This window comes from Littorina saxatilis, linkage group LG1 (assembly GCF_037325665.1).
Source record: "Littorina saxatilis isolate snail1 linkage group LG1, US_GU_Lsax_2.0, whole genome shotgun sequence".
NCBI classification, from domain to species: domain Eukaryota; kingdom Metazoa; phylum Mollusca; class Gastropoda; order Littorinimorpha; family Littorinidae; genus Littorina; species Littorina saxatilis.
In genome coordinates this window covers 57,590,007-57,700,077 of record NC_090245.1, presented here as the reverse complement: position 1 = coordinate 57,700,077, position 110,071 = coordinate 57,590,007, and the positions used below count along the sequence as shown (strand labels likewise).

General features: G+C 41.2%; 2 protein-coding genes, 2 long non-coding RNA genes and 2 pseudogenes across 8 annotated transcripts; 3 read left to right on the top strand and 3 right to left on the bottom strand.

The window, feature by feature from the left end:
* Positions 1-17,386: 17,386 nt before the first annotated feature.
* Positions 17,387-20,857, top strand: LOC138975118 (uncharacterized). Its single transcript, XR_011458514.1, has 3 exons — positions 17,387-17,784; positions 18,408-18,513; positions 18,809-20,857. It is a non-coding gene; the product is annotated as an uncharacterized lncRNA (long non-coding RNA).
* A 234-nt stretch (positions 20,858-21,091) lies between these two features.
* LOC138975107 (adenylosuccinate lyase pseudogene) lies at positions 21,092-39,182 on the bottom strand (annotated as a pseudogene).
* A 2,559-nt stretch (positions 39,183-41,741) lies between these two features.
* On the bottom strand, positions 41,742-62,306 carry LOC138975088 (uncharacterized). 3 transcript variants are annotated; one of them, XM_070347746.1, is made up of 8 exons: positions 61,150-62,306; positions 59,880-59,936; positions 56,321-56,914; positions 55,148-55,741; positions 53,699-53,860; positions 50,205-52,251; positions 49,186-49,410; positions 41,742-47,339 (listed from the first exon to the last, which is right to left on the bottom strand). In XM_070347746.1, the coding sequence occupies exons 2-8, from the start codon at positions 59,934-59,936 to the stop codon at positions 47,143-47,145; spliced, it is 3,876 nt and encodes a 1,291-aa protein (XP_070203847.1). In that variant the 5' UTR covers positions 61,150-62,306; the 3' UTR covers positions 41,742-47,142. The 3 variants fall into 3 exon arrangements, with proteins under 3 accessions (XP_070203847.1, XP_070203839.1, XP_070203854.1); XM_070347738.1 differs by having other exon boundaries at positions 61,714-62,306; XM_070347753.1 differs by having other exon boundaries at positions 49,258-49,410; positions 61,714-62,306.
* A 5,106-nt stretch (positions 62,307-67,412) lies between these two features.
* Positions 67,413-72,095, bottom strand: LOC138975081 (uncharacterized). The gene is made up of 3 exons (XR_011458499.1): positions 71,956-72,095; positions 70,957-71,062; positions 67,413-69,625 (listed from the first exon to the last, which is right to left on the bottom strand). It is a non-coding gene; the product is annotated as an uncharacterized lncRNA (long non-coding RNA).
* Positions 71,951-83,417, top strand: LOC138975052 (uncharacterized). 3 transcript variants are annotated; one of them, XM_070347710.1, is made up of 10 exons: positions 71,951-72,489; positions 73,908-74,042; positions 75,348-75,534; positions 75,906-76,066; positions 76,994-77,027; positions 77,520-78,622; positions 79,648-79,784; positions 80,631-80,763; positions 81,271-81,461; positions 82,266-83,417. In XM_070347710.1, exons 1-10 carry the CDS (start codon positions 72,440-72,442, stop codon positions 82,352-82,354), a joined length of 2,220 nt encoding a protein of 739 aa, XP_070203811.1. In that variant the 5' UTR covers positions 71,951-72,439; the 3' UTR covers positions 82,355-83,417. The 3 variants fall into 3 exon arrangements, with proteins under 3 accessions (XP_070203811.1, XP_070203805.1, XP_070203820.1); XM_070347704.1 differs by having other exon boundaries at positions 72,310-72,489; positions 79,645-79,784; XM_070347719.1 differs by lacking the exon at positions 81,271-81,461 and having other exon boundaries at positions 72,438-72,489; positions 79,645-79,784.
* Positions 83,418-87,011: 3,594 nt separating this feature from the next.
* Positions 87,012-90,172, top strand: LOC138975072 (adenylosuccinate lyase pseudogene; annotated as a pseudogene).
* The last annotated feature ends 19,899 nt before the right edge of the window (positions 90,173-110,071 follow it).

The window sequence follows — 110,071 nt, the reverse complement described above, 5'->3', positions numbered from 1 at the left end:
TCCCACAACCCCTCCCCAGCACCCGCCCACCCAAAATCAGCACCCACCCCACTCATTCCAAAAACACCCTACACCTCTGCCTCCTCAACTCCCAGTCAATAAATCCAGAAGGCAAAGCAGATCTGATAGCAGACTACATTATAGAAAACAAGTTAGACGCCCTGTTCATCACCGAGACGTGGCTGCGACCTGGTGATGACCCTAAGATCAAGCAGCTGACCCCCGCAGGGTACAAGACAGTCTCCTTCCCCCGCCCGGCTGGGCGTGGTGGGGGCATCGCCGTCGTCTACAAGGACCACATGAATGCTGCAGCGTCCTTCTCGGACAGCCTCCCCTTCCCAGGCATGAAAATTCTCCGTATTTTCCGTATTTTTGAAAAAAATAAACCGTATTTTTTTTTTATTTTCCGTATTTGTCCGTGTTTTTTATTTTTTTTTGTTATTTTTTTTGTTATTTTTTTTTGTTATTTTTTTTTTCCTAGTCATAGTTATAGTAAAATAGTTTTGGGGCCATGTTTGAATCCAATTTTAAGGCTCAGATAGCCCCAGATTGCACCAAATTGCACCCTTGAAAAAAATTTCTGGGGGGGCATGCCCCCGGACCCCCCTAGAAGTCTTGGCGCTTCGCGCCTTCGAATTTTTTTTTCAGTTTTTTTTTTTTTTAGTTTTCATGCCTGCCTTCCCCCACACCACCTTCGAAGTTGTGGAGATGACGGTCGCCACCACCACCACCCTCACCTTCCTGTATATATATCGCCCTCCCCCTAACACCAAGAACAAGCTGAAGGACTCTACTTTCTTCGACGGGTTCTCCCAAGCCCCCGACCACTACAACGTGACGTCCCATAGCGCCATCGTCCTCGGTGACTTTAACATCCACTGGGACTGCCCTGCCAACGCTGACACCAAGCGGGCCCGTGCGCTGTTGGACTGCTACAGTGTGGACCAGGTCGTTCCTTTTCCCTCCCACTCCCGTGGCCACATCCTGGATTGGATTGTCACTCGACCCTCGGACAATCTGGTCTCCAGCCTCGTCGCCAACGACCATCTTGTCTCCGACCACACTGCCATCAACTTCCTCGTCAACATCACCAAGCCAGCATAGAAGCGGAAGATGGTCACACGTCGCAAGCTACGAGACATTGAGACAGATGCTTTTGGAGACGAAGCTGCCCTGCTGCTTGCCCAGCGAGACCCGTCCACTGACCCCGCCCATTTCTTCAGCTTGACTCTGCACCAGCTCCTCGACAAACACGCCCCGCCATCCCTATGCGCAGTCTCTGAGCGACAGCCGGCTCCCTGGTTCTCTGAGGACATCACAGCCGCCAAGATCGAGAGACGGCGAGCGGAGCGTGCATGGCGACACTCTGGCCTGGAGGTTCATAAGCAGATTCTCAGGGATGCGGTGCTTCGAGTCACGCAAGCCATCACTGCTGCCAAGATCGAGCACTTCCACGACTGCATCGTCAACGCCTCATCATCCAGGGAGCTGTTCTCCATCATGTCCTCTCTCCTGGGCTCCTCCCCCGCTGCCCCCTTACCCACTGCTCACCCACCACAGGATATCCCGGAGTTATTCTCGGAGTTCTTCAAGGACAAGATTGACAAGCTTCGGAAAACACTCGATCAGCAGCCCTTCGTCCCGTCCCCACCCTCCCCTTCCTTCTCCGGCTCCCCCCTTACGTGCTTTCAGCCTGTCACTCAAAACCACGTCAAGCGACTCATCACTAAGACGGCCATCAAGACCTGCGAGCTAGATCCCCTGCCAGGCTTCCTCTTCACCAAGTGTCTGGACAAGCTCCTGCCGTCTATCACAGATATCATCAACATATCCCTGGCCACAGGCGTCGTTTCCGACTGCTTCAAGTCTGCCGTTGTCCGCCCACTCATCAAGAAGCCCGGCCTTGACGTCAACGAGTTGAAGAACTACCGTCCTGTGTCCAACCTGCCCTTCCTCTCCAAGCTTCTGGAGCGTATCATCCTGGAGCAGTTGAGCGCCCACCTGTCTCAGAACTCACTGATGCCAGTGTACCAGTCAGCGTACCGCTCTCACCACAGCACCGAGACGGCGCTCCTGCGAATCACCACGGACCTCCTGAACGCAACAGATAGCGGTCTCGTCTCTGCCCTTGTGCTGCTGGAACCTTCCGCGGCCTTCGACACGATCGACCACCAGCTACTCGTCGATCGCCTCAGTTCCACGTTCGGCATTCACGACACCGCCCTCTCTTGGTTTAGGAACTACCTCCAGAACCGCTCTCAGACTGTCACCACTGATTCGTTCTCTTCTCAGCCTGTCCCTGTCCGCTTCGGCGTCCCACAAGAATCTGTCCTCGGCCCTGTCCTTTTCACCCTGTACACCCAACCCCTCTCCCTGGTCATCGAACGCCACGGCCTGAACTACAACTCCTTTGCCGATGACACGCAGCTCCAGAACAGCGCCAAGCCGGAGGACGTTGACGATCTCCTTGGATCCATCTCCAGTTGTTTCACTGACATCAAGAACTGGATGACTGAGAACAAGCTGAAGCTGAACAGTGAGAAGACGGAGGCCCTTCTCGTTGGAACACGACAGAAGATTGCTTCCCTCACTGTGACCGACCTCCAGCTGGATGACGCGACTGTTCCATTTTCCCCTGCTGTCAAGAGCCTTGGCGTCTTTCTCGACTCCACTCTCTCCATGCAGACACACATCTCCTTCATCATCAAGACATGCTTTTTCCACCTACGACGCATTGCCTCCATCCGTCGCTACCTCACCCACGACGCCTGTGTCAAGCTGGTTGTCTCCCTCATCTTCAGTCGTCTGGACTACTGCAACTCCCTTCTGGCTGGCCTCCCCGCCTCATCCATTCATGGCCTACAACGAGTCCAGAACGCCGCTGCCAGGCTGACGTTGAGGAAGACGAAGCGAGACCACATCACCCCCCTACTTCGCTCCTTGCACTGGCTCTCTGTCAACACCCGAATCTCCTACAAACTGTCCACTCTGGTCTACAAGTGTCTCAACGACTCTGCTCCCGAGTACCTTCAATCCTCCCTGGACCTGTACACCCAGCCCTCCGACCGTCCCCTTCGTTCTGCTGCTGACCCTCTCCGCCTCCACATCCCTCGCTCGAAACTCGCATCTGCTGGTCAGCGTGCATTTCTCTCCGCGGGCCCCTCCGTCTGGAACTCCCTGCCGCTTGAGCTTCGCCAGAGCTAGCCCCTCTCTTGACGCGTTCAAGAGTAGGTTGAAGACTCAGTTCTTCCCGTAGCTGGCTGCGACTTTCATGCTCGACGTGATGTGTGCCCCAAAAGACATTCTTGTGCTGTGCTCTGTGAGAGGTGTTTTCTTTGTGCTTAATATTATTTTGTTTGGACCTAGCTATTGATGTGTACATTGTTGTTAAAAAGTTGTTTGTTGTATGTTTACCAGGGTTTGATAGTGTGTGATAGGGTTCGTGTCCGTCTGAAGATGTTAGTTTCTTTGTTAGTCCTGTGTTGACAACTCTTCGACAAGCGCTTAGAACTGTACCCACGGAATACGCGCTATATAAGCTTCATATTGACATGCTGCATCGTTTATGGTAGAATACTGTACATAATAATATTGAAGGTTAGGTCTCTCAATAAAACTTTTGTCATCACTTTCACCGGTTTTCAATCATAACCAGCTGGGTAACAATTAACTTGATTTTATTTTTTGAATGATCGTTTACTCGGTAGGCTGAATTTGAGTGATTCAGCTAATGAACAATGCTACTAGTACTAGCATTCAACTGGGCTAAATAATGTCTTGCACATAAAACTCGCGAGTGTATCGTAACGGGCCATGTGTATCGTTGCGATTTTTTCCCCGTTTTCATCACATACTATTTCTGGAGATCAGTAAGGTCTGAGTAGTAGTCGGTTAAAAGTCCAAAGTTAAGCCCTCAGTGCCATTGGCCCGTAAAGCTACCTATTTACGATTTAGGCGCAGAAACCCCTACAATTGATGAACGGGAATTATGGTTGACACATATATTTTGGGTAATGAACTCGTATCTAACTCATGACGTGGTGATATAGTAAGATGCCTTTACTGTAAAGCCGTGAGCGAGAGTTTTTGTGAGTGTTGAGCTTGTGCATACAAGAGCGCACATTGAAAGAGAAACCCTATATTATCAACTAAACGGGTTGGTGGGGATGAAGGTTGCATTTTTGTATGTTAGTGTTGACATTGTGTTACTTTTTCTCAGTGGAGAAAATTTGATAAATGTAGCAATGTTTTCCCATGAAATTCCTGATTGTTTGCACTTTTATGTTTTTGACGCAGTACTTTGATCATATGTGAGACACTTTGTAAAATGCAGGCCTCACTTTTGATTTAGCAAAGCTGGTACTGATCACGAGAACATGTTTTTGTAACTGTCGATTTTCTCAGTGACATATGTGAAAGTCATAGGCAAAGTTTTCGCAATTTTTCTCTTTTTGGATAATCTAAGATGGTTTGATAAATTCAGCCCTTAGGCTTTCCTGTTTTTCTTAAAATCAGCGCGGCCGCTGATATGTAAAAGAGTTGGGGGGGGATGTAGCCAAGTGCACTTCGCTACCCTAGACACTCTAATCATCGCATAGCGAAACAGCCTTGTGTACAGTACAAACGGGATAACCCATCCCATAGCAGACGATACGATGCTGCGCGCGCACCATTGCGGGCGCAAATTCTAATAAAATACCTTTCTTTATATATCTACCTAACTTCTATCTTTCAAAGTCCCTTTTATCTTTGATACGGTCCTAATTATATTTAGGTTTGCATAGAAGTCACTGATTAGGCTGGATGGCTGCATATTATTGTGTTATTTACGATAATGCTTCGAACTGACCAAAGCGTCACTCTGACCTTGACCGGTTTTCATGTATCGTCGAGAGAAATTGATTCTCACAAACTCATCTTTGTCTTTTCAATCATTGTTTTGTCATTTTTGTATCACTATTACATATCCCGTACCTATGTTGCATATGATTTTAGTTTGTTTATAAGGATTTGGTTGTAATGAGTGATGCTTGGTTCCTCTGCAAAGCCTGATTGCTAATTTATGCAGACAGGTACTCGCGCAGGAATTTAGCCGATTCCATTTACTTTCGGACTTTACCGCTTCGTACTAAGTCAATGTATAATTTTCCCCCAAGTAACGCATATCATGATGTTTGTCTAGGGTTCTTCTTTTTATCTGTATGATTTATGAATTTGTCCATTATTCCAGTTTAGAGAGTTTTGTAATTTTCTGCACTGAAGTTGGTTCAGTGCCTTCACTAGGACCATTGTTTTTGCATCCTACTAAATACATATAAGTTTTTACGAAATGTGATCTATTGCAATGGAAAGCTAAAGGTCGTAGCTTTAATTTGATGTATTGTTTGTTAGGATTGGTTATGTATTTGTTTAAATAACGTAGGGTAAAGCATGTGTAAGAAACACAAATTCCGTGTTTCTGGCCGTATTCAGTCCGATTTTCATCACCGCCGGACGGTGCTTTCTGTGCAGTCCGCGCCGGGGCTATAAGTATAGGCCGGACACCGGCATAAGCATGCTCCGTGACACACTAACGTACCGCCGCATTGACCCACCAGTCCCAGACATGGGAGAGCTCGGAGCCATGTGCACTGTACAAATAGTGGCAAATAAGCGCAAAGCGACCAACCTGGTCAATGTCTACTATCCTGAGGGTTGCGACAACCCTGGTACCACTGACTGGCTCAGCCATCTGCAGACGGATTGCAACTGGGTAGTTGTGGGAGACTTCAACTCACATAACCCCATGTGGGACCCGGGGCCCCTACATAAGGTGGACTGGCACCTAGCGGACAGCATCTATGACTCAGAACTGGTCTTGCTCAATGACGGTTCCACCACGCGGATCCCTGATGTCTCGACTCACAGGGCTTCCGCCATTGACCTAACACTTGTCAGCCCCTGCTTGGCTGCTAATGCGGAGTGGACTGCCGAGCCAGATACCCTCCAGTCGGATCATAATGCAATTTTGATCAGAATTCACAACGTTGATACCATAGAACCCGATGTCGGTCCACCCAAGTATCGGCTCGCCAAAGCTGACTGGGCAAAGTTCCAAGCGACCCTAGACTCTGTCTGTGAAGAGCAGGACTTCACTGACAACTCCGTTGACCAATACTATGCAAACATCCGAGAAGCCATACTGAGTGCTGCCGACAAGGCAATTCCCAAGGGCGGTAACCTACCCAGGGGAAAGGCCGGTACTCAGGCCTCATGGTGGAACGATGAATGCACGGCGGCGGTCAAACGGAAGAGACAATGCATAGCAAGATACCAGAAGAACCTTTGCCAGAAAAACCTAAAAGAGGTTCACGACGCTACCCAAGCGTGCGATGAAGTCATGGAGAAAGCGAAGAGTGACGACTGGGAGGAGTTCTGCACTCAGGAAGTCAGAGACCATTTCGATGCCCCAAAAGTCTGGAAGAGGCTCAGGGCTCGCAAACGAGGGGGAAAGGCAGCTGAGAAACCACTCACTGTCGATGGCAGACAAACGACTAGCAACCTCGAGAAAGCTGAAGTACTGGCACGTACATTCGCAGGAGTAAGCTTGACCCAAAATCTTCCAGCAAAAGCGGCTGACCACAGAGCTGCGGAAGAGAAGAAATTTGTGACTCCGGCGCCCGATAACACAATGCCCATCAACAGCGATTTCACGCTCAAAGACCTAGCAAAGGCAATTGCTGGCATCAAGACGGGAAACGTGGCCACTGGCACGGACCCGATCTCTTACAAGATGATACAGCATCTCCCAGACAGCATGCTTGAAAAACTCCTGCTCTTCTTCCAGGCCTGCTGGGAGGGGAACTGCATTCCCCAGGCCTGGAGAGAAGCTCTAGTCGTTGCGATTCCAAAGGAAGGGAAGCCTAAAAACTCCCCCTCCAGCTATAGACCGATTTCACTGACACCCCACCTGGGGAAGATCTATGAGCGCATGGTAAAGAACAGGCTTGAGTTCTTCTTGGACAAACACAATGTCATCCCGCTCTTCCAGGCTGGGTTCCGAAAGGGAAGGAATTGCATGGAGCACGTGGTCAGACTCACAGCTCATGCAAAACGAGCACTCACCAGAAACAGGATCCTAATGGCCACCTTTTTCGACATCAGGCGCGCCTTTGACACAGTATGGCATGGGAAGCTTTTGGACAAACTTGCGAAGCTGGGCTTATCAGGCAGAATACTGGGCTTCGTCCAGGAATTCCTCAGAGACAGGACCCTGGCGGTCAGGGTCGGACAGTCTGTCTCTAAGTCTCACTCCATTGATATGGGCGTACCTCAGGGGAGCATCATTGCCCCCATCCTCTTCAGCTTGATGCTTCACGATATTGGTCAGATTGGCCTGGAAGGAGGAACAATGTCTCTGTACGCAGATGACCTAGCCTTCTGGATGGAACCAGTCAGACACCACATGACTGAGCAGAACAGACTCAAGTATCAAGCGCAAATTGACAAGATCGCAAAGTATATGCTTGCAAACGGCTTTGAACTCACACACGAGAAGACAGTGTTCCTGGTGTTCACAAGAAGAAGGGGGCTCAAAGCCCAGTACCACCTGACCCTAAACGGAATGCAAATCAAACCAAGCAAAACTGCAAAGTTTCTTGGGGTCACGATCTCTGATGATCTGATCTGGCAACAACACATCGACTCTCTAATTCTCAAAGCCCGACGATCAGTCAACCTGATCAAGGTTCTAAAATCTCAGACCTGGGCAGCTGGTAAAGCCCTTGTGCACCTGGTAAAGGCGCTGGTCCGCTCCAGACTAACATACGGACAAGAAGCCTACTTCAGCATGCCACAAAGCCTCTGGAACAAACTGGAACGCCTGGAGCTCTCAGCCTTAAAACTGGCTCTGGGTGTTCCAAAAGGGGCCATAAACTGTCTCGCCTATCAGGAAGCAGGCATGATGCCCCTGAAGGAAGAATGTCACCTCCGCTGCGCTCAGTTCGTTGCTCGAGCATCGGCTGTACCCAACACTGTACAGGAAGTGTTCACGGCAACCTTCCATCCGACACAAACCTCCTGGCACGAGACCTGGAAAGAAAAGAAAACATGCTTGGCGGAGCGGTACGAAACCCTCCACGACCATACCATAGATGTACTGACCCAGTGCCAAATTGACCAGACACGAATGGCTGAGCTGCCAACCAATCCGTACCCATCATGGCTGATCGAAAAGCCACAGATCAGCCACACGTATGGCGACGCAGTTTCAAAAAAGGAGAACCCACTCCTCCTAGCGACCATGGCCAGGGAGATTCTGGACGGCAGGCTCCGCAACTACCTCAAAGTCTACACGGACGGCTCTGTCCTGGACAACGGCGAGGTGGGTTGTGCTTTTGCGATCCCAGAGTTCAACTTGGTGCGAAAATATAAACTAAACGAGGGGGTCAGTATCTTCACGGCGGAGATGTATGCCATTCTCATGGCCTGCTCCCACGTGAACGACAACATGGCCATACCCATGGGAGTGGCAATCCTCTCAGACTCGAAATCCTCCTTGCAAGCGCTGGCAAGCGAGACAGGCAACAGACCAGAACTCCGCATGGAAATCCAGGCTCTATGTCACCAAATTATGGTTCGGGGCACCGACCTCGTTCTCATGTGGTTACCATCCCACACAGGCATCAGGGGCAATGACCTGGCTGACAGGGCAGCAAAAGCCGCGGCCCTCTCCGAGGGCCCGGTCCTAGACCTGAAATATTCGGTCACAGAAGCGAAAGGCAAACTGGCTAAGGCTGTGAGAAAAGGGTATGGCGAGACCCTCAAGGAAAGATGCACAAAGCACGGATGGCTAGCGCTGCCTCCGGACAGAAAGGGCCACCATCACCCGTTCCCCCTGAAGGAGATGCAGTTGCTCCGGCGCATTCGCACCGTGAGCTCCTACTACTCCTTCACCTTCCCCCGCTGCGAATGTGGAATGGCCCTAGACTTCCACCACCTCTTCGCAGGTTGCCAACCTCTGACCCCGGAGATGGCAACACTCTTCCAGTACAGGACTTCCCACGGACTAAGTCTACACGACTTCCTCCGACCTCATCAGTCCCTCGGCCTGATACCGATGAGAACCTTGACCCGTTCCATCCTGAAATCGTCTGTTGCCAAATGGTTCTGAGGATGCTGGAGATGCAGGCCCAGCCAGAACCAGTTCAGACTTTCGAAGGATACCCCCAAACACCCCATCCTGTCAGGCCCACCCCCATTCCTGAAATCGTCTGTGGCCAAATGGCTCTGAGGTTGCTGGAGGCATAGGCCCAGCCAGATCCAGTTCAGACTTTAGAAGGACCTCCCCCCAATCCTCCCTCCTGCTGCCAACCGTCGAAAGGACAAGGAACCCAGAGGTCTGTTGGTAGAGCCTTGGCCCTGGAAAGGACAGGGTTCCCGACCCTCTATCTTGCACAGGCCGGTCGAGCCTAGCCTCTGGACAGGCACGGAACCTGGCAACCTGCCAGTTGAGCCGTGTCCATGGAAGGGGGAAGGTTCCCGGCCCTGTGCCCCATGTTTTTTGTTTTTTTTTGTTTTTTTTTGTTGAGTATATGTGGGTGTGGGTAAGTACCACAACCACTTAAAGTTCCCCATATTAAACTATGTGTATCCTTTTTTTTTTTTTCCTCGTACCACAACCATCTAAGGTTCCCCATATTAAACTATGTGTATCTATGTTCATATCAATAGTAAATGTCTATGTGTTTATTGTTAGTAAATGTTCTACGTTACATGTATTATGAGTGTATCTTAGGTCTACATATTAATCTAGCTGGATGATCTCGGCATAGCACATCTTACTTCATTAAGCTACAAATTATTTACTATTACTATTATTATTGCTATTATTATTATTATTATTATTATGAACCAACCACTTCCTTCGCTGCACTTGCCCACCTGCCGTGTTTTCCGCCGACGGGGCCGAAATCGCGTGTGGCCCGTGCACTTGTAAGTTATTCCTTACTCTTTAATTATTTACTATTATTATTATTATTGTTATTACTATTATTTTTATTATGAACAAATCATTTCCTTCGCTGCACTCGCCCACCTGCCGTGTTTCCGCCGGCGGGGCCGAGGTCGCGTGTGTCCCGTGCGCTAGGCTTATAGTTAATGCCACGTTACATTCATATATTCCATGTGTCACCTTAGGTGTATATATTAGATTAGACAGCCAGCCTCTGCCTACCATATCTGAGACGTCCGTCTCTTTTGGGAGGAAGAGGGTGGCCTTTGTAGCTGTGCGAGAGTATGCGAACGACTGTGTATGACAGTGTAAATAGCCTATCCTCTTTTTCTCACCCCCACCCCAGAGGGGGTTACAGAGACACATCTCTGGCCTCCTCACCTGATCCCCTTCCCATGCCTCTGTAGACAGAGGGTGCCATAAAGGCGTTGATGAATAAACCGACATAAAGTCGCAGCCCTGTACATATGTTTTTAACCGGCCAGTATAGGTCCTAGGGAGGACCGGGTTTGCTTTTCGCCAGTTGACTAGCCGCCGAATCCACAAGTACGTAGAGGGTGCCTCAGCTTCTCCACCACGACCCTCCTTGGTCTGACACTCACTCCTTTGCCATGATCAGTCGGATGCCACTTTTCACAATTTTATTCTAAAGTACCAACAAATCAAATCAATTCCCTTCCGGAATAGCAACGTTCCACGTTTCTTGAATACAAAAGCATTTCTGCCTCGGAATGAAAGAATAAATCTCTACAATCGTGTATCTCCTGCAAGGAATTGATTTTAAATCCTGTTCTTCCAGCATTTCCATTACGGAAAGTAAAAGTTTTGTTTTTTTGTTTTTGTTGTTGCTCATCTTCACCCAGGCACACATCGTAGAGCTTCGGCTCTGATATCTTTGACCCAAATTGCTCTAAGCAGAGAGGTCGTTAAACTGTATTTTCGTCGCATAAGCATGCATTCGCTCCTAGCAGCTGAACACGACACTACACTTGCTTTGCTGTCTTAGGGTTTCGCCTTCGGCCTCTACGTTTCCTTGCATTGTTTTCTTGAATAAAAAGTTGAAACAAGACGCTTGGACTTGGGCTTCGTATCTACTACATGTACTACCCTTCCACTCCTCCACTACACAAGAAACAAACATGCAAACAGGACTTAACGGAAATGATGGAAACAAGATGAAAGCTGGAAGACATTAGAGCAGAAAGCAAAAGCATATTCACATATTAAGCAGTGTGCAAGCAAAGTGAGACAGACAAATCCCAAAATACACAATTATGAATAATTTAAACCTTCACACAAAACAAAACTTATTTGTTAAAAAAAAAAAGCAATAGTGGAATGAATTTATGATATGTCTGTACGTATTATACACACTTCCCGATCAAAGAATCACAGGTTTGTTTACAGCACAAAATGTTTTTTTTTAATAAATAAGCAGAAGCAAACAAATTCTTTTTACAAGGACTGTGGTTTCTATAAAAGCCGCAGAGAAAGAAAGGACACAAAAGCTGAGCCAAAAAAGGAACTATATACACCATATCACAAGGGGCTACTCACAATCGTAATATCATTCTCATGGAGTGGATGTCAAAAATGGAAAGAAAAGGCCGAACTAACCTCTACTTTTTTACTTCGTCTGTCTTTTCAGATCAATGTGTATTTCCAAATTCCTGGCCTCTCCAAGACCAATTTTTTTTAAATCTACAGGAGTTCTGTTGCAAGAAGGTTTTCCTTCAACTTGCTCCCCACATAACTCATGTACTTTTAACTTAAAATTGATCCAAAAAACAACAAGAAGGGCAAAGCCCATACGACTCACATGCTTGACCTTGACCTTTACATGACCTTGACATTCAGGGTCAAGGTCAAATAATTAAACCTAGCAATGACATCATACACTAAGAACTGCTTTACACATTTTTCCTACCAAAATACATGTGACCTTGACCCAAGGTCAAGGTCATCCGAGGTCATGCAACACAAAGCTGTTAATTCAAGACATAGGAAGTACAATGGTGCTTATTGGCTCTTTCTACCATGAGATATGGTCACTTTTAGTGGTTCACTACCTTATTTTGGGTCCCGCAGTGGGGCACTACGGTTATGAAATTAAAGGCCCCTCCTGTTTTTGGAACCGCAGGAGCTTTCTAGTTTGCTGTTAGGTAGATTTTTGGTTCCTCTTTCCTGTCATGCTCTCTTTTTCTTCATGAATTCTTTTCTTTTGTCTGCCTTCTTGCTCATTCACCTGTATTTTTTCCAAAAATCTCTTCTCTTGCCGCTTGTCTCGCGATTCATGTATAGTTTAATCTGTTAGTGTTCTGATGTAAGTCCAGCAGTAGATAGGTTAAGCCTATTTTAACATACTGGAAACTGGTAATCTTCCAGTAGGTATTAATTTAGTTTTACTAAAGCCTGCTGGGACACAAGTAATGGGTTAGTGCATTTGTAAACAGGAATCGCTTGACAAGTGGCCCCCTTCATCCCCCCCTTCCTCGTCCTGATATGGCTCTGCGTAGTCGGCTGGACGTTAAGCAACAAATAAACAAACAAACAAACAAACAAACCTTATTTTGGTCACATTTCATAAGGGTCAAAGTGACCTTGACCTTGATCATATGTGACCAAATGTGTCTCATGATGAAAGCATAATATGTGCCCCACATAATTTTTAAGTTTGAAACAGTTATCTTCCATAGTTCAGGATCAAGGTCACTTCAAAATATGTATACAATCCAACTTTGAAGAGCTCCTGTGACCTTGACGCAAGGTAAACCAAACTGGTATCAAAAGATGGGGCTTACTTTGCCCTATATATCATATATAGGTGAGGTATTGAATCTCAAAAACTTCAGAGAAAATGGGAAAAATAGCTGTTTTTTAGGCAACATTTATGGCCCCTGCGACCTTGACCTTGAAGCAAGATCAAGATGCTATGTATGTTTTTGGGGCCTTGTCATCATACACCATCTTGCCAAATTTGGTACTGATAGACTGAACAGTGTCCAAGAAATATCCAACGTTAAAGTTTTCCGGACGGACGGACGGACGTCCGGACGGACGGACGGACGGACGACTTGGGTGAGTACATAGACTCACTTTTGCTTCGCATGTGAGTCAAAAAACTTAAGTAAAAGATTGATGTGTATCATACCTGACTTACTTTCATTTAGCCATTCCCTCTGCATAAGTAGATACTGCTGCTCAAGGTATTTAGTAATACATGTGCATACCATTCTGCATGAGAAACAAACAAGTCGCGTAAGGCGAAAATACAACAGTTAGTCAAGCTGTCGAACTCACAAAATGAAACTGAACACACTGCATTTTTTCACCAAGACCGTATAATCGTAGCATCGTCAGTCCACCGCTTGTGCAGGATAGCACGCTTTTCTGTATCTTTATTCTTTTTAACTTTCTGAGGTTGTTTTTAATCCAAACATATCATATCTATATGTTTTTGGAATCAGAAACCGACAAGTAATAAGATGAAATTATTTTTTAATCGATTTAGGAAATTTAATTTAAATAATAATTGTTATATTTTTAATTTTCAGAGCTTGTTTTATTATCCAAATGTGACATATTTATATGCTTTTGGAATCAGAAAATGATGAAGAATAAGATAAAATTGTTTTTGGATCGTTTTATAAAAAAAAGAATTCAAATTACAATGTTCAGATTTTTAATGACCAAACTCATTAATTAATTTCAAAGCCTCCAAGCTGAAATGCAATACCAAAGTCCGGCCTTTGTCAAAGATTGCTTGGCCAAAATTTCAATCAATTTCATTGAAAAATGAGGGTGTGACAGTGCCACCTCAACTTTCACAAAAAGCCGGATATGACGTCATCAAAGATATTTATAAAAAAAAAATGAAAACAACGTCTGGGGATATCATTCCCAGGAACTCTCATGTAAAGTTTCATGAAGATCGGTCCAGTAGTTTACTCTGAATCGCTCTACACACACACACAGACACACATGCACCACAACCCTCGTCTCGATTCCCCCTCTATGTTAAAACATTTAGTCAAAACTTGACTAAATGTAAAAACAGGCTTGTCTGACAAACATCTATTACTACACAGGCTGTTCCTTTTGAAACAAAGAGTATCAGAAACCAGCACAACTTTGAGAAGAAACAAACTTATATACATATACCCAGAGCTGTATTAACAAGAATCATATGGGATTACTTTGCTAGCAAACATAAAAGCCCCACTACATGGACAGATTTAGCCTTGCACCTCAGCATAAACAGAAGCTTCAGCAAAAAGCACAACAAAAGTTCTGCAGCACTCGGCACAAACTCTGCAGTACATGTATACTAGACTTGACTGAACCTGTACCCTCCAGTAACAAGAGTACATTTCATAACTAATATTACTTTGGTGCAGCCTTGAGGTATACTTTCGGAGGAAGAAAGAATGACCTGAACTTCCAGCTGCTACTTGCAACAAAAAGAAGAGGAACACTTTAAAAACAAACCAAAACAAAACAAAACAAAACACCCAAAAGGTGGAGATGGAGTGGGTAGGGGGGCTGGAACTTGAAGGGTAGGGTAAGAGTGGAGATGGGGGTGGGGTTTGTGATTGATTCTCGAGCTGAGGTCACATGTCAGAAACGTACCCGTCTGCAACATCATTGCTAGTGTCTGAAACAATTTGGTTCAACAGCCGTAACTTTGTGCCACATGAAAAAAAATTCAGTACCAAGTAATGTGGACATCATTTCTTTTCCTGTCTCAGAATCAAAATCTTTGGTAAGCAGGGAAGTCTTTTAAGATTTCTTTCTTTATTTGGTGTTTAACGTCGTTTTCAACCGTTCAAGGTTATATCGCGACGGGGAAAGGGGGGGGGGGGGGGGGGAGTCTTTTAAGATTAAAAGCGCTGTTTACACTGACATGACCAAAAAGATGGGATTCATTCCCTCCCCTCATCCGTTTTCTTCTTCTCAAGATTGTGCTCGGACATTTCACAGCTTTACCGAGAAGGTAGTTTAAATGCTACAGAAAAAGGTAATGGGGAGTGCAAAAGGCAGGCAGAGGATCAAAGATTAAAAGAAAGAAATCTCAATCTTTTTTGCCTTTATCTGGCACAACATTTAGTAACAGTATTATCCACACATTTTACAGGTATGAGAATCAAACCTGTGCACACAATGTACTTGACTTGCCGTCTTAATACCTCTGCACATGGCACATTTGATTTGCCCTTTTCCAGTGTTTTGATGTCGAGCAAATGAAATTCTAGTCTATTTCTAGAAACAAATACAGAAGCACAGTGTTTCTGATGACTGTCAAACTGGACAGAAGACTACCGTCACTAAAAAGCACCCATTCATAATGGGTTTTTCTCGTACATGATCAGGGCTGTGGAATTAAGCACATCATAATATCAGGACAAGAATCCATTTATAAAAAAATTGAAGGGCTAAAAAACACAAACAAAATGAAGAAAATCACATGGTTGCATACTAATTTCAGTTGATTCTTGTCAACAAGAGCTTTTTTGTGTTTTGCACATCATGTTTAAATTTGTTCATTTGCATATTATGAACTTCAAAGGAATACAGTTCTTGTATTCAAACCAAATACGGCCACAGCTTTCCTTTCTTGCGCATCAGTTATATTTTCAAATTACCCTGCTTCCTTTCATGTTTACTTGGACTTGGAGTTCAATTTTACACAATATTGTCGGCATTAAACCCTTCGTTTCCCTGTCCTCCTGTCTCCCCCCCCCCCCCCCCCCCCCCCACTCCCCCCCCCCCATTTCTTTTACAGCACTGCGAGTTTGGGGGAGGGGAGGGCGTAAGAAGAGACGCTACTACCCCTGCTGCTCATTACTGTGTCGTATGACTCGTATGATTGATGTGTCGTATGTTTGATGATGTGAGCAGGGTGGGAGGGGGGGGGGGGTGAGTGGATGAAGAGGAGGTTAAACAAGCTACCCCAGCTGCTCATCACTGTGTCGTATGATTAATCTGTTGTGTATTGTGATGTGTGCAGAGTGAGGGGGGGGGGGGGGTGGAAGAAAAGCAGGCTACACAAGTTACCCCCGCTGTTCAATACTGTGTCGTATGATTAGTGTGTTGTGCTGTCTGATGTGTGCAGACTGTGTGTGGGGGGGGGGGGGGGAGGAGGTTTCTTAAGTTACCCCCACTGCTCTTTACTGTGTTGTAGGATCGATGTGTTGTGTTGTGTGATGTGTGCAGAGTTTGTGGGAGGGAGTAAGATGAGGAGGTTAAACAAGCTACCCCTGCTGCTCATCACTGTGTCGTATGATTGATCTGTTGTGTATTGTGATGTGTGCAGAGAGGGGGTTGGAAGAAGAGCAGGTTACACAAGTTACCCCCGCTGTTCATCACTGAGTCGTATGATTGATGTAAACAGCGCTGGTAACTTGTGTACATCCTCCTCCCTCCCTCCCCCCTCCTTTTTTAGCACTGCGTATCGGACCTGCACATCTTAGGGACTTTGCTTGTTCGTTTGTTTGTTTGTCTGTTTATTTTTGTGTGACAAATGCTTCATTTGGCGTCGGTCTGATACTGTGAATGGCTCTGTGTGTTTGTGTGTGTAAGGGACCGGGGGGGGGGGGGGGGGCGTGCGTGTGTGTGAGTAGGTGTGTGTGCAGAAAAAAGGAAGGAGGCTCGAACAACAACAGCCAACAGGTGAAAGATTAATGGGAATATATCTCACATCAAACGCAATGTGTGGACACGGACTGAATAAGAACGTATAGTGAAAAAAGTTCGGTTATATTGAATTTTTGAAGGAACAAGGAGGGAAATTCAATATAACCGAGAATTGCCTATATTGAAGTTCCGGCTATATTGAAGGTCTTCCCGGGTCCCGTGCCACTTCAATATAGCCGGGTTTCACTGTATATGTTTTTGGAATCAGGAACCGACAAGGAATAAGATGAAAGTGTTTTGAAATTGATTTCGACAATTTAATTTTGATAATAGTTTTTATATATTTAATTTTCAGAGCTTGTTTTTAATCCGAATATAACATATTTATATGTTTTTGGAATCAGCAAATGATGGAGAATAAGATAAACGTAAATTTGGATCGTTTTATAAAAGAAATATTTTTTTTACAATTTTCAGATTTTTAATGACCAAAGTCATTAAGTAATTTTTAAGCCACCAAGCTGAAATGCAATACCGAAGTCCGGGCTTCGTCGAAGACTGATTACTTGACCAAAATTTCAACCAATTTGATTGAAAAATGAGGGCGTGACATGATATGACGTCATCAAAGACATTTATCAAAAAAATGAAAAAAACGTATGGGGATATCAATCCCAGGAACTCTCATGTCAAATTTCATAACGATCGGTCCAGTAGTTTGGTCTGAATCGCTCTAGTGGGGCTCGTATGTTGCAGACGCACTAATAAATCATTCACATCTTGCAACAAACATCATACTTTGTGATATTGTTCCTTATGATTATTTAAGAGATTTCAGATACAGAGCCACTTCAGAAATCGGTTTTTTTGTTTTTGATAGGGAATAAAAGGCTGCATTTACAGCAGACGAAATTCGTACCAAAAGCGCTCAGCATTAAATAATCCCAACTCAGCAAATGTAAAATTCAATGGTTTACCACGCACCAGAAGTTGTCTGCTGATAACACATGCATGACATAAATACTCTTATGGGTATTTTTGTGTTCTGGTATTTAATTTGATCGTTTTTAGAATGTTATATATCCGCAGCATAAAAATTCAAGATGGCGGCCTCCGCAACATTGCGTGTTTTGATTTGAGCGAAAACAACGTTTCTGAAGGTAAGTTTTCAAGAATACGCATCCATTCACCAATGTCACATCATTTTACTGTTTAATTCTCCCCTGGGGTCTGTTATTCATCGGGTGAAGCGCTGAAATGCAGAGACTTTGTTTAATCTTGCAATAGCTCATTAGCTGGATTGTCAGTGATGCTGATAGATCTAGATCTATCTGTTGATTACAAGTAAGGAAATCATGATCGCCACGCTGGTGATTTTAAACAGATTAAACGAACTTTGAATAAAAGGCGAGGTGAAAGAGATTGTTCATGGTATGATCAATGATTAGTCCTGCCTACGTTAAGGACTTCCATAAGTCTCTGAACGGCTGAGGTGGGGAGGGGTAGAGTCAAAAACTGAGTGAGGGTAGGCCAGATAGTAGGATGACCAGCTGGAGATAAAAACACTCCACTCCCCATGTCTTTACAGTGTTGTGATCAAACTTTCAAAGACGGTAGGTAACAGACAAAAGCATACAGTGTATGCTAATCAAATGAGATAAGTGGTTTTGAAAAATGAAGAGGTACCGCTCTTTGAGTTTTACAATTTTGGTTTGTTGTTTGTTTCTCATCCTTTTGCTTATTTTAAGTTGACCGTGCATTGGTGTGAATTTTATTTTTACAGGATATATACACGAGTTACACCACATGCCGGTTCCTGGGAACAAGCGTTCTGCAATTATTCCGGTGCCACAGAAGGGAGCTGATTTCACAAGTACTACTGTATCAAGGTTTGTTACCTAATACATCCTGTCTAGCTTATCAGTAAGATTTTTTTATTTGTATTAATTGGAACATGTTTGCACATCATTTGTAAGCGACCTCTGTGAATTTGATGGGTTTAACGTACCCTCACTATGGTCAACATTCTGTTAGCGACTGTTTTAAGCGAATAAATGTAGCGGTCAGAAAGATTCCAGAATCAGTTCGGTCACTGGAAACTGTGTTTGTTTGTTTTTTAACCTGAAACAGTAATTATTCAAATACATTCAAATAAAAATGTCACTTTTGATCTTTTGTGTGAAGGGTACCCCAGGCTGATTTCCTGCACCATGGATGTAGAGGAGGCCAGACAGTCTGCTTCTCATTCCAGCTGTGTTCTGCTCGTGAAGTGTATCACATTGCCAAAGCCATTGGTCAAGAGAAGTCACCCTGTCTGCCCATTTTGCATAGCCTTACAGGCTGTGACACTATGTCGTTCTTCAATGGTATTGGGGAATCAGAAGGCTTGGGAAGTATGGCAAGCATTTGAAGACGTCACTCAAACTTTCTTCATGTTGTCTGCTCCTCTTTGTAAGCTGAGTACCACTGACAGGGCAGCACAAGAGCTTTTTGGTGTACATTTGTAGGACAAAACCAGCAACGTACTGGGTGTAAATAGTGCTAGACGGTACCTCTTCAGTAAAAAGAGCTGCCAAATTGACCATAATCCCCTTACTGCTGCTGCAGGACATGAGATTGAGAAGAGCCATCTACCTATTAGACTTCCAAACTCTGTGGGCTGGCAGTTCAAGGCTGGAAAGTGGGAGTCATTCTGGACGAGCTTTCCAAGAGGTATCCAGCGTGTGCCGAGAACTCATGAGGTGTGCCTGCAAGAAGAGCTGTACAACAAAACGCTGGAAATGCTGCTAAGAAGGACTGCAGACCACAGCTTTCTGCAAATGTGCTTGCATGCCTGTGAAAACTGTCAGCATCTAAACTGTGCAAAAATATTATTGCACCCATTTTCATACCCCAACTCAAACATTTATTCCTGTGTCAATTTATTCAAACTGGCTATGCCATTAAAGGCTCGCATCTTCGCTATCTGGCACATTTGTTGTTTTTTTTACATCATCATTTACACCGTCAAAATAAGGATACCCTTGACGTGACAAAGAGATGCGACAAAAACTTCGGGTACCTTTTAAAAAGCCGACGACAATTCCTGAGGCACAACTGGGTCACTGTTGTATACGAAGAGAAAGTCAACTTGATTATCCATCCAGAACAGGTTGTTTTATTTCGCCATCTTGCATATTTCTAGTGTTGTGCCATTGTACCTACTGATGTATGTGTCGATCTCACGGATGAGATGTTTATGTGTCAAATTTGAGGGATACCCAAGTCAACTAAAATCCATGTATTTTAGCAATGACCAAGTGGGTTGCGTTGAAACTTTCAGGAATGTGTGTCTACACACGAGGCGTAGTTCAACCGTTTGAGTTCACTTTCAAATCTTCACGAAATGATATTTTAAAAACTGCCACAGGTTTGTTAACTTACATCCCACATATGTTTGACTTCGCATGTATAATATGACAGATGGTTGTTTCAAGTACTGCCAAAGTTTCTTTTGAGTATATACACTTACCGGAATGTGCTAGTTGTGTAAACACATGAGAACAAACAACGTTTTCGAAATACAGCGATTATGAATTTTAGTCGACTTTTGAGTTGATACATTACATTTTTATCAGTTTTATTTTGGGGGTACCCTTATTTGGGCGGCGGTCAAATAACCCATGTAAAGGCCACATTTTATCTTAAAAGTGTTCCAGTTAGCCAAGTTGAGTGCCCTCAATAGCATACATTGAATACAACAGCACAGGAATGAATGTTTTCGTTTTGGTATGAAAATTGGTGCAATATATTTATTTTTGCACAGTTTAGGTAATCCACAAATTCTTCAACGCTGCCACCCACACCGTCCAATCATTCTCTGCACCAACAATACATGTATTGTTTTGTTTAAAAAATGTTTTTGTGTTAGTTTCTATTGCAAGAGAATGTCTTGTAGCACCAAAAATGCCTAAATACCCTTTTATTGGCGGCCATTTTGAAAATTGTTAAAAAAACTACTGATTTTTTAATTTTTTCACGGTGGCTCTGTATCAGGTTTTGTTAAGCAAAAGCAAATGTCCATTTACGCCAAATTTGCTGTTAATCACATGAAGTGAAATATGCCTAACATACCCAATTTTTACACTGGCGGCCATTTTGAAAAATTGTTTAAAAACTACCCATTTTTTTATTTTTCGCGGTGGCTCTGTATCAGGTTTTGTTAAGCACATAAAACTCTTCATATTTGCTGAATTTGGTGTTTGTTGCATGATTTGAATGATTTTGCAACATAGGAGCCCCACTACTCTACACGCACGCACGCACGCACACACACACACACACACACACACACCACGACCCTCGTTTCGATTCCCCCTCGATGTTAAAATATTTAGTCAAAACTTGACTAAATATAAAAACAGAATGGCCACTCTGTAGTACAGAAATACTGCAATAGGTCATGGCTTTTGTTGGTAAACAAATCGATCATGGATGCCTAAACTTTCAATTTATTCATGATTTTACACATATCCACATAAGAAATTATGACAATTTTGTTACATATATTTCAACTTGATCAACTGTTTAAAATTACTCGGCCTACACAATTCTCTTCAAAGTTGAAAACGATATTCATGAAAAATGCATTCAATCACAATGGTTTCAAGTACATTTGGGCAAACCTTGTCTAAATTCTTTATCCCAAAAAGAAGAACATTAGGGGCAAACTAATAACTTAGGTTAACTGGGTTGAAAGGTTTAAATGCAGCAAGTTTAAATGCAGCAAATTTAAATGCAGCAAGTACATACATAAAGAATGGTTAACAAAACGGATGACAAAAGAAAACAAAAATACCTGCCATGCATCGGCAAAGGGCTGTAATGTAAAAGCTATGGCATAAAGCTGCCTTGGCTTAAAAAAAACACGCTATCTTCACGAACTCCAACAAACAAGCTAAAGCTGTCTCCAGTACTGCTCATGATAAATAAGAAACACTTTCTCAAAAGTAGTCGAGATCAACTTGAAAATTCACAATCGGGTTAATATTTCTAAGCTTTAGCATCCGCATTGCAATTTACACAATCTCTAAACATCAGGATTTCACTCCACCGACATGTCTGATGACTGTTGCTGTGCACAGACTCTGGACAGGGCACGCTGTGGATGAATGTGGGGTTTGTGTTCACAGTGTTAGGTGGGAGCGACCCTCAAGGTCGCTGGTGTATGGCTGTAAGGCAGGTTCCATTTCTTCTTGCAGGAAGCGATCCACCTGTGCTGGAGCACGTCCAACAAAAGTAGCGGGGTCCATCAGGAGCTCTAACTTGGCGTGAACAGGGGCAAAGTACGCGCTCTGTTTGATACGCTCCACCAGGTCATTATCTTCTCCTTCCTGCTTCACGCGGTTCCCTGCCTGCTGCGACAGCACTCGGATCTGCTCGTGACATTCCTGCCTGTCTCCTCCCGACTTGACCATGGCCATGATGATGTTTTCTGTGGCCATGAAGGGCAGCTCCTGTCGGATGCGTCGCTCTATCACCTTGGGATAGACAACCAGACCCTCAAAGACATTCTGCATGGTTCCCAGCAAGGCATCAGCTGTCAGGAAGGCTTCAGCAATAGCAATGCGTCTGTTAGCACTGTCGTCCAGTGTACGCTCCATCCATTGGTTGGCGGCCGTGTTGAGTGGGTCGTGGACCAGCGTCATCAGGTGTCTGGCCAGAGAGCAGCAGCGCTCTGACCGCATTGGGTTCCTCTTGTAGGGCATGGCACTGGACCCAATCTGATCTTTCTCAAAGGGCTCCTCCAGTTCTTTGAAGTTGGCCAGCAACCTGATATCTGTACAAATCTTGTGGACCGTGGCACCAAGACTGGCAAGAGTATTGACACAATCCACGTCTACTTTGCGACTGTAAGTCTGACCGCAGATCAAGAAATGGCTTTTAAAACCAGCCAGTTCTGTGACAAGACAATCCAATTCCTCCACCTTCTTCTCATTGCCATCAAAGAGAGCCAGAAAGGAGGCCTGGGTGCCAGTGGTGCCCTTGACCCCACGAAAGCGAAGGTCAGCCCTGGCTCGCTGCAGATTACGCAGATCCATGAGAAGATCCTGTGTCCAAATGCATGCACGCTTGCCCACTGTCGACAGCTGTGCTGGTTGAAGGTGAGTATAGGACAGGCAGGCCAGTGCTTTGTGTTGCTTTGCAAACGAAGACAGGCGATGGATACACCTAGCAAGCTTTGGTAACATAATATCAAAAGCATCCTTCATGACAATCAGGTCAGTGTTGTCGCCAACGTAACAGGAAGTGGCACCCAGGTGAATAATGGGAGCAGCATGGGGACAAATGTGAGCGAAAGTGTGAACATGAGCCATGACGTCATGACGAACGCGTTTCTCCTCCAGCTCGGCATGGGCAAAGTCAATGTTGCCGCCAATGTTTGCCTTCATCTCTTTAATCTGCTCTTCTGAGATTGAAAGGCCAAGCTTCTTCTCTGCCATTGCAAGCCATGTCCACAGTTGTCGCCACGTTGAGAATTTCTTCACGTCTCCAAAGTTCTTTGTCATAGCTGAGCTGGCATAGCGTGCAACCAGCGAAGTGCTGTAATTGACGTGCTCCAAGTATTCTTCGTTCGCCTCGATCACGCTTTCGTAGGGCGCAGCCATCTTTGCTTTTGAGCGAATGCATGCTTATGCCGGTGTCCGGCCTATACTTATAGCCCCGGCGCGGACTGCACAGAAAGCACCGTCCGGCGGTGATGAAAATCGGACTGAATACGGCCAGAAACACGAAATTTGTGTTTCTTACACATGCTTTACCCTACGTTATTTAAACAAATACATAACCAATCCTAACAAACAATACATCAAATTAAAGCTACGACCTTTAGCTTTCCATTGCAATAGATCACATTTCGTAAAAACTTATATGTATTTAGTAGGATGCAAAAACAATGGTCCTAGTGAAGGCACTGAACCAACTTCAGTGCAGAAAATTACAAAACTCTCTAAACTGGAATAATGGACAAATTCATAAATCATACAGATAAAAAGAAGAACCCTAGACAAACATCATGATATGCGTTACTTGGGGGAAAATTATACATTGACTTAGTACGAAGCGGTAAAGTCCGATAGTAAATGGAATCGGCTAAATTCCTGCGCGAGTACCTGTCTGCATAAATTAGCAATCTTTGCAGAGGAACCAAGCATCACTCATTACAACCAAATCCTTATAAACAAACTAAAATCATATGCAACATAGGTACGGGATATGTAATAGTGATACAAAAATGACAAAACAATGATTGAAAAGACAAAGATGAGTTTGTGAGAATCAATTTCTCTCGACGATACATGAAAACCGGTCAAGGTCAGAGTGACGCTTTGGTCAGTTCGAAGCATTATCGTAAATAACACAATAATATGCAGCCATCCAGCCTAATCAGTGACTTCTATGCAAACCTAAATATAATTAGGACCGTATCAAAGATAAAAGGGACTTTGAAAGATAGAAGTTAGGTAGATATATAAAGAAAGGTATTTTATTAGAATTTGCGCCGGCAATGGTGCGCGCGCAGCATCGTATCGTCTGCTATGGGATGGGTTATCCCGTTTGTACTGTACACAAGGCTGTTTCGCTATGCGATGATTAGAGTGTCTAGGGTAGCGAAGTGCACTTGGCTACATCTTGCATATGATTTTAGTTTGTTTATAAGGATTTGTAATGAGTAATGCTTACGTGTAACACTCTTGACCTTTCAAGTTATATTTAGAAAAACCAATTATGTTAAGAAAGGGGGTAGGGGATCTTATGGGTCAATGAATAACACAAGTACAGAAATATGTTTCTTTTTCAACAAAACCTAACTTCCAAAAATCAAACACAATGGCTAAAGAACAGTGTTAGACCTAAAGACCAAAATCTTTAGGTCAAGACCTTAAAGACCAGTTAAAACCCAAACCTAAAAACCTAGTTAAAAACCTAGTTAAAAACCATGTTTGTTTGTTTATTTGTTGCTTAACGTCCAGCCGACTACGCAGAGCCATATCAGGACGAGGAAGGGGGGGATGAAGGGGGCCACTTGTCAAGCGATTCCTGTTTACAAATGCACTAACCCATTACTTGTGTCCCAGCAGGCTTTAGTAAAACTAAATTAATACCTACTGGAAGATTACCAGTTTCCAGTATGTTAAAATAGGCTTAACCTATCTACTGCTGGACTTACATCAGAACACTAACAGATTAAACTATACATGAATCGCGAGACAAGCGGCAAGAGAAGAGATTTTTGGAAAAAATACAGGTGAATGAGCAAGAAGGCAGAAAAAAGAAAAGAATTCATGAAGAAAAAGAGAGCATGACAGGAAAGAGGAACCAAAAATCTACCTAACAGCAAACTAGAAAGCTCCTGCGGTTCCAAAAACAGGAGGGGCCTTTAATTTCATAACCGCAGTGCCCCACTGCGGGAGTTAAAAACCTTAAACCCAGTGTTCGTAAGGTGCTTCACCAAAATCTAAGAACACAAACTACTCAGTCAGACATGTAATGTAAAACCCAGACTGGTTGGCTCTGAAATTAAACACAACGTTTCCTTATTAGCACACAACAAAACACAAATCATATTTACCAGATGTTACCAGAGGCTAGTAATTATGACTAATAATTACCACATAGTTACTGTATTCAAACACACCACTATCTTTCTATCATTCCACATTATCAACTAGAAACAGCTGATATTTAGACATCATTTACTATTTACCAACTATAAACAGCAAAATCTTCTTCCTTTGTTTGTTTGTTTGTTTGTTTATTTGTTGCTTAACGTCCAGCCGACTACGCAGAGCCATATCAGGACGAGGAAGGGGGGGATGAAGGGGGCCACTTGTCAAGCGATTCCTGTTTACAAATGCACTAACCCATTACTTGTGTCCCAGCAGGCTTTAGTAAAACTAAATTAATACCTACTGGAAGATTACCAGTTTCCAGTATGTTAAAATAGGCCTATCTACTGCTGGACTTACATCAGAACACTAACAGATTAAAGGCAGAGTAAGCCTCCCGTAAACCATCACAGATACGGTCAGGCTTTTACACACAGTACAAACACCCTTTCATTTAAACACTCACCAATTGAGAACATCCTAGGTGCCCTCCGTAAAGAGCGAACAATTTTCAAAGAATTTATTTTTGAGTGGTTTATCTTACCCCTGAGCCATCGTGAACCCGTGTGATCCAGTTTTCCTTTTTCACAATGCAGTCGTCAGTTAGTCATGAATGCGACTCGATGTGAGCTTATCTACAATAGCACGTTTTTTATGCACGAAACAACGGCTGTGGTTCACAAGAACTCTAGCGATGGCTTTTGACTGTTGAGAGGAACGGCGATTTGCACTGATAAACCTTCGTCTGCTACGACCCTTGCGTGACCCTGCTTCCGGGCTTTTCTTTTTTTTAAACTTTCACAACTTCGAATTGTTCTGATCTTGTCTTGATGAAAAACGAATTCTTTTATGATTAAAGAATGTTTGTGTAACAAGCTGTCAATTTATTATTTAGATTTTAAAAGTTAGATCTAGCGCAAAAACGAGGCGCCGTTGTTGTTAACGAACAAGTCTACGAAAATAAATTCTTTGAAAATGTCTCACGCTCGACAGAAAGCAGCCAGGATGTTCCCGTTCGGTGAGCGTTCAAATGGAAGTATGCTTGTACTGTATTTAGACGCTCGGGGAGCTCTGTGATGGTTTACGGGAGGCTTACTGTGCCTTTAAACTATACATGAATCGCGAAACAAGCGGCAAGAGAAGAGATTTTTGGAAAAAATACAGGTGAATGAGCAAGAAGGCAGAAAAAAGAAAAGAATTCATGAAGAAAAAGAGAGCATGACAGGAAAGAGGAACCAAAAATCTACCTAACAGCAAACTAGAAAGCTCCTGCGGTTCCAAAAACAGGAGGGGCCTTTAATTTCATAACCGCAGTGCCCCACTGCGGGAGTTAAAAACCTTAAACCCAGTGTTCGTAAGGTGCTTCACCAAAATCTAAGAACACAAACTACTCAGTCAGACATGTAAATGTAAAACCCAGACTGGTTGGCTCTGAAATTAAACACAACGTTTCCTTATTAGCACACAACAAAACACAAATCATATTTACCAGATGTTACCAGAGGCTAGTAATTATGACTAATAATTACCACATAGTTACTGTGTTCAAACACACCACTATCTTTCTATCATTCCACATTATCAACTAGAAACAGCTGATATTTAGACATCATTTACTATTTACCAACTATAAACAGCAAAATCTTCTTCCTAACACAGGAGTAACATTATGCCTACTGTGATCAATTCCATCTTCATTGACAGAAACAGAAAGACTATATGTTATCCTACAAGACAGTGACTAACCATCATTCTTTGTTCTTCTTTGTAACAATACCACACATCACATGTGTTCCACTCCACCATTGTTACAAACTCAAAACTAGCTACAAGAAGTGTCCATACATAATCACATTTATCTGCAGTGATAAACTGACCATTTTGACCAAACTTCTTCAATTCACAATGTCTAAATCACTTGGAATGAAATCTCACCTCAAACATCTCAAATAAAACACTAGTCACAAACACTTTTGTTCCATAAAACAGCAACAGCCAACTTCCCAACTATGCGATGCGCTTTCGGTTATTCCCGCGCATGCGCAAAACTTTCTTTTACTTCAAATTATAATTCAAAACCAAATTTCTTTACAAAACCTAAACCCTATTCAAGTTTTAACTTCAAAACATCCGTAACACACTTATCTTTCCGTCTATGCACTTCATACACTAACTACAACCAAAAATACAAATATTCTGCACCATTTCTGTGACCGGTGCTTCTGTCAAAAACCCCACCACATTGTCAAATTACAATTATTTCAATTTCGGAACAGATTTACAAAAATAACCACTCCAATTTATCCTATTCATCTTGCTAAACTAATAACTAATCATACACCAAGCAGATGACAATGTAAAAATCAGTATTCACCTGATTTAGAACCAAAATGTTGTCCAGAGGTTTCACACCATCTTGACGACTTCTCAAGCAGAGGGCGGAAGTGACGCTAAAACTCTAAATTCCGAACTGGAAGATTTTCTAACAATAAAATCTTTACGACTTATTAAAGTTTATAATTAACACCTAATCAAAAACACTTTTAAAACAGCTTGAACAATGTTATCTAAATCCAAAAATATAAACTGAGTTAGTCAAGTTGAAAAGACTGATTAAAGGGAGGTAACAATCAATGTTCACATTACCCAAAAAAACAACAGTTTCTTCCCTTTAACTACAAACCTAGCTTTATGTACATGTTCAAAACAAGTTAGGTTTTGAATGTGTTACATTCACCCCTCCTGAGGAAAAATGTTTCTCCATTTGAACAAGAAGAGCAAACGCTCGATCGAGTCACTTTCGCAGTTCTGAATATTATGACCTTGAAAAAGGTCAAAGGTCACCAAAGCAGACGTCAAAGTGTAGAGGTCACTGGGAGTCACGTTCACATAAAATTTGAGCCCGGTCACTTTTATAGTTTTCGAGAAAAGCCCAACGTTAAGTTGTGTGTTGCCGAACAGAAATGGCTAGTTATCTCCCTTGTTTTTCTGATAACGTTCGTAAAAGGCTACAGATGTAAATACTTTGATGTAAAGAATAATCCTACAAAGTTTCAATCACATCCGATGAACTTTGTCAAAGATATAAAATGTCTAATTTTTCCTTTGACGCTGACCTGTGACCTTGAAAAAGGTCAAAGGTCAACGAAACCATCGTTAAAGTGTAGAGGTCATTGGAGGTCACAACTAAACAAAATATGAGCCCGATCGCTTTGATAGTTTCCGAGAAAAGTCCAACGTTAAGGTGGTGTCTACGGACGGCCGGACAGACTAACACTGACCGATTACATAGAGTCACTTTTTCTCAAGTGACTCAAAAATAAGAACATTTGACAAAAACAACAAAACTAATACGAAAATCAATTTCTCTTTTTACATCATATTCTACAGTCTACATATTCTCCATACACTGCATAATAACAAAATAACTGTATTACTATGTTTTTCATAACCAAAACTCCATTCATACAGTCCAACAAAACAATTTGTCATATACCCAAGACTCAACTGTTAGCCTGAACGGTTAGCCTGATGGAGACCAACACACAGTCAAAACTACAACTGACAAAAACAGTAGTCCACTGTTCATGTAATGCACTCAAACATGCATTAACCCCGTTAATATTCTCTCAATGAAAACCACCCTGGATTTCTTATAGCGGTGTTTCCATTAAAACACTCAACTGATTCATCACACAGTCTACAAGTTCCCCATCTAGGTAAGCCCCAGACAAATCAGGTGGACGAAAATCTTCAACTTTCCCACACACACAGACTACAGGTACAGTTTGCGTATGCGTATCTACCTTGCCACTCACACTGTGCATCAAATTCAGTTTTTCCACCGATTTTCTTGGTCTTGTAGACCTCCTGAGCTCTTTTTTTTTTCAGTCTGATGTTCATGATCTTCATCTGCAGACTCATTTCCACCCTCCACAGTGTTATCACTTTCGTCTCCAAAAGCTTTAGCTTTATCCATCAAAAAAGAGTTGTTGTTCAAAAGCAATGTCCACAGACGTGAAAGACTGAACCTTCCTAGTGCAGCTGGCACAGTAACTGTTCCTCTGTTCATGTCTGGAATGCTGGTTATCCCGGTTGACTTCCGCGCCTCCGCCTGGTCTAGTCCCCGTAAAAATCCCCAACCGAGGAGATTGGGTTGGCGCCTTCACATGAACGTTGATGATGGGTGCACCTGATGCTGTCGGAGTAACTTCGGGAGTGGATGTCGGCATGAAAAGACCGCTGTCGGATGTAATGAAACCAGGGGTGGTGTACAGCCCCCGCGCCAACGGTGTCCCCCGTCCACGTCCCAGCATGCGCGGTGTCATGCCTCCCCGATCACACACATCATCTGTCTGAGAGCTCAGTTCTTGGCCACCACTGGCCATGATGAAGCGGCACCAGAACACTGGGTTTTACTTTAATTTTTTTTTTTTTTTTTTTTTTTTTTTTTTTTTACATACCCCCTAGCCTACCCAGGGACGCCATTTTGTAACACTCTTGACCTTTCAAGTTATATTTAGAAAAACCAATTATGTTAAGAAAGGGGGTAGGGGATCTTATGTGTCAATGAATAACACAAATACAGAAATATGTTTCACTTTCAAACTTCTTTTATTCTCTTGAGTTTTTCTTTTTCAACAAAACCCAACTTCCAAAAATCAAACACAATGGCTAAAGAACAGTGTTAGACCTAAAGACCAAAATCTTAAGGTCAAGACCTTAAAGACCAGTTAAAACCCAAACCTAAAAACCTAGTTAAAAACCTAGTTAAAAACCTTAAACCCAGTGTTCGTAAGGTGCTTCACCAAAATCTAAGAACACAAACTACTCAGTCAGACATGTAATGTAAAACCCAGACTGGTTGGCTCTGAAATTAAACACAACGTTTCCTTATTAGCACACAACAAAACACAAATCATATTTACCAGATGTTACCAGAGGCTAGTAATTATGACTAATAATTACCACATAGTTACTGTGTTCAAACACACCACTATCTTTCTATCATTCCACATTATCAACTAGAAACAGCTGATATTTAGACATCATTTACTATTTACCAACTATAAACAGCAAAATCTTCTTCCTAACACAGGAGTAACATTATGTAGGTAATAAAAAGTGATTTTGACTTCTTGAGATGTAACCGTTATCTTCACTTGTGTGCATAGCTCTCATCATTTTGAATTCAATGGTGCAAACATGATCAAAATCGGTCCACTAGAACTCAAGTTACGAATTTTTAAAATAATTAATTTAAGGCAGGTCAAATGGAAACAGGGACATTACTCTTCATACACAAAGGGAAGCCACTGAGTTGTGTCGCCATTTTTTCCTGGCAGGCTGGGAATTCGAACACATCGAACAGGGAACGCAGAAGAAGAAGAAGAAGAAGAACACGTCGAACATTCGAATGACGTGAATAGAACAAACGTCACATTTTTCAGGCAGCGTAAGTGAATGACGTCAGAAAATGACGACACCGCCAGAAATAAAAACAATGCGACACGCCTCCCAACCACGAGGTCAAAAACACGTGGGCATCTAATGAAATCGGTACAAAGCCGTTCTCTTTGCCAGTGACATCGTAATAATCACCAAAGCTAACATTGAAGCTCCGGTAGCAGGTAAGAGAGTGTCTCCCAACCCGTGATGCTCACAGCGTGATTGCATCAGAATACCACATGTTAAAACCGGTGTTTGAACTAGAATAACACAGCCAGTAGTATTAAGAACAAGTGTCTTGTGTATGCAGCCCTCTTTCTACTGTACGCTGGCAGCAGATAATACAATAATTGAAGTCCTTCGAGGCATAAGGGGCCCATAAGGCGAAAAATTGCTTTAATTCCACCCTCAAAAAGTCCCAGCCTTCAAACCGTAACAAATAACAGTACGCACTATTAAGCAAAATTATAAACCAAGCCTTGATTATTAATTTTTATTATTACACTTGTATCAAACAAGTGACCTCCACCTTTTGATTGGCGTTTTTATCACATTTGAATCGGACTTGTGGCCTTTCAAAGTTGCGGTGACCTTTGACTTTCAACAGAGGTCATATGTAACAGTGGTTTTTAAAAACATAATTTAGTTGGCTCATATATCTGAGACAAATGATCGGACAACAGCCCTTTACATTATCGTGACACATATTTTTCTGAGGCACACTGGACAGTAATAGTGCAAAGGGTGGGGTTAATCAAGGGAGTGAACCCCCCCTAAAAACACTACCAACCTGTCGTTTTTTTTGTTTTTTTTAATGCCGTTTTGATCGCTCTTGCGTTTACAACCCATCTCATCAAATCGTAATTTATTTCCAGGCTACCAGCAATAAAATACCTCAACATGAGGAACAAATTTAAAATAAACTCTGGCAAAAGACGTGACGTCACAAAGTTTGAGTATGCGCAACATTTTCGTTTACCAGTACACTTCGTTACCTGCCCATTGCTGCTTTTGGTGATATTTTTTAAATGACTATTCCTATGCAGATGTTTGTGTAATTGGCCGTTTTCAAAACATACCCATTTTTCGATTTTTCGGTCCAAAATTCAAAACGGGCACTGTCTTCCGAGACTCATAGCTCCGAAACGAACCCACTACCCTATATTTTTTTTATGCTGAATGCATAGCAGACAGATCGAACTTAAAAAATAACCAACTTTTGGGAGAAACCAATTTATATTTAACGGGTCCAGTGAACTACCTTAACGTTGTTTGCATCCCGGTTGCCAGTTGCATAATATGGCAGACCTGTTTACCCTCCCGGATTGTCCGGAATTATTACGGATTTGGGGTCTAAATTCCGGTATTACGGAATACTACCAAAAATTCCGGAAATTCCGGTCGAGAGAACCTTTTTCTTGCGTGGAAATTCGAAGTCGAAATTGTGGTAGTCACCAGGGCTGTGATTTCAAGGCTGACCGAAACAGCCTTTTCTGCGCATGTGCACAGCAAGGTATTTGTCGGATTCCGCGGATTTGAGATCGACATTGGTCCGAAAGGTAATATAGGGCCGATCTCTGTGGGGACGAAATGCCAACCAAAAAAGCGAAAGTTGTACAGAAATATCGGCAAAACTGTCAAGTGGCGGTGTCTGGTGAAGTTTAAGAAGAGCGAACCACATTCATTTTGGTGATCAACTTGAGATCAGTGCAACAACAAAGCTAGTCAGTTACGAGTCACGTCGCGGCACGTGTCCCGAGGTTAGACGCAGCATTAGTTTTAACAAAATGCAGTACACAAATGAACATGGAAACAAACAAAAACACGAAATTATGTTTGGCAAAACATGAGCCTGCTTCGCATCGAGTTTATTTGACCTAGGTCTCTACTTCCACAGAATCTCTCAGACCTGCGAACCGATCTCTCACTACGGTCAGTCGCGCCAGAGACATAGATGTAGGTCGAGTATGGTCGCGCTCATCAGTTACTTGGCTGTTGCCGAAATGCAAGTCTTTCTGAGTCTAAAACTGATCTCCATTAATATTTCTCCAATATAGCAAAGATCATAGTTCTTTGAATCGAAAAACTTACAACAAAATGTTTACATGAAATAAACGAATCGGTCCTCTAAAATTAAAGGTAGCTTCTGGAGAGAGTTATTACACCCCCGGTATAGGGGTGTGTATAGGTTTCACTCGATGTGTTTGTTTGTTTGTTTGTTTGTTTGTGTGTTTGTTTGTGTGTTTGTGTTCGCATATAGATCTCAAGAATGAACGGACCGATCGTCACCAAACTTGGTGAACAGGTTCTATACATTCCTGAGACGGTCCTTACAAAAATTGGGACCAGTCAAACACACGGTTAGGGAGTTATTGCTGGATTAAGATTCTACAAGGATTTATACAGAAACATATTCATGGTCAAAGGGAAATAACCTTCTCAGTTGGTGGCAGTGAGAATGGGTGCAGTGAGAATGGTTATTTCCCTTTGACCAACGGGGGTGTTATTCCTATCGGAGGAATTTCTTGTTATGACTGGTTTTAATGCAGGATGTCTGATGTGGCAGAATGTAAGGTGGTTTTGTTCACATGCATCTTCAAGTGACTGTAAATAGTCCAAGGGCGGAGGGGTGGGGGTAGGGGATGTTACAGGGGTTCCGGACCCCCCCCCCCCCCCTTGCTGTCAAAAAAGCAAAAAAAACAACAACAAAAACAATCTGTGGGAAAAAAGCTAAAGACATTTTCTGTCTGTGAAATTGTTATTGTTGTCTGGAGCAGATATCAATAAAGATAAATTGCCATTATTTAATACTAACTTTAAAAGAAATAATGAGTGGCTGCTGACACCAATTTATCATGTTTAAAATCAAGGATATAAGCTACAAATTGTTAATAAAATAGCTAAAATTCTTCAGCCAGACTCCCCCCCCAACCCCTGGACCGCAGGTTGTACCCCCCACCCTCTAGCTCTCTTGCTCCGCCCCTGAATACTGTGGTGTTGCTTTTTTTTTTTAGATAAAGTAAACTTGTCTTAGTTAACTTGCATATTATATATCAGGTGTCGTGTGTTTGTGTGTGTGTGTCATCGAGCTTCTGTGTGTGTAGTACAATACTGTTAAACATTGTAATCAATTTTGAACTTGTTTTGCATGGTAGCGCGCAAATAAATGTGTCGTTTAATCGTTTTCGAGCTGGTTTATGGTTGATAAAAAAGATTACTCAAAGATGCCTCAAATTACGGAAAAGTACCAGCTGCATTCCTGATTTTCATTTTGGGGGGTAAACAGGTCTGATATGGGAAGTTTGGCTGTTCATAAATAACACATATATTAAGAGAAGTGTATGAAACAGTTATTTTCCTGGATCTGGTATGATATAAGTAGGCATAGAAATTTTTGAGTGGTCATTTTTGAGAAATGACCTCATACCAGGTCATTCAAATAGCCATAAGGCCAAAAAAAAAAATAGGTCTGTTTACGGTAACCCGACCGACCCTAGTTTTTTCGCGCGACCCTAGACTTTTTTTTGGCATTTGGGGAAAAAAGAAAAAAAAAATCTTGTTTTTTTGACAAAATAACGTAACAATATGGTTTTTTGGAAGAAAAAAAAAAATAAATAAATAAATCCCGACCTACCGACCCTATTTTTTTGGCCTATGTTACCGTAAACAGACCTTTTTTTTTTTTTGGCCTAATCACTAATTTGACACCAATTTTAGCCAGCGGACATCAATAATTCTTTAAAAATTCATAACTTCCTTTCTAATTAAAGTACAGCAATATAATTTTTATATGGAAATGATCAGGACTTCAAGATCTCTAATTCTAAACAAAGTGCTACTTCAATAAAAACAAATGGAAACAAGAAGAGCAAACGCTCGATCGAGTCACTTTCGCAGTTCTGAATATTATATGAGGCATCAGATGGACAGGAAGAAATTGCTATTCACAACACAATGAGTCACGTTCACATAAAATTTGAGCCCGGTCACTTTTATAGTTTCCGAGAAAAGCCCAACGTTAAGTTGTGTGTTGCCGAACAGAAAAGGCTAGTTATCTCCCTTGTTTTTCTGATAACGTTCGTAAAAGGCTACAGATGTAAATACTTTGATGTAAAGAATAATCCTACAAAGTTTCAATCACATCCGATGAACTTTGTCAAAGATATAAAATGTCTAATTTTTCCTTTGACGCTGACCTGTGACCTTGAAAAAGGTCAAAGGTCAACGAAACCATCGTTAAAGTGTAGAGGTCATTGGAGGTCACGACTAAACAAAATATGAGCCCGATCGCTTTGATAGTTTCCGAGAAAAGATATAAAATGTCTAATTTTTCCTTTGACGCTGACCTGTGACCTTGAAAAAGGTCAAAGGTCAACAAAACCATCGTTAAAGTGTAGAGGTCATTGGAGGTCATGACTAAACAAAATATGAGCCCGATCGCTTTGATAGTTTCCGAGAAAAGTCCAACGTTAAGGTGGTGTCTACGGACGGACGGCCGGCCGGACAGACTAACACTGACCGATTACATAGAGTCACTTTTTCTCAAGTGACTCAAAAAGTCATTTTTGTGTGCTCACAATATCAAAATCCCTCTTTGCATGACTTAGGCTTGGCGCCAGTTGGCCTCACTTCAAACTGTGATTTTGTCTTTTATTTCAGCTTGAAATGTATAAAACATGTTTCAAAAAAATTTGTTGTTCTTCTTCTTTACCGAATGTGCCAGTTTTATCTTTGTAGCTTTTGTGGTTATTATGTGACGATTTTGTCAAATGACCCACTATTTACCGATCGGCCACGCAAGCCGAGCATGTTCACACGCAGGGGTCTCTCTTCGGCGCGGCTCTACTGTTGTGTCCAGAGGCATATGTATGATCCAAGCTCACAGTAAAAATCAAATTAGGCAATCGCATACCTTTATCCTTTGTTGATCGCTGCATAGGGCGACTCAATTGGGTCAAGAAAAAGAGCTCACATGAACAAATTACACCGTAAAACATAGTTATTTTTTTAATGTATAATGTTGGTTGTGCCCAGGGCTCCCACGGTCTTTAAAAACATGCAAAAAAGCGAACCATCCTTTTTTATGTTTTTAAAAGTTTGTAAAAAAAATGAGCTGGGTCTTTAAAAACTTATAAAATCTGCAATGTGAATGAAATAACACTATTTCAAAAAATAGGTCCGTTTTCGGTATCATTGAAGAACAAACAAAAAAATTAAAAAATGGGTCTATGTTACACTAGACTATTTTGTTTTTGTTGAACTGCTTTGGCCCTTCTTTGAAACAAAAATCAAACTAAACTTGGAAGAAAATGAAAAGTTAGTAGCTTTCATCACATACTGTTGCCGAGCTGTTCCTGCCACCAAGTGACCAACCACAGCCGTGTTGTTGCCCTAATTCCGAACCAAAACACCATTTCCATCCAGGTCACGTGACCTTACAATTTCACGATTTTACGCAAAAATAGCCACATACCAACAAATAAAAGTCGAGAAACCATTGCCAGAATGCATTTGAAGTTGATCTAGAAGGTACATTTCTTCGGAGTGCAGTGAATTTTAATTCAGTACAATAAAATATCCAAGTGACACAACTTTTGTTTTAGCTTCAGAAATCGATCGTGATCTAGTTCCGAAAATATGGCAATCCTTGCTTATAACTTCCTCAAACTTCCAAAAAACATTCATTTCATCCAGACAACTGTTTAAACTTACTATTTAAGACATCTGACGACCGATCTTCAGAAATTTCATCCATTTATTCGTTTCTGTCCGATGGCGAGTCGAGCGACATGCCCGCGACTTCGGAAGCCATTTTCAACCACACGTGCTTTGAAAGCAAAGCTATACCCCCTCACAAATCCGCGTTTGGCAAAGCGGGTTTTCCGCAGGCAAGCTTCAAACATTAAACACTTGTAGAGTAATGTCAGGGCTAAAAGATGGTATAAATTTGTTGGGTTGAATTTATCGGTAACCGGTTGAATTTTCAATCGAGAAATTCCCATCTGAAATTTCGAAGTGTTCCCGATATTTTTTACACAGGCATTATGTATACGAAACTAAACAGGAAGGACTCTACTTCTAATTTGCATACTATTTGCACGCCTGTAGCGAATACCCGCGCAGCCAAACGCCACGAGAAGCGAGACCCCTGCGTGTGAACATGCTCGGCTCGCGTGGCAGATCGGTAAATAGTAGGTCATTTAACAAAATCGTCACAAAATCTACAAAGATAAAACTTGCACATTCGTAAAGAAGAAGAACAACACATTTTTTTGAAACATGTTTTATACATTTCAAGCTGAAATAAAAGACAAAATCACAGTTTGAAGTGAGGCCAAGCCTAAGCAGGCATGAAAACTGAAGAAAAAAAAAATACTGAAAACAAAATTCGCAGGCGCGTAGCGCCAAGTTTCACAGGCGCGTAGCGCCAAGTTTCGCAAACGCGAAGCGCCAAGACTTCTAGGGGGGTCCGGGGGCATGCCCCCCCGGAAAATTTTTTCAAGGGTGCAATTTGGTGCAATCTGGGGCTATCTGAGCCTTAAAATTGGATTCAAACATGGCCCCAAAACTATTTTACTATATCGGAAAATAAAAAAAAATACGGTTTATTTTTTCAAAAATACGGAAAATACGGAGAATTTTCATGCCTGCTAAGTCATGCAAAGAGGGATTTTGATACCTACATTATGCCTACTGTGATCAATTCCATCTTCATTGACAGAAACAGAAAGACTATATGTTATCCTACAAGACAGTGACTAACCATCTTTGTTCTTCTTTGTAACAATACCACACATCACATGTGTTCCACTCCACCATTGTTACAAACTTAAAACTAGCTACAAGAAGTGTCCATACATAATCACATTTATCTGCAGTGATAAACTGACCATTTTGACCAAACTTCTTCAATTCACAATGTCTAAATCACTTGGAATGAAATCTCACCTCAAACATCTCAAATAAAACACTAGTCACAAACACTTTTGTTCCATAAAACAGCAACAGCCAACTTCCCAACTATGCGATGCGCTTTCGGTTATTCCCGCGCATGCGCAAAACTTTCTTTTACTTCAAATTATAATTCAAAACCAAATTTCTTTACAAAACCCTATTCAAGTTTTAACTTCAAAACATCCGTAACACACTTATCTTTCCGTCTGTGCACTTCATACACTAACTACAACCAGAAAATACAAATATTCTGCACCATTTCTGTGACCGGTGCTTCTGTCAAAAACCCCACCACATTGTCAAATTACAATTATTTCAATTTCGGAACAGGTTTACAAAAATAACCACTCCAATTTATCCTATTCATCTTGCTAAACTAATAACTAATCATACACCAAGCAGATGACAATGTAAAAATCAGTATTCACCTGATTTAGAACCAAAATGTTGTCCAGAGGTTTCACACCATCCAAGTGCTCCAAGTATTCTTCGTTCGCCTCGATCACGCTTTCGTAGGGCGCAGCCATCTTTGCTTTTGAGCGAATGCTTGCTTATGCCGGTGTCCGGCCTATACTTATAGCCCCGGCGCGGACTGCACAGAAAGCACCGTCCGGCGGTGATGAAAATCGGACTGAATACGGCCAGAAACACGGAATTTGTGTTTCTTACACATGCTTTACCCTACGTTATTTAAACAAATACATAACCAATCCTAACAAACAATACATCAAATTAAAGCTACGACCTTTAGCTTTCCATTGCAATAGATCACATTTCGTAAAAACTTATATGTATTTAGTTGGATGCAAAAACAATGGTCCTAGTGAAGGCACTGAACCAACTTCAGTGCAGAAAATTACAAAACTCTCTAAACTGGAATAATGGACAAATTCATAAATCATACAGATAAAAAGAAGAACCCTAGACAAACATCATGATATGCGTTACTTGGGGGAAAATTATACATTGACTTAGTACGAAGCGGTAAAGTCCGAAAGTAAATGGAATCGGCTAAATTCCTGCGCGAGTACCTGTCTGCATAAATTAGCAATCTTTGCAGAGGAACCAAGCATCACTCATTACAACCAAATCCTTATAAACAAACTAAAATCATATGCAACATAGGTACGGGATATGTAATAGTGATACAAAAATGACAAAACAATGATTGAAAAGACAAAGATGAGTTTGTGAGAATCAATTTCTCTCGACGATACATGAAAACCGGTCAAGGTCAGAGTGACGCTTTGGTCAGTTCGAAGCATTATCGTAAATAACACAATAATATGCAGCCATCCAGCCTAATCAGTGACTTCTATGCAAACCTAAATATAATTAGGACCGTATCAAAGATAAAAGGGACTTTGAAAGATAGAAGTTAGGTAGATATATAAAGAAAGGTATTTTATTAGAATTTGCGCCGGCAATGGTGCGCGCGCAGCATCGTATCGTCTGCTATGGGATGGGTTATCCCGTTTGTACTGTACACAAGGCTGTTTCGCTATGCGATGCCGATTAGAGTGTCTAGGGTAGCGAAGTGCACTTGGCTACATCTTGCATATGATTTTAGTTTGTTTATAAGGATTTGGTTGTAATGAGTGATGCTTGGTTCCTCTGCAAAGATTGCTAATTTATGCAGACAGGTACTCGCGCAGGAATTTAGCAATCTTTGCAGAGGAACCAAGCATCACTCATTACAACCAAATCCTTATAAACAAACTAAAATCATATGCAACATAGGTACGGGATATGTAATAGTGATACAAAAATGACAAAACAATGATTGAAAAGACAAAGATGAGTTTGTGAGAATCAATTTCTCTCGACGATACATGAAAACCGGTCAAGGTCAGAGTGACGCTTTGGTCAGTTCGAAGCATTATCGTAAATAGGGCCTAACACAATAATATGCAGCCATCCAGCCTAATCAGTGACTTCTATGCAAACCTAAATATAATTAGGACCGTATCAAAGATAAAAGGGACTTTGAAAGATAGAAGTTAGGTAGATATATAAACGGAAAGGTATTTTATTAGAATTTGCGCCGGCAATGGTGCGCGCGCAGCGGGTACATGACATAAGCTCGAACGACAAAAGCTCGAACGACAAAATCTCGAACGACAAATGCTCGAATGGACAAATGCTCGACGCGACAAAAGCTCGATGCGACATATGCTCGAACGACAAATGCTCGAATGGCGGACAAATGCTCGACGCGACAAAAGCTCGACGCGACATATGCTCGAACGACAGATGCTCGAATGGCCGACAAATGCTCGACGCGACAAAAGCTCGACACGACATATGCTCGAACGACAAATGCTCGAATGGACAAATGCTCGACGCGACAAAAGCTCGACGCGACATAGTGCTCGAACGACAGATGCTCGAATGGCCCGGACAAATGCTCGACGCGACAAAAGCTCGACGCGACATATGCTCGAACGACAGAAGCTCGACCGGACTGTAGAATGATGCTGTCAAAACTACTTTGATAACGTCATATCTGAAACTGTCACGGTGATGTTGTTCTAGTTTCGAGCGACAAATTAACTAAATTTGTTTGATATCACGTGGTTGTGGTTGTTGTTTTGTTGTTGTTGTTGTTGTTGTTAGCACGCTGCTGGATTCCACACACACACACACACACTCACACACACACACACACACACACACACACACACACACACACACACACACACCATTACAACAAAAATATTCATCAATAACTTCATTTCATAATATATACTGGGTAAAATGCTTATGCATCTTATACATATGCATCTTATACGATTTTTCAAATGCGATTTCTAGTAAAAATTATAAGAGGTAAAATGCAAAGGTAAGACTGGTTAAACTACAAAGTAGCCATCAATACACAGACTCACACACACACACACACACACACACACACACACACACACACACACACACATACTGGTGTGAGCCACGTTATCCTTATCCGGTCAGTGAGTTTGCACAATCATTAAGATGCCGGGAAAAATGAGCAGAGTTTACAGGCCGATTCTGTCCAGATTTGAGATGAAACTTTATTTTGTAATTCTAAATGAAGTTAGAAAGAAATCATTCGCCTATTTTGAAAATTTAGCTAAGCTGACATTTTACATGAATAGAGATGCCATGTAGTGTATGTTGACATTTACTATCATAAAGTGGTCAATGTGTGTAAGCTAAATTTAACCATCATCAGGCGGTCATATGTGTATGGTAATGTTTACATCCTTTAGATGGTCGTGTTTTATTTTATCTTATCTTAATCAAATGCGTCCCCACAATCCTTTTTTTGTGTGTAATAATATGTTGTACAATTGCAACCGCACTATATGCACACAAAGCCTCGACTTGCTAACTTCAACCATCATAAGGTGGTCATGTGTGTATGGTAATGTTTACCTCCCTTAGATGGCCAAAGGGTTTTGTTTTGCTTTTCTTAACCATCATCAGGCGGTCATATGTGTATGGTAATGTTTACATCCTTTAGATGGTCGTGTTTTATTTTATCTTATCTTAATCAAATGCGTCCCCACAATCCTTTTTTTGTGTGTAATAATATGTTGTACAATTGCAACCGCACTATATGCACACAAAGCCTCGACTTGCTAACTTCAACCATCATAAGGTGGTCATGTGTGTATGGTAATGTTTACCTCCCTTAGATGGCCAAAGGGTTTTGTTTTGCTTTTCTTAACCATCATCAGGCGGTCATATGTGTATGGTAATGTTTACATCCTTTAGATGGTCGTGTTTTATTTTATCTTATCTTAATCAAATGCGTCCCCACAATCCTTTTTTTGTGTGTAATAATATGTTGTACAATTGCAACCGCACTATATGCACACAAAGCCTCGACTTGCTAACTTCAACCATCATAAGGTGGTCATGTGTGTATGGTAATGTTTACCTCCCTTAGATGGCCAAAGGGTTTTGTTTTGCTTTTCGTTTGTTTGTTTTTATGTCAGTCCGAGGACTACGATGAGCCTTTCTCTGAAACCTGATTCAGTTTGATGTTGGACATTTCACTGGAACAAAAAGAAACACACAAAACATTGTACAAAAACTGTTTATTATTCAACTGAAAGAACAAAACAACTTCTTAGTTAATTACTGGAATAGATCTGATACTTCACACCTGAAGTTTAAAACAAGCTTCAAACACAAATATAACTGAACAAGTTTCAAACTCAAAAAATAATTAAAGAAATTGAGGACAGCCCCATCTACTGAGACATGTTGCACAAATATGTTTTATGACATAATAGAGTGAAACAATTTTAATCATGAGAGAATGCTGACAGAGATGTCAAAATCAATATCAACTGTGCCATGGACTGAGAAAACAGTGAATGTCAGGGTTTTTTCATCGATTTTGATATAGTAATACATATTCTCTAGAAAAAAAAAAAGAGAATCAGATTGAGTCTTAACAATCCTTTGTTCTTGATCTCTTTTTTTTCTTTTTTTTTCTTTTTTGTGTGCATATTTTCAAACTACAGCTGCCCTAAATGTATACAAAGCCTCGACCAAGGTACTAGAGCAACTGATAAATCAAGCGATTTCTTTTCGGCAGTGACAGATTTTGGGGAATTATTAGGACGTGAAATTCTCAGTTAACACACAATGTGAAAAAGAAAATGTGATTAAAGGGACACAAAAGCGTATGACTTTGTTTATTTCTTTTCTATCTGAAAGTCATTATTCAATTTCCAAATATACAACTTTAAAGTAAGCACAATTCCAAGCAGTCTCTGCTTTTGTGTCTTGAAACGGCACTGTTTTTACTTTTTTGATCACATCATTTTAAAACAAGAAAATAAAACAAGAAAAGCAAACGCTCAGACGACTCTAATTTGAAATTACTACTTTGACGACACCCCTGTGACCTTGAATGAAGGTCAAAGTCATTCATATTTTGCATAATTGTAAATATCTTCTTCTTCTTCTTTGTTCCTGAGCTTTTTACTCTCAGGGTCACCTTATGGTGAGAGTTTTGCGAGCCACACAGTTTTTACCCCGCCACGTAGGCAGTGCGACGCCGACTTTGGTGGAAGGCGTGCTGGGTATCTTTGTGTTTCCGAGCCCCTAAACTTTTGATGGAAACTCGGGATCTTTAACGTGCGCACTGGTCTTCTGCATGCACATGCACACAAGGGTGGTACGATTCCGTCCTTTTAGAGTCTGCACTGAATGTTGACTCTGGAAATACAAAAAAAATACCTGGGGTTCAAACCCTCAGCGGCCAGACCGACTGGCTTACAAACCAGACGTGCTAACCACTACGCTACGTCCCCGCCATTGTAAATATCAATACAGGGCATATTCCTGCCAAGTTAATGGGGTTTAGGTTCCATAGCTTCCGAGAAAAGCCCAATGTTAAAGTTTGTGGAGGTCGGCGGAAAAGCAGAGTTACTACCCTTATTTTTTGTTGACTATGACAAACAAAGTATGAACGTGATCAGTTTGATGGGATGATCATGAGCAATCCTACAAAGTTTGATGCAATTCTGAAGAATAGTCTGTGAGATACAGAACCTCAGGTTTTTACCTTTCTTTCTTTATTTGGTGTTTAACGTCGTTTTCAACCATTCAAGGTTATATCGCGACGGGGAAAGGGGGGAGATGGGATAGGGGAAAGGGGGGAGATGGGATAAAGCCACTTGTTAATTGTTTCTTGTTCACAAAAGCACTAATCAAAAAATTGCTCCAGGGGCTTGCAATGTAGTACAATATATATGACCTTACTGGGAGAATGCAAGTTTCCAGTACAAAGGACTAAACATTTCTTACATACTGCTTGACTAAAATCTTTACAAACATTGACTATATTCTATACTTTCTTTCTTTCTTTCTTTATTTGGTGTTTAACGCCGTTTTCAACCATTCAAGGTTATATCGCGACGGGGAAAGGGGGGGGGGGGGGGGGGAGATGGGATAGGGGAAAGGGGGGAGATGGGATAGAGCCACTTGTTGATTGTTTCTTGTTCACAAAAGCACTAATCAAAAAATTGCTCCAGGGGCTTGCAACGTAGTAAAATGTATTACCTTACTGGGAGAATGCAAGTTTCCAGTACAAAGGACTTAACATTTCTTACATACTGCTTGACTAAAATCTTTACAAACATTGACTATATTCTATACAAGAAACATTTAACAAGGGTAAAAGGAGAAACAGAACCGTTAGTCGCCTCTTACGACATGCTGGGTAGCATCTTTCTCGTCCCAACCAATATGGGACTCCCCCTAACCCGCGGGGGGTACTATATTCTATACAAGAAACACTTAAGGGTAAAAGGAGAAACAGAACCATTAGTCGCCTCTTACGACATGCTGGGAAGCATCGGGTAAATTCTTTCTCGTCCAATATGGGACTCCCTCTAACCCGCGTTTTTTTTTTATTACCTTCTAAGCCCCCCTGTGACCTTGAAAAACGTCAAAAGTAATTCATATTAGGAACAGTTGTAAAGATCAAAACAGGGCATATTCCTGCCAAGTCTAAAAGATTTTGCTTCCATAGCTTCCAAGAAAAGCCCAATGTTAAAGTTTGTTGAGGTCGAGGTAAAAGCAGAGTTACTGCCTCTGTTTTGTTTGATGAATAGTCTCTAAGATACAGAACATCATTGTTTTCTTTGAAGCTGTGACCTTGAAAAAGGTCAAAGGTCATCCAATCAGGTATCAACCCATAGAGCTCAATGAGGGTCATCATCACACAAAGTTTGAAACATGTTACATATTGTTTCCATGTTAAGGGCAAATTGTTACAGTTTTGACATGGCCGTACAGCCAGACATACACGCGACATTACACAGACTCTTTATGATTCTTATGAGCCAAAAATTAGAAATCCCGAGAGATCAAGCACACACATCAAGCGATTTCCCTGTACAGTCATGTCTCTCTACAAATAGTGCAAATCCTGAGAGATCAAGCATACAAATCAAGAGTTTTCCCTGTACAGTCATGTCTCCATAGAAAAAGTAGAACCCCTGAGAGATCAAGCACACAAATCAAGTTTTCCCTGTACAGTCATGTCTCCATAGAAAAAGTAGAACCCCTGAGAGATCAAGCATACAAATCAAGAGTTTTCCCTGTACAGTCATGTCTCCATAGAAAAAGTAGAACTCCTGAGAGATCAAGCACACAAATCAAGAGTTTTCCCTGTACGGTCATGTCTCAATACAAAAAGTAGATCTCCTGAGAGATCAAGCACACAAATCAAGAGTTTTCCCTGTACAGTCATGTCTCAATACAAAAAGTAGAACCCCTGAGAGATCAAGCATACAAATCAAGAGTTTTCCCTGTACAGTCATGTCTCAATACAAAAAAGTAGAAATCCTGCAAAATCAAGCACACATACCTTATAAGAAAGCTTAAAAGACAATACAAATTGATTCTGATTCTGAAAATTGATTCCGATTCTGATTCACACCAAGCGATTTCCATGTACAGTCATGTCTCTCTGCAAAAAGTATAAATCATGAGAGATCAAGCATACGTACAAATCAAGAGTTTTTCCTGTACAGTCATGTCTCAATACAAAACGTAGAACTCCTGAGAGATCAAGCACACAAATCAAGAGTTTTCCCTGTACAGTCATGTCTCAATACAAAACGTAGAAATCCCGAGAGATCAAGCACACAAATCAAGAGTTTTCCCTGTACAGTCATGTCTCAATACAAAACGTAGAAATCCCGAGAGATCAAGCACACAAATCAAGAGTTTTCCCTGTACAGTCATGTCTCAATGCAAAAAGTAGAACCCCTGAGAGATCAAGCATACAAATTAAGAGTTTTCCCTGTACAGTCATGTCTCCATACAAAAAGTAGATCTCCTGAGAGAGAAATCCCGAGAGATCAAGCACACAAATCATGTTTTCCCTGTACAGTCATGTCTCAATACAAAACGTAGAAATCCCGAGAGATCAAGCACACAAATCAAGTTTTCCCTGTACAGTCATGTCTCCATACAAAAAGTAGAACTCCTGAGAGATCAAGCATACAAATCAAGAGTTTTCCCTGTACAGTCATGTCTCCATACAAAAAGTAGAACTCCTGAGAGATCAAGCACACAAATCAAGAGTTTTCCCTGTACAGTCATGTCTCAATACAAAACGTAGAAATCCCGAGAGATCAAGCACACAAATCAAGTTTTCCCTGTACAGTCATGTCTCAATGCAAAAAGTAGAACTCCTGAGAGATCAAGCACACAAATCAAGAGTTTTCCCTGTACGGTCATGTCTCAATACAAAAAGTAGATCTCCTGAGAGATCAAGCACACAAATCAAGAGTTTTCCCTGTACAGTCATGTCTCAATACAAAAAGTAGAACCCCTGAGAGATCAAGCATACAAATTAAGAGTTTTCCCTGTACAGTCATGTCTCAATACAAAAAAGTAGAAATCCTGCAAAATCAAGCACACATACCTTATAAGAAAGCTTAGAAGACAATACAAATTGATTCTGATTCTGAAAATTGATTCCGATTCTGATTCACACCAAGCGATTTCCATGTACAGTCATGTCTCTCTGCAAAAAGTATAAATCCTGAGAGATCAAGCATACTAATCAAGAGTTTTCCCTGTACAGTCATGTCTCAATACAAAACGTAGAAATCCTGAGAGATCAACCACACTGTTAGGAAACGCTGTCGTTGCTGAGCTTTGGTTTAGTTTTGTGTGTTGCATGTAGTTGACTTTTTTGTACTTTGTGGGAAAGTACCGATATTATATTTTGTAAACACAATATTTATGTTTGGACGAGAATGCAGGTGAACTTTCTAATTATTCCGGATGCTGGCGCTCACGTGGTGCGCAGGGTGTTATGGGTAACTGAGCAAGGTCAGTTCATAGCAACGGCTATGGCTTTTCGTTTTGCTTGGTTACCACCCTTCTAAGGGCAGGTATTTTGAGTGTTTTTTTCGACATCTAGCATGTGAGATTGAAGTCAATGTATTTATGAGAATTGGAGTAAGAATATGTAATTTAATGGCTTTTGTCAAAATCAGTAAACACAGCTGAGAACTAATTCTCAACTGATAAAAAAAACTGTGTCTTAGAATGACTAGAACTGAATGATGTTCCTGACAATACTCTGTTAACAAAAAGTGACAACCACAGCATGAACAACAGTGATCTCAATGACTAGTCGACTCGCACGGTTGGCCTAGTGGTAAGGCGTCCGCCCCGTGATCGGGAGGTCGTGGGTTCGAACCCCGGCCGGGTCATACCTAAGACTTTAAAATTGGCAATCTAGTGGCTGCTCCGCCTGGCGTCTGGCATTATGGGGTTAGTGCTAGGACTGGTTGGTCCGGTGTCAGAATAATGTGACTGGGTGAGACATGAAGCCTGTGCTGCGACTTCTGTCTTGTGTGTGGCGCACCTTATATGTCAAAGCAGCACCGCCCTGATATGGCCCTTCGTGGTCGGCTGGGCGTTAAGCAAACAAACAAAAAATGACTAGTCCTTGCACCTGTTCTTTTGGATTCTGTTTCTTACAAAATCTTTGACGTTTCGCCACGTCCTGTTCTTGAGAGCCTTATCCTCTATGAGACACTTGACAATAACCTCTTTGCCAGGCAGATGACCCAGGAGGATGTAGCTTTCCAGGTGTCTGAGCACAGCGCTGACTTCATCATCAGACCAGGCTTTCCTTGCTGCACAGAGAAAAATGATACAATGCTTGAGAATTTCCTCAGATTAAACACAGACAACACCACAACAGACAGCAAACAATTACAAAAGCACTACCTTCACAACTTATGTCATGGCACTGGGGAATAGAACTGTCCAAAACAAACTTTCAGAAAAAGCACATTCCAAAAATACGTAAAATTGTATTGTATAATGCACAAGAAGAGAAAGTTTTCCAGTCATGTGTCAGTAACTTGTAACTTGTTTTTCATGTGGGTTCTGAGCAGACGAAAACCAAGGAAGCCTTGTCAAATGTTTACATTTCTATGCACATTTGGTCAGTGATTTGACGAAAAGCTCGCGCTCAGACATGCAAGTTCCGCAAAGACTGATAACTTACTAAAAAAGAAGAGCAAACGCTCGATTGAGTCACTTTCGACGTAGAAAAAGGTCATGGTGGTCGAAACATTATCAAAACATAGGTCAAAGGTCAACTTAACATGGATATAAGTGTACATCATACCCGAGTACGCTAGTACTTGGGCTCAGCAGACTTTAATTGTGTGTCTGTCTGTCTGTCTGTCTGTCTGGATTTAACAGCTTATTGCTGGGAAACTACTGGGCGCAGTTCGTTCAAAAGTTGATACACTAACTTGATAATAGGTCCGATTGATCGTATTAAAACTTCATAATGTTAGCTGGGACCTAAATGCGAAATAATCCACAAAAACGACTCTTGGCGGTGGGCGCAATTCGCGGTGGGATAGAACTGCTGTTCGGCTAATAGAACTGCCAGCCAGCCACCGACACCTACAGGCTTTGCGTGCATGTGCCACTTCGCGTGCGCGCGACCTGAAGTTAGCACTCTAGGCATTTGAGTTCACTGGCAAAATTGTCAGAGTTAATGGCTTGGTGGAAAGCACGTCCGCCTATGGCCAAAGTGATCCGGGTTCGATTCCCGGCATAGGCGATTTATTTTATCTATTTTTTTTAAATTCTTGTTTACTATTGTTTATCCCCGAGTACGCTAGTACTTGGGCTCAGCAGACTTTAATTTTTCACAAAAACGACTTAACAGTGGGAGGAATTCACACCGGCGGGGAAACACGCAGCCTGATAGAACAGCCAGCCAGCTCGCTGGTTATTTCCCGCATCATCACACGCACGCAGAGGATTTTTGTAGGTCAGGTTGTGGGAAAGTCCACAATGTTCCACAGGGGAACTGGTTGTGTTTGTATTGTTTATTTTCTCACAGTGATGTTGATGGTTTTTACACATATTATGAGGAACTTTTCTCAGATGTTGGATCCCGAGACCAGCCTCTCGTTTACGATTGTAGAGATCGATCAGCACACACAGAACAATCGCTTAAGTTTAATTTCAGAAACCAACATTCACACCACAGGCATTCCAAACATTTATATTGTTAAGTTATGAAGAGGGTCGGCAGTATATTTTTCACTGTGATCAAATAAAAGAGAAAGGCCAGTCACCACACACATCCTCGGCTCGCATGCAATGCATTTATATAGCAAAGGGAATGCCTGTAATTCACACAGAGCAATCACTTGGTCTTAAACGTGCACAAGACAAAAACTTTCATACTGGGGGAGCGAGCCAGTCTGAAGAGTACTCGGGTCCAGCGCGAGCGTTTTTTATTCCTTCAATTATCCGATCCTCTGAATAATAATTATACATTATTCACTGCTGTTTGATGCGTCGAGGTCAGATGCCATGATTGTTTCACCTGTCAGTGCAAAAGTTACCCCGAAGTCCGTAGGGCTGAGGGGCAACATTTGCACCGACAGGTGAAACAATCATGGCATCTGACCTCGACGCATCAAACAAAGGTGAAAAATGAGAGCGTACCACCAGAAGACTGAAGCGATCCAGGTGACTGTGTCGCACCAGAAGACTGAAGCGATCCAGATGAGAGCTTACCACCAGAAGACTGAAGCGATCCAGGTGACCGTGTCGCACCAGAAGACTGAAGCGATCCAGATGAGAGCGTACCACCAGAAGACTGAAGCGATCCAGATGACCCTGTCTGGCCACACAGCTGCGGATATCCAGTGAAGTTGTGGTGTCCTTGTCCTGAAATAAAAAAAAAGAGTAAAATTAAAAAGTCTCTTTTTGGATACCAGGGCCGTGGTTTACTTAAAAATGCTGTCAGGGTCTCCGCCAAGTTGTGGGAAGAAACAAACATCTTGACAAAAGTCTCGCAATAACTTTGACCAATCATACAAGCGCTCAATTCCCACCGTGTTAAACGTAAACCAGCTGCTCAAAATGCAGCCCTTCCCAGTCTGTGTCCGTACAATTTGACGGTTTTGACCCTTTCAATACGTATCAGATTTACGCCGTCGACCTGCTCCACTGAATTTAACAAGTTTTCCAACGAAACAAAAGTTTTACCGACAATAAACTTCCAGATCCATCTTCTTTAGCCAAGTAGGCAACGACGAAAACGTAAAAAAACAAACGATGGCGGTCAGTCTCGAGAGAACTGATTACTAAGATTAGTCATACAAGCACACAAGTCCCGTGCATCTTTTGAGCCGAGTTCAATACGTGATTTATGGCTCGCGCTTGCTGGCTTCTGATTGCGCGGTGCAATAATATTAAAATAAGGCTCACGATTGCTGGCTTTTGATTGTGGTTCAATAATATTAAAATAAGGCTCGCGCTGGGCTGCATTTGATTGGAGTAGAGTTTTGACTTGATTGACAGGTGGTAGGGTCCATTCAGCTCCTGCTGTGTTAATTAACAGTTTAACGAAAAAATCCTGCCTTAGTATGGCCACCAGCTCATCTCCTCTAGTGCTTGTCAATGAAATTTGATACCAAGCATTATATAGAAACAAATCATTTTCTAATTAGTTCAAATACCTTTTTGTGAGGCTGCTGTTTGAGGATGGGTATCTTCTTCATCGTCGTCGTTCTCCTCGTCAACAATGATGTCATCGCTGATGTCGACACTGTCCAGAGAAGTTGAGTTTGTTATTTCTCCTTTCTCCAACTGAATGAGAAGTTTTGCCACTTTCGTCACTTGAAGCGCTGCAGAAGGTAATCTATAGTAACGTCTGTGTGTGCGAATGTCATGACCCAGAAACTGAGCAACAACGTCAAGCTCATTGTCTGCAAGATTGTAGAGTTGAGTCATTGTGGCTACGTGCTTTCTCAAGGATGTGGACGTAATAAGTTCAGGGTGCTGCAAATCTGCTTGTTGGCAATGAATCTTCAGAGTGTCACTTCCGCGAATGTGTCCATTTCTATCACCATGACCAAAGCAGCTTTGAGAGAAAACAAAGTTGTTTGTTTCAGGAATGCCAGCTTCTTGACGAGATGCAATGAGTGTTTCAAAAGAATCTACCAAATTTGCTGTCAGCAAAATTGGAACGATTGTGCCAGTTTTGCCAATAATCTCCACCCTTTGTAATGATTTACTCAAAGCTTGTTCAAATGAAGGCAAGCTGTGCAGAATGTCATCACTTGTATCAAGCTGACGGTTTTCAAAATCTTGAACTTTCATTTTGGACACTTCTCCAGATCTTCGGCGGTTGAAGAGGATCACTTGACTGAGTAGAGCTTTACAAAGTGAATGTCGAGCTGTTGTTTTGTCCCGAGAAGAAGAAGCGTTTTTCATGTCCTTTTTTGCATCCTCTGCAACCTGTGATAGGTGCGACGAGAGCTTTTGTATATCTTTCGAGAGTGGAAGTCGCTGCACATTGTTCTGATGTCTTCTGTAAAGAGTTCTTGCGGCTGACGACGAAACCCATTCATTCCACCGAACATCGAAGACTTCTATGAAGTGCTTGCACTGCTGTCTCAGTTGCATGTCATTTTGCTCAATGGCCTTTGCTTGCATCAACAAGGTGCATCTTTTCAAAGTGTGGCCAATTTTCTTTGCCGTTGATGGGTTTTTGAAGTCGGACGACTCTTTTGAAAATTCACAAAGTACACGTGTAGCTTGGACAATAGTACTGAACATGTCCGGTTTCAGAAAATCAATCAACTGTCCATTCTGATTGCCACTTTCTTTCCTGAGTGCAAGTACAAGGCGTGCTATTTCTCTCAGTTTATTTCGAATGTAAGCATGTCGATCGGAATCAAACCCATTCTTCCTCGTCTCTCGCAGTGCAAGTTCCCGAATCGTTATATCTGTTTTAACAATCATGCCCACTGGGTCATTTTTCACATGTTCCAATATTTCACGCAGCTTTTCTTCGTCATGGTCCCTGGTGATTTTACTCCCCGGGACAGCAGGAAGAAGAAGTCTTCCAGCAACAACCTTTCCTTTTGAAGACTTGCAACAGGGTTTTACGCACTTATGACGGTACATGTCCTTCGAATTGAAATAACCGTAACACTCTGGACAAGGTACAAAGTCTTTCACTTGCTTTTCTTCTTTGGCACTTTTGCGCTTTACCACAATTTCCCCTTTGCCTTCTTCCCAAACTTTCCGGTTATGCCTATGATCCCCTAAATTTCTCATCTTTGACAATTCTTTTTTCTTGTCTTTCCTCGATGCATGAAACAATGGAACAAGAATGGACTCATCTCTGTGAAAACTATTGAAATGTCTTTCCAACTTTGTTGTAGACAAACCACACACAAGACACCAATGAGATTTATCTTTTTTCTTCTTTTTTGGTCCATCTCCTGAACTTTGATCAACAGTAAAGCCAGTAATTTCAGGCTCTTGCTTGTCAGAGGAAGAATGACATGTGGAAGAAATATCGCAACGTTGCAATGTTGACGGAGCATTTGGATTTTCAAGTGGAACCGATAAGTAAGGAAAAGGGGAGGGTATTGTTTGCTCATTTACAGCAGAACTGTCAGAGTCAGAAACATGGTCCTTTTGAGACTCATCGTTGGGAATCCATGTTGGGTCTGTGTCCGACAAATCGTAGTCCGAACTGGCACTGTCTTTGTCCTGAAACATAAATGAAAGGGGTTTATCACATATGCTACATGCATTTTAGGTAAGAGAGCATGGGTCGTTAGTCAAGTAATTGCTGAATGCCTTTCAATTGGAGTTATTTCTAAGATCGTCTCAAACACAACTGCACCGTTGTCAATCTCACCACGTGCTTCAAATTCTTTCTGTATCATTCCTTATTGAAGTTATTCCCATGAACATAATTAATTTTCCAAAGTATTCTTATTTCGGTGACAAGATGGTAACTTCTTCTTTTTCTACCTCTGTGTTCCTGAGCTTTTTACTCTCAGGGTCACCTTATGGTGAGTCTTGCATGCCACACTGTTTTTACCCCGCCACTCAAGTGACTCATAAATTATCTTTCTGAAATTTACAGCTGTAATTGTTTTAGTTTGTTTAACTGTTCAATACATTTATAAGCAAGCTGTTGTTTTAAACTTTGACTAGTATTTTCTGCTTCTCTCTCTCTCTGATTTTTTCTCCATTGCTCAAGATCGAAAGTCAATGCCCTCATTTGAAATTCGTATACCCCCAAATGATTTTTCTTTGTTTTTATACCCCCAAGCAAGCAATAATAACGTGATTTTTTAATTTATTACGTGAAATACCCTCAATTGTACGTGATGGGAAACACTGTAAAACAATATGCAATAAGCTTAAATCTTCTTTACAATTCAGCCAAACTATATATATATCCTCTGTAGGATTAAGTCTCACTCTGGTAAGTTGCCGTAAAACAGTTCAGGGGACTACCACTATATTGCGGTCCAGTATATTGTGAATTCGGCTATATCGCACCAACATGCTTGTAGCCCACTTGAACACAAGTGTTTTTAAATGCCTTCCACTACAACGCAAATGAGACTGTGCCAAAAGGTCAGGTGTCATGTCTACTGTCCCGAATGACACACGATTGCTGACATTTCACCATTGCCAACAGAATAAACAAATAAGAAATAGGTAGAAAATGAATGTGAAAACTGACTTTAATTGTTGATCAGTATTTTCTATACCACTAACAAATAATCTACTTGCACATAGCTGTTTGGCAAATGTATGTTGCATGGGACACACTGACATGAAAGTGGAAGATGTTTTTCCCTCTAGAGAAACTACATATCAAGTTACACTTTTTGTACTCTTCCATTCCAGTTGGCAATCAATTGTTAACGCATGTTATTAGAAAAAATAGAACGAAAACAGATTAGATAGAATGAAAAATGTACTGGTGATGTCATTTGGGACATACTGACATGAAAACGTCACCTTTTGGCACAGTCTCAAATACATATCGCGGTCCAATCTCTTGTACTTCCTTTGCAGATTTATTTTCCGCAACAGAGAATCGAATCGTCCCAGTAGGCTATCAGTGAAAGGCGACAGTTTTCTCGCCTTTGTTAACTCGGTAAGGGTTTTTCGGACATATATGTAAACTGCTGACCTGGATGAGCCTGTCACGTGGGCGAAGGCGTCCATCGGAAAGTGCCGGATCCTGCACCCCGGCCTTGATGTAGCGGCCCCCCGTGGTGCTGGCACACCCAACCACCGTGAAGCCCAGGCCTCCCGCCGAGCTCTTCTCTAAATCCACCGTGAAATCCTGTAACTGACAAAGGGTAGAGAAATGATTCAATCTCTTCTCTAGATCCACCATAAAATCCTGTTACTGATGCAGGGTAGTAGAATGATTTTTTTCTTTCTTTCTTGAACTTTTTACTGTGTCAGGGTTGCCTTATGGTGAGAGTATTGCGTGCCACACTGCTTTTCCTACCCCGCTACGCGGGCAGCAAGACGCCAACTTCAGGGGAAGGCGTGCTGGATATCTTTGTGTTTCCGAGCCCCTAGACTTTCGCGGGAAACTCGGGATCTTGAAGTTTAAAATGTGCATTAATCTTTCTGCATGCGTTAGCACACGAGGGTGGTACAAACCTTCTGGTCTCCCCTCAAGTTGATTCTGGTACCTGGGCTCGATCCACAGTCAGCCAAATCAACCAGACGCTCCAACCAACAACGCTACAACCCCCGACAAGTGATTTCATCTCTTCTATCCACCGTAAAATCCTGCAACTACCACAGGGTTGTGAAATTCTCAGGCATTGTACAAAGTCGGAAGCAACTTTCGCTGAAAAGTTGCTTCTTGAACAATTCTCCATCATTTTCTGCAAAGATTTCACACTAATTGACTAAACACTAAAACAGGCTAAGAAATGGTGGTTCCAATCGGACAGACTTTGCTGATATCCGCAAATTTGTTGAAGGGTACCATGTGCCTGAATGATGTAATCCACCGCAAAAAAGCAAGAAAGTGTTATTGCCGGGAATTCTAGTCCACAGGAAAAATCCTGTAACTGACACAGGGTAATGAAATCTACTGCAGAAATGTAAAAAGCCATTTCAAAGAAAGCAAAATAAATGCATAAGTGATCCCTCTCAACTAAAATTTGGGTTCAGAATGGAAAATGATGAAATGACCTGTCCCCCAGACTAAAACTTCCATTGCAATATCTTAGGTGTGTGCAATGCAGTGAAATTTCTTACCTATAACAGTATAAGCATATATAATTATGATAATCTATTCGAGTAAAAAGTAAGTAAAAACAAATTTTAAAAAATGGAAGTAAAAGCTTTATACAATAGGGGTGAAATTTGTACATGTCAGCCCACATATTAGACTTAGCATTCATTTTTACTATAGTTTTATCCCTCCATGTTCGACTTGGAGGTACTACAAGCTTTAATGTGTCTGTCTTTCCCAACTGTTGTTTAGGTAACCCTGGGTTTCGTATTTGAACACCCCTGTTTTGTCATTGAAGTAACTTGCCAGAAAAACAACAGTTTTGTCTTTTTATAAACTCATAACTGATGAGTGAGGGGGAAAAGAAAAAAGGATTACCTGGTCATCGTTCAAGATCTCTTTCTTATCAGCAGTTTGACTGTTTTCAGTCACAGCGGTGTTGGTCACTCTCTCCTGACACATGAGCACAACGACAGAATCCGCCGAGCACACGCTGGCCGGAGATTTGTTCTTTATCGTATCAGCCGGAGACACATCTCCCTTGTCGCCGCCACGACCTCTGCTAAGGTTGTCGAGGAGACTGTCGTCAGCAGCAGCTGCCACAATGAAGGCTGCGTCAAGGTCAAAATCTTCATCACCACCATCAACGTCATGGTGATATTTTTCAGCAACGGTGTAAATCCTCTCAAACTCTGATCTAGAACTGTCCAAGACATCAGAGTTGATGTCGCTTTCAGTGTTGTTGGATTGTTCTTCCACTCGCAGCTCCCTCAGGTTGAGGGGAGGGGGCTGGGCGACGATGGAGATGTTGTGCTTGTTGACGGGCGTGGCAGCCGACGAGGCGAAGGCTGACGGAGGGGAGATGGGGGTTTCCCGACCCCCCTCTGCGATGGAGAAGGAGTCGGCAGCATGTAAGGCTGGCTGGGACTGGTGTTGTTGTTGTCTTTCCTGCAGTGAAAGTCTCTCCTGAACCTGAAAGTTTCATGAATAAAAAGTTGAGAGTTTTCCTTCAAGCTAACAGAAAAATAAGCTCTGTACTTATCTAGTCAATCACAATCCGGTTTATTACTGTAGATTTGCTATTGTGTTACTGAACAGAAAGGCTAGTTATCTCACTTATTTTTTTGATGACATAATTTGTAAAACGCTAAAGATGTTACTAATTTGATGTAAAGAACAATTCTACCAAGTTTGAAACAAATCCGATGAATAGTTTCAGAGATCTATATAACATTTCCAATTTTTCCTTCGAGGTTGCCCTGTGAATGATCTTAACAAGGGTCAACAAAACTAATGTTAAAGCGTTGGGGGTAATGATCAAACAAATTTTGAACTCAGTCACTTTTACTATAGTTTTATCTCTCCATGTTCGACTTGGAGGTACTACAAGCTTTAATGTGTCTGTCTTTCCCAACTGTTGTTTAGGTAACCCTGGGTTTCGTATTTGAACACCCCTGTTTTGTCATTGAAGTAACTTGCCAGAAAAACAACAGTTTTGTCTTTTTATAAACTCATAACTGATGAGTGAGGGGGAAAAGAGAAAAGGATTACCTGGTCATCGTTCAAGATCTCTTTCTTATCAGCAGTTTGACTGTTTTCAGTCACAGCGGTGTTGGTCACTCTCTCCTGACACATGAGCACAACGACAGAATCCGCCGAGCACACGCTGGCCGGAGATTTGTTCTTTATCGTATCAGCCGGAGACACATCTCCCTTGTCGCCGCCACGACCTCTGCTAAGGTTGTCGAGGAGACTGTCGTCAGCAGCAGCTGCCACAATGAAGGCTGCGTCAAGGTCAAAATCTTCATCACCACCATCAACGTCATGGTGATATTTTTCAGCAACGGTGTAAATCCTCTCAAACTCTGATCTAGAACTGTCCAAGACATCAGAGTTGATGTCGCTTTCAGTGTTGTTGGATTGTTCTTCCACTCGCAGCTCCCTCAGGTTGAGGGGAGGGGGCTGGGCGACGATGGAGATGTTGTGCTTGTTGACGGGCGTGGCAGCCGACGAGGCGAAGGCTGACGGAGGGGAGATGGGGGTTTCCCGACCCCCCTCTGCGATGGAGAAGGAGTCGGCAGCATGTAAGGCTGGCTGGGACTGGTGTTGTTGTTGTCGTTCCTGCAGTGAAAGTCTCTCCTGTACCTGAAAGTTTCATGAATAAAAAGTTGAGAGTTTTCCTTCAAGCTAACAGAAAAATAAGCTCTGTACTTATCTAGTCAATCACAATCAGGTTTATTACTGTAGATTTGCTATTGTGTTACTGAACAGAAAGGCTAGTTATCTCTCTTATTTTTTTGATGACATAATTTGTAAAACGCTAATGTTACTAATTTGATGTAAAGAATTCTACCAAGTTTGAAACAAATCCGATGAATAGTTTCAGAGATCTATATAAAATTTCCAATTTTTCCTTCGAGGTTGCCCTGTGAGTGATCTTAACAAGGGTCAACAAAACTAATGTTAAAGCGTTGGGGGTAATGATCAAACAAAATTTGAACTCGGTCACTTTTATAGTTTCCGAGAAAAGTCCAACCTTAAGGTTGTGACACGTCATCCGTCTGGCCAGACTAAACACTGGCCGATTACAATTGAGTCACTTTTACTCAAGTGACTAAGAAACAGGATTTTGCTTTAAATTTCACCACAAAAGTTACAAAAATGGCTTTATTAAGCGGCTTTTTCTTAAGCATAACATATAGTGGACATTCCGGACCCTAAAAAATTCAGTTTTTAAAGTGGCTGGCTTTATCAACCGCAGCTTTATTAAGGATGGATTAATTCGTTGAAGTGTCTCTCACAGAATCAGCCGGGCTTTCAGGACTGTCACAGTCATTGTGTAATTAAGACAACCTGTAAATTACAGCCACAATTATGGCTGCAATGAGGAGAAATCAATATTTTATCATTTAATTTTGAAGCGCATCTAAAGTCACTGTTCACAGTACTTGCCACCAGGGCTAGAAATTAACCTTTTTCCTTGAGTGCAACCCGGGCCCATTACTGAAAAAGTTTGAGTGCCCTGATGGAACTATGGGTGCCTTCTGTTGACTAAAAGTCATTGTTTTCGATTTTTTTGCGTGCAAATCGGGCACCTTTGACGCGAACTTTGCGTGCCCGTCACCAACTTTCCGTGCAAAATTCACCAGGCACCCGTTAATTTCGAGCCCTAGCCACTGAGCACAACACAGTGACACATCAAACGGCTTTCTTTCTTTGAAAAAAGCGCACGCTGGGCAGTGAAAAAGCGTGCAGACTTACAGTCAGTCGCACTCGCAGAGACTCAAGGACAAATGCGCTGCGGAGAAATTCGCCTTTGTGGGACTGGGGTCTTATTAAGTTGGTTTCCAAGTCAAACTAAGTGAAAATTAAATACAGTGGTACTCCCCATGTAAGACCTCCCAAAATCTGACAAATTTAGGTCTTAAAAGGGGGGGGGGGGTCTTACAAGGGGGGTGAGGTCAGGTCAGAAAAAGACAGTGAGAGAGAAAAAATCAGTGACAGAGAGAAAGAGAGAAATACCTTCAGGGTCCGTCGAAGTTGTGGCATAATTACAGTTGTGGTTTGGTGAATTAATTTGATAATCTAATTCAATAAAAAGCAAGAGGTATGTATTTTTTCTGTTTTTTTTTTTTTACTTTAATTGTATCCTCTACATGTATTTAAAAAAATATTTGGGAGTCAAAAGAGTTTATGTTCATATGGGTGTCAGTATTTGGAAGAGGACTATACACCTGTCACAAAACCAACTCCAAACGCGTTCGTTGAGGTCACCATAAATACATTTCCTTGCCTTGGAGTATTTGCGGTCACAATTTTCGCCGGTCTCCCATCGATTGACCACGTTTTCTTGGTCGCTGACGATCGATTGAATCTGAGTTTTTCCTACCTCAAACGACCGCGCGATCGAAATTGCTGTTTCGCCCTTACGGCTCCGTTTCACCACTTCCACCCTCTGTTCCAGAGTCAAAAATGTCCTCTTCTTTCCGCGCGATTGAGTGTTTGAAGTTGAAGGAGAGTTCGAAGCCATGGTTGAAGAAGAAGATCGTTGATGCTCGCGCGTGTGTTTGTTGATTTTTCGAAAGGAAGTGGACAAAGAACAAAGTTCCTCCCAAGAACAATCAGGGACTGGAACGAGACCCCTTCATCCCTCCTCCTCTCACACCCCCAGGCCCCAGACTCCTGCATTGCGCAGGAGTCGAGTTCCTGCATTGTGCAGGAACTCCCCAGCCCCCAGTAGATTCTAGCTAGGTTTTTTTTTTTTCTTTTTTTTCTTCACTCTTTGGAATCTGCAACCCTCCACAATGTGACATAATGGTCAGCCTAAATGACCGTGGTCACAATATGGAAGAAGAAGAAGAAGAAGAAGAAGAAGAAAGAAAAGGGCATGTTGGGATCGTAAAATTGTGAACGCCGGACATGCGCAATCGAGACCTAAACGCGTCGTCTGTTATATTTCCGGCCGAGTGATTTTTGCGATCTTTTTTCAGTGATTCAAGCAAAACGTTACGATTTTTTGTTAGGTTTTGATTTGAAAATGTCGTTACAAGGTCGCAAATTGTAACAACTAGTCGGTCGCAAATTGGGTTCTGGGGGGAGTCGGCCATGGGGGGTGATTTATATAGCAAAACTAATCCGTCAGCAAGAATGAGGTCTGAGAAGGGAGAGGGTCTCTGATGGGGGGGTCGTTCGTCGGGAGTACCACTGTATTCATAAATTAATAGCTCATCAATGCGGCCATAATTCTGGCTGTAATTTACAGTTTGGCTTAATTACAACATGACTGTTATGTACAGCCTTAAAGACCGAGAGATTCTGTGAGAGAGAATTAACCGACTGTGTATCTTTAAGCGGCGTCCACTATATTTCTTTTCAGTCTACCTAAAGTTTCAGACCCACTCTTTTGGTCAAGATGTCAAAGTATACTATCGTGGTGTTACTTGACATTTCTGTGTGTATACGTAAACCAAATTATCAGTTAAAGAACAATTTTTTTTACCAGAGGAATTTTAAATATATATTAAATAAGAAAACCAACATAACAAGTAATACTTAAGAACCTGCATTTCCCTGCAACATTTTCTTTAAAAAAAAGTATATATTTACTCACATGAGAAATTTTAATCTTCTTGCGGGACAATTCCACCATCACTTGCCCTCTTGTCATCTGAAAAAAAAGGTGTAAGTACTGTAAGATAAAAAGAAAGTGAGTATTTCATTGTTTGATGTTTCAAACATCAAACACATTTGGCCAAAAAATAGTGTCTGTGTCTGTTAACGAAGATAAAGACAAATAATTTATACAATTGCAAGTCAGTATTTGGTTATCTATTTTTTTCCATTTCATATAAGGAATTTGTTTTTGTGAATTAAACAATTTGGCGGGCATCACTCCTGCTGTACTTCCAGAACAATTTTGTTTTCACTTGTTTTATCATTCTGATTTTTTTCTCCAGGTATTTTTGAGGGAACTTCTTGGTTCGAACCTAAACGTAGGGACGATCAGAAGTCAAGTAGACAGTTAGTTTTACCCAATAATATTTTCAGTTACTTTTTAACGGTATTCATCTAATCCTTCAAAAACTACAGTGAAGGTTAACAAGAGCATGTTACATAAAGATCTACATAAAACAATGAGGAACATGCACACCAACTTTTATGTTGAGAAGTGAAATCAATCAGTTTCAACGCACAATTGCTGACTTCCCTTAGATGTATGTAATCATCGTGCTATCACTTAAAGTTAAAAAGATTATTAAATCACACCTGTAAGTAATCACAAAGTTACCACATCGAAAGTGTAGAAGTTATCACTTTTCAATCGCCGCAAAGGAAAAACCTATTCCAAAATGGTGAATCCGCAAATGTTTTCATTCATGCAGTTACTTTAGCATGCACGTTGCCCCCCCCCCCCCCCCCCCCACACACACACACAACCGATATCAGCCGTATTGCTGGCTTTGCGATATTGCTAAAGACAATGCCCTAGTTTTCAATCAAAATGAGGCACTTCCCCAATGAGACAGATTATGAAGTAGCAGACGACAACATGTATGGTTTTCAAATGTGTGTCTGCAGCGTAAGTGAAGCTGTCAAAGATTCTGAAAAGGTGCCTTTGTAGAAATGCGCCATTTTCGCTGAATAGAAGTCGAAACCATGATCAGTTGATAACGTCCTGGATTTTTACAACAGATCTAGTCTAACTCTAACCACTTCTGAATTAAATTTCGTCACCAATGAAAATCTTAGGCAGAACAAATTGCAACCCGAAAAGTGCATTAGCATGATAACTCATGTAGCACTAATAACCTATGTCCCGACTGTATGTGTGAGGAATATTATTCACCCACGAATTTTTTCTCTCACTTCCACGCACCTACCGTATTTTGATCTGGTTATTTTTCAAACAACAGCACTCAGACGATTACTTTAGGGTTGCGGTGAAAGCCCAACCTGTATCCTTTCAAGTTCAGTTGGTTTCGAGGTGATCAGACAAAGCGAAGGACACCTATAAAACAATCAGAGTTTGACAGCCTTGAACGATTTCAGGCGATCTCCCTTGCGGCCATCTTTGCAGGTTTGCTTGACTCAGTTACTTGCCCTTTGCACGCCGTGTGCTATCCATCAGTCATCTTCTTTCAATTTGTTCCTCAAAGTTTTCATTTCAATTTAACAAATGTAAAACTAAGTAAAACTGGGTCTTTCGATTGATAAACTCATTCACTCGACGATGGACGTCGTCAGCTCGTTGAGTCAAGTTTTACGATTTCAACAAACTTCCGGTTACGCGACAACATCGCTGTGACGTCATGATAAAAAAAACAAGACTTCTTTACAAACCAACGTAATTTACAACTACTTCAAAATTATATGTCAACAAAATATATGTAGACTATATCATGCTTTCGTATATTATAAACATTAATCATCCAAATTAAACATACCGGCCTCTTTCGGTCACATCGGCTTCGCTGCTCTTGCCGCCGCTCTCTCCCTGCGGTGTCCATTTTCAGTGTCAACTGAAGTTTTGGCGCGCCGAACTTGTGTGTGAACTTGTGTGAGGAATTTTACCGTGTATGCGCGGTCACCTATTACGCAAGAGGTGTGTAAAAAACATGCATCCGTGACATTTTACCTCCATTTTCCTGCCTGACGTAAAACGAAACGAAACTTAATTTGGGGGTATTTATTGACCGTTTTATACGGCTTTTGACAATATTTCCCTATGCTGCCGGCAGGATATACCGACCCGGCATCCTAATGAGGGTGTGTAAACTTGCAAAAGGCAGCTTAACGGGGCTCACACAAACACACACACACACAGTCGTCAAGGACCGGATCATGAGTAGTAGGAAATGTTGTTGGCCATTCCGAAAAGGAACTCCATGAACAGACGCTCTGTGGTGCGCTCCGCGTACTGGCTGACCAGCCGTAGAATGCGATGCTCTTGTCGCTCGTTTTTCTTCCGGCGCTTCTTGCGTTGCTCTCCACAGCGGGCTGCGTGAATTGCCATGTCTGTGTGCGCTTGTTCTCCTTTCAGGAATTTGAAAAAGTCCCAGAGATTGGGATGATCTTTGCCAATGATAGACTGGACTCGGCGATGCCAGCCTTCTAGTGCATTTGTGGTTCTTGGTTCATGTTCAATCATCCTTTCATGAACGCACCACATGGCTGGGTTGACTTTTGATTATATACAATTTATAAAATTATAAAAAATCTTTGGGAATATCATTCTCAGGAACTCTCATGTTAAGTTTCATGAAGATCGGTCGAATAGTTTTTTCTGAATCCCTGTACACATATTATACAGACCTGTTTACCCTTACGATTTTGGCGTAATTTATTACGATTTTCTGCAAAAAATACGCCATTCCGCTATCCCTGTCAAGACTACAATTTTCATAAATAAAAAAAAATGTAAAATTTTTTTTATTTTTTTTAATCAATTCACATGTTTGGCATTGTTTTTTCAATGGCAAAATGGGGTGAAAAAGCACAGGACTGACCAGAGATCATGTCTGTCTGATAAGACGCTGGAGAGCCTTATTGAATGCACACACAGTTCATTTGCGTCTTCAAATCAATCAGTCAATCAATACGATTGGGTGCCGAGGCTGTCAAGTCAGTAGGGGGTGTGGCTGCCTTGAGCAGCAACAACTGCCCGGCACCTTCTGGGCATGGACTGGATCAGATGCCGGATATCTTGCTGTGGGATGGTGTCCCACTCCTCCTGAAGTGCCTGCAATAGATCGCGGTGATTTGCCGGCGCTTCTTCTCGCCTGCGCACACGTCTGTCCAATTCATCCCAGAGGTGTTCTATCGGGTTCATGTCTGGCGACATGGATGGCCAGGAAAGCACCTGGACATGGTGGTCGGTGAGGAACTGGGTGGTGAGTCGTGCTGTGTGCGGGCGAGCGTTGTCCTGCTGGAATATGGCATCCTGGTCAGCCAGAAGAGGAAGGGCGTGTGGGCGTAGAATTTCCTCCACGTATCGCTGGGCAGTTATGCGCCCTTGGACGTGCACCAGGGTGCTCCTTCCAGCGGTATTGATCGCCCCCCACACCATGACGCCTCCACCACCATGAACGGGTGCCTCATCCACACAGTTGGGCGCGTAACGTTCGTTTACTCTCCGGTAGACCCTCCTCCGACCATCATGTCGCTGGAGCAGGAAGTAGGACTCGTCGCTGAACCACACGTGTCTCCAGTGATTCCGGACGGTCCAGCGAAGGTGCTGGTTGCCCCACTGCACTCGGTTCTGGCGATGGCGGCGGGTGAGGACAGCTCCTCTGTGAGGTCTGCGAGCTCTCAAACCAGCTTCATGCAGGCGGTTCCGCACGGTCTGGTCCGATAATCGGTGTGGCCCGGGGAGAGCCTGGACAGAAGATGAGGCCGACAGGAAACGATTCCGGAGGTGGCGGAGCCGTATGAAGCGGTCGTGAGCTCGTCTTCCCGCTCGTGGCAAGTCAGCAACGGAGCCAGTGGCTTGAAACCTGACCCACAGTCTACTGATGGTGCTCTGGGACACGTGCAAGTGCCTGGCGATTGCACTTTCACTTAAATGGCCTGCTTGTAAACGACCCAATGCAATTTGGCGGTCTTCTCTGCTCAATCGGGCCATTTTTCGTCGCTGAATTGTCGTCTATTTTCTTTGTGGCGAACAATCCGCTTTTATGGGTTTTGGAAGACATGGTGAGAGCTCAATATTCCCCGAGTTTCACGAGATTACACTGAAGCATGACGAGTGGTCATGCCAAATGAGCAATTTTGACATTGTAGCCACTGATAACGCATGCGTCACTGACGTGCAGAGCTCACTTGTGGCAATGGACGAAAGGTCGACGACCAGATAAACATTTTCTGCAGTTTGGTGGATATCCTTGTAGCCATATGACTAAATTAACCAAATATTACAAGCTATGCGTTTCTTTTTTTGAACAGTATATATGTTTCCATAAAGCGACGTGGTGGTGGCACGACGGTGACAAACACGCGATGCCGCTAGTGAATTTCGCCGTGAGTGTTTCCATTAAAAACGGCGTGGCAGGTGGATTTTTGTTATTTCTGGCTTGACTTCTTCTTATAAATCAGTCAAAAGCTAACACAACCATATGCCATAATCAAGAGAAACTATATTTGAAGCTACCTATGTTGGTTAGACAATTAAAAAGTCGAGAAATGTACAAAATAAAAGCCTTTTTTTTCTCTCAACAAAATGCTCAAAAAGCGTAACGAACCCGGTGCCTTTAACAACCCTTGAAGAAATTCTTGCTGGACTATGTGAATACATGCATCTGACAAAAAAAACAGTCAAAATAGACAATAAACCTGGTTGTGGGGGCCGGGGGGGGGGGGGGGTCCTCAAATATTTGAAAAGACTTAGACCACGTCCACTTTGGACGCAAATAACGCGCGGCAGCAATTTGTTTTTGACGCCAAACTGTCGCGCAGCACGTCGCCGCTGTCACGTCGCGCATATATGGAAACACGTATGCGATTGGTTTTTCCGCTGCCGCCACCTCGCCACAACCATCGTGCTGCCGTCGCGTCACTATATATGGAAACATAGCTTTACACTTCCACTACAGGTCACAGGACAATGATGTACTTAATGGATTCGGGGAAAAACAATCTGTGCAGGAAACTGTCTGTATCACTATCTATGGCAACTGCAACAAAGCTGCTCTTTTTCTTTTTTTCAGGACTTCTATGTAAAAGATCACTGGTCAAGACTTCCGTTGTCATGGCAACAATATCTTGGGCAGACAGATTTCCCATACCTGTGCAACCTCCTGTAGTGGAATGCATGAATGGAGACTATTATAGTTAGCAACTAAACGTAGGTTCGAACTACGCAGTTCGTAACTACAGATTTAGTCAGTCTGCAATGCATGAGAGCGAACTTGGTCGAGACTACTTAGTTGCCAACAAAAAGAGTAGGTCATAACTTTCAAGTGACGTCACGGGGAATCCCCGTCACTGCGCAGGCGCGGTAAACTCTTCACCTTCGAAAGTGGTAAACAAACCAGCATGGGATTGGGAGCATGGTAACAGTGCGAACTTGAGTGGTTGATCGATGCAATATTATTTTGGCGAGCAAACAAGACAAACATAGGCAGAACGCAAATGTTTCTCTCAGTTCTTCCGCACATTACGAGAGCTAAAACTGCCCGACCGGGGAGATGTACGCGTCAGTGTCGTCGAAGATTTGAGTGATGGCTCAGTCGGTATACTGGGAAAAAGTCCGTGTCCCTCATACTGATTGTGCATTTTAAAGCAAAGCTGGAACTTTGTAACAGACAATGATGTATGGATGTATTTAAGTTTGTGTTTCAATTTATGGGAGCGAAACTGACATTTCTGAACTGAAAAAAGTCGTGTTTTGTGGAGTTTAGAGTTGTCAGTAGAGACCGAGTAATCGTTGAAGAGAAATAATTGCATGGTTCACCGATGGAGAGTTAAACGACCATAAAACCGCACCACAGGTATGTCACGAAGCTGTCTAAGTTCTACACTATACAACAAAAGAAAATTGAATGAGGGAATCAAGACAATAGATCAACTCTCTCTCTTTCTTTCTCTCAGTCTCTATCTCTCTCTCTCTCACACACACAGGCATACGCACACACTAACACACACACACACACACACACACACACACACACACACACACTCTCTCCCTCTCTCTCTAAACCGCTAAGAGGGAGGGACAAAGTTGAGAACAAGAGTGCCAGATAAAGGAAGGAATGTAATTTGGAGCGATCATTAAACAAATTAAGAAACAAGCAAGTTAGCAAGCAAATCCTTGAAAATGTGTGATGTCATACAAAAGGAGCCAACAATGTTTTGGCCTGGTGTTCTACTTACAAAATAAACTAGTAAAAGAATTGTGAGATGTAAAGAGAAAAGATTAACTGGAAACACTACCGAATTACAAGACATTATCAGTGATTTGAATCATGCACTTATGATTTTCTTCCTTTTTTCCAGATCGGGTAGAATACTTTATGTCAGTGACATATTTAAATTATTGCAATTTTGTGCTGGTCTTTAACATGAATAATTAGATACAATGAATACATTATTCAATGAGTAGGAAGTGACAATATTTTAATGTGTATGATCTTGTTTGATGAATGCCGCAAACACTCTGAGAAGTTCTTCTAAGCAAGCAAAGAAACAGAGGTAATGAAGTTGGATACTGAGATGACTATATTTTGTAACTTAGACACTCTGTCTATAAGGAAGCTAGCTGTTGCTTGAACATCATTTGAAAATTAATCTGCGCCAGTTTAAATGCATTGCTTCGGTATGGTAGAGCTGATCATCAAAATGCATCTCATGTGTGAAATTTTAGCTTTGATGTTGCACTGACTTCAGAAGACTAACCTGTTTCGTGAGTAAAAACTGCAAACATTTCAAGCTGACAAGAACAGAACGATGTTAAAATATAAGATATGATAAGGGAAATGTGAAGGCTAAATTAAACAAACATGAAATTGTAACCCACTCTGTACAAGTGGCGCGTTTTGCTGCATTGATCATCTTTTATTCTTTCATGTGTTCTTTTGAGTTTCCGACAACATTTGTTGTGTCATTGTGTATGAACGTTTTAATTTAAATGATGATAAACAATGATTGCATATTTTGTGTAAACGATTTCGCTCAACGTCTCAAATGTGGCATGCAGGCTTCACGTGGAATAAAACCATCCCTCCACTTTAACATATACCAGCTGTCAAAAACATGTGTGTTTACTTTGAAGTGTTGGAATGTTTGATCAATTAATTTGTTTAACTTCTACTGACATCAATCCGCAAAATGTATTCATTCAAACATTCCAACTTTGCACATGACCCAGTCAGAATGTAAATGTTTGGTATGTATCAAAGTGTATAGATGGCCTTACCTCATGTAAGAGCCCATGCAGATATAAAATAAAAATAGTAAGCCAAACTTGGCGTTTGCAAGAAGAACGGTGCCTTGAAACTGACAGCAGCAACAACAATTTAATTATCCACAATCACAGTGTCACTCAGCTTTTCCCCCCATCCAAACCACCAGCCATCCTCTCACTAAAAACCAAAACAAACTCCCCAAAACACACACACACACACACATTAAAACACAGAGAATCATGAGATTTGTTTGTTTGTTTATTCATCCTGTAGAATGTTTCTTTAGCCACTGAGCCAACTATGATACTCGTCATAAAAAGTAGGCAGATCCGTTTGAGGGCAAATCTTTATGATGAGGCCGTTTATTAAAAAAACCAAATACAGGTTGACCCAAAAACAATGCAACCCACAACAAGTTAATAACCTACATTTGTGGACATACACTTCAGCCTATGCATGACCCTTTTACAAAGTGACAATTTTGAAGATCAAATAGGCTGACTTTTGTGCAATTTTAAATTAAGTTCCCAATTTTGGGGATCGACTCAACGGTACGGGTTTTAAAATTGAGCGGTAGCCAAACTTGCCCGATCTAAGCGCTCAAGATTGTAACATTCGGGGCAATTCGAATCACAAAAGTATACCTTAATCAACATTCAGACCTGGGAATCCCTGTTTTGGACTTGGAGTATTCTCAAACAAACTTGGTGTATTTTTTTTTTAAATGAGCGTACTCCACATTTAAACATGCTTCACACGCGTCTGTCTATGAGTATATAACTGCTTTCTTCAGGTCACCGATGATCTAGGGGGTGTATACTCAGACATTCAGATAATATAAAAGCTAAAAGTCTGGAGGGTTTAAATTAAGTAAGTATTGATACCGTTCATGGTCAAACTTCGTTTTAGTGAATCGACCGCCGAATTTGGAATTTATTTTTTGAAATAGAGCACAAAAGTCAGAACATCTTCTGCACGTCAATAGAAAAAACAATCAAATCTGCATCCAAATCAGTCAGTTTTGTTCACATATCTGGTCTAACACTGACATTAAGGCATGTTGATTTGTGTAGGTGTCATTCCTCTGAGAAGCTGTAAAAGGCAGTTTTAGTGGGTAATGAGACAAAAACCGGTACGTTTTCGTAACTCCTCAACGTATTGCCTTCAACGTTGCGGTGATTTGTGCTAACAGTAGTAACACATGTGGGAAAGTTCATACGGATTTTAAAGTCATTTGAGACATTAGTCTGCTGTTAATTGACATGCCAGAAAGAGTTCTTAAATTGATGGTAGGTCTTCGCTGACTCATTGAAAAACAATTAATTTGTTGTTATCTTCAAGAACAATAACAGATGCGTCACACAATTAAATTTCATGTACATATTTTATCAGACATTGGCGGTATGAGGATTTCAACGCGAACATTAATATTTTGCCTCATTCAGAGCGCTGAGCGCAAATGTAGGCCTACGCCTAGAAAAGCTCACGGCTGACACGCTTAACTGATCATGGCTCTTGAAAGAGCATTTTCCAAGAATGTGTGTGTGCGTACAAGTGCGCTGTGAACAGTCATAGTTGAAAATGTATGAAATTAAAGGTAAATTGAAGCTTTCATTTTTCTTCATGCATGCTAATTTTTTTTACAAATTCAGTTCATTGGACAGGGTACATTTTTATTTTTAAAATTCGTTCTGGCATGTCGCGCAACAGCAGAACTAATATCTCACATGACTTGAGATTCCGTGTGTACTTAACGACATGTGTTAGCCCAAATCACTGACAAGTTTTAAGACAATGCGTTGAGGAGTTACTGAAATGTACCATTTTTTGGTCTCATTTTTGTACTTAACGACGTGTGTTAGCACAAATCACTGACAGTTTTAAGACAATGCGTTGAGGAGTTCTGAAATGTACAATTTTTGGTCTCATTACCCGCTAAAACGACTTCAAAAACTGAGAGGATTGACAACTACACGCTCAGCATGCCATAGCGTTCATGTTAGACAAGATATATGTGAACAAAACGGACTGTTTTGGATAAAGATTTGATTGTTCTGTCTAATGACATGCAAAACATGTTTTGGTTTAGTTGTTCTGATTTGTGTTGTTGATTTTAACACGGGAAGCTTGATTTTGTGAATTTGATTTGTGGGAGGGGGGGGGGGTGTGTGTCTGTGTTGCAGGTTTCACTGCATAGACACTACGTCATGAAAACCCAATTTTGTTTCTGAATAAAGTAGGGAAATTAATGGCCTTTTCAGTCATATACTAAGATCTGCCCTCAAACGCAAAGTCTGCCTACTTTTTATGACGGGTAGTGTAGAAACCTCTGCAAGCATTCTCAGCCGAACCAGATGGAAAAGCACAGAATTGTGATGGTACTCTGAATTTGATCATCGTCCCCAGCGAACCCAGGAACCAAGGTGCAAACAGCCTTCCCTTAATGTAGCGGTCCTTCCTGAAAAATAAAGAAAACATATAACTGAGCACCTTCAGTATTCACGGGGTTGGGTTTTGGTTAGCGAGGGGAGGGTGTGTGTTGGGGGGAGAAGGTGTTGAGCAGTGTGTGTGTGTGTGTGTGTGGGGGGGGGGTGAGGAAGCACTTGCTCTTCACATGACCATTGGGATCGGGGATGGTGTGTGTGATATTGTAATCTAAACTATTAAAAAAATCTGTGCGTGTATGAACTTTGTGCTCGGCAGAAATGTTTCTCGATTTTAGTCAAAAACAAGTGTGCCCTCAACCCACACACTTTCGCTCTTCAGCATCAACACTATACAGTTTGAGTTTCATTGGGAAATGTGTCTCGATTTCAGTCCAAAACAGAACTTTCAGGATCCAAAGCACTCGCCTGTCAGCCTTTTTATTAAAATACATTCAACCCACCACATTTTCCAGTGATGAAGATTCTGGGGATGTGTGTTGATCCCATTGATTTTGGCCATTTCAGATCTGGCCAGTTGTACATGGGATAGGAACATAACTTCACCCAGACACATAAAATATTGACACCCTGACAGTCAGTGACTGCTTCATGTGCATAGTTGAATTTTGTTTATGAACGAATTTCTCAAAAGTCACTCGCAGAAGTAAAGAAGTAACATTTTTGTTAATCTGAGAGTGGTTTCCACAACAAAATCTAACTCTGAGCAGGAAGAAGCCAGGGTGTTGAATTTAGAAGTATCCGAGTGAACAGATTCATTCTTATTCCATGTAAAAGCCTGGCAAGATCTAGGATGGTGAGCCAAGGGAAGAATAACTGTATGTGCCTTTAAAATAATTCCAGTAAATTAGTAATGATTTCATTTTATCTTGCAATTTTGTTTTACTTTCCTGTGCTGCATTAGTTCATTCACACTGTGTAATTTACTTCAAGAATAGTGGCAAAAGATTTGAGAAGAGAAAGAGAACTAAAACCAAGCTTTATGTACCATTTTGTATAAATAGTACAAATTGTACTATGCAAGGATACATACAGATGTAAGAATTTATTTTATACAAAGCCGTAATGTTTTTGTGTCAATAAACTTGCATCTCCTGCCACTACTCTCAGATTCAGATGTAACAAGTGTTGACATAGCTGAATGTATCTATCTAGATTGTAAGTGCATCTAATGTGAAACGCAGATCTCTTTACAACACAACGTACAAAAGTCTGCCAAAAACATCTACACAGCTTCAAACTACTATCACCAGTGCCAATTTACATATATATAAATCAATTTTACAATAACAATTTAATAGGCACAAGCAGGTACTTGGTAGTGGTACAGAAATGTGTGACTTACTCTTCATGGTAGTCTGTAAAGCAGCATGTCCACTCAGTCCTCTCCAGAATCCATCTGAATGCAAGAGCTGTATGAACACTTCATCACACATGGTTTCTTAGGAGGCCTGAAAAAACACACCATAAAATAATTAATTAACAATAAATAATAACTGTATTATAATTAAACCACTCGCTCATTGATTCTTTTATTCCCTCTTTCACAATCATAGTTTATACAGCAGCATTTACCTCTGACTCTGTTCATGCAGAGTAAATATCAAGTATTTAAACAGAAAAATAAGTCATTGTTGAATAACCCTTCTAAAAATACACAATAGACACACTTTCAGTGGCAGTGATTCAAGTGAAGTCAGTTTCTTTCTTCATTTGTATACACACAACAATTGTTTTGGGCCAGTTAGTGTTACTCTTGGCTTTACACACTTACTATATCAAATTATACATGCATTCAGCTTAGAAAACATACTTCTAATGTTGGGAGTGCAGTGTGAGGCAGGACATTTACAGCAAATAAGGATACACAACAGTTCATTCAGAGATAGATTTGCCATTCACTGCATTATATTGTTAGTTGAATGAGATAGATCTACAGCGATGCTTCAATGCATTAGATTAGCTTTGTTTTAGTGTCTACTGTTCATTGCTCCACCGTGGGAAATTCAGTCAACAGTGCACAGTTCCGAAGAAACCGATGCTGCTGTGCATAATCATTGATGCATTGACGATCGTTCATTGTCAATGTCACTGTCATCTTTCATCGTCACCACTACACAATGGCTCGTAGGCCTATTTTCCTATGACACTGAACACGGTTTCGGAGACACTCAGACAGTACTGCCTGGCCCATAGATCTAGATCTACCCTTGCTCTCACTTTCTAACAAATGTATTATTGCAATATAATCTGACACACACTCACACACCGAGGCGCACAAACGAACACACACACCGTGGGACACACAAACTACACGCACACAACGGATGAATCTTGCTCTTACCTGTTGGATGATCCAAACCGATTAAAATCAGCGACAGGAAGATGTACAAGCCAAATTTGTACAGTCGCTGATGTAAAAAGTGGAAATTTAGTCAATGTTCATAGCAAATCTCCCGACTCAAGGTAGATCGTGTCCCAAATCAGCTGTGCCGGTCACTTCACGACTTGTATTTGAACCCCCTCCAAAGCGCAATCAATGTTTCAACTTCTTTGTCGACATCATTCTTTGGTTCATACGTCGGACTGCCGAATATTTGATTTTTTTTGTACAGCAAAATCAAAGACTGTCATGGCGGCCGCCATTTGTATTTTTGCAATAGTTCGAAACTAAGGAATTTGGTCCTCCTCGGAGGAGGACCAAATTCAGGCAAGTTAGTCACCAACTTAGGTCGGAACATTTGAAAATATCGTGCCATGCATTGCGCACTAGAGCGATAGTTTCGAACTTTGGATTTAGTTCCCAACTAGCTTGATAGTCTCCATTCATGCATTCCACTACTGGTCAGCCATGGTGTCAACCTGCTGCTCACTCAAGGTGTGTGTGTGTGTGTGCATGTGTGTGTGCATGTGTCACAGTGTGTGTGTGTGTGTGTGCATGTGTCACTGTGTGCATGTGTATGTGTGCATGTGTCACAGTGTGTGTGTGTGTGCGTGTGTGTGCATGTGTATGTGTCACAGTGTGTGTGTGTGTGTGCGTGCATGTGTATGTGTGCATGTGTCAAAGTGTGTGTGTGTGTGTGTGTGCGTGTGTGTGCATGTGTATGTGTGCATGTGTCACAGTGTGTGTGTGTGTGTGCGTGTGTGTGCATGTGTATGTGTGCATGTGTCACAGTGTGTGTGTGTGTGTGTGTGTGTGCGTGTGTGTGCATGTGCCTCTGATCGAGTATGTGTGTCTGTGTCTGTGTTGCATGTGTGAATAAGTGTGTGCATGCATGTGCATGTGAGTTTGAGTGCTTGTTTTCAATGTATGTGTCTGTATGTATGCATGTATCTGTATGGTTAAGTGTGAGAGATTGAAAGTTTTACAAGCTTAATACTTTTTAAACACTATACACTTGCATTCCGGCGCTTTTGACACATTCAAACTTCTTAAATTCCCATGATATGTCGATCTCGGGACGTGTTTAAAGATTTCGTCATAAGCGTGAGTAAATTACAGACATTATGCATGCTTGGGAATCCAAAAAGTGCTCGTTATAAGCATAAATTCGTTATAAAGAATTCGTTTTAAGCATTTTTTTTAAGCATGAAGAAAGAGGCATTCAGTTGGGAACTTAAAACTAATACGTCATAAGTCAAAATTCGTAACAAGCGTGTTCGTTTTAAGTGGGTTCGACTGTAGATAGAGACAGACGAGTAAGTGTCTGTTTTGGAGACATGATCCAAGTCTTTCGGATGAGACGAAAAACCGAGGTCCCTTCGTGTACACTACATTGGGGTGTGCACGTTAAAGATCCCACGATTGACAAAAGGGTCTTTCCTGGCAAAATTGTATAGGCATAGATAAAAATGTCCACCAAATTACCCGTGTGACTTGGAATAATAGGCCGTGAAAAGTAGGATATGCGCCGAAATGGCTGCGATCTGCTGGCCGATGTGAATGCGTGATGTATTGTGTAAAAAAATTCCATCTCACACGGCATAAATAAATCCCTGCGCCTTGAATATGTGCGCGATATAAATTGCATAAAAAAAAAATTAAAAAAATAAATCCCTGCGCTTAGAACTGTACCCACGGAATACGCGTAATATAAGCCTCATATTGATTGATTGATTGATTATTTACAAAAATTAGTTTGGAAAATTTCTGGCTATCTAAAGTCAAAACTTTGGTGATCTCAATCCCTTTCTTTGTTTTACGTAAAGCAGCACTTAAATCCTCTTCTTTGCCTCGACCAGGCTACAAAAAAAGATCATGTGTGAAAGTAACTGGTGCACTTATCATTGTTGCAGTGTGAGCCCCCTCTCTCTGCTGGCGCTAAAAGCTTGCTGTGCACACCTGTCTCTGAAGCGTGGCTGTGTTGACCTGGACAGTCGCCATGTTATGGACAGTGTGCAGTGTACTCTGCAGAACGCAGGTTACGGCAGGTGAGTTTTTATGTATGGTTTGAATCCTTAAAGTGGCACTGGCAGTAGGGCTCAGAGCCGTTTTGACAGAACTATACCTTTTTTGTTGCAGATGAGCGTATAAACATTCCAAACATCACTTAATAAGTGATTGCAAAAACCTTACTAAAATTTTGATTTTGTCAGTTTCATTTTCCTGCAGAAAGTTGACACGCATCTTCCCAGCAGCTTTGTATTAGTTGTATGTAGATTTACATATAATATGTGTATGCGCATATTTGTGACGTATATGTGTGCATCAGCTTTGTTTATATGCCTGCAAGTTGTCACTCATCAAAGCCAATGCAGCCATCACCACCCAGAGACGGCTTCAAGCGCTTCCACTTCCCTTCACCCCAAACAATTTTCAATCAATCAATCAATCAATGAGGCTTATATCGCGCATATTCCGTGGGTACAGTTCTAGGCGCTCTGCAGTGATGCCGTGTGAGATGAAATTTTATACGGCCAGTAGATTGCAGCCATGTCGGCGGGGATATAGCTCAGTTGGTAGCGCGCTGGATTTGTATTCAGTTGGCCGCTGTCCACCTATACCCGTGTGACTTGGAATGATAGGCCGTGAAAGGTATATATGCGCCGAAATGGCTGCAATTACTGGCCGTATAAAATTTCATCTCACACGGCATCACTGCAGAGCGCCTAGAACTGTACCCACGGAATATGCGCGATATAAGCCTCATTGATTGATTGATTGATTGATATTTACCTTTCACGGCCTTATTCCAAGTCACACGGGTATGTAGACAATTATTAATTGTGCCTAAGCAATTTTGCCAGGAAAGACCCTTTTGTCAATCGTGGGATCTTTAACGTGCACACCCAATGTAGTATACACGGGGGGTGGTTCGGACACCGAAGAGAGTCTGCACACAAAGTTGACTCTGTGAAATAAATTTCCGCCGAACCTGGGATCGAACTCGCGCTGACAGCGGCCAACTGAATACACATCCAGCGCGCTACCAACTGAGCTATATCCCCGCCCCAATTTTCAGAAATGTTATTCCTCAGCTTTTGTCTGTAGTCTGACTCACGCATGTCTCCATGAGGACATTTGATTTTATTGTCGAAGTTATTTTCCTCGAAAGCGGCATAGGGCGGCCTGAATGGTGGGGTAAAAACTGTCATACAGGTAAAAACCCACTCATGCAAAAACATGAGTGAACGTGGGAGTTTCAGCCCATGAACAAAGAAGAAGAAGATATTGTCTTATTTATCTTTTTATTTTAAACAGTGTCACTGTAACAGTACTGTTCTTTGTGCATTCAGTGGTTGTGGCAAACTGCAAGATGACAAGAGTGAGCCAGAAACAGAACCGGAATCAAAAGCAGAACAGTGTGGAGGAACAGAAGGCAAGACCCTAGGCTTTAAGAACGGGCAGCTGATGGACATGCAACATATCTTTCGCAAGCACGTCAAACCCAAAAAACAACATGAGATTCGACAGCTAGGAAAGGTGGGGATATCAATACTTCGTAAATGTTTAATCTTTTGTATTGAAACTTAGTATGTACTGATCGTGAATGAATACATTCCAGGCAATCCATGAAATCAGGCAATGCATTTTCTAAAGCTTTTGTAAAAATGCATGCAGGATTTCCTGAAACGGTTAGGAATTACGTAAAATGACTTTTCAGAATGTAAAAGAACTTGGTTCATTTTGAAGTTAACTTTTTTCAATTTTAAAGTGTGCACCAATTCCTAAGAATTAAATTGTGCTTTTATCTCTCTCTCTTTTTTCTCCTCTGTCTCTCTCATTTGTGTTTATATAATGTTTGAGAATGACCAATTTGTTCAGTGCAGCGATCTCATTGTTTTTGATTGCAGGTCATCAACTTGGTGAGCAAGCAGGCCAGAACTGACCATGTGGTGGACGTGGGGGCGGGGCTGGGTCACCTCTCTCGTCTCTTGACTTTTGCACATGGCTTGAAGGTCACGACGGTAGAGGCAACTGGTGGTCACGCTCCCAAAGCAAATGAGTTTGACAGGTGCGTCTGCTTTTTCTTTTTTGTTGCTTTTGATGATGGTGGTGTTGTTTGGTAATTCTGAGGACAATATTCCTCTTGTTCCTGCATTTTGAGTTTGCTTGCTTATGAAGATAGGAGTTTAAGATATGGTGAAGGGAGTTCTCTCTGGCAAAACATAGGTTTTGATTAAGGCATACATTTCAGGTCTTATTTTATTTATTCATTTTAATGAGTTTTCTTTCCAAGCAGTAGAAGAAATGTGGCATATTTTTTGCGCCTTACCCAAGACACTCAGGGATATTACAGTTTACTTGAATACATACTCCCTATGTGTTTTAAGTAACTAAGTCAGTGGTGGTGGAATATGAAGGAACAACTCTCATCAGTGTTAAACATCTGGAGTTTCACTTGTCTTTCTTTTGCTTTGTCAGAAGAAAGAAGGTTCCAGACTAGTTCTATAGCACTGTCTCAAAACTAACGCGATAGTCGGACAGAGTTGTGCCCCTGGAACGGCAGGTAGTTCCGGTTTGTGTTTGCAAAATGGAAGCGCATGACACTCAGCCCTTCAACTTCTTTACCCGCGTAGTTTGAACAGCAGACACAGTAACGTTTCCCTCCACCACTAATCTTCTTCTCTCGTTCAGCCATTTTGGACGTAAACAAAACAACCGGAACTACCCGCTGACAGCGCCGCGGGCAATGTCAGGAACGGACAACTCTTATCACTTTCGTTTTGAGAGAATGCTATAGAATAATGGCTTTTTTGCTGCATTGGGCTTTTCTGGAGTATTATACTGTTGTTTCAACATCACTGAGGAAAAGACTTAAAAGAATCTGTGAGCGGCGTAAATCCCTGTCAACGCGTACCCTATGCTCAGTTAACAGGGGAAAGAATGATGTGCTTATCGCTTGAAAAAAAATGTGAAGATTGTTTTCCGTTGTTTTCAGAGAGTTGAAGAAGGACATTCAAAAGAAATTGAAGGTTAGTGAGTTTGTAAAAGTCCTGGTGTGTTTGTGATTGGGGGCATATTATGTGTATGAACATGAACATGCATGAATTTATTCTTCTATGTATGTAAGTGTGTGTTTGTGAGTGCATGCACGTGTGTGTGTGTGTGTGTGTGTGTGTGTGTGTGTGTGTGTGTGTGTGTGTGTGTGCTGAATAAGTATGTGTTATTACCTGAAACTTACATGTCGTATGCATTTAGAGCGCTTACTTCCCTTTGTTTATCAGACTTTTATATTCCCTTTGTTTATCAGACTTTTATAATACTGTATAGTATAGTAATATAAAAGTCTGATAAACAAAGGGAAGTAAGCGCTCTAAATGCATACGACATGTAAGTTTCAGGTAATAACACATACTTATTCAGCACATACACATGCAAACAAAAGTGCATGCACACACACACACACATTAACCTATAATATGAGACCCATCATACTCAACCCCTGCATGCAACCTTTGTTACAGAGGAATGACGCTTCCAGTCAACAGGAGAGCAGCACTGCATTCAAAACACCCACCGAACTCCCTTCACATGTTATCTGCACCGTCCAGCCAGATATCACAACGCAAGATTTTCTTAATCTGGTCTTGAGGAGAGATTCTGCAGCAGAAGGATCACAAGAGGAACACACGTCTTATACAAATAGTCCTCCAACACTGTCCAATCCACCAGAAACTACGAGCAGAAACATGGCCTGCGGACACACCAGTTCAGGAGAAGATCTTGGGCACCCTGCGGAGTCTTCGCTGTACTGCAAGCTTCATCAGAAGTTCCGGAGTCCCTGTCTGAGCGATCGAGAAGAAGAAGATACAAATAGTATATCACATTCAGGGAGTAAGAAAGAAGCCCCTTCAATGAAGGTTGATGGAGCGCTGATATCAAATGAAATAAGCAGCACTAAGAAAATCAACAGTCATTGGGAATTTGAACAAAAAGCAAATGGTATTGTGGCACAGAGAGAAGAGAAAAGTGCAAATACACATCTCGATGTAAGTGAATCTCCTGCTATTTTACAAAAAGAAGACGGTGTTGTAATGTGTGACAGTGAGAAAGTTAGTTTATGCTCCGGTGAGAGTTCTGCTAAGGTATCAAAATATGACACAGAAAATCAAAACGGTGTGATAAACAACAGAGATCAAAACTATTTTTCTGACAATGATCAACCATTTACAACTTCAAAATCAAAGTATGGATTGATTTCAGAGAGTCAAACAACAGCAGAAACTAAAAGAGTACAAAACTTAGAGATGTATCAAAATTTGAGCGACTGTGATGAAAGTGAATCTCAAAACGAAACAAACATGCAACAAAATCAAAGTAAGACTTGCTGTAATATGACAAAAGATGGAAGAAGATCAACAGACACTCGTGCCTCTAGTGTTCATGAGAGAAACACTGAAATGGCAGTAGACGCAGAGGCAGAAGACAAGACACACAAACTGGTGTTGGCGGGTCTTCATGCTTGTGGTGATTTGACAGCGACTTTGCTGCGTGTCTTAGTCAACTGCCCAGCTGTGTCGGCGCTGGTCACCGTCGCCTGTTGCTACATGAAGTTGTCTGCTTACAGGTTTGTACTCCCCGTGTAAAAACCACCAATAACTGAATAAGTCTGAGAGAATCTTGTCTTAACCTTCACCAAGGGTTGTGGGCGACCCAGAGCCCCACAAAATCATCTTTATCTCTGAAACTATTTGGAGTTTTTGATTGAGACTTCATGTAATCTCCAATCACCATACGTCCTTCCCATTGCCCAACTTTTGAAAGATTATCTTTGTAAACAAACAAATAAACGATGACGTAATTTGAACTGCACAGCAGGATGATGTGGGTTGTGGACGACCCATATGGAATTACGTAAGGAATGTTACGCTGTTTATTCTGATTTGGATGGCATAGGTCGTGTACGACCCATACTCCGCAAAGAAGCGGCAAAACGTTTATTCCTATTCGGATGGCGTGGGTCGTGTACGACCCATACTTTTTACGTTGAATCCTTCTTTGGAAAGTATGGGTCGTGCACAACCCACATCATCCGGATTGTGTAGTCCAACGCGTGATCCGGTGAAGATTAAAAGGGAGGGAGTCGGGTTAGAATAAAAGTAAATTTACAAAAAATATGAAAAAAACAGGGTCTTATAGAGGGAGAAGACTTAAATTGGGGGGTCGTAAGAAAAGGGTTCAACTGAGATTGCGTTGAGGTTTTGCTACTATGCCTATAATTTTTATTGTAAGAGTGTGTTGCTTGATGTGTATTTGGGAAATAAATTATGAAGAGACAGGTGAGGTGTTTGAATTTCTGGGGTAAATGTCAGAGTGCTCTAGAGTACAGATTAATATTAATTAAATATTTGTCTCAAAGAAAAAACAAAATAAACTTTGACTTGCATCCTTTTTAATTTATTTTGCACGTTTCTCTGTTGTTTTATTGTTGTAAAATTTGGAAAAGGAATTCTTTTTGACCCTCAAAGTCGAGAAGTTTTGTGCTTTTTGATTATGAATGTTCAGAATGTACTCTTTTTTGATAATTCATGCTCTTTGATTTCAGTGTAAAATAACTCACTCACTTTGTTTTTTTCTGTTATTTTTCAGCAGTGCCTGTGACGATCAATCCTGTGAGAGGGGCTATCCCATGAGCCAGTTTGTGAGGAGCTTACCTGCACATCCCCTGACTTACGAGGCCAGAGAACTGTCCTGTCACTTTGCTGATGCGTACGCTCAGAGGCTGATGGGTGATTTGCTTTTGTTGTAATGATTATGGTACAGTCAAACCTGCCCTGGTGACCACCTCTCAATAACGACCACCTGCCCATAATGACCTTCCCAGAGGGTCCCAGACAAAAAAAAATTCTTTATTATATACAGTGGAACCCCCCTTTGAATATGAAATAGCCAGTATTAATGTGCTAGAGTGTGCCTAGAATCTATGCAGATATTGAACTGTTTCTTTCAGCTCTTTTGCATGCCCCTTTTATGTTAATTATTGGTATTAATGACTATCAGAGGCTGTAATGAGTAGATGTGTGCAGATGTTCCTCCTATCCAGCATCAGTCAATTTCATTAATGTTATTAAAGCTGATGTATGTTACAAAACTATGTGCCAAACTGAAAATCAGTCTGGATGGTCTGCTTCATTTAATCATAATTTATCTGTCTGCAGACAGCCCTCCATGTCTAAACACTTGCAGTTACTGAGCGGCAGAGCAATACGTTCTGATTCAGCTGTTCGATGATCACTTTATCATATATTGTATCTGTCTGCAGACAGCCCTGCATGTCTTAATACTTGCAGTTACTGAGCGGCAGTGCAGTACGTTCTGTTTCAGATGTTGGATGATCACTTTATCATATATTGTATCTGTCTGCAGAGAGCCCTGCATTCTAAACACTTGCAATTAACGAGCGGCAGTGCAGTACGTTCTGTTTCAGGTGTTGGGTGATCACTTTATCATATATTGTATCTGTCTGCAGAGAGCCCTGCATTCTAAATACTTGCAATTAATGAGCGGCAGTGCAGTACGTTCTGATTCAGGTGTTGGATGATCACTTTATCATATATTAATGTTTGTGTCTGCAGACAACCCTCCACACCTGAAGATTCACAGCTACAGAGCGGCAGTGCAGTACATGGTGACTCAGACACGAGATGACTTTCCACACGGAGTGATCAGGCTGGTAGTGAAGAGAGGAGCAGAGATGCCTTTTCTGCAGTATGTTGATCATTATTTTCATTTCACAGTGTTGGTCTCTTTGTTGTATCTTTTTTTCTGTAAGATCATTAATGTGTACAGTGGTACCTGTGATATTGTGTGGCCCCTCCGATGAGAGGACGGGACCTCCCTTAAAAGGACACCTTATGTTGTCCCTTCGTCTATTATCTCTACTGTATTTCTTTTTGTTAAATGTTTGTCACACATGTCCACCGTTTATCTGTACAAGATTCATATATCTAGCTTTGTTGTAACACTTGGAAGAAGTAGAGAAGTGACTTCTCTTTTCTTCTTTTTGTTACTCATACCAATAGCAGCCAACTACCAGAATGTGCTCGAGTTTACTTTACTCCTGTATCCAAATGTTCTAAGTTGAATATGTGACAGAGCATGCAAGTTGATTAGGCCTCTCTTTGTGTGCTATTGCCTCCCCTTGGTATGGGAGTTTGTGAAAAATATGTCTCAAAGTGCTATAAATTGCAGTTCATCGTGTATTCTTGATGACAGGTATGCCAAAGTGTGCCTGCAGCGTTTAGGCATCGACCCTTCGGAAGTGCCTGACAGCGTCATGACAGCAGCACAGTCAATGACAGCAGACTGGCGTCGTGTTGTGGCATTCTACACCTTGCGTCTAAGTCTGGCACCGCTTGTGGAAACTGCTCTACTTCTGGACAGGATGATGTTCCTGTATGAACATGGTCAGTCTTATGATTTAAGACTTTTGAGTTTAAGAAAGGAGATTTTGTGGTTTACAGGTGAACCTCACTAAATGTGAGAAAATGGGGTCTTGAAAACGAGGGGGTCTTGAAGTAGGGGTACATTTACAAAGGTTATGTACCAAACATCAGAGAAATTCGGGTCTTAAAACGGATGGAGTCTTGTTTGTTTGTTTGTTCGTTCATGGGCTGAAACTCCCACGGCTTTTACGTGTATGACCGTTTTTACCCCGCCATTTAGGCAGCCATACGCCGCTTTCGGAGAAAGCATGCTGGGTATTTTCGTGTTTCTTATAACCCACCGAACTCTGACATGGATTACAGGATCTTTTTCGTGCGCACTTCGTCTTGTGCTTGCGTATACACACGGGGGTGTTCGGACACCGAGGAGAGTCTGCACACAAAGTTGACTCTGAGAAATAAATCTGTCGCCGAACGTGGGGACGAACTCACGCTGACAGCGTCCAACTGGATACAAATCCAGCGCGCTACCGACTGAGCTACATCCCCGCCCTTGATGGAGTCATAAACTGGGGGTCTTAGGTTGAAGCAAACTTGTACTGTGATAGCAGCTACTAGGATTGTTAAGTGATATTGTTATGACTCTTGACAGAAGTAAAGAATAAGAATAAGAATACTTTATTATCTCATAGAGAAATTCAGCTTTTTTATGCCTATTTCATTTCTTTTCATGTTCATTCAATTACAGCAGACAAGGGAATGTTTCGCTACTTCCCTTCTCATACTGTCAGCTATGGTGATATATTTATTTCTGTTTATTTTCAGGCATCCCCAGTATTCTGTTGCCTGTCTTTGACAGTGCTCTGTCTCCCAGGAACTTTGCCCTCCTGGCCTGCAAACCGTCTACTTCCTAGCGGCTGATGAAGTGAAATCAACTGCCATCATTGTCTGTTTTCTATGTGGTTTAGAGATACAATGTTTCAGACACCATTTAAAAACAGCTTGTTCAGGTACAAAAAAGTAAGAGGAAATTGGAAACAAAGACAAGTGCATGGATAACTTACAGTCTGCAAAGCTTACTTCAAAACAGCGTCTAAAATGTGAATACTTGAATGTTCAGAAACTGATTTTAAGATATTTGTGGTGTGTCAGGTGACATCATATATAAACCCCAAACCAAACCTAGCTCTTAGGGCGATTAGAGACTGCTTTTGGGTGGCAAGTATTCCTTTGAAGACAAAGATTGTTGTACAAATAGATTTGTTTATAATGCCAAGTCGAATCCATTTCTGTTTTTAAGTACACGAGGTAAAATTTAATTTGCATTTCATTCGATATCCCTGTCTTACCAGTTGTAAGACAAGCCTCCTGTGAATACTCAAACCTTGGTCAGAAAACTGATCAGACTGACCAAAATTCAGTAGTACAGTGTATTTCAGTTATTTGGGTTTTCCTTTTTTCCCAGTACACTGTATGCGCATGTTTTTGTTTGTTATTTGTGTCTGTATGTTGTGGTTATAGTGAAGCTTTAGCTGCCATAAAGCTGATAGTTTTAAAAGAACTTTCATACATGTATTGCAGCTGGGTACAACAATATAACAAAGCTTTTTCCCTGTACTTCAGTAGAATAAACACAGCAGTGTTGAAATGTGTGTAAGTGTGTATATGAGTTCTTAAGTTGCTTTTTTACAATTTTTATTTTTGTTTAAACAAAATAAGAGATAATGTATTGCATAATGCACAGTAAAACTGAACTGAATACAATTGTAATATATTTTACATTTCTTTTTCTTTTGGTTTGCCACAAGCACCTAGTTATCGTTCTATGAATTTTCTACAATTAAATAGATACAGTGGACCCCCCTTTTAAGACCCCCCCAATTTAAGACTTCCTCCCTTTTAAGACCCTGTTTTCGTAGACTTTCTATTCATAACCTCTGTAAATGTACGCTCATTTTAAGACTCCCTCCTTTTTAAGACCTGATTTTGTGCCTGCGTTTCTGTGTCTGTGTGTGAGAGAGAGACAGGCATAGTATATGATGGAAAGAGGACTAAATGTAATAAAGAACAAAAAAAGAAAGAAAGAAAAGAAAGCACATTAATTAAAGTACATGTAGAAGAGAAAATGAACACAAAGAACATTGTGCAAAATATAAATAATGTATTTCGTCCCATGGTTTACATTTGGTACTCGGATGAGCATTGAAGAAACAAACCGAGCAAAAGAATACAATATTTCAATCATAACATAATACATTGTATGTCAAGAAAAAATCATACATTTGTTCATGTGCAAAAGGCAAATCTTTGTATGTGGGAATATATACTGGGGGGAAAAGGCACACAATATAATAATAATAATAATAATAATGGAAACTTATAGAGCGCTTACCTAGAAGCTCTAAGCGCTTTACAATGACATTGCTATACACATGTACAAAACCAAAATACAGCATTAATACACAACAAGTCGCGTAAGGCGAAAATACAATATTTAGTCAAGTAGCTGTCGAACTCACAGAATGAAACTGAACGCAACGCAACGCAGCAAGACCGTATACTCGTAGCATCGTCACTCCACCGCCCGTGGCAAAGGCAGTGCCCGTGGAATTGACAAGAAGAGCGGGGTATTCGTTGCGCTGAGAAGGATAGCACGCTTTTCTGTACCTCTCTTCGTTTTAACTTTCTGAGCGTGGTTTTAATCCAAACATATCATATCTATATATTTTTGGAATCAGGAACCGACAAGGAATAAGATGAAAGTGTTTTTAAATTGATTTCGAAAAAAAAATTTTGATAATAATTTTTATATATTTAATTTTCAGAGCTTGTTTTTAATCCGAATATAACATATTTATATGTTTTTGGAATCAGCAAATGATGGAGAATAAGATAAACGTAAATTTGGATCGTTTTTATAAATTTTTATTTTTTTTTTACAATTTTCAGATTTTTAATGACCAAAGTCATTAATTAATTTTTAAGCCACCAAGCTGAAATGCAATACCGAACCCCGGGCTTCGTCGAAGATTACCTGACCAAAATTTCAACCAATTTGGTTGAAAAATGAGGGCGTGACAGTGCCGCCTCAACTTTCACGAAAAGCCGGATATGACGTCATCAAAGACATTTATCAAAAAAATGAAAAAAACGTTCGGGGATTTCATACCCAGGAACTCTCATGTCAAATTTCATAAAGATCGGTCCAGTAGTTTAGTCTGAATCACTCTACACACACGCACACACGCACGCACATACACCACGACCCTCGTTTCGATTCCCCCTCGATGTTAAAATATTTAGTCAAAACTTGACTAAATATAAAAAGAACAGGAGTACAAAAGCAAATTCATCGTTTAAATCCATGGAGTCACAAACAAACACACGCGTGCGCACGCACATACGCGTGCGCATACACACACACATGCTATGACCACACACATTCACATATAGATATGGTTTACTGATACGTTCACGCAAAAAAAAAAAAACTTGCGCAAAATATCAAGGTTAAATCTCAGCCAGTGATTAAGTGGTTCAAAAATCTCACCTAATTTTGTGTTTGTTTTTTGATCAAGATAAGAATCACAGGAGTTTTGCAAACTTCTTTGCATTAAACAAAATAACACACCTTTCACTTCCCCTAAATTTTCATGCAGTCACAATTTTTTGTCCAAGAAATCTTAAGTATTAGATATATTTTAAGATCTACAAACAGAAGAATGTTTGCAATGATACACCGATCCATCTTCACCACAAAACATAAAACAAATTACGCTTGAACATTTTGGCAAGAATTTTTGGTACACTTATAAGACAGGATTTTAAGAGGGGAAAGACAGAAACATAGATTCGGGGACTAGAAAAATCAGATTATATTTCACGATGAAATTTTGACAGATACTGAGCCACTGAAAAAATCCAGCAAACCAAACCCATGCTTAAAATATGAAATGTACAGCATATATGACCATTTCCTCATGTATATGCAGTCACCAGAATAACATTGCACAAAGCTGAGACAGAGTATGGACTGGTATCTGGGATGATAGGACACCCTTGGAACCATGCAAAATGTCCCAACATTGTAGGTGTCCTCTCTTGACAGGTACATTTGGATAAAGTCAATAGACAAAGAGACAACAGAATTTGTGTGTAATGGGAGGGGCCTGACATTGCAGGGACGTAAGCTATCACGATGTGGAACTAATGCCGGGAGGGAGAGAGCAGAGGCAAAGCAGACCTCAGTGGGAGATAATTGCTATGACCCAAAACACTGGATATATTAAATTGAAAATAATGCAGATTATTGGTGTAGATGAGAGGATGGGGAGAAGGAGGGGGATAAATTCATATTCAAGAAAAAAATTCAGAGTTAAAAAAAGGGAAGAAATATTGTCTGTGCTCTAAATAGTGTGTATAACAAAGAACCCAAACCAGACCATATAACAAAATCAACAAGAGAAAACAAAATCACTTTTATAGACACTTATTTTAACACAAAGTGAAATCCAGTCTACACATTTCTCAGTAAAATAATGCGCAAAATAATTATGCCTACAAAACTAATTACAACAAAGCAGTGATGATAATTATATTCACTGATCGGTCAATATTGTACTTGCGTAGTAAAGAGAATAAAGCAATTAATTATTCAAACAAGGAGAAATAAAACAAAATACAAACTGTCAAAAAAAACATGCGCTGAGTTCTTGTGAATTCACCATTGCTGTTACAAAAAAAATAAAAATTTAAAAATAGTACAGCAGTTGATTTGGAAGAAGAGGGGAGATTGGCTGGAGCAGGACTGGCAGCAGAAAACATGCAGGCAACAAGGTCAGATGAGAAGAACATTTTATTGATTTCTCGTAAACACATGAAAACACTTATCAATCTTTCATCAAGACGTACGTGATGGCTCAATCCTTGTACACCAATAAACCAGATATCAAAGCCCTCGCAAACCAGTGAAGATTGTTTAACTCACTTTCTCATTAAACAGATGTAGCCAAGTGCACTTCGCTACCCTAGACACTCTAATCATCGCATAGCGAAACAGCCTTGTGTACAGTACAAACGGGATAACCCATCCCATAGCAGACGATACGATGCTGCGCGCGCACCATTGCCGGCGCAAATTCTAATAAAATACCTTTCTTTTTTTATCTACCTAACTTCTATCTTTCAAAGTCCCTTTTATCTTTGATACGGTCCTAATTATATTTAGGTTTGCATAGAAGTCACTGATTAGGCTGGATGGCTGCATATTATTGTGTTATTTACGATAATGCTTCGAACTGACCAAAGCGTCACTCTGACCTTGACCGGTTTTCATGTATCGTCGAGAGAAATTGATTCTCACAAACTCATCTTTGTCTTTTCAATCATTGTTTTGTCATTTTTGTATCACTATTACATATCCCGTACCTATGTTGCATATGATTTTAGTTTGTTTATAAGGATTTGGTTGTAATGAGTGATGCTTGGTTCCTCTGCAAAGCCGATTGCTAAATTCCTGCGCGAGTACCTGTCTGCATAAATTAGCAATCTTTGCAGAGGAACCAAGCATCACTCATTACAACCAAATCCTTATAAACAAACTAAAATCATATGCAAGATGTAGCCAAGTGCACTTCGCTACCCTAGACACTCTAATCATCGCATAGCGAAACAGCCTTGTGTACAGTACAAACGGGATAACCCATCCCATAGCAGACGATACGATGCTGCGCGCGCACCATTGCCGGCGCAAATTCTAATAAAATACCTTTCTTTATATATCTACCTAACTTCTATCTTTCAAAGTCCCTTTTATCTTTGATACGGTCCTAATTATATTTAGGTTTGCATAGAAGTCACTGATTAGGCTGGATGGCTGCATATTATTGTGTTATTTACGATAATGCTTCGAACTGACCAAAGCGTCACTCTGCTCTTGACCGGTTTTCATGTATCGTCGAGAGAAATTGATTCTCACAAACTCATCTTTGTCTTTTCAATCATTGTTTTGTCATTTTTGTATCACTATTACATATCCCGTACCTATGTTGCATATGATTTTAGTTTGTTTATAAGGATTTGGTTGTAATGAGTGATGCTTGGTTCCTCTGCAAAGATTGCTAATTTATGCAGACAGGTACTCGCGCAGGAATTTAGCCGATTCCATTTACTTTCGGACTTTACCGCTTCGTACTAAGTCAATGTATAATTTTCCCCCAAGTAACGCATATCATGATGTTTGTCTAGGGTTCTTCTTTTTATCTGTATGATTTATGAATTTGTCCATTATTCCAGTTTAGAGAGTTTTGTAATTTTCTGCACTGAAGTTGGTTCAGTGCCTTCACTAGGACCATTGTTTTTGCATCCTACTAAATACATATAAGTTTTTACGAAATGTGATCTATTGCAATGGAAAGCTAAAGGTCGTAGCTTTAATTTGATGTATTGTTTGTTAGGATTGGTTATGTATTTGTTTAAATAACGTAGGGTAAAGCATGTGTAAGAAACACAAATTCCGTGTTTCTGGCCGTATTCAGTCCGATTTTCATCACCGCCGGACGGTGCTTTCTGTGCAGTCCGCGCCGGGGCTATAAGTATAGGCCGGACACCGGCAAAAGCATGCATTCGCTCAAAAGCAAAGATGGCTGCGCCCTACGAAAGCGTGATCGAGGCGAACGAAGAATACTTGGAGCACGTCAATTACAGCACTCCGCTGGTTGCACGCTATGCCAGCTCAGCTATGACAAAGAACTTTGGAGACGTGAAGAAATTCTCAACGTGGCGACAACTGTGGACATGGCTTGCAATGGCAGAGAAGAAGCTTGGCCTTTCAATCTCAGAAGAGCAGATTAAAGAGATGAAGGCAAACATTGGCAACATTGACTTTGCCCATGCCGAGCTGGAGGAGAAACGCGTTCGTCATGACGTCATGGCTCATGTTCACACTTTCGCTCACATTTGTCCCCATGCTGCTCCCATTATTCACCTGGGTGCCACTTCCTGTTACGTTGGCGACAACACTGACCTGATTGTCATGAAGGATGCTTTTGATATTATGTTACCAAAGCTTGCTAGGTGTATCCATCGCCTGTCTTCGTTTGCAAAGCAACACAAAGCACTGGCCTGCCTGTCCTATACTCACCTTCAACCAGCACAGCTGTCGACAGTGGGCAAGCGTGCATGCATTTGGACACAGGATCTTCTCATGGATCTGCGTAACCTGCAGCGAGCCAGGGCTGACCTTCGCTTTCGTGGGGTCAAGGGCACCACTGGCACCCAGGCCTCCTTTCTGGCTCTCTTTGATGGCAATGAGAAGAAGGTGGAGGAATTGGATTGTCTTGTCACAGAACTGGCTGGTTTTAAAAGCCATTTCTTGATCTGCGGTCAGACTTACAGTCGCAAAGTAGACGTGGATTGTGTCAATACTCTTGCCAGTCTTGGTGCCACGGTCCACAAGATTTGTACAGATATCAGGTTGCTGGCCAACTTCAAAGAACTGGAGGAGCCCTTTGAGAAAGATCAGATTGGGTCCAGTGCCATGCCCTACAAGAGGAACCCAATGCGGTCAGAGCGCTGCTGCTCTCTGGCCAGACACCTGATGACGCTGGTCCACGACCCACTCAACACGGCCGCCAACCAATGGATGGAGCGTACACTGGACGACAGTGCTAACAGACGCATTGCTATTGCTGAAGCCTTCCTGACAGCTGATGCCTTGCTGGGAACCATGCAGAATGTCTTTGAGGGTCTGGTTGTCTATCCCAAGGTGATAGAGCGACGCATCCGACAGGAGCTGCCCTTCATGGCCACAGAAAACATCATCATGGCCATGGTCAAGTCGGGAGGAGACAGGCAGGAATGTCACGAGCAGATCCGAGTGCTGTCGCAGCAGGCAGGGAACCGCGTGAAGCAGGAAGGAGAAGATAATGACCTGGTGGAGCGTATCAAACAGAGCGCGTACTTTGCCCCTGTTCACGCCAAGTTAGAGCTCCTGATGGACCCCGCTACTTTTGTTGGACGTGCTCCAGCACAGGTGGATCGCTTCCTGCAAGAAGAAGTGGAACCTGCCTTACAGCCATACACCAGCGACCTTGAGGGTTGCTCCCACCTAACACTGTGAACACAAACCCCACATTCATCCACAGCGTGCCCTGTCCAGAGTCTGTGCACAGCAACAGTCATCATGTCGGTGGAGTGAAATCCTGATGTTTAGAGATTGTGTAAATTGCAATGCGGATGCTAAAGCTTAGAAATATTAACCCGATTGTGAATTTTCAAGTTGATCTCGACTACTTTTGAGAAAGTGTTTCTTATTTATCATGAGCAGTACTGGAGACAGCTTTAGCTTGTTTGTTGGAGTTCGTGAAGATAGCGTGTTTTTTTTAAGCTGAAGGCAGCTTTATGCCATAGCTTTTACATTTCAGCCCTTTGCCGATGCATGGCAGGTATTTTTGTTTTCTTTTGTCATCCGTTTTGTTAACCATTCTTTATGTATGTACTTGCTGCATTTAAACTTGCTGCATTTAAACTTGCTGCATTTAAACCTTTCAACCCAGTTAACCTAAGTTATTATTGAATGCATTTTTCATGAATATCGTTTTCAACTTTGAAGAGAATTGTGTAGGCCGAGTAATTTTAAACAGTTGATCAAGTTGAAATATATGTAAAAAAATTGTCATAATTTCTGTTGTGGATATGTGTAAAATCATGAATAAATTGAAAGTTTAGGCATCCATGATCGATTTGTTTACCAACAAAAGCCATGACCTATTGCAGTATTTCTGTATTACAGAGTGGCCATTCTGTTTTTATATTTAGTCAAGTTTTGACTAAATATTTTAACATCGAGGGGGAATCGAAACGAGGGTCGTGGTGTATGTGCGTGTGTGTGTGTGTGTGTGTGTGTGTGTGCGTGTGTGTGTGTGTGTGTCTGTGTGTGTGTGTAGAGCGATTCAGACTAAACTACTGGACCGATCTTTATGAAATTTGACATGAGAGTTCCTGGGTATGAAATCCCCGAAAGTTTTTTTCATTTTTTTGATAAATGTCTTTGATGACGTCATATCCGGCTTTTCGTGAAAGTTGAGGCGGCACTGTCACGCCCTCATTTTTCAACCAAATTGGTTGAAATTTTGGTCAAGTAATCTTCGACGAAGCCCGGACTTCGGTATTGCATTTCAGCTTGGTGGCTTAAAAATTAATTGATGACTTTGGTCATTAAAAATCTGAAAATTGTAAAAACATAAAAATTTATAAAACGATCCAAATTTACGTTTATCTTATTCTCCATCATTTGCTGATTCCAAAAACATATAAATATGTTATATTCGGATTAAAAACAAGCTCTGAAAATTAAATATATAAAAATTATTATCAAATTAAACTAGTACTTTTACGCAACCAAGCACGCTCACACACACGCACTCATAGAAGGATACAACACATTAACTCACACCCACACACACACACGCACACACACACACACACACACACACACACACACACACCATCACAACCACAACCATAAAATTCATGTGACAAGAAGTTCCTTTTGGGTGTCAAAAACCGAAGGCAAGTTTTTTAATTTCATAGGGACAAAAATCACATATTATTTAAGAACACTTGGGGTTTAACAAATTTAAAACTAGCACCCCTATTACACAATAACAACAATACGTTTTCCATATAAGGTACACATAATATTTCACAGAACGTATACATAATCCTTCGGTACAAATTTATGAAAAAGCGCAGCCAGCTATAACAAACAAGGGAGGTGGATGGGGCAGAGGCGGTAAGAGCAAGTGAAGAGCGCTGCTGCGACGCGGGCGCAGGTAAAAAGCCAAGTGAGCGGCCCACTGCTGGTCAGTCAAACATACCTGACATCAGCTCACAATTTAAGACACAAATGCACCATAAAAGCATGCAGACCGAGGGGTTGTGACTGGTGGTACCCACCAGTCACAGGCACAGTAAAAAGAGAGTTTAAATTATATTTATACTAAATAACACTTAAACTAGTACTTTTACGCAACCAAGCACGCTCACACACACGCACTCATAGAAGGATACAACACATTAACTCACACCCACACACACACACGCACACACTCACACACACACACACACCATCACAACCACAACCATAAAATTCATGTGACAAGAAGTTCCTTTTGGGTGTCAAAAACCGAAGGCAAGTTTTTTAATTTCATAGGGACAAAAATCACATATTATTTAAGAACACTTGGGGTTTAACAAATTTAAAACTAGCACCCAATAGAAAGGGGCGAACTTTGAGCTCCTACCAACCCAAAAGAACGTGGACGGGAGTTTACTTGGGCAAGGCCCTACAAAAAGTTACTCTGTAAAAATCTAAGGTGAGTTGAGGGATCTGGTCTAGGTAAGTAAGGTGCATTATTCGAATAGTGTTAATATGCTGTTTCACAGAGGAAGGCTTGAGCCTTCGGGTTAAATACGTGGCATAGAGAGCTACAGTTCTCTTAGTCACCGGCACAGGGGGGATGCTCATCCTATTGCAAAAATCCATATAGGGTTTTAAGTGAGTTTTAATTGTCTTCACAGTATTGTCAGCAAAAGTACTGCTTCTAAACCCGGCGAGTTCCCCGTTTAGTTCTTCTTCAAACGTCTTTGCCTCTCCTGCACAAGAAACACAAATGAATCTTTTGACATATGTTTGCTTAAGTCGGAACTGACACATTCAGCCCTATGCGACCAGTTTCTTAGCAACACACACAATTTCTCCCAGTTTCCTGCCTCATGAAGCCTGGAAATAGTGTCTGGAAGAGTGTTCACCAAACCCGGTACATGTATGGCTCTGACTGAAAAGTTATGCTTCGTACTGAGCCAGAACAGTTTCCTCAATAAACAGTTCATGTATGGGTTTCTACTTCTCCCTTTGTTAATGATTGCTTTGGTTACACTGTTGTCTGTGTGCACTATCACAACGCTGTTTGTCCAAGTCTGCGCCCATCTTTCAATGCCTTGTATTGCGGCGCATAGCTCTTTATAGTTGATGTGAAGCTCGCTGGCGGCCGGTGTGTCCACGTGAAACACAGAGTATTGCCAGTCCCCTCTGCAAAACACCCCACACGCTTTTCCACACGCATCGACATGCACATGATGAGTTTCGCCTCTGTTGTAATAAATTACACCATTAAATGTGCACAGGTAAGCCAACCACCACTGCACATCTTTATGAAACTCGCTGCTGAGTTTTGTTTTGTGATTCTGCTGCCGCAGGGGCTTTATAGCGTCCAGGATGCGCCGCAAGAAAAATTTTCCTCCGCGGATTCCCTGGCAAGCCCAGTTTAAGAGTCCAGCCAAGCGCTGCAATTGCTGCTTACTTGCACGTCTCTTCTTTGAAAATTCATCGAGCTGCTGATGAACCTTTGCCAACTTTTGCTCTCCCAATGACAGAGTGCAATTACGTGTGTCTATCTCTATACCTAGGAATGTAATGCGCTGAGTGGGTCCAACAACCTTGTTCCAGCTGATATCCCAAGTAAAAAAGTACCACACTATGTACTATAGTATACTATAGTAAAAGTACTATGGTATACTATAGTTTACTATAGTACAAGTACTATGGTACATTGAATTGTACTATGGTATACTATAGTTTACTATAGTACAAGTACTATGGTACATTGAATTGTACTATGGTGTACCATAGTACTAGTACTATAGTAAACTATAGTACAAAAGTACTATAGTACAATACATTAGTGTGTACTATAGTACATTGTGGTAAATGTACTATAGTATACTATAGTAAACTATAGTACAGTTAAATGTACTATAGTATTTTGAGCACTTTTTTGCCAAAATGTACTATAGTATACTATAGTATACTATAGTAAACTATAGTTTACTAGAGTACACGTACTCTAGTTTACTAGAGTAAAGTGTAGTACAGCGTGGTATTTCCGTAGTAGTACATTTGTACTATAGTACTTGTACTATAGTTTACTATAGTACAGCGTGGTACTTTTGGCGTGGTACATTTGTACTATAGTACTTTTACTATAGTTTACTATAGTACAGTGTGGTACTTTTGTTGCTGTAGATTTTGTACTATAGTACTTTTACTACAGTTTACTATAGTATACTGCAGTACTTTCTTGAAAAATTACCATAGCCTTAAAAATTACACTGGATGTAAATGTGGCCCCAATTTTTGCTGAATCAATTGTTTTGTGTGAATTGAATGTGTGTGTGCACGATCAGACCACTCGCTGCAGTCAATCTGTCACATTTGGTAGGAAAGTAAAGGTTCATCACATGTTTTAAATTTTATTTTCATTTTTTGGCAGAGCATTAATAGTCAAACTTATGTAAGAACATTTTAAAATATCCACTAACATATAAAAGTCCCAATTAAATAATAATTTTAAATAAGGTGTCCATCTTGCACAGTGAGTAACCAAGCTGTTGATTTTTGGTAAATGTCCCAATGCAGAAACAGTTTTAATGCAATTTTTTATAACCCTGTTAACCAGAACAAGTAACAATAAAATGCACAAAACAGATTTATTATAGCACTCTTCTTTGTGGGAATTCATCTTTAGCACAACACATATTTTATCAAAATTATCTCCCCTACAGCCAAGTTAAATTTCTATGATTAGCTTTGAAAGTGACCATGCATACATCAGTACATGAAAACTCTGTGAACAATCAAAGGAGACAATGATTGTCCCTATTATTGACCGGAACTCTACCCCAATCTGAACTTGAATAATGCAAACTATCAAGCTGACTTGATGTCATCTAACCCTGTATGTGTGTGACCTTACACAGATAAAGTTATTGAGTTACTTTCTTTCTTTATTTGGTGTTTAACGTCGTTTTCAACCATTCAAGGTTATATCGCGATGGGGAAAGGGGGGAGATGGGATAGAGCCACTTGTCAATTGTTTCTTGTTCACAAAAGCACTAATCAAAAATTTGCTTCAGGGGCTTGCAACGTAGTACAATACATGACCTTACTGGGAGAATGCAAGTTTCCAGTACAAAGGACTAAACATTTCTTACATACTGCTTGACTAAAATCTTTACAAACTTTGACTATGTTCTATACAAGAAACACTCAACAAGGGTAAAAGGAGAAACAGAACCATTAGTCGCCTCTTACGACATGCTGGGTAGCAACGGGTAAATTCTTTCTCGTCCCAACCAATATGGGACTCCCCCTAACCCGCAGGGGGTGACTCATCATGTGTGGCATCAATAGTTGTTGCTTTATATTTTTCCCTTCCACATAAGTTATGACATTGATGATTGTAGCATAGACCATGACAATTACGACTGTATTACTTTTTGGTGATTATGAGGCCATTTTAAGCATTTCAGATCATTATGTATCATCTCTTTCAAATAAGTTCAATAATATCAAGGATTCCACCTGTAATATTCAAGTGTACTATGCTAGTGTTTTGTTTTGAAAGAATCCAATTCGCAAGTACTGTTTGGCCCATGCTATTTGCTTTGTGGTTTTCAACAGTGTACTAAAGTATTGAGAGAACACATGGGTACCGTTCAGCCCTTGGCGGTTTGCTTTGTGGTTTTAAACTGTAATAAAGTGTTCAGAAAACCCACCAGTACTGTTCAACCCATGGCTGTTTGCTTTTTTTGGTCATAGGAGGTTTGCTTTGTGGTTTTAAACTGTAATAAAGTGTTCAGAAAACCCATGAGTACTGTTCAACCCATGGCTGTTTGCTTTGTTTGGTCATAGGAGGTTTGCTTTGTGGTTTTAAACTGTAATAAAGTTTTCAGAAAACCCATAAGTACTGCATGTTCAGCCCATGGCTGTTTGCTTATTTCAGCCCTCAGCTGTTTGCTTTTCAACAGAATACTAAAGTTTTGAGAGAACCCACAAGTACTGCTCAGCCCTCGGCTGTTTGCTTTTTAACAGAGTACTAAAGTTTTGAGAGAACCCACAAGTACTGTTCAGTCCTTACTGCTTTCTTTACGCATTTTAACAATGTACTTAAAAAAAAAAGTTTTTAAAAAAAAGCCCATTACCATAATGTATCTAAAACGGTCCTGTAACCTATTACAATAAGTTCTAATGCAACACTGCCTACCCCCCCTCCCCCTACACACACATATAGCTATCTTAAAAAAACTGTCTGAAAGATGACATACAAGAGACCTAAAAACCAAAAAAATCAAACACAAAGATGACTTACAGGGTTTAGGGACAACAAATACAAACAAAAACAAAACAATCGGAACAACAAAAAAGACAAACAAAAAAAACAATCACACAAAAAACGAGGTTTAGGGGATTCAATTTTGAGATGGGACCCAAGAAGAAAAACAAAAATTGGTTTACAGGAATCACGGACCTTTAACAAACACAACAAAACCAACAAATTACACACATACAAACACAAAACGAGGTTTAGGGGATTCAACGCCGCGCCAGGGACCTTAAACAGCAACAAGAAATAAAACAAAAATGGTTTACAGGAACCAGGGACCTTTAACAACAACACCACAAACAACACAACGCACACTGTGATACAAACACAAAACGAAGTTTACGGGATTCAACGCCACGCCAGGGACCTTAAACAGCAACAATAAACGAACAAAAAAGCGGTTTACAGGGTTCAGGGACTTTTAACAAACACAACACAAACAACAACAAAATCTACAAACACAAAACGAGGTTTACGGGATTCAACGCCACGCCAGGGACCTTAAACAGCAACAAGAAATAAAACAAAAAAACGGTTTACAGGAATCAAGGACCTTTAACAAACACAACAAAACCAACAAAGTACACACATACAAACACAAAACGAGGTTTACGGGATTCAACGCCACGCCAGGGACCTTAAACAGCAACAAGAAATAAAACAAAAAAACGGTTTACAGGAATCAAGGACCTTTAACAAACACAACAAAACCAACAAAGTACACACATACAAACACAAAACGAGGTTTACGGGATTCAATGCCACGCCAGGGACCTTAAACAGCAACAAGAAATAAAACCAACAAAAAAACGGTTTACAGGAATCAAGGACCTTTAACAAAAACACCACAAGAAGGGCAAAGCCCATACGACTCACATGCTTGACCTCGACCTTTACATGACCCTGACCTAAGGTCAAATAACTAAACCTAGCAATGACATCATACACTAAGAACTGCTTTACACATTTTTCCTACCAAAATACATGTCATCCAACACAAAGCTGTTAATTCAAGACATAGGATTAGTACAATGGTGCTTATTGGCTCTTTCTACCATGAGATATGGTCACTTTTAGTGGTTCACTACCTTATTTTGATGAAAGCATAACATGTGCCCCACATAATTTTTAAGTTTGAAACAGTTATCTTCCATAGTTCAGGGTCAAGGTCACTTCAAAATATGTATACAATCCAACTTTGAAGAGCTCCTGTGACCTTGACCTTGAAGCAAGGTAAACCAAAGTGGTATCAAAAGATGGGGCTTACTTTGCCCTATATATCATATATAGGTGAGGTATTCAATCTCAAAAGCTTCAGAGAAAATGGGAAAAATGGGAACAATAGCTGTTTTTTAGACAACATTTATGGCCCCTGCGACCTTGACCTTGAAGCAAGGTCAAGATGCTATGTATGTTTTTTGGGGCCTTGTCATCATACACCATCTTGCCAAATTTGGTACTGATAGACTGAATAGTGTCCAAGAAATATCCAACGTTAAAGTTTTCCGGACGGACGGACGGACGGACGACTCGGGTGAGTACATAGACTCACTTTTGCTTCGCATGTGAGTCAAAAACCAACAAAGTACACACAAACAAACACAAAACGAGGTTTACGGGATTATTAGTAATACAAACCATCTGTGGTTAGCCACTAAGTTTGTACAGAATGCCAGATTGTTTGGTTTGTAATACTTGTGATCGTCTCTTCAGCTGATATTGCTATTCGAGACCGATTCAATGGGTTGGTTGGTTGGGTTGGTAATATTTGTGATTGTCTCTTCAGCTAATATTGTTATTCGAGACCGATCCAATGGGTTGGTTGGTAATATTTTTGATCGTCTCTTCAGCTAATATTGCAATTCGAGACCAATCCAATTGGTTGGTTTGTAATATGTTGATCATCTCTTCAGCTGATATTCGAGATCGATCCAATGGGTTGGTTGGTTGGGTTGGTAATATTTGTGATTGTCTCTTCAGCTGATATTGCTATTCGAGACCGATCCGATTGGTTGATTTGTAATATGTTGATCATCTCTTCAGCTGATATTGCTATTCGAGATCGATCCAATGGGCTGGTTGGTTGGGTTGGTAATATTTGTGATTGTCTCTTCAGCTGATATTGCTATTCGAGATCGATCCAATGGGCTGGTTGGTAATATTTGTGATCATCTCTTTAGCTGTTATTGCTCTTCGAGACCGATCCAATGGGTTGGCTGGTAATATTTTTGATCGTCTCTTCAGTTCATATTGCTATAGGCTGGTTGAGCCGGTAGCTCCAGTGCGGAGGAGGGTAAGGGGGATGAGGGACAGGCCGATGCCTTACAACAGACTTGTAACTGTAACGTTGGCATGACTGATCACCTTAGAGCACTGTCTTGTGACTGTAACGTTGGCATGACTGATCACCATAGAGCACTGTCTTGTGACTGTGACGTTGACATGACTGATCACCCACCATACAACACTGTCTTGTGACTGTGACGTTGACATGACTGATCACCCACCATACAACACTGTCTTGTGACTGTGACATTGACATGACTGATCACCATAGAGCACTGTCTTGTGACTGTGACGTTGACATGACTGATCACCATACAACACTGTCTTGTCGTTGACATGACTGATCACCATCGAGCACTGTCTTGTGACTGTAACGTTGACATGACTGATCACCAAACAACACTGTCTTGTGACTGTGACATTGACATGACTGATCACCATAGAGCACTGTCTTGTGACTGTGACGTTGACATGACTGATCACCATAGAGCACTGTCTTGTGACTGTGACGTTGACATGACTGATCACTATAGAGCACTGTCTTGTGACTGTAACGTTGACATGACTGATCACCATACAACACTGTCTTGTGACTGTGACGTTGGCATGACTGATCACCATACAACACCGTCTTGTGACTGAAACATTGGCATGACTGATCACCATACAACACTGTCTTGTGACTGTGACGTTGACATGACTGATCACCATAGAGCACCGTCTTGTGACTGTAACGTTGACATGACTGATCACCATACAACACTGTCTTGTGACTGTGACGTTGACATGACTGATCACCATAGAGCACCGTCTTGTGACTGTAACGTTGACATGACTGATCACCATACAACACTGTCTTGTGACTGTAACGTTGGCATGACTGATCACCTTACAACACTGTCTTGTGACTGTGACGTTGGCATGACTCAGATCACCATACAACACTGTCTTGTGACTGTAACGTTGGCATGACTGATCACCATACAACACTGTCTTGTGACTGTAACATTGGCATGACTGATCACCATACAACACTTTCTTGTGACTGTAACGTTGACATGACTGATCACCATACAACACTGTCTTGTGACTGTGACGTTGGCATGACTGATCACCATACAACACTGTCTTGTGACTGTGACGTTGGCATGACTCAGATCACCATACAACACTGTCTTGTGACTGTAACGTTGGCATGACTGATCACCATAGAGCACTGTCTTGTGACTGTAACGTTGACATGACTGATCACCATAGAGCACTGTCTTGTGACTGTAACGTTGGCATGACTGATCACCATACAACACTGTCTTGTGACTGTGACGTTGGCATGACTCAGATCACCATAGAACAGTTCAGAGAGGGATCTACTGTGTACTGTTATCCATCTCTTTTTTTCAACTGCTCTACCAGGAACCAATATGTCCTGGGAGTCTTTGGCAGAACACTGTGGACACTTTGGCTGGACACATGGGGACACTTTGGCTCAGAACTTAATTGGCCGATTGCAAAATTTGTTCCTTTCTCAGTTTGGTACACAGCAAGATAATATATCTATAGGACCCAGTGTTAACCTGTTGGTCATCTCAGGGTGACATGTTTTTTTGTGTTATTTTCTTCTTTAAATGAAGACCGCATCAAGCTGTTTTCTTTCAGTTTCAGTGTGGTACACAACAAGATGATATAATGTTTATTAGACCCTGTCAACCAATTGGTCATCTCAGGGTGACATTGTGTTCTTTTCTTTTTGTTATCAGTCCGTTTTCAGTGTGATGTGACCACGTGTGTAAAATCGGGAACAGTTGATAATGATGCCAAATTCACATCTCTCCTTTTGAGAGAAGACAGTCTCAGGACTGTCAGGCTATGTCACTGTCAGATGCAACACGGTCCAGCCCGCCCTTAAGCCCATCCAAACCAGCAGATATAATATTTATAACACCTTGTCAAGATGATATGGTATTTATAACACCCTGTCAAGATAATATGATATTTTTAACACCCAGTCAAGATGATAACATGTACAGTATTTATAACACCTTGCCAAGATGATATAATATCTACAACAGTCCCTGTCAAAATGATACAAGGGTGCATCTGAGTAAATATAGAGTGAAATAGATATTAAATGGAGCAGCAAGGCATTCTGTAAAAGCCCACTGTTAAAGTTTGGGAATCAATCATTAAAAGAAAATCATAAATGCTGATTTAAGTCACATCTGACAAGTTTGAAGTTTACTGCAAGTTTGGAACACCCACTTCCCCACGTTCTTGAAAACTGGTCCAAGATGAAATATTTTAGTAATGTACATGCATACACACTTGCTGAAAATCAAGTATTCTTCATTTATTTATTTATTATATTTTGATATATTGATAACACCCTGTCAACCTTCTGGTCATTTCAAGGTAACATTTTTCTTTTGCATTTTTTGTTTTTTTCCCCTTTCAAAATGAAGACTTTATTAGTCTGTTTTTTCTCTGATGTGACCTGAAGTGCGTATCGTATGGGATTATCACTGTTCTTCATGCCCGGTGTGGTACTTTAAGCAAACAGTCAAGAAAGCTGTTGTTGACCTCGGTATGAGATAACAGGGTTGAAGTACGTATAAACATTTTTTAATTTCATTTCATAAGTAGGTGACTCATCATGTGTTCTTTCTTTATTTGGTGTTTAACGTCGTTTTCAACCATTCAAGGTTATATCGCGACGGGGAAAGGGGGGGAGATGGGATAGGGGAAAGGGGGGAGATGGGATAGAGCCACTTGTTAATTGTTTCTTGTTCACAAAAGCACTAATCAAAAAATTGCTCCAGGGGCTTGCAACGTAGTACAATATATGACCTTACTGGGAGAATGCAAGTTTCCAGTACAAAGGACTAAACATTTCTTACATACTGCTTGACTAAAATCTTTACAAACTTTGACTATGTTCTATACAAGAAACACTCAACAAGGGTAAAAGGAGAAACAGAACCATTAGTCGCCTCTTACGACATGCTGGGTAGCAACGGGTAAATTCTTTCTCGTCCCAACCAATATGGGACTCCCCCTAACCCGCAGGGGGTGACTCATCATGTGTGGCATCAATAGTTGTTGCTTTATATTTTTCCCTTCCACATAAGTTATGACATTGATGATTGTAGCATAGACCATGACAATTACGACTGTATTACTTTTTGGTGATTATGAGGCCATTTTAAGCATTTCAGATCATTATGTATCATCTCTTTCAAATAAGTTCAATAATATCAAGGATTCCACCTGTAATATTCAAGTGTACTATGCTAGTGTTTTGTTTTGAAAGAATCCAATTCGCAAGTACTGTTTGGCCCATGCTATTTGCTTTGTGGTTTTCAACAGTGTACTAAAGTATTGAGAGAACACATGGGTACCGTTCAGCCCTTGGCGGTTTGCTTTGTGGTTTTAAACTGTAATAAAGTGTTCAGAAAACCCACCAGTACTGTTCAACCCATGGCTGTTTGCTTTTTTTGGTCATAGGAGGTTTGCTTTGTGGTTTTAAACTGTAATAAAGTGTTCAGAAAACCCATGAGTACTGTTCAACCCATGGCTGTTTGCTTTGTTTGGTCATAGGAGGTTTGCTTTGTGGTTTTAAACTGTAATAAAGTTTTCAGAAAACCCATAAGTACTGCATGTTCAGCCCATGGCTGTTTGCTTATTTCAGCCCTCAGCTGTTTGCTTTTCAACAGAATACTAAAGTTTTGAGAGAACCCACAAGTACTGCTCAGCCCTCGGCTGTTTGCTTTTTAACAGAGTACTAAAGTTTTGAGAGAACCCACAAGTACTGTTCAGTCCTTACTGCTTTCTTTACGCATTTTAACAATGTACTTAAAAAAAAAAGTTTTTAAAAAAAAGCCCATTACCATAATGTATCTAAAACGGTCCTGTAACCTATTACAATAAGTTCTAATGCAACACTGCCTACCCCCCCTCCCCCTACACACACATATAGCTATCTTAAAAAAACTGTCTGAAAGATGACATACAAGAGACCTAAAAACCAAAAAAATCAAACACAAAGATGACTTACAGGGTTTAGGGACAACAAATACAAACAAAAACAAAACAATCGGAACAACAAAAAAGACAAACAAAAAAAACAATCACACAAAAAACGAGGTTTAGGGGATTCAATTTTGAGATGGGACCCAAGAAGAAAAACAAAAATTGGTTTACAGGAATCACGGACCTTTAACAAACACAACAAAACCAACAAATTACACACATACAAACACAAAACGAGGTTTAGGGGATTCAACGCCGCGCCAGGGACCTTAAACAGCAACAAGAAATAAAACAAAAATGGTTTACAGGAACCAGGGACCTTTAACAACAACACCACAAACAACACAACGCACACTGTGATACAAACACAAAACGAAGTTTACGGGATTCAACGCCACGCCAGGGACCTTAAACAGCAACAATAAACGAACAAAAAAGCGGTTTACAGGGTTCAGGGACTTTTAACAAACACAACACAAACAACAACAAAATCTACAAACACAAAACGAGGTTTACGGGATTCAACGCCACGCCAGGGACCTTAAACAGCAACAAGAAATAAAACAAAAAAACGGTTTACAGGAATCAAGGACCTTTAACAAACACAACAAAACCAACAAAGTACACACATACAAACACAAAACGAGGTTTACGGGATTCAACGCCACGCCAGGGACCTTAAACAGCAACAAGAAATAAAACAAAAAAAACGGTTTACAGGAATCAAGGACCTTTAACAAACACAACAAAACCAACAAAGTACACACATACAAACACAAAACGAGGTTTACGGGATTCAATGCCACGCCAGGGACCTTAAACAGCAACAAGAAATAAAACCAACAAAAAAACGGTTTACAGGAATCAAGGACCTTTAACAAAAACACCACAAGAAGGGCAAAGCCCATACGACTCACATGCTTGACCTCGACCTTTACATGACCCTGACCTAAGGTCAAATAACTAAACCTAGCAATGACATCATACACTAAGAACTGCTTTACACATTTTTCCTACCAAAATACATGTCATCCAACACAAAGCTGTTAATTCAAGACATAGGATTAGTACAATGGTGCTTATTGGCTCTTTCTACCATGAGATATGGTCACTTTTAGTGGTTCACTACCTTATTTTGATGAAAGCATAACATGTGCCCCACATAATTTTTAAGTTTGAAACAGTTATCTTCCATAGTTCAGGGTCAAGGTCACTTCAAAATATGTATACAATCCAACTTTGAAGAGCTCCTGTGACCTTGACCTTGAAGCAAGGTAAACCAAAGTGGTATCAAAAGATGGGGCTTACTTTGCCCTATATATCATATATAGGTGAGGTATTCAATCTCAAAAGCTTCAGAGAAAATGGGAAAAATGGGAACAATAGCTGTTTTTTAGACAACATTTATGGCCCCTGCGACCTTGACCTTGAAGCAAGGTCAAGATGCTATGTATGTTTTTTGGGGCCTTGTCATCATACACCATCTTGCCAAATTTGGTACTGATAGACTGAATAGTGTCCAAGAAATATCCAACGTTAAAGTTTTCCGGACGGACGGACGGACGGACGACTCGGGTGAGTACATAGACTCACTTTTGCTCCGCATGTGAGTCAAAAACCAACAAAGTACACACAAACAAACACAAAACGAGGTTTACGGGATTATTAGTAATACAAACCATCTGTGGTTAGCCACTAAGTTTGTACAGAATGCCAGATTGTTTGGTTTGTAATACTTGTGATCGTCTCTTCAGCTGATATTGCTATTCGAGACCGATTCAATGGGTTGGTTGGTTGGGTTGGTAATATTTGTGATTGTCTCTTCAGCTAATATTGTTATTCGAGACCGATCCAATGGGTTGGTTGGTAATATTTTTGATCGTCTCTTCAGCTAATATTGCAATTCGAGACCAATCCAATTGGTTGGTTTGTAATATGTTGATCATCTCTTCAGCTGATATTCGAGATCGATCCAATGGGTTGGTTGGTTGGGTTGGTAATATTTGTGATTGTCTCTTCAGCTGATATTGCTATTCGAGACCGATCCGATTGGTTGATTTGTAATATGTTGATCATCTCTTCAGCTGATATTGCTATTCGAGATCGATCCAATGGGCTGGTTGGTTGGGTTGGTAATATTTGTGATTGTCTCTTCAGCTGATATTGCTATTCGAGATCGATCCAATGGGCTGGTTGGTAATATTTGTGATCATCTCTTTAGCTGTTATTGCTCTTCGAGACCGATCCAATGGGTTGGCTGGTAATATTTTTGATCGTCTCTTCAGTTCATATTGCTATAGGCTGGTTGAGCCGGTAGCTCCAGTGCGGAGGAGGGTAAGGGGGATGAGGGACAGGCCGATGCCTTACAACAGACTTGTAACTGTAACGTTGGCATGACTGATCACCTTAGAGCACTGTCTTGTGACTGTAACGTTGGCATGACTGATCACCATAGAGCACTGTCTTGTGACTGTGACGTTGACATGACTGATCACCCACCATACAACACTGTCTTGTGACTGTGACGTTGACATGACTGATCACCCACCATACAACACTGTCTTGTGACTGTGACATTGACATGACTGATCACCATAGAGCACTGTCTTGTGACTGTGACGTTGACATGACTGATCACCATACAACACTGTCTTGTCGTTGACATGACTGATCACCATCGAGCACTGTCTTGTGACTGTAACGTTGACATGACTGATCACCAAACAACACTGTCTTGTGACTGTGACATTGACATGACTGATCACCATAGAGCACTGTCTTGTGACTGTGACGTTGACATGACTGATCACCATAGAGCACTGTCTTGTGACTGTGACGTTGACATGACTGATCACTATAGAGCACTGTCTTGTGACTGTAACGTTGACATGACTGATCACCATACAACACTGTCTTGTGACTGTGACGTTGGCATGACTGATCACCATACAACACCGTCTTGTGACTGAAACATTGGCATGACTGATCACCATACAACACTGTCTTGTGACTGTGACGTTGACATGACTGATCACCATAGAGCACCGTCTTGTGACTGTAACGTTGACATGACTGATCACCATACAACACTGTCTTGTGACTGTGACGTTGACATGACTGATCACCATAGAGCACCGTCTTGTGACTGTAACGTTGACATGACTGATCACCATACAACACTGTCTTGTGACTGTAACGTTGGCATGACTGATCACCTTACAACACTGTCTTGTGACTGTACGTTGGCATGACTCAGATCACCATACAACACTGTCTTGTGACTGTAACGTTGGCATGACTGATCACCATACAACACTGTCTTGTGACTGTAACATTGGCATGACTGATCACCATACAACACTTTCTTGTGACTGTAACGTTGACATGACTGATCACCATACAACACTGTCTTGTGACTGTGACGTTGGCATGACTGATCACCATACAACACTGTCTTGTGACTGTGACGTTGGCATGACTCAGATCACCATACAACACTGTCTTGTGACTGTAACGTTGGCATGACTGATCACCATAGAGCACTGTCTTGTGACTGTAACGTTGACATGACTGATCACCATAGAGCACTGTCTTGTGACTGTAACGTTGGCATGACTGATCACCATACAACACTGTCTTGTGACTGTGACGTTGGCATGACTCAGATCACCATAGAACAGTTCAGAGAGGGATCTACTGTGTACTGTTATCCATCTCTTTTTTTCAACTGCTCTACCAGGAACCAATATGTCCTGGGAGTCTTTGGCAGAACACTGTGGACACTTTGGCTGGACACATGGGGACACTTTGGCTCAGAACTTAATTGGCCGATTGCAAAATTTGTTCCTTTCTCAGTTTGGTACACAGCAAGATAATATATCTATAGGACCCAGTGTTAACCTGTTGGTCATCTCAGGGTGACATGTTTTTTTGTGTTATTTTCTTCTTTAAATGAAGACCGCATCAAGCTGTTTTCTTTCAGTTTCAGTGTGGTACACAACAAGATGATATAATGTTTATTAGACCCTGTCAACCAATTGGTCATCTCAGGGTGACATTGTGTTCTTTTCTTTTTGTTATCAGTCCGTTTTCAGTGTGATGTGACCACGTGTGTAAAATCGGGAACAGTTGATAATGATGCCAAATTCACATCTCTCCTTTTGAGAGAAGACAGTCTCAGGACTGTCAGGCTATGTCACTGTCAGATGCAACACGGTCCAGCCCGCCCTTAAGCCCATCCAAACCAGCAGATATAATATTTATAACACCTTGTCAAGATGATATGGTATTTATAACACCCTGTCAAGATAATATGATATTTTTAACACCCAGTCAAGATGATAACATGTACAGTATTTATAACACCTTGCCAAGATGATATAATATCTACAACAGTCCCTGTCAAAATGATACAAGGGTGCATCTGAGTAAATATAGAGTGAAATAGATATTAAATGGAGCAGCAAGGCATTCTGTAAAAGCCCACTGTTAAAGTTTGGGAATCAATCATTAAAAGAAAATCATAAATGCTGATTTAAGTCACATCTGGCAAGTTTGAAGTTTACTGCAAGTTTGGAACACCCACTTCCCCACGTTCTTGAAAACTGGTCCAAGATGAAATATTTTAGTAATGTACATGCATACACACTTGCTGAAAATCAAGTATTCTTCATTTATTTATTTATTATATTTTGATATATTGATAACACCCTGTCAACCTTCTGGTCATTTCAAGGTAACATTTTTCTTTTGCATTTTTTGTTTTTTTCCCCTTTCAAAATGAAGACTTTATTAGTCTGTTTTTTCTCTGATGTGACCTGAAGTGCGTATCGTATGGGATTATCACTGTTCTTCATGCCCGGTGTGGTACTTTAAGCAAACAGTCAAGAAAGCTGTTGTTGACCTCGGTATGAGATAACAGGGTTGAAGTACGTATAAACATTTTTTAATTTCATTTCATAAGTAGGTGACTCATCATGTGTTCTTTCTTTATTTGGTGTTTAACGTCGTTTTCAACCATTCAAGGTTATATCGCGACGGGGAAAGGGGGGGAGATGGGATAGGGGAAAGGGGGGAGATGGGATAGAGCCACTTGTTAATTGTTTCTTGTTCACAAAAGCACTAATCAAAAAATTGCTCCAGGGGCTTGCAACGTAGTACAATATATGACCTTACTGGGAGAATGCAAGTTTCCAGTACAAAGGACTAAACATTTCTTACATACTGCTTGACTAAAATCTTTACAAACTTTGACTATGTTCTATACAAGAAACACTCAACAAGGGTAAAAGGAGAAACAGAACCATTAGTCGCCTCTTACGACATGCTGGGTAGCAACGGGTAAATTCTTTCTCGTCCCAACCAATATGGGACTCCCCCTAACCCGCAGGGGGTGACTCATCATGTGTGGCATCAATAGTTGTTGCTTTATATTTTTCCCTTCCACATAAGTTATGACATTGATGATTGTAGCATAGACCATGACAATTACGACTGTATTACTTTTTGGTGATTATGAGGCCATTTTAAGCATTTCAGATCATTATGTATCATCTCTTTCAAATAAGTTCAATAATATCAAGGATTCCACCTGTAATATTCAAGTGTACTATGCTAGTGTTTTGTTTTGAAAGAATCCAATTCGCAAGTACTGTTTGGCCCATGCTATTTGCTTTGTGGTTTTCAACAGTGTACTAAAGTATTGAGAGAACACATGGGTACCGTTCAGCCCTTGGCGGTTTGCTTTGTGGTTTTAAACTGTAATAAAGTGTTCAGAAAACCCACCAGTACTGTTCAACCCATGGCTGTTTGCTTTTTTTGGTCATAGGAGGTTTGCTTTGTGGTTTTAAACTGTAATAAAGTGTTCAGAAAACCCATGAGTACTGTTCAACCCATGGCTGTTTGCTTTGTTTGGTCATAGGAGGTTTGCTTTGTGGTTTTAAACTGTAATAAAGTTTTCAGAAAACCCATAAGTACTGCATGTTCAGCCCATGGCTGTTTGCTTATTTCAGCCCTCAGCTGTTTGCTTTTCAACAGAATACTAAAGTTTTGAGAGAACCCACAAGTACTGCTCAGCCCTCGGCTGTTTGCTTTTTAACAGAGTACTAAAGTTTTGAGAGAACCCACAAGTACTGTTCAGTCCTTACTGCTTTCTTTACGCATTTTAACAATGTACTTAAAAAAAAAAGTTTTTAAAAAAAAGCCCATTACCATAATGTATCTAAAACGGTCCTGTAACCTATTACAATAAGTTCTAATGCAACACTGCCTACCCCCCCTCCCCCTACACACACATATAGCTATCTTAAAAAAACTGTCTGAAAGATGACATACAAGAGACCTAAAAACCAAAAAAATCAAACACAAAGATGACTTACAGGGTTTAGGGACAACAAATACAAACAAAAACAAAACAATCGGAACAACAAAAAAGACAAACAAAAAAAACAATCACACAAAAAACGAGGTTTAGGGGATTCAATTTTGAGATGGGACCCAAGAAGAAAAACAAAAATTGGTTTACAGGAATCACGGACCTTTAACAAACACAACAAAACCAACAAATTACACACATACAAACACAAAACGAGGTTTAGGGGATTCAACGCCGCGCCAGGGACCTTAAACAGCAACAAGAAATAAAACAAAAATGGTTTACAGGAACCAGGGACCTTTAACAACAACACCACAAACAACACAACGCACACTGTGATACAAACACAAAACGAAGTTTACGGGATTCAACGCCACGCCAGGGACCTTAAACAGCAACAATAAACGAACAAAAAAGCGGTTTACAGGGTTCAGGGACTTTTAACAAACACAACACAAACAACAACAAAATCTACAAACACAAAACGAGGTTTACGGGATTCAACGCCACGCCAGGGACCTTAAACAGCAACAAGAAATAAAACAAAAAAACGGTTTACAGGAATCAAGGACCTTTAACAAACACAACAAAACCAACAAAGTACACACATACAAACACAAAACGAGGTTTACGGGATTCAACGCCACGCCAGGGACCTTAAGGTGTTACGAGTGTGTTTGAGTTGCGGTTCTTGCTCATGTTTATACTCACTGAGTTACTTCCCTTGGATCTGGATCTAGATCTGGATAACCCGCCTGGGTTGGTGGTTTGCGGGTGCGAATGCGTATACGCACGGTTCAGTGTGCTTTCGCGAAAGGGTGTGTCATATGCACGGCTAGAACTAAGATACTTCTTGATTTCAGTAAATAGTTTCATTACATGTCAACTAGTTCGTTTTTAAATGATTTTTTAGAGATCGCCAAATGGTATTGTGTGAATAACATCATTCGATCGATTGTACGCACGGCGCCGTGCTTCTAGTAGCTCAGTCCATTCCTTCTTTCCGGTATGAAAACAGACGTGTTTCTGGCGAAAGAATCGGCGTTTTCAACTCGCCATATCTTCATATTCATTCGGACTAGAACAACGAAATATAAATTTCTTGTAAAAAAAAATCCCGAACCTTGCGACTCTGGTAGTCATTTTCTTACGCGAAGCGGCCTTTGGTAGGTACGACAGTTTTAGTCACCCAAGTATATATCTAAAACGCACGTGGACGAGTTTTCAATGGCGTATTTGAAGTCTGTGAATGTTGTGATTACAAATCATTTCGGGGCACCCCTCAGTCTATACGTACAGACAAACAAATTGCATGGAACGAAATTTGAGAGGCTGGACTGTAAGTTGTTGTTTTGATTTCTACAAATCTCGCAGGTCTTTTATGCAAAACAGACTCAAAATTGCATTTTTCACGCAAGTGTAGATGACGAGACTATCGAAGGAATGGAATACACTTGCCTACAGATATAATAGACAGATACTTATATCTATGACTTACCCTAGCCCATATGTTAGAATAAAGAACATACTTTGCTCTTTTGAATGATGTATGATTTGGCACTGTACACAGGATTTTAGACCTGCCCCCGAAGTGATTTTTCCATAAACCCGTCAAAAAGCTCACTCTGTTTTGGCAGTAAAAAGCGCCCAAATGAAGTCAATTTCTAACCTGTGTCGTGTGTTCGAAGGAGTACATCTCAGCGATGCCATTGCCTTGCAAC

Coding starts and splice junctions, on each gene's coding strand:
- LOC138975088 (XM_070347738.1), bottom strand. CDS start 61,776: ATGGACACCGCAGGGAGAGAGCGGCGGCAAGAGCAGCGAAGCCGATGT. Junction 59,937..61,713: donor GATGTGACCGAAAGAGGCCG/GTATGTTTAATT, acceptor CTTTTTTTTCAG/ATGACAAGAGGGCAAGTGAT. Junction 55,742..56,320: donor AGATCTTGAACGATGACCAG/GTAATCCTTTTC, acceptor TGAAACTTTCAG/GTTCAGGAGAGACTTTCACT.
- LOC138975052 (XM_070347704.1), top strand. CDS start 72,440: ATGCATTCCACTACTGGTCAGCCATGGTGTCAACCTGCTGCTCACTCA. Junction 74,043..75,347: donor CAGAACGCAGGTTACGGCAG/GTGAGTTTTTAT, acceptor TTGTGCATTCAG/TGGTTGTGGCAAACTGCAAG. Junction 76,067..76,993: donor AAAGCAAATGAGTTTGACAG/GTGCGTCTGCTT, acceptor CGTTGTTTTCAG/AGAGTTGAAGAAGGACATTC.